This window comes from Primulina eburnea, chromosome 7, assembly GCF_022965805.1.
Source record: "Primulina eburnea isolate SZY01 chromosome 7, ASM2296580v1, whole genome shotgun sequence".
Classification (NCBI taxonomy): domain Eukaryota; kingdom Viridiplantae; phylum Streptophyta; class Magnoliopsida; order Lamiales; family Gesneriaceae; genus Primulina; species Primulina eburnea.
In genome coordinates this window covers 35,654,418-35,798,596 of record NC_133107.1, presented here as the reverse complement: position 1 = coordinate 35,798,596, position 144,179 = coordinate 35,654,418, and the positions used below count along the sequence as shown (strand labels likewise).

Sequence of the window (144,179 nt, the reverse complement as noted above, 5' to 3'; positions counted from 1 at the left end):
CATTTAGTACAGGCCTAAAATGATCTCTGATGGGTATTGCAGGGTGTGGATTTTCATTATCATCTGTTGTCAGCCATTGCTCGAATATCTTCTCTTCTTACCTTTCTTAATCTTCTTGCGGTTCTTTCGATCTCAGAATCAAAGATAAGCAAGTCAAGATTTTGCGATCTTCGCATGCACTATCAAACAAAGATAAGAAACAAATCAATGTTTAATGTAATACAATAAAAACAGCTCTAAATTAAAATCAAGACTAATTGGTAACAATACTAATAAAAATTTAAAATAGACACTCCCGGCAACGGCGCCAAAAACTTGTTGCGTGTTTTCTTAATTGCTTGCAAGTGCACAACGTCAAATTGTAATAAAATGTATTTTCGAGTACAAGTGTCGATCCCACTAGGAGTATGTATCTAAATGTATATTAATGCTTGTAATTAAAATAGTCTCAATTTTATTTAGAAAAATCAATTAAAATATTTGTTTGCAAGAATAACTAAATTGACAATGGATTTAAATAAAATATCACACCAAACTATTGCAAATAACAATGGAATAAAAGATCTAGAGGTCCGATTTCACTCAACTATCTACCATGTGTAATTTCTTGTAGCTATGTTATAAAAATCCTTTTTATTCATTAGCCAAGAATCCTATAGTTATCTACTCCCTCTCCTGAGTGTTAAATAGATATTGATTATCTAAAATTTGATTGCAATGTTCCCATCAACAATCTACAAATAAATAACACATCAAGCACTAGATTCTTTATAGGCTTCAATAGCATTATAGGCTCTCCCAAACTCTATAAATACCATTGATGTATTTTTCTCTTTTCATTGTTTATAATTTCTTTTTCCAAGTGATAAATTGTAAAAATATAAATCATTCAACTTATGGCCAATAAATTGAAAGCATTAAGATTAGAACAATACAAATGAACAATATGAAGAACTTAAATAACTTAGTTCATAGATTAAAAACACATGGTTTCTAGTTTTGTTCCATCATTCCTCTAGAAATAAAAACTTAGCTCATAATAACACAAATAAAATAACAAAACATGGTTCTAAAACAAGACATATCAAATGAAAAATAAAAGAAAGAAGACTTAGAACAAGAAGTTGAAGTGTTGTTTCCGTCCCCTGATTTGTGCAAAAGATTTTTTAAGAACTAGAAGAACTTGAGTCTTCAATCATTTCCAGCAGCCTCCCCTCCTTCTTTTGATCCCCAATACCCTAGATGGTAAGTAAATGATGTCTTTTTATAGTCCAGACCAGTCTCCCATCGCAGTACACCTTTTTCTTCAACTTTTATGCGCAGCCTACAGAGTTACAGATTTTTCGGACTCTGTTTTGCGAAGACCGCGGGTGCGCTAGAACAAGGACCGCAGATGCGCTTCTGTTTCGGGGAAGGCTTTCATTTTTTGAACTTCAGTGACCGCGGGTGCGGCAGAATTTCTGAATTTTGATTTTCATTGACCGCGGGTGCGGTCTCTTTGTTAGCGCGGGTGCGCTGGAGCTTCGATAGTTTTTATCCTTTGCACTTTCCAATTCAACACTTTACTACTCCAAACTCTCATTCTAAGCTTCCAAACTAAAACAACAACAAATCACATAAAACCTGCTCGAGAATCACAAAATTCCAAGTTAAAAACAAGTAATAAAAGTACAATAAATTGCACTTATCAACCTTGCTGAAGAAATCGAGAAGAAGGGGTGAAAATGAGAGAAAAGTGGACCAACTCATGATTTATATCACTTAAATCTCGAAAACACGCTTCAACTGTTCATGCACCGCTGGTGCGCTAGGCCTTGCACCGCGGGTGCGCTACATGTACTAAACAACAACCGAAAATATGAAAGTGAAGACCGCAGGTGCGCTGAGTTCTTACCGCGGGTGCGGTGCCGTCTCTGCCTAAATCACCGCAGGTGCGGTGTCTGTCTGACCACGGGTGCACTGCCACCTGAAGCCAACAAAACACTTTGCAACTAAAATCGAAGCGCAATGTCGCTTCTCCTAATAATTCGGCAACACTCTCAACAAGAAATTTGAACCTCTATAACTTATCTAACCACCCCAATTGGCCTCATACCAATTGGCTCAACATACAATTTACCATGAATTAAGTCGCAACAACGCTACAATACAACTACACATCATCTAATATCAACAATACTATAAACCATAAATCGCAACTCTTAACATCAAAACTATACTTAAATATAACCAAATAGTCAATAATCATACGAAATCTTAATCCGTACCGTTCACCAGGCTTGGATATTACAGGTGTGGCAAGCTGAGTCCACTTTGAGAGAATCCTATTCTCGTTAAGGTAGTCTTGAAATTCAGTACTCAAGTATTCTCCACTTCTCGTTAAGGTGCACCTCGATCTAATCGTAGTGTTTTAATACTTTTTCCTTATTGTTTCTCTACTTCTGCTTTTAATTCTTTGAACTTTTCAAAGACTTCAAACTTGTATTTCATTAAATACACATACCCAAACCTCGAACGGTCATCAGTAAAGTAATGAATTAGAAAAGTCCAAATCTCGTGCTAACAATTAGCGGGCCACACACATCTATATGGATCAAATCCAACAGATCATGTTCACGTTCCACTTTCCCTAGGAAAGAGGCCTTGGTCATTTTTCCTTCCAGACAGGACTCACACGTCTCTAGAGAGTTTATGTCTGACGAGTCAAACATGCCCTCTCTCACTAGCTTGTGCATTCTTCTTTGGGAAATATGTCCTATCTTAACGTGCCACAAATGTTTTTGGTTTAGACTATCTTGTTTTCGTTTGGTTGTCGTTGAAATCGTGTTTACTTAGGACATTCACTTATCATTTCCAAAACATTTTTGGCCCAGATAATTTCTTACGTCCAGGCTTCAGCAGTGAAACATACATGTTCTAAATTATCGGGCTTTGTCAAATTTCGGGCTCACCACCTTCTCAATAGTCCCAATCATATATAAACTATGATCATGGGCAAGAGCCCCATCTTGCATACTTGTGGTCATGAGCTCCTAAGTAGTTTGCATCATTATTCGAGTTTCATGCACCATGCAACTCTTGCATGTGTTATTCGAATGTCAGCAGCATTCAATATTTCCTCAAACTGTCTCTACAGTTCATTTGACATAGGCGCTAGCATATAACACTTTAGCTTGCATACTATGGTCCTACCATCTTGCATGCTTTGTCAGTTCAACAAGACTGACATTAGTGTGTATGCTATTCTCTCCGAATTTAGAACAATTTTCTCAGCCAATCTTGAAATTTAGTGTTCGGTTAGCTTGTTTTAATGATAGAAATGGATTACGTGACGAAATCGTAAATATACTGATATGGAAACAGAATAAACGTTACCGACTATTTTAAAATATTTTGTAAGACGTAAAATATGGTCTTTAGTTTTTATGAATTGCCTCCCACTATTTTGACATTTTCACCACCCTCTGACGACAAACGGGAAATCCAATTTTCTTAGTGAGTACGCAAGGCCCAATTGCGAAATTATGATCCCGAATAATATCAGCCGATCATAACTTCCAAAAGGTAGAGCCCAATTGTAACTCCTTGCAACCCTTACGTAATTTTGCCTCACGTTTGAGGAGGGTCCAATAATATGATCCCCTTTCTCTTCACGTGTCGAACCCGGCCCATCAATGTTGAACCTTAATGGAAGGTCTCCATGAGATCCCCCAATAATATGAGCCGAAGTCATGGGAGTTCCATGTAGTTCACATCAAATATGTCAGTGGAAGTCACAACTTTCCGGCGTTCATGCCTCCCCAATAATATGAGCAAGACACTGACTGCCGGTAGCGTTCCTCATGCAACCACCGTTGATGGAAGGCAAGGAATTATTAAACTTTCTTTTAATGGGCTTGATTTAAATTTTGTATCTCATCCAAAATGAGGGATTTTAATTTTAAAAATTTGTGTCATCATTAATTTTAAAACTCGTGCCATGTTGGTTTGTATGATTGCCGGATTCATGCAACTCTTGTCATTATATTATTAATAACGCACATACTGATTATTTATAATATATCACATATATCATAAATAATAAAGGATGATCGATAACCGAGAGCTAATTGATCCGTACGAGCCACATACAGATCCATGTCCATAACCTAGGTAAATGGATGCAAATGCAATATTATATAAGCTTCCAATATTATACATGTCTTCGATCTTCAAAACTCCTTCCGAGGATCGGGCCCACTGTGGGGACCCGGACGCTAATCATATTCTAAATCATCATTGGGACTAATTAATCAATAAGTATAAACAGGGCCTAAATTTTTTTTAAAAATGCAAGGCGGAAACGTAATGTAATTTACCTCAAATTACCTATTAAACATAAACATAAAATCCTGTATTATCTACAAGAATTCAACTAGGTTCAACTACATATCAGTGCTGAATCCTAAGTTGCTTCGAAGCCCGGATCTCCACGCTATCTAGTCCAGCCTCGTTCTCTTCTTGACCCTGAACCTGTCCCACCTGTTGTCATGTACACATACAGACAAGACAACAGCCGGATAATTCCGGTGAGAATATAATCACAGTATAAATCAACGAAACATGCAATCATATGATAAACATAAAAGCATGAACAGATAACAGCAATATATATCAAAAGCTGAAACATAATCAATATCAAACTGTCGACAAAGCCCGTGACTCCACGAATCAGACTAGACTCAATCCTAGACTAGGGATCCCAGTTTCCAGACATTGGCATTCCATATCAACCAACAGTAATAGAAAAGACTTCAGTTCTATCCACGTCGATATAGCATCGATCACCAGTAATAGAAGAAGCTCTGTTTCTATCCACATCGGTATAGTATCGATCACCAGTAATAGAAGAAACTCCGATTCTATCCACATCGATATGACATCGATCAACAGTAATAGACGAAGTTATAATTCTATCCACATCGATACAGTACCGATCACCAGAAATAGAAGGAGCTATAATTCTATCCACATCGATAGCCAATTATCCGGTGACAGACTATGGCACTACCGCCAATACACTATCTCATGACATCGTGCAATGTGCCTGTGGTGATCCCACCACTATTAGGCACTTCTGTCATAAGATTACTCGACTAATACCTGCTGTCTATATATCAAGAGAACAAGTAATCTGATACTTGCTATCTATATATCAAGAGAACAAGTATATCAATCAAATACATGCAAAATTCAATGCAATAAAATAAAGTATGTGATTTAGGGAAACTCGAGCCTAAACCGACTCAAGTCGATCTCCCAATACACATTGACTTATACCTTTATATTCTCGCTCTGACGAAGAAGAAGTCTCGATTCTATCTCGGTCCATTCCCAAATCTGGTAATATCAATACCAAACAGACAGAATATCAATATCTAACTCAATTCAATACATGTTCTGATTAATATCAATTTACGGATGTTTCGACGGCATAACAATACAGTCACAATAACCCCGTCAGCCCAAACATCACAAATATAATACCAGACTTCATAATCAGTATCAGTACAACGCATACTCTTCATAACAATACACATCTGATATGAAATCTTAATCAAATCCAAAATTCATAAAAATTCTATAAACAGTCCGTTCTTTAATCTGACTTCAATTATACGATGTCTACTATGTCAAGAACATCATATATGACTCATATTCAATTCTGACAATATCATAATTTCAAAGCATGCCAAAACGTAGCAAAACTTACGTCCAGTTGTAGCCTACGTCGATAGGAACACAATACTGAAGTCGGATTTAAATCGAACGGCCGGATTCTTCGTAAATCACAAAATCTTACTTGAAGCTTATCATTTCTCCATAACCTCGTTTCCTTCCTCTTTTTCTTGTTTTTTGAAGAAGTAGTATACGTATATATATATATATATATATATATATATATATATATATATATATAGACATACACGTTGCATGTCCATGAAACGTGGCACATTTCCACAATTCTTAAGCGGCGCTCGGGCGGTTAAACTTTACCGCTCGGGCGCGGAAGTTTCTGTCGAGATACTCGGCTGAACATCTCCTGGCACTCGGGCGGTAATATTCTACCGCTCGGTTGCCAAACATTCTGTCCAAGAATTAAAATAGGCGCTCGGGCGGTTATTTTCTACCGCTCGGGCGCGAGATGTTCGGCCTAACATCTTGAGATGTTCGGTTCAACATCTTGACTTAAAGTAAACCAACGCCCGGCTTCGTCATTTGAGTTCCTATAATCTCAATTCTGTCAATTAATCGACGTCTGATTACAGTAATTAAATCTCGGGCATTACATTTCTCCTCCCCCCCCCCCCCCTAGATAGGATTTCGTCCCCGAAATCACAGGCAATCAAATCAGGTAAAGAAAGAAATGTATAATAGAACCAGTCATAACTCCTTTTAGTGTAATAACTCTGAACATTGCTACCTCATATCAGACTCAGTCTTCCAGGTAGCCTCTTCGATGCCCTAATGACTGTACTGTACATCTAACAGCGAAATATTCTTCATGCGGAAATAACTTTCCTTCACTAATTTTAGATTTTACTCTGGAACAATCATTCAAGAAATATATACTCATAATATCACTTGAAATAGCTCTAACAGAATTAATCTTACAATACTGGTTATACAACATCCTTATATACCAATCAACAGTTCATAACAAACCAAAACTATCAGTTATTATCAAATCTGTTTATCTCGGTCAAGAATACATTCATTCTTCAACCTTAAACACCAACATGTCATCATCTGAAGTTGGCTTGTTTAAAGTCAACTTTCAAGCTATCTTCATTTGTTTCTGATTCTGCCGCATTTTCGATATCAGATCTCTGATCCTATCAGATTCAATCTCAAATATCATCGAGATATAAATTCCCATACAATAAAAATTGACCGTTCTCACTGTACAACATCTCAATATTCATTTAATAGTTCTCGTTGTACGATAATTCATAAATGACAATCAATCATGTCAACTAATGCTAAAATCCAGCATTACAGTTCCTGAATATTCTTAAATATCAGGGTAGTTCACTTCGAATATCCGTCAATCTATAAATCATAGATGAAATATCACCTTATACATTCAGCCAAAAGTACAAAATCAAACGAAAATCACGGTCTGACATAATTAACTTTGGCATTCAATACAATCTGACCCCCGTTTCTGACATACCTCTCAGTCGTCTGGTCATATTTGTACGTCATCCTGTACATTATAACATAGGCAGATTTGAACAATCGTTCAATCATAACCACATACTGGTACAATCTTGGCAAGATTTTGGTAATTCCATCACCAGATCCATAGAAATGTACTCCCATTTCTATTTAGGGATCAATAATTTTGTATAATCAATCCTCTGGTTTTTATCTTTCCGTCTTCATCTATCAGCGATTTAGACATTTCAATACAAATTCTGACATAACTGATTTCATCTGTTTACTTCAAAATTGTCTATTCGAATTATTACACAATTCCTGTTACTAGAATAGTACGGAATCTACTACGGTGTGCATTTGACAATACCTGTCATTTCAAATTCAAAATATCTGACACAAACAAATCAGCTAATAATACAAAGTAAAACATTACCTACCTGGTATTCTGATTAACACACTGTTCTGACTATCCAAATCAAGTCTTGAATATTCTGATCAAATTTCTGAACTGCTTGAATCTTCAAAATCAGTTTTGACTCAGCTGAACTGTATATAATCTCAACGGTTCATAACAATCGGTATCAAACTCGGATTCAGAATGATAATAATATCGGATCAGATTCAAACTACCAATCAGTATACTATCTTCAGATATCACAGATTCTGAATATAATCTGTTGCAATCACGATCCATATCAGAACAATTCTGTATACAACATTCTCCGTTCCCAGAATATTCAATACAAATTTCAATTATTCGATTTAATTCAATCATACGGTGCAAATATATAAAATATCATAGATAAAACGAGCATAAAGTCATCAATACACTTCTGAATACAGGATTTATCAACTCATAATCAGATGTAACTCTAACTCATAGGCAGTAATTCTTTCAACTGATATCTCAATTCTTTCAGTTCAATCGTTATCATTCTATACGGAATTATAAAATGAAACCAGTACCTGATGTCAAATCAAGGCTGAAATCCTACCTGATATAAGATAAGCTTGAAATCTCATCTGAAAGACTATAGCAAACTTCCTGCTACTAATAAATCAATCCCTGATAGGCTCAACTTCAGTAATTAACTGAATACATAAGAAATTACTCCATTCCTATCGATAAATCATCGATTCATAAATAATATAGATATCAAGGAATTCAAATCGAGAATCCTTATCGTATATTATTCGTTCTTCGATCATTTCAAATCTGAATCTTACCATATCCTGGCAAGAAATTATAACCTCTATGTACTTATTAGCATATCGGTATCAATAATGCGGTCAAAATCAGACAACACAAGTACAAGATAATTTAATTCCATCTCATTCTCATCTTACTGTAGTATACAATATATCACAGAATTCACTGATATCCATTCCTCTCCCCCAAAGGATAAAGAGACCAATACTACAGTAATACAGACTCAACAAGTACAACATATATCAATGCAACTCAGTCAAAGATAATCGTAGTGAATGCATTAGTATATATCAATACATATGCAATATAATCATAAAAGAGCAGTACCCGTCGCTATATCATCAAGTGTGTCCTGGGTCTGTTCCTCGATCACCACACCCTGATGATCCTGCTCCTTGAAATCTTCGGGAACCTCTCTGTGGACAAATTCTAGCAAAATGTCCAGACTGTCGGCAGATGTGGCAACTACCAGTCACTCTCTGGCATTGCTCTGTGGGATGTCTCCCTCCGCAAGTCCTGCAATAAACTCCAGTATAACTCGGGCTAGAACCACTGGAGCTAGATGAACCACTCGGTCCACTTCCTACTTTCTTAAACTGCTTCTTTCGAGCTTTCAGCAACTCCTGCTTCCCACTAGTAATGCCACTATCAAATCTGTGAGGGGATTGCTGTGTCTGGGGTTGCATCGCACACAACCTTCCTAGTTGTCTAATCAGACTCGCCTCCGCTCTCTTCGCTCTACTCAAAGCATCAGCAAAACGGTAAGGTCGCTGAATATTCATCAATGCAACTATCTCCGAGTTCAATCCTCTAACGAATTGAGCCGCTACAGCTTCATCATTCCCAGCTACATGAGGAGCAAAACGCAGTAGAGTAGAGAATTTAGCAACATACCCTTCATATTCAGTTGACCTTGCCTCAAATTCTCAAATTCTGCTTTCTTGTCCTCTCAATACGAAACTGAGAAAAATTTTCGATAAAATTCAGTTCTGAATATTTCCCACGAAATCACGGTACCTTTCTGTTCTAACATTCCTTTACTTGTAATCCACCAACTCCTAGCGGCTTCTCGTAACTGGTTAGGCACCATTTTAACTCTCTGTTCATCTGTACAATCAAGTAAATCTAACAGTATTTCTATGTCATCAAACCAGTTCTCACAATCTTCAGACGTCTCGAGACCACTCAGAATCGGTGGATGCAGTAACTGAAACTATTTCAACTTTATTTCCATCTGAGTTTCTGATATATCTATCTGATCAGACGAAGTACTACCCCTTTCTGAAATTCTTCTAGGAGGAATATCTGATAATCACAGACGTTAGTAGTAACAGGAGACAAATCCGTCTCAATCTCAATCCTGATCAGCTTACCTCTGATCAAGAATTGGTTCTGATCCAGTTTCAAATAATACATATTACCAAATCAACTCAGATATTCAGGTAACATGTAGCTTAATATACAGTAAAAACATACTGAAATCTTAGCATATACAATGTAATTTCAACATTCTATTCAATCATATGCCATATAAATCCAAACAGTAAAATATAATATCATGCTAGCATACACCATGTAATTCCACATTATAATCAATCTCATGCTAGCAATCAAACGCAGGTAAGAAAACTCAATCTACCCCGCTCACTCTCCTCTATCTCAGTGCTAAGGAACCTACAGTTCAAGGACCTACAGCTCTGATACCACCTACTGTGGGAACCCGGACGCTAATCATATTCTAAATCATCATTGGGACTAATTAATCAATTAGTATAAACAGGGTCTAATTTTTTTTTTTTAAATGGAAGGCGGAAACGTAATGTAATTTACCTCAAATTAGCTATTAAACATAAACATACAATCCTGTATTATCTACAAGAATTCAACTAGGTTCAACTACATATCAGTGCTGAATCCTAAGTTGCTTCGAAGCCCGGATCTCCACGCTATCTAGTCCAGCCTCGTTCTCTTCTTGACCCTGAACCTGTCCCACCTGTTGTCATGTACACATACAGACAAGACAACAGCCGGATAATTCCGGTGAGAATATAATCCCAGTATAAATCAACGAAACATGCAATCATATGATAAACATAAAAGCATGAACAGATAACAGCAATATATATCAAAAGCTGAAACATAATCAATATCAAACTGTCGACAAAGCCCGTGACTCCACGAATCAGACTAGACTCAATCCTAGCCTAGGGATCCCGGTAACCAGACATTGGCATTCCATATCAACCAACAGTAATAGAAAAGACTCTAGTTCTATCCACGTCGATATAGCATCGATCACCAGTAATAGAAGAAGCTCTGTTTCTATCCACATCGGTATAGTATCGATCACCAGTAATAGAAGAAACTCCGATTCTATCCACATCGATATGACATCGATCAACAGTAATAGACGAAGTTATAATTCTATCCACATCGATACAGTACCGATCACCAGTAATAGAAGGAGCTATAATTCTATCCACATCGATAGCCAATTATCCGGTGACAGACTATCGCACTACCGCCAATACACTATCTCATTACATCGTGCAATGTGCCTGTGGTGATCCCACCACTATTAGGCACTTCTGTCATAAGATTACTCGACTAATACCTGCTGTCTATATATCAAGAGAACAAGTAATCTGATACCTGCTATCTATATATAAGGAGAACAAGTATATCAATCAAATACATGCAAATATCAATGCAATAAAATAAAGTATGTGATTTAGGGAAACTCAAGTCTAAACCGACTCAAATCGATCTCCCAATACACATTGATTTATACCTTTATCTTCTCGCTCTGACGAAGAAGAAGTCTCGACTCTATCTCGGTCCATTTCCAAATCTGGTAATATCAATACCAAACAGACAGAATATCAATATCTAACTCAATTCAATACATGTTCTGATTAGTATCAATTTACGGATGTTTCGACGGCATAACAATACAGTCACAATAACCTCGTCAGCCCAAACATCACAAATATAATACCAGACTTCGTAATCAGTATCAGTACAACGCATACTCTTCATAACAATACACATCTGATATGAAATCTTAGTCAAATCAAATCCAAAATTCATAACAATTCTATAAACAGTCTGTTCTTTAATCTGACTTCAATTATACGATGTCTACTATGTCAAGAACATCATATATGACTCATATTCAATTCTGACAATATCATAATTTCAAAACATGCCAAAACGTAGCAAAACTTACATCCACTTGTAGCCTACGTCGATAGGAACACAGTACTGAAGTCGGATTTAAATCGAACTGCCGGATTCTTCGTAAATCACAAAATCTTACTTGAAGCTTATCATTTCTCCATAACCTCGTTTCCTTCCTCTTTTTCTTGTTTTTTGAAGAAGTAGTATACGTATATATATATATATATATATATATATATATATATATATATATATAGACATACACGTTGCATGTCCATGAAACATGGCATATTTCCACAATTCTTAAGCGGCGCTCGGGCGGTTAATCTTTACAGCTCGGGCGCGGAAGTTTCTGTCGAGATACTCGGCTGAACATCTCCTGGCGCTCGGGCAGTAATATTCTACCGCTCGGGCGCCAAACATTCTGTCCAAGAATTAAAATTGGCGCTCGGGCGGTTATTTTCTACCGCTCGGGCGCGAGATGTTCGGCCTAACATTTTGAGATGTTCGGTTCAACATCTTGACTTAAAGTAAATCAACGCCCGGCTTCGTCATTTGAGTTCCTATAATCTCAATTCTGTCAATTAATCGACGTCTGATTACAGTAATTAAATCTTGGTCATTACACCCACCGTCTTCAAATCTTGATCTCCCGCTAATTCTAATATTTACATAAAATATCCATGGCACATTGGTATAAAAATTTAGGGGGTGGGAACGGACCATAAACCAGGTACACTTTTAATTATACAATAATCAAAGCTTACAACACGTAAAATATCCTAACATACACCTAGCACATTGGTCATGGCTCTCGATCATCCTTTTAACACATAATATCATATATTATATAAATCCGATAATATCACATATTATCAATAAATCATGTATCTTGTAAATTATCACTAACCGCCATAATTATCAAATTAAATAAACACTTTTATTCAATTTCAAATAATTAAATTTCTTGTAAAACACCTTTTACCATAAATAATTAAAATCATATTTCAATTATTTATTTTGTAAGAAATTGATTTTATAAAAATTGTTGTAGGGGTAAAATCGTCCGTATTTTCACAAAATATCAATTTAACCCAAAATTTTAAAAAATCAGAAAATCTCCCTTGGCCCGAACAATTCAAGCCCACGACCCAGCGTGGGGCCCGAGACTTTCCCCAGCACCCGCCCGCGCCTCCTGTTGCCCGATCCAATCGGGCGCTGGCTGGCGCGGCTGTGGGCTGGCCGCGCGCATAGGCGCGCAGGCTCGTGCGCGCGCACGCCATGCAGCGCCGCGCGCGTCTGCCTGGAACAGTTCCGGGCAGACCCAAAAAAAATATTTTTTTTTTATTTTTTTTTTCAAAAACAGATTTTTCGAAAAATAATTTTAGGGGTGTTTTTCATAAAAATTCTTACGCGGTTAGAAATAATAAACTCAACACAATTAAGTTAAAACACACGATTGAGAATAACATGGCTCTGATACCACTGTTGGGACATCGTATTCTCGCACCCAAGACGTAGCGGAAGTTTAAATATTTTGTTCTTGGGCTCATGTATTTAAAACATTCATAGGGCGTTTAGAATTATACATTTGCGTTCTAAACATAGGACTCCAAACTATTCCGGTTTGAGGCGGATATATCCCTTCTTGTAAATCCCTACGATATAGTCCAATTAGCCAATTATAATCCCGAATAATATCAGCCAATTATAATTTCTAAAAGGTAGAGTCAAATTGCATCCTATGCAACCTTCGCGTATTTTGCCTCACGTTTAATAAGTACCCAATAATATGACGTCGTTTATTTTCACGTATCAAACCAACCCATCAATATTGAATTATAGTGGACGGTCGCCATGAGTTCCCCCAATAATATGAGCCGAAGTCATGGGAGTTCCACTCAATTCACATCATATGTCCGGTGGAAGTCACAGCTTTCCGGCGTACAGGCCTACCCAATAATATGAGCCAGACACTGTCCGCGGGTAGCGATCAACATGCAACCACGGTTGATGGAAGGCAAGGAAAAATTAAACTCTTTTATTTTTTACTTTTTCGATTTGATATAAATTTTGAATCATATTCAAAATGAGGGATTTTAATTTTAAAATTGTCTCATCATTTTAATTTAAAAATCGCGTGCCACGAGTTTGTATGTTTGTCGGATTCATGCAAATATATTATATAATAATATACATACATGCATACTACTATATATCACATATATCATAATATGACATTCAACAATAAATAAGGATGATCTATCGTCAACACTATTAGATCCAAGTGAGCCATACATGGATCCAGGTCCAAACCTAGGTGAATGCAGGGATGCAAATGCAACTATTACATGAGCTTCCAATATTTTACATGTCTTCATTTCGTTCATCGGGCCCACCATCTTCCAGTCTTGATCTCCCACTATTTCTAATATTGCATTTAAATAGCCATGGCACATAAGGGATACATCTCATGGGGTGAGAACGGGCTATAAACCAGGCCCACTTTAATAATATCAAATATTAAAAAAAAACGAATAAAACAGTAAAATATCCTAACATATACCGAACACATTGATCAAGGATCTCGATCATCCTTCATGCATTTAATATCAAATATTAACATCAATGTAATTAAACAATTTAATTAATTGATAAATCATATATCTAATAATTATATCACTAACCACCACAATTATTAAATAATTTAATAAATTAAATAAACTCCTTTATTTAATTTCCAATTAAATCAATAATAATTGATTTCTTATAAAAATTCATTTTTACCATAAATAATTAAAATCAAATTCTACTTATTTATTTTACAAGAAAATTATTAATTTTCAAAAATTAATTTTCCAAAATAAAAATTGAACAAATTTTCAAAAATATCAATTTTAACCAAAATTTTGAAAAATCAGAAAATTGCAACATGAGCCCAAAAAATTCAAGCCCACCAATCAGCACGCTTCCCGAGACGATCCCGGGCAGTCGCCCCCGCTGGCCGCCCGCTGCCCGAACGTTTCAGGCAGTGTCAGCAACCTGTGCGCGCAAGCGCGCAGCGTGCAGATGCTCCGCACGCTGCGCAGCAAAGGGCGGCGCACGTCCGCACGCTACGCGCGCGGAGCGCTCGGTCTGCCCGTAACAGTTCCGGGCAGATCGCAAAAATTTTTTTTGTTTCGAAAATTATAAAAAAAAATTTATGGTGCATCAATTTTTCTGAAAATTTTCTTGTGTGGTTAGAAATAAATTATTCAATATAATTTAAAATCAATATCTGGCTCTGATACCACTGTTGGATCTGGTTTTCTACACGCCAATACGCAGCGGAAGTTTTAAAAAAAATTTAAAATTATTTTGACAATCAAAATTTGATTTTCTCTGGACGCTCGTATGATTTTAACGAATTAACATATATAGGATGTCAGAAATTATACTTTGTGAATTAATCACGAGGCTCCAACTAATCCGGTATAAACAGATTAGTTCTTGTTGATTCCCTACGAAATTTCTTCAAGAGAGTCCTTGTTTGATCCTCCTATCAAGTCCACGACTAGATAGTATGTTCCTCTTCCAAATTGCACTAGAAAATTTGTAAGAGATTTTACGTTGGAGACTAAAACGAGAGGCGGCTCAACCTTGGAAAGTGAATCAAGGTGGCCGAAATTGTTAGGGTTTGAGGGAGATTTTTTTCGAAAATTCTGTCTTGGTAGTCTAGGGTTTTTGACTTGCATCACCTATTTATAATTAAGTCATAGCCTAATTACATAATTAACATTAATGGACTTGATTTAATTAATTGGGCTAGTCCAACTAATTTAATTAATTTAATCAAGGCCCATTGTAACTTTAATTAATTATTATGTTGGACTTGTACCCCTACAAGCCCATTAAACATATTGCCTACCATATTTAATTTATTAATTAATCAACTCAACTTTTGAGCTTAATAAATTAAATACATTATAAATTCAACATTTGAATTTATTATTTAAATTATAAATTCAACTTTTGAATTTTTATCACCTCCAAAATTTAATATATAATAAACCCAACATTTGAGTTTAATAAATTAAATTCTCAAATTTTATAAATTCAACTCCTTAAATTTATTCTCTCAAAATTTAATTATCATAAATTCAACTCCTTGAATTTACTATATAATATAAATTCAACTTCTTGAATTTATTCTCTCAACGGGAACAAACAATCCAGTATTTGTGTGACCCTCAATGGTTCAGGGATACAGCTAATCGTGGGTTCACAACTCTTTGTGATTCAGGACAGAATCCTTTATTCGGGCTTACCCTAGTTAGCCTCATTCTTTTCATCAACACCTTGATCAAGAATGTCAGAAATCATTTCTGATTGCACCCATCGGATCATGGTAAGAGCGTCTAGTAGCATCCCCCCATGATCCCCTAGGTATCACTGATAGTGCCTGCAAGAACCAGTCGATTATGATTAACGTATAGTACGGTCCCTTCATCTCATAAATCCCGATCGAATATGCAACCATTGGTTCATCGAGGGTTGCATATTAATTCGATAACTATGTGATAACTATAATAGTGGCATCGCGTGTACTATTTGGAGAACTCCTTCTCCAACGTACATCTCGTACTCTGGCTAGAGATTCCATGCACTATTATTTCATCAGATCACGTAGGATATCCACACCCGTAGGTATGGGGACCCGAACTTAATTCAATTCTTAATCACTTACTGGGAATAATAATCAATTAAAATAAACATGGTCTAAATTTTTTTTTTTAAATATGAGAGTACGCAGCATATGAAATAAGTCTTATCCCATTTACAAGATCACTATTCAGATCTAAGTACAACAATAAATCATAGTAACTACTGTTTCTTCACTACACCTCAGGTGATATAACAGATATACTCCTAAGTCCGGATCTCCACGCTAACTGTCTTCTCTCATCATCTTCTTGACCCTGATCCAGTCCCACCTGTTGTCATGCACACATACAAAACAAGACAACAGCCGGATAACTCCGGTGAGAATTACATCCCAGTATAAACAATGTAAACATGCAATCATATAAAAGCATATACAAAAGCATATAAGAAATATTCATAACATATATCAAATTAAAAACATAATTCAATATCAAGCAAAGAATCACACTCAGACTCAGACTCGACTCAAACAACGCGTCGTCTCAGACTCGACTCAACTTTAACCTAGGGATCCCGATGTCTGGATATTGATAATTATATCGAATCTCAGTCGATAGGAATGAATCAATTCCTACACGGCATCGATATAATTCATATATCCAGTGTCTGGGCGAAACAGCCGCAGAATTGACGAATCAGTCAAGAATTAAGCGAATCAGCCAATAACTAGACGAATCATCCAGTAATTAAGTGAATCAGCCAAAGTTTAGACGAATCAGTCAATAACTAGACGAATCAGCCAATAACCAGACGAATCAGCCGGTGACTAGGCAAATCAGCCAATGACTAAAGGACTCCGTAGTCAATACTTGCAGTGGCTATAAATCAATAGAATACAAACATCAATCTCATCAATTACAAATATCAGTGCAATAAACTAAGTATGTGATTTAGGGAAACTCGAGTCAAACCTCACTCGAGTTGTGCAATCCCAACTCAACATTAATCTATACCTTTCTTTCTGATATTCTGACTCTGTCGAAGTCTCGAACCCCAAGCCTGTCAATACTCAATCTGACAATAACGATATCGAGGGTACGGTATCAATACACCACTCAATCAATACTGGATATAATCAGAATTCAATCAAATTCTGTTTCAACGGCATAACATCATAATCTCAATATATCCAGCAATACCATATCAGTCAGATATCAATTCTAACATCTTATACTCGATAATCACTCAATCTTGATATCAATTCTTACTCAACTCAACTCAACTCTAAAAATCATAACAATTTCATATGGTATCTGTTTCTCAATCTAGTTTCAGTTATACAATGTCTAACATACCAAGAACATCATATATGAATCATATCAGATTCTGACAATATCATAATTTCAAAACATATCAAAACGTAACAAAACTTACGTCCAGTTATAGCCTACGTCGATAGGAACACAGTACTGAAGTCGGATTCAAAATCTAACAGACGGATCGAAATATAAAGGCGTAAGGATTTTTCACACTTTTCTCGACCCTTTCTTCGTTCCTTTTCGTTCCTTTCTTTCTGAAGGATTAAGATGCATATATATATATATATATATATATATATATATATATATATATATATATATATACATACATACATACACAAACATGCAAGAAGCCAAATGTCAAGTTCTTGTTTCGCATGCTTCGCGCATATGCGCGTCACAGCCCCGCGCATATGCGCTAGACTTACGGCCTCGACGTTCAGCACTCGCGCATATGCGCGCATCCAATCGGTGCATATGCGCTCAACTCTCTGGACCTATCGCGCATGTGCGTGCTTAACGCGCGGAAGGTTCGATCTTAGCTCCTTAGCGTCCGCACAGCTCACGCATATGCGCGTCTATGTTTTGCGCATATGCGCGAGACCTTCGGTCTTCGCACAAAACTCGGGTTTTCTTCCGTCTTTTCGATCTAATCATATCCGTCTATAATTGCATCTCGATTATCCATAATTCATGGCAGATTACAATAATCGAAATCTCGGGCCTTACATTTTTCCCCCCCTAAGATACGATTTCGTCCCCGAAATCATAGGCAATCAATTCAGATATATCAAGAAAATGTATAATAGAGTTTAATCAGAAAATTCATCTCAATGAATACATTCTGAAATCAATCTCGCCCTACTGGCTATACGACTTCGGTATATATCAACCAACAGTTGGTAACAACTAAACACCATCTGCTGTTATCAAATCTGTTTATTAAAATCAAGGATATATTCGATCTTCGGTCTCAAATACCAACAGTCATCGTCCGACGTTGGCATAATCAGTCTGTTTATTATGAGCTGTTTTCATTTTCTTCTGAATTAGCTTCACCTTTTCAGTCATATCTCTGATCATATCAGGTCCAATCTCAGGAACCTCAGAGACACCATCTCAATAAAGAGGGGATCAATATTTCTTTCCGTACAACACTTCGAAAGGAGCCATCTCAATACTCGTTTGATAGCTGCTGTTGTACGAAAACTCACAAATGACAATAAATCATGTCAACTAGTGCTAAATCCAGCACTACAGTTCTTGGATATTCTCCAGTATTCGGATAGTTCGCTCCGAGCATCCGTCAATCTATAGACGATAGGTGAAAGAGTTTATGGTATATTCTACCAAAAATACAAAATCAACCGAAAATCATAGTATGATATAGTCAATTTTGGCATTCAGTGCAGTCTAATCACTCTTCTGACATAAATCTTGATCGTCTGATCTTATCTGTACCTCATCCTGTACACATAATATATGCAGATTCAAGCATTCTATCAATTACAATCATAATCACATCGCAATATAGTCTTAAGAAGATTTCAATAGTTTCATTACCGATCCATAGGAATGTACTCCCATTTCTATTTCAAAATCAATAATCTATATAACCAATCTCCTGGTTTCTATCGTTCTGTTTTTATCTATCAGTGATTATACATTTCAGTACTAACTTTGCCACATCTACTCTCATCTGTTTCTATCAACACCTTTTTTGTTAAATTCAACAAATATATCATCTTCAGTTATACCACATCCTGAATGCAATCTGTCTCAATCAGGATTCAAAATTTCGACAATTTCTAATATTAGTTCAAGGCTAAAATCAATCTCTCTAACTAAAATCATATCTAAATTCTTATCTGGGGAAAAAATCAATAACTTTCGTATCATTGGTAAATCAGCCAATGATGGACTCGACTTCAGTAAATAAACTGAATACATAATGAGTCCCTCTACTCCTTTCTGTAATAATCGAGTCATAGATAGTACGGATTATCAAAGAAATTCTCAATCTAGAATTCTTATCGTACAATAATCATCCCTTGGCCATCTCAGGTCTGATTCTCATCATCTTTTGGAACTAATCTAGGGTAGCTCTGTACTTGATCAACATATCAATATCAGCAATGCAGTCCCAAAATCAGACACACTAGTATAATACAAGCTACCTCCATTCCACGCCTGTCATATTGTAATATACAATGTTTTACAGAATTCACTGATATCAAATCTCTCCCCCACGACATTAGATAAAGACTCAACAGGCAATGCATGACTCAATGCAAGTCGTTCAAAAATAAACATATAGGAAGCATTCGTATTTATCAGTACAAAAGCAGGATAATTACATCAAGAACAGTTACCTGCAACATCATCATCTAGTGCTTCCTGAGCCTGCTCCTCGGTCGAAGCAAATACTCTGGCCTGCTGTCTAGGAGGCTGGCCAACTGTCTGGCTTCCTCCTGGCCTCTGTTGTGACTGAGAGGGTGCTGGCTGAAACGAATGAACAGCAGCTGATCGTCTACTCCACTGTGCCGCTGATCCAGATGATTCGGCTCCCTGGGATCTTTGGGAACCCTTCTGTGGACATACTCTGGCAAAATGTCCCTGTTGTTTACAGAAGTGGCAACTACCAAGTACTCCTTGGCATTGCTCAGTGGAATGTCTCCCTCCACAATTCCCGCAGTAAGTCCCGATATAACTCTGTTTGGAACCACTGGAGCTAGAAGAATTGCCGCCAGACTTCTTAAACTGCTTTCCTCTAACTTTCAGAAAATCATTCTTTCCACCACTGCTAATGTCGCTCTAGAATCGAGGAGGTGGTTGCAGTGGTCTCGGTGCGGGAGGAACATCTGCATCTCCTCTCTGCCTTATCAGGCCCGCTTCAGCGCCGTTTGCTCTATTCATAGCATCCGCAAAGTTATTTGGTCGCCCTGTGTTCACCAATGTAAAAATATCGGGATTCAAGCCATTGATGAACTGATCGGCAACGGCTTCGTCATTTTCAGCCACATGTGGAGCAAACTTCAACAAGGTAGAGAACTTGGTCACATATTCTTCAATGTTCAGCTGACCCTGTATCAAATTGGCAAACTCCGCCCCCTTGTCTTTCCTGTACGACACTGGGAAAAATCTCTGATAAAACTCAGTTTTAAATATATCCCAAGTAATAGTCGTACCTCAATGCTCCAAGGCCCTCTTCATCGTAACCCACCAGCTCTTTGCTATGTCCTGCAATTGGTGTCCTATCAGCCGAACTCGTCGTTCATCTGTATATTCCAACGAATCAAACAACATTTCTATGTCATTCAACCAACTCTCACAGTCAACCGAAGTCTCTGTTCCTTTCAGGTTTGGCGGTTTGAATGACTGAAATCTTTTCAATAATTTTTCCATAGGAGTGGCTGTAACATCCATGGGAGGATTTGAAGTGCTACCCTGTTCAGGTACTCTTCTCGGAGGCATATCTGATAATCAAATGGATTAGTAAACAAATCCAATAAACCTGTTTCACTTCAGTTCCCTCCTCTGATCATCTTACTGCTGATCGAGAATCGGTTCAAATTCGTTCCCAATAATACATATTACACAATCAAATCAGATAAGTCAAGTAACATGTATTATATAAAGCAGTACAACATGCTAGCAATCACAAGCAAGGAAAGAAAATTCAATCTACCCCGCTCACTAGCTTCTATCTCAGTCTCAAGAACCTACTGTTCTAATACCTACTGCTCTGATACCACCTGTTGTGGGGACCCGAACTTAATTCAATTTTTAATCACTTTCTGGGAATAATTAATCAATTAAAATAAACAGGGTCTAAATTTTTTTTTTAAAATACGAGAGTACGCAGCATATGAAATAAGTCTTATCCCATTTACAAGATTACTATTCAGATCTAAGTACAACAATAAATCATAGTAACTACTGGTTCTTCACTACACCTCAGGTGATATAACAGATATACTCCTAAGTCCAGATCTCCACGCTAACTGTCTTCTCTCATCCTTTCTTGACCCCGATCCAGCCCCACCTGTTGTCATGCACACATACAAAACAAGACAACAGCCGGATAACTCCGGTGAGAGTTACATCTCAGTATAAACAATGTAAACATGCAATCATATTGTAAGGACCGTGTATCGTATTATCGTAAATCCTTTGTGATTATCGATAATTAATGGAATTGTCATGTGATTTTGTATTTGATGTATATCATGACAATGAAATTGAGAAATGAATATTGTATATGAATTGACGTGGTACGAACTTGATTTGAGAGGCCGGATGCCAATTTAGTACAAACATAAATATTTGTACAGAACGTGTGGCGCCCGGGCGGTAGAAAATGACCGCCCGAGCGCCAAGGAATGAAAACTTGATATTCGGGCAGAACACCCCGCACCCGAGCGGTAATTTTTGACCGCTCGAGCGCGGTGTAAGTTGAAGCCGGGGGCAGAATGTCTCGCGCTCGGGCGCGAGAATTCTACCGCCCGAGCGCGAGAGGCGGTGGGATAAGCTTAAATTCTTCCTTTCTTTTCCTTCGTCAGTTAATTACAGAGAATTCGAGAGACACGAGGGATTTTGATTTTCTTTCGTTTAAATTGACTTTGAAACGCCGTCTAAACGCGAAACAAATTATATATTTGTAATCTGCGCGTCGAGGGCTTCAGACTAAGGTAATTTTCTTCTAATTTTAGCAGCTTTAAATATTAAAGTGCTGGAATAGCATGTATTTGAAGTTGAATTTCTGATATGTAGTAGAATAACTGACAAGAAACTCATATTCGAAGTCGGAATTGAATTATGATATGATTATGATTTGATATGAATTTTTGAAGTTTCAAATGATATTTGAAACTCATATTAATGATTTTGGAGTATGTTATTGATTGGAATGAGTATGTTATTGATGTAGATAAAGTATTATATCAATATCTTCAGGCTACATCAACCGGAAACGAAGAATTGAGGTATGTTGCGACCGGGTAACATACGACAGGTATCTGTCTTATATGATATATGATTGGATGGATTGGATTGGATTGGAATACGTGTCTATGTGCCTATTTGATGATTTGATGTGGCATACATGACATTAAGATTTGAGTATCGATGTACAAAATAAATGTTTTGTTAACACACATCATTTTATGCATAAATCGATACATGACATGCACGTTGAGCTATGATCCTTGGATACCTTGATATGATTGGATTGGATTCCGGGGTTTGTGAACACAATTGCTATGTTGGTATTATATGACCCGTAAAACATAGACATTTGTGGCCCCATATGATTGGATATGAGATGTGGGATTGATGGCGCTTCGTCGACGCTATCATACGTGTATTCCCATATCGGCCGGTGTGCCAGCTCGAGCATTGATTTGATTTGATAGCGATTCGATTGATTCTGACATGTGCTCAGTGGATGGGCATTTGACCTGATACCTCCACGACATACATGCATTGCATACCATATATCATTGTTTAGATATCTGTGGTATATATGATTGGTTGTTCCATACGGAGCTTTGCTCACCCCCAAGGGGGGCTGTTGTTGTCTTTGTGTGTGGACAATGGCAGGTACTCCAGGATATCAAGAGAGCAGAGAGGGTACTTCTGGTGGGAGCCACAGCTTGGGCTGAGGTTTATGTTTATGTCTTGTTCCCAGTATATATGTGTATGTATCTATATACCGGGGCATGTCCCGAGGATATGAGATGTTTGTATGTGATTGGTTGTGATTACGTGTGAGCATGATAATGACGTGAGATGAGATACTATTTTTAGTATTAAAATAAAATGATTTTCTCGTTTTCCGCTGTGATTAATTAACCCTAATCAGATTGCATTGTAATAACGATTAGGAGCTAAGGGCCCCACACATAGATGGTATCAGAGCATAGCTGGGAATGCTCTATTGAGTCTTGTGTACACGTGAATAGGCACAAATGAATTGTGCGTATGTGTTTGACTTATTTGTATTACTTGCTCTTATGTGATTTGATTTGAGAAAGTATCCGATGAGATTGATGATATGAGATGATGAGATTATGAAATTGATATGAAATTGTGATATTCATCTTTTGATTTGTAGATGGATCACACAAATGAAACTGCGAGTAGCAGTACTGAGAGGATTGTTGGGAAATTTGAAGGGTTGTCCATGGATGTTGTGATTTGCTCGATTCCAGGATCTGAAACCACCGAGGTTCTTTGGCACTGAGAGTGCTGAAAGAGCTGAGGCCTGGCTGAAGGATATCGAGCACTTGTTTAATATTGTTGAGTATTCCAAAGCTCGGAGACTGAAACTTGCTTTGTATCAGCTAAAAGACCGAGCTAAATCTTGGTGGGAAGCCGCTGAGATTGGATTGAAAGAGGCCGGGCTTGAAGTCACATGGGATGTCTTCAAGGCCCAGTTTTTGGAGCAGTATTCCCCTCCTTCTTATTATACTGCTCAGGAGAATGAATTCAATAATCTGAAGCAAGGAACGATGACTGTTGCAGAGTATGCTTCGAAATTTTCTACGTTACTGAAGTATGCACCTCACGTATCTGGAAATGCGAGGGCAAAATATAACAAGTTTGTAAATGGTTTACATCCTGCTTTGTATACATATGTTGTTTCTGGATTGCCTACCAGCTACGCAGAGGCAGTTGAACGAGCTAAGGCAGCCGAGGCTGGACTTAGGCGGGGAGGTCCACAGTATACTCCTCCACCACCGGTGTCAGCTCAGCAGCCTACTTTGCGACCGAGGGGTAAGAAGTTCAAGAAGACTGGCTCTGCTTCTTCGTCTTCTTCGAGTTCGAGTGGATCACAGCGAGGGAGTCCTGTGATTGCTCCCTACTGTAGTCATTGTGGAGGCAAACATACTATCGAGCAGTGTCGAGGTATGTTTGGTACTTGTTATCAATGTGGGCAGGAAGGCCATTTCTCTCGAGTATGTCCGAACAGGGGTACGACTTCTGCTCAACCCCAGCCAGGATTTAGAGGTGGCCCTAGTATGATGAGACTTGCTGTTCCAGTTCCATCTTTTCAGTAGTCGAGTGTCCCGCGATATCGAGGACCGGGTGGTCAGAGTGCCCAAGCTCCTCCTCAAGTGAGAGTGTATGCCATGACTGAGGATCAGGCGAGAGAAGCTCCTGGAGGCGTGATTGCAGGTATTTGCATGCTTTGCGATTATCCTGCACGTGTTTTATTTGATACAGGAGCATCTCATTCATTCATATCTCATGCATTTGTTGCATCTCACGATATTGAGTGTACCCCGCTGTATGATACTTTGTCGATAGCCACGCCAGCAGGAAAATTATTTTGTCTGAGAAAGTTGTGCATAATTGTGTATTGATATATGAGGATAATGTGGTATTTCTGAATTTGATTGTCCTCCCAATGCACGACTTTCACTGTATTGTTGGCATGGATATTTTGACGAAAAATCGAGCTACTGTTGATTGTTGTCATGGAGTGGTTCGATTTCGACCGATTGATGGACCCAAGTGGAATTTTTATGGCAAGGGTTCCCAAGCCAAAATTCCATTGGTATCTTCCTTGGAAATGTCTCGATTGTTGACTAGCGGAGATGAGGGTTATCTTATCTACGCTATTGATATTTCGAAGAAGGAGTCTTCTTTATCTGAGATTCCAGTTGCGAAAGAATTCCCGGATGTATTTCCCGATGAGATTCCTGATTTTCCTCCTCATCGAGAAATTGAGTTCAGTATTGATCTTATGTCGGGGACTGCGTCTATTTCTAAAGCTCCATATCGCATGGCACCTCTGGAACTGAAAGAATTGAAAGAACAATTACAGGATCTTCTCGATAAGGGATATATTCGACCGAGTGTATCACCTTGGGGAGCTCCAGTTTTATTTGCTCGAAAGAAAGATGGTACGATGTGAATGTGTATCGATTATAGACAACTGAATCGGGCTACTGTGAAAAACAAGTACCCACTTCCACGTATTGATGATTTGTTTGATCAGCTTCAAGGTATTTCTGTTTACTCGAAGATTGAGCTTCGTTTTGGGTATCATGAAGTACGTGTTCGAGACGAATATGTGCCCAAAACTGCTTTTCGTACGAGGTATGACCACTATGAATTTCTGGTGATGCCTTTTGGTCTTACGAATGCTCCTGCTATTTTTATAGATTTAATGAATCATGTCTTCCGAGATTATCTGGACCGATTCGTTATTGTGTTTATCGACGATATTCTTGTCTATTCGAAATCGAAAAAGGAGCATGTTGGACATCTGAGACTGGTACTTCAGACTCTTCGTACTAGTCATTTGCATGCCAAATTTTCCAAATGCGAATTCTGGATGGACAAAGTGGTATTTTTGGGCCACGTAATTTCGAGACATGGCATAACTCTTGATCCTGCGAAGGTCGAAGCTGTATTGAATTGGCCGAGACCTACGAATGTTCTTGAGATCCGTAACTTCATGGGTTTAGCTGGATATTATCGTCGTTTTATTGAAGGATTTTCGAAGATAGCTAAACCTATCACTCAACTGACACAGAAGAATCAGCGATTCATTTGGTCAGATGAATGTGAAGCTAGTTTTCTTGAATTGAAGACGAGATTAACCACATCACCTGTGCTTACTATTCTTTCAGGTACCGGAGGATTTGTGGTGTGTACAGATGCGTCTGGTAAAGGTTTGGGCTGTGTTCTGATGCAACATGGCAAGGTGGTTGCTTATGCGTCTCGTCAATTGAAATCTCATGAAACACGTTATCCTGTTCATGATCTCGAACTGGCTGCCATTGTGTTTGCTTTGAAGATTTGGCGCCATTATTTGTATGGAGAGAAGTTTGTTATCTATTCAGACCACAAGAGTCTGAAATATCTTTTTTCTCAATCTGATTTGAATATGAGGCAACGCAGGTGGATGGATCTCCTGAAGGATTTTGATTGTGAGATTCAATATCACCCTGGATCGGTGAATGTTACTGCGGATGCCCTGAGCCGTAAAGTTCATGATTCTGTTTTAGCTTCTGTCAATGTCGCCAAAGTACACGAGGATATATGTACTTCTGGCTGGACTTTTCACTCGAATTGGAATTCTGTCACTGTCTCAGCATTGCAAATTGAGCCGAATTTGATATCGAAAATACGGAAGGCCCAACGAAGCGATGCTCAGATCCAAAAGTCGAAAGAACTGATATCTGCTGAACATCAGTCTGGATTCCAGATTTCTTCTGATGGTTCTTTACGACTTAATGGTCGGCTGGTAGTTCCTGACGACTCTGATTTGAAATCTGCCCTTCTTCGAGAAGCACATTGTAGCAAATACAGTATTCACCCTAGAAGTCGAAAGATGTATTTGACATTGAGACCTCAATTCTGGTGGAAACGTATGAAGAAGGACATTGCTGAGTTTATTTCAAAATGTCTTGTCTGCCAGCAAGTGAAAGCCGAGAGAATGAAACCGGGAGGATTGCTCCATAGTCTTGAAATTCCGAAATGGAATTGGGAACATATTGCTATGGATTTCGTGACTCATTTACCTCGTTCGCCAAAGGGCTGTGATGCTATTTGAGTGATTATTGATCGGCTTTCGAAATCTGCGCATTTCATTCCGTATGAGCGGACTTATCCTTATAAGAGAATGACCCGTTTATACATTGAGAATGTTGTGAGACTGCACGGTGTGCCAGTCTCCATTGTATCTGATCGTGATCCCAGATTTGCTTCTAAATTCTGGGGTAGTTTTCAGGAAGCGATGGGTACGCGTTTGGCTATGAGTACTTCTTATCATCCTCAAACTGATGGCCAGACTGAGCGTACGATTCAGACTCTAGAGGATATGTTACGTGCGATTGTGATGGACTTCAGAATGGGATGGCAAGATGCCTTACCATTGGTTGAATTTTTGTATAATAATAGCTTTCAGACGAGTATCGGTATGGCACCGTTTGAAGCTCTATATGGGAGACGATGTAGATCACCGTTATTCTGGGATGAGATTGGTGAGAGACAATTGACTGGACCTGAAATGATACAGGAAATGAATGATAAGGTTCAGTTAATTCGTCAGCGGATGAAAGCTGCTCAGGATCGTCAAACGAGTTATGCGAATAAACGAAGACGACCCTTGGAATTCCAGAAAGGTGACAGAGTGTTTTTGAAAATATCTCCCTTTAGAGGCACTGTTCGATTCGGCATGCGAGGGAAGTTATCTCCTCAATATGTTGGTCCATACGAGATTCTCGATCGAGTTGGTGATCTTGCGTATCGATTGGCATTGCCACCAGCTTTATCTGCTATTCATGATGTGTTTCATGTTTCTATGTTGAGGAAATATGAACCTGATCCATCACATGTGCTTGCACCTGATGAGGTTGAACTGGATCCTTCTCTTTCTTATGTTGAACAACCTGTTACGACATGGTGTTGAGAAACAAATCGATTCCTCTGGTACGAGTGCAATGGACACGACATGGTGTTGAAGAATCGACGTGGGAATTGGAGAGCAAGATGCGAGATTCATATCCGCATTTGTTTGATTCTACGACATCTATTCCATTGTATTCGATGTATTCTGATCCTTATTCTGATTTTAGCTTTGATATGTACTATAACTGGTAACAAATGTATGTTTGCCCATGTTTGGTATATAGTGATGTTTGAGATTTCGAGGACGAAATCTTTTAAGAGGGGGAGAAATGTAAGGACCGTGTATCGTATTATCGTAAATCCTTTGTGATTATCGATAATTAATGGAATTGTCATGTGATTATGTATTTGATGTATATCATGACAATGAAATTGAGAAATGAATATTGTATATGAATTGACGTTGTACGAACTTGATTTGAGAGGCCGGACGCCAATTTAGTACAAACATAAATATTTGTACAGAACGTGTGGCGCCCGGGCGGTAGAAAATGACCGCCCGAGCGCCAAGGAATGAAAACTTGATATTCGGGCAGAACACCCCGCGCCCGAGCGGTAATTTTTGACCGCTCGAGCGCGGTGTAAGTTGAAGCCGGGGGCAGAATGTCTCGCGCTCGGGCGCGAGAATTCTACCGCCCGAGCACGAGAGGCGGTGGGATAAGCTTAAATTCTTCCTTTCTTTTCCTCTGTCAGTTAATTACAAAGAATTCGAGAGACACGAGGGATTTTGATTTTCTTTCGTTTAAATTGACTTTGAAACGCCGTCTAAACGCGAAACAAATTATATATTTGTAATATGCGCGTCGAGGGCTTCAGACTAAGGTAATTTTCTTCTAATTTTAGCAGCTTTAAATATTAAAGTGCTGGAATAGCATGTATTTGAAGTTGAATTTCTGATATGTGGTAGAATAACCGACAAGAAACTCATATTCGAAGTCGGAATTGAATTATGATATGATTATGATTTGATATGAATTTTTGAAGTTTCAAATTATATTTGAAACTCATATTAATGATTTTGGAGTATGTTATTGATTGGAATGAGTATGTTATTGATGTAGATAAAGTATTATATCAATATCTTCAGGCTACATCAACCGGAAACGAAGAATTGAGGTATGTTGCGACCGGGTAACATACGACAGGTATCTGTTTTATATGATATATGATTGGATGGATTGGATTGGATTGGAATACGTGTCTATGTGCCTATTTGATGATTTGATGTGGCATACATGACATTGAGATTTGAGTATCGATGTACAAAATAAATGTTTTGTTAACACACATCATTTTATGCATACATCGATACATGACATGCACGTTGAGCTATGATCCTTGGATACCTTGATATGATTGGATTGGATTCCGGGGTTTGTGAACACAATTGCTATGTTGGTATTATATGACCCGTAAAACATAGACATTTGTGGCCCCATATGATTGGATATGAGATGTGGGATTGATGGCGCTTCGTCGACGCTATCATACGTGTATTCCCATATCGGCCGGTGTGCCAGCTCGAGCATTGATTTGATTTGATAGCGATTCGATTGATTCTGACATGTGCTCAGTGGATGGGCATTTGACCTGATACCTCCACGACATACATGCATTGCATACCATATATCATTGTTTAGATATCTGTGGTATATATGATTGGTTGTTCCATACGGAGCTTTGCTCACCCCCAAGGGGGGCTGTTGTTGTCTTTGTGTGTGGACAATGACAGGTACTCCAGGATATCAGGAGACCAGAGAGGGTACTTCTGGTGGGAGCCACAGCTTGGGCTGAGGTTTATGTTTATGTCTTGTTCCCAGTATATATGTGTATGTATCTATATACCGGGGCATGTCCCGAGGATATGAGATGTTTGTATGTGATTGATTGTGATTACGTGTGGGCATGATTATGACGTGAGATGAGATACTATTTTTAGTATTAAAATAAAATGATTTTCTCGTTTTCCGCTGTGATTAATTAACCCTAATCAGATTGCATTGTAATAACGATTAGGAGCTAAGGGGGCCCCACACATATAAAAGCATATACAAAAGCATATAAGAAATATTCATAACATGTATCAAATCAAAAACATAATTCAATATCAAGCAAAGAGTCACACTCAGACTCAGACTCGACTCAAACAATGCGTCGTCTCAGACTCGATTCAACTTTAACCTAGGGATCCCGATGTCTGGATATTAATAATTATATCGAATCTCAGTCGATAGGAATGAATCAATTCCTACACGGCATCGATATAATTCATATATCCAGTGTCTGGGCGAAACAGCCGCAGAATTGACGAATCAATCAAGAATTAAGCGAATCAGCCAATAACTAGACGAATCAGCCAAAGTTTAGACGAATCAGTCAATAACTAGACGAATCAGCCGGTGACTAGGCAAATCAGCCAATGACTAAACGACTCCGGAGTCAATACATGCAGTGGCTATAAATCGATAGACTACAAACATCAATCTCATTAATTACAAATATTAGTGCAATAAACTAAGTATGTGATATAGGGTAACTCGAGTCAAACCTCACTCGAGTTTTGCAATCCCAACTCAACATTAATTTATACCTTTCTTTCTGATATTCTGACTCTGTCGAAGTCTCGAACCCCAAGCCTGTCAATACTCAATCTGACAATAACGATATCGAGGGTACGGTATCAATACACCACTCAATCAATACTGGATATAATCAGAATTCAATCAAATTCTGTTTCAACGGCATAACATCATAATCTCAATATATCCAGCAATATCATATCAGTCAGATATCAATTCTAACGCCTTATACTCGATAATCACTTAATCTTGATATCAATTCTTACTCAACTCAACTCTAAAAATCATAACAATTTCATATGGTATCTGTTTCTCAATCCAGTTTTTCAGTTATACAATGTCTAATATACCAAGAACATCATATATGAATCATATCAGACTCTGACAATACCATAATTTCAAAGCATATCAAAACGTAACAAAACTTACGTCCAGTTGTAGCCTACGTCGATAGAAACACGATACCGAAGTCGGATTCAAAATCTAATGGATGGATCGAAATATAAAGGCGTAAGGAATTTTCACACTTTTCTCGACCCTTTCTTCGTTCCTTTCTTTCTGAAGGATTAAGATGCACATATATATATATATATATATATATATATATATATATATAAATATAAATATATACACATACACGAACATTCAAGAAGCCAAATGTCAAGTTCTTGTTTCGCATGCTTCGCGCATATGCGCGTCACAGCCCTGCGCATATGCGCGAAACTTACGACCTCGGCGTTCAGCACTCGCGCATATGGGCGCATCCAATCGGCGCATATGCGCCCAAATCTCTGGACCTATCGCGCATGTGCGTGCTTCAAATCGCGCATGTGCGCGTAAGGTTTGATCTTAGCTCCTTAGCATCCGCACAGCTCGCGCATATGCGCGCCTACGTTTTGCGCATATGCGCGAGACCTTCGGTCTTCGTACAAAACTCGGGTTTTCTTCCTTCTTTTCGGTCTAATCATATCCGTCTATAATTGCATCTCGATTATCCATAATTCATGGCAGATTACAATAATCGAAATCTCGGGCCTTACAGTAGGTGAGAGGTGAATCCCCGACCACAATGCCATGGCTCCTATATGTGTCGCAACTGTACCCAACCTCGCCACATGATGACTCTCCTGGAGCCAGTAAACGAGTCAAAGCACAGCCCTAGCATATAGAGCCTCAGTGTTGTCCCGGGTCGTAAGGACTAATGGTGTACAATCATAACCACGGACTTATCCTATCGATGAATGAAAAACCACTTGGAAAGTTTGAGGGAGGGTTGTTCGGTATAATCATCATATGAATACCCATCTGCATGTTTGGACATCTTTATGCCCTTACTAAGAAACGCAGTACACAACATCACAGATGCTAGTCTCGAGCTCAAGTGACCTTTATCCATGTTTTAGGCGGCTGAATCGACTAGGAACGAATTTAGATCATACAGTATTTACAAACGAATTTCAACATCGAATTACGATTCATTTGTATTAAAGTATAATCAAGGTCTTTATCTATGTTTGATAATATGGGTATACAGATAAAGAAATAACAAACCATGAAATAATGAATTATATTAAAATAAAGATTGTTTATTACACTTGAGTCAATAAAATCCCTAGCCAACAGTTGTCTTGCAGGGCATCTACTCTAACAATAATATGTTATCACATGCCATGCTCCATGTATCATCTTCCACATCCTGGTGTTTAATTCATAGAGTTGTGAGTGACTATCCATATCAGAATATGTCTCATGGATAGCTTCCCAAACGTCTTTTGAGGTGGGCAAGAAGAGAAATGGTTTGCCGATGGTTGGGTCCAAATAATTAATTAATAAGGCAGTCACCATTGAGTTCCCGGAGCGCCATTGCTTGTATTTGGGGTCATCAACAGATGGTGGCATAGTTTCCTCAGTGAGATGCCCAAGTTTTCCCTTGCCGTCAATCACTAGGTGATTTGATTGAGACCATTCAAGATAATTGGTCCCATGGAGCTTATGGATCGTGATTTGGAGGGAGTAGTCATGGACAAAAACACTAGGAGAGGAATTTTCCATGGGAAGGGCAGTTGATAAGTGCAAGAATTGCACTTAATTTATATGTTAATCTTTTTTATCTATGCTGGTTTCGAACAAAATTACGCTTGGTTTTTGTGTCGTGCAGGGGATAAACAACTAGTTGATGGTTTAGAACAATCAGAGATGTTTTATGCGAAAGACGAGCTCCTAGGCGCTGCCCAAGAAGCGCCATGTCACCTCATTGCCGAAGAGTAAGCTCCTAGGTGCTAAGACCAAGCGCCGCTACGCCTACAGAAGCAAAGCACGGGCGCCTAGGCGCCACTAACTCAGCGTCGCGGCGCCAATGGCGGCGAGACAAGAATAAATGGGCTTCGACTCACGGTCCAGACGGGGATATAAGAAGAAATCGAGGGTTCAGAAGATGGGAGAGCTGTTTTTGGAGAGAAAAACACACAGTAGACCGGCACGAACACGAGACGAAGATTCAGAGTATGAAGAACGATCACAAATACGAAGAACGACGAATCTGGGGACGGAGACGACAATTCGGATTTGTCATCTATTCTTTTGTTTTTATATTTTTGTGTATTTCGATGTCTAAATCTTTGAACATGTGTTGTTTTTATTTAGATTTCGTCATGAACTAATTTTCTAGTCTAGAGAATGATGTAGCCTTGTTGATACGATAATTTGACTTGTTTTTTCTATATGATTGAATTCTTTCTCGTTTGATTGTGTTTATTTGTATTGTTTTGAATGCAATTTACTGGCCATAAATTGTGTGTTATTTGATTAATTCTACAACTCGGGAGAGAGATTAGGATTATAGATCATTAGAGACGCATCGTTGAATGTTTATATCGTTCAGAAGGCGTATAAATTTAGCGAGGCTTAAGCAAGAACATTGTTTGCATTTATCATGTAAATCTAGATTCTTATTAGGAATGTTTGAATCGAGGTTTGAATGATACAGTTTATTTGTCACTTGGGAAAGGGGGAATAAAATAATTAAGTTTTCTTGGCAATTAAATGATTGGAATTCATGAATATAAATTTAACTGGGAATAATTATCGTGGAAACTTAGTGAAATCATTCCTCTAGATATTTTCTCTCATTGTTATTTCTCAACTCGCTGATTATATTAATTATTTGTTTTAAATTAACTCGTTTAAGCGAACCAAACATTTTATTGAATTTTCTAGATAAAGTCGAGACTATTCTAATTGCAAGCGCTGATATATATTTATATACACACTCCTCGTTGGATCGACACTTGTACTCAAAAACACATTTTTTACTATAAATTGACGTCGTGCGCTTGAGAGCAATCAAGAAAACACGCAACAGCAGTGCCACTGGCATTGAAGGAATTTGTATGTAATGACTCAAATCCTTATTTTGAATGAAGTACTAATTAAGGGATGATTAAATTATTTGGTTTTCGTTGTTTAATTATTGTTATCAAGTTTAAATTTTACATGCTTATTAGTCTGTTTAGTAGTGGTTCAGGTAAGAGCTCTATAATGTACCACTCATAGAGGAGGAGGAACCCACCATGGCACCCTTATAGTCCATTCTAGAACCCCAATAATACCATGTAAGTAAATGCAATATCGGAAAACGACACTATTTTATCACTTCTTCAAACAATGTAACACACTTTTAAGGAGGAAATAAAACAATAAAAAAAAGAGTACAATCTCATTTAGTATAGGATTTAAATCAGTCAATCTCTTGAATCATGAAACCATAATCTTCCTTGATTTATTAATAGAAGTGTATTGTCTAGAACATTCAACTAACTTTGAAGTTGGTATATAGACAATCTATGACAATATCACCTTTACATTTAGTTTCAAGAGTCATACACTTGCTAATACATTGGTGAAGAATCCACTCCTCAACTCAATTAAAGAAAATTTGGTGATTTTGTTAACAATTCTTGCTAATTGGATGTAATTGACAGTTGGGTTTGTCAAAATTTTGATTTTCTTTTTAAAAAAGAGAATGCTTTGGAGATTAGATGTGCACTTATTATGCACTTGTGCAAAATTGAAGATAAAGAAAAATTGAATGTTTACTTTTTGGCAAAAACTAAAACTGATTCTTTTACTGTTGGAAACCTCGTAACTGTGTTTCTGTACAAATGTTTATCTAATTGTACTCACTTTTTTTATGAACTATTCATTTATTTGTACATGTTTACTAGTTTATTGTCTTGAAATTTATTTTGTCGCCTTTATTGTCATTGAAAATTTTAATTAGTTTCCTTTGTTCACTCATTGTTTTTCATATTTAATGTAGCTATTTTTTGTTGTGGAAATAAAGAAAACAAGAGTATTTGGAAATGAATGACACAGGAACAATGGCAAGATAGTGAAGAATATTTTACTTGAGAACAAAACTATTTTCTCATTTTATTTCAGAACAGAGAATGCATTTATACAAGCTTACAATCCAACATTAAACAACTGGATTATCTCAACAACTAGAGATTTTATTGGGACTACTTTTATTGACTAAATCAGAATATATAATAAATCTAAAATATCAAAGACCAAGTCTCCTTAATTCTTTGAATCACTCTTCAACACTCCCCCTTGATTCAAAGCTACAAACTCCTAGTTGATTTCTGAAATACATATGTTTCTTGCATGGAAGGTATTTCATAAATATGTTAACAACTTGTTCATTTGTATTGCAAAACAATCAACTCTTTTGCAACCAACTCTCTAGTATAATGAATTCGAAGATCAATATGCTTTGTTCTTCCATGGTATGATGGATTCTGGACATACCTATTGCAGATTTGTTGTCACAATAAATCTTAGTTGCTTAAATTTGCTTATGCCTTAGATCTTCTAGAATTATTTGCAACCATACAGCTTGACATCCTGATGAAGTAGCAGCTACATACTCTGTTTCGAAATATGACAATGTTGTTGTTGCTAGTTTCTTTGAACACCATGAGATAACAGCTGAACCAAGACTAAAAACATAACTAGATGTACTCTTTCTATCTTCCAAATACCCAGTCCAGTCACTGATACCCCGGGATGTCTCGGGTCATGGATGGTGCTCGGGACGTCCCGGGCCATGGGGCTTGTCCATGGGGCCGGGCTATGGATAATGTCCGGGTCGAGAAAGGGTATTGTGCCCGGGTCGGGAAGGAAGGATTATTTATGAGATGTAGATAAGCTGTAGTGGAACAGGTCGGCAAGGAAGCCCGGGTCCTGAAGAATCCGGGACAGTATGGAGAGAAGCCTGACATAGATGCTCTGGAGAGAAGTTCATTAAAGGGATCGAGCCATCAGAGTAACCAGGACATGACTTCCCCGGGACGTGGAATGCCCGGGCTCCTATATAATTCTCCGAGAAGCATTCTACCCTCGCCACTTCGATATGAGCACTGCATTTAATTGCGCCAACATAGTAGGGTGTGTACAGCCGACCTATCTCTGACATTAATATAAATTGTTGACAAAATCAGGTGGGCTGGATGTGACTAGTATGAGATTTGACATGTCAGAACAATAGGGTATAATCAGCCGTCCTACTATAATTAATGTTCAACACAAAAAAACGAGGTCATCATTGCATCATCTACTATAAATAACAGGTTCTTTACTTGCATTTATTCTCTATTCAGATATTAATACACACATTGAATGCTCTCATTTGTTGTTTATTTACTACCCTTCTCCCACACCAATCTCACGACCATCACTTGGCTACATTGGTTTTCTTGCTTGAGCTTCTCACTAACTTAAGCATCGGAGTGGTCACGTGAGACACCCCTCCGGCGCCCATTCACGTGGTTCTTTTCTTGTTCGCAGATCTCTAAAATTGCTCAGGGAGGAAAGAAGTTCAGTCCAGACGTCCAACTCATATTTCCTTCAACATTTTGATAGCAAATCCGGCAGAGTACCCGACCCGACTCGCTCTTTTCACCTGGGTTGCATCATTGGCGCCGTCTGTGGGAAATTTGAGTTTTAAGGCATTGATATGGCTCCTACCAGAAGAACAAATCAAGAAACTTCCCAAATCCAGGAAGACAACAACACTCGTCTTTCTAGTGCAGGTGGCCCCCCACATAATGGTCCCTAGCCCACCATCCATTTAACTCCCGAGAAGTTGACCAAAATTGTGGCTGATGTTGTTCAGACAGCCATGGCAAAGAAAACCAGTACTCATCATTCCAGTCATCCCGAGCAGCAACGTGAGAAGCCGCAGAAGGAAGAGAGAAGAGAAGAGAGAGGGAGTCAAGTGCAGGTTCCAAATCTCCTACTGTTGCAGAGGAGTTGGAGGAATTGAGGAAGAAGGTGAGGGCGTTGGAAAGGAAGGTTGTTTCTAAAAGTAGTGCTCAAATTGTAAAAGGGTGGCCATTCTCCGATACCATTGTCTGGGAACCACTCCCCGGGCATTTCAAGTCAGCCAAATTCAAGGACTATGACGGGAGTTCTGACCCCGAGGAGCATCTTGCTCGCTTTGAAAATATGGTCATGTTGCATTGCTATGGGGACCAGATCAAGTGTAAAGTGCTTTTAACTACCCTGGTCGACTCTGCACAAAGGTGGTTTGAAGGGCTGGCACCGCAGAGCATTCAATGTTTTGAAGACTTTCAAAATGTATTCTTGCATCAATTCAGTAGCAGCAAGAAATACAAGAAGACTGCCTTCAGTCTATTTGAAGTAAGGAAGGGTCAAGATGAAACTCTGAGAGCTTACATCAAGCGATTTAATCGAGTATCTCTGGAGGTTCCCGCATGTGCTCCAGAGACGAAAGTCACAACCTTTATGCAAGGATTGTGGGAGGGAGATTTTTTCCGATCTCTGACCAAAAAAATGCCCGGGAACTTTGAAGATCTCTTGTCCCAGGCAGAGAAATATATTAATATGGAAGAGGCGCAGAACCAAAAAAGGGAAGCTTTAAGAAGAGCCAGAGGAGACCGGGTTGTCAAGCCCAAGGAGAGAGCTCACAAGAAAAGCTGGTCCGGGACATTACTCTCATGTACCTCTGAGAATTGCCCGGGATCGAGAGATTCAGGAATGCAGCTCAGACATAGCCCCGCTTCCCAGTCCAATGGCGAGGGCACCAATACCAGATAAGATAGGGTTCTGCACCCTTCACAAAGAGTGTTCTCACAACACGAATGAATGTCGAACTCTGAGGAAGGAATCCAGTGGGCGATCTATGCCAGCATCTCATCCTCCTCGGGATAAGTCTAGACAGCCACTTGGTTGTCTAGACGTCCCGGACCTAAATTCCCCAGAAATCAATAGATATCCCGAGTGGAAGTAGAAGGGAGGGAGCGAGTTCCCGGGAAGAAAAGAGTAGACAAACAGAGAGGAAGGACCCTTCCCCGAGCCGAGGAGTAATAAAAATGATTTTGGAGGGTACACAGATGGCGATTCCAACCGATCCCGGAAGGTAAGAAGCAGAAGGGAGTGCTTGGAGGTTGATGGAAGTGGGAGGAACGAGCCAGTTATCAGCTTTGGCCCAGAAGACCTAAGGGGAGTCAGTCTACCCCACAACGATGCTCTTGTTATCCAAGCCCGAGTGGCTAATTATGCTGTCTTGAAAGTATTTGTTGACAATGGCAGCTCTGTCAATGTCATCTTTAAAGAGGCACTGGTCCAAATGGATTTGCATGAATATCAGTTAGAGACGGTTGAGACTGCCCTGTTTAGTTTTGCTGGACATGCCGTGTACCTTGAGGGGGAAATCACCCTACCACTGACCCTGGGAACCAGGGACTTGAGGAAAACTGTGATGACAATCTTTACAGTGGTGGATGCCCCGTCCTCATACAACATCATCTTGGGGAGGCCTGCTATGAATGAGATGAGAGCTATGGCCTCCATTTATCACCAAAAAATTAAATTTCCAGTATGAGGACGGGTCGGGGAAGTCAAGGGAGATCAACCCTCTTCTCGGAGATGCTACGGGGAGAATGTCCGAGTAGATCGAAGAAGGCAATAAAGTAGGGGAAGGGGAAGGAGAGTCAAGAGGAGGTGACCAGAGAGAAGTACATTTTGTTGTAGAAGAGGAGCAAAAAGTGGTGGAAATTGAGCCGAGAAAGCACGTCCGGGTGGCCCGACACATCAACGCGTCCACCCGGGTAAATCTCTTAAATTGTTTAAAAGCTAACATTAGTGTTTTCGCCTGGTCTCAACAGGAACTAACCGGGATCTCACCCCAAGTGGCTGAGCATAAATTAAATATCCTTCCGGGATCCCGGCCTGTGAAACAAAAGAATAGGCACTTCGGCCCTGAAAAAGATAAAGTTATCGATGAGCAAGTGGGGGAGCTCTTGCGGGCCGGCCACATTCGGGAAGTCTAGTTCCCTACCTGGCTCTCAAATGTGGTCCTTGTTCCTAAATCTACTGGAAAATGGAGAATGTGTGTAGATTTCAGGGACCTGAATAAAACCTGTCCCAAAGACTGTTATCCACTCCCCCGGATTGATCAGCTAGTGGATTCCACCTCTGGATGCGAGTTATTAAGCTTTCTGGATGCCTATCAGGGGTACCACCAAATCCCCTTGGCTCTTGAAGATTAAGATAAAGCCAGTTTTATCACTTTCGAGGGCACCTTCTGCTACGTTGTTATGCCCTTTGGATTGAAGAATGCTGGGGCCACGTACCAACGCTTGATGAATCATGTCTTCCAAAAGCAGATAGGCTGGAATATTGAAGTATATGTGGACGATATCTTGATCAAGACCCGGGAAGTCTCCTAATTCATTGATGATCTGGCCGAGACCTTCACTACTTTGAAACAGTATGGGATAAAGCTCAACCCGGCCAAATGTCTATTCGAGGTCAGGAGTGGGAAATTCTTGGGTTTCTTGGTAACTGATCGGAGAATCGAGGTCAACCCCAAAAATTCAAAGTAATAATGGACATGCCTTCCCCTCAATCTGTCCGGGATGTGCAAAAATTAACCAAGAGGATCGCGGCCCTGTCACGCTTCATTTCCCGATCTGTTCATCGAAGTTATCCATTTTTCCAAGTTCTAATAAAAGCGCAAAAATTTTGCTGGGATGAAAAATGCGAGCAAGCTTTTCAAGACTTGAAGAAGCATCTAGCTGAGTTGCCTATTCTGGCAAAACCCGAGCCCGGGGATAAATTGTGGATCTATTTATCCGCCACTGAGTTCGCCGTTAGTTCCGTGCTTGTCAGGGAAGAAGGAGCCGACCAGAAGCCAATATACTATGTCAGTCATGCCCTTCGAGGAGCGGAATTGAAATACAGTGAAGTGGAAAAAATAGCACTGGCCTTGGTGATGACTTCCCGGAAGCTGAGGCCTTATTTTTTCTCACATCCCATTGTGGTCCTCACCAATTCTCCACTCGGGAGGATCATGACACACGCCGAAGTCTCGGGAAGAATGGTTAAATGGACTGTAGAGCTCGGGGAGTATGACATCGAATATAAACCTCTAGTTGCTATTAAATCCCAAGCATTAACAGAATTCTTAATAGAGATGATTCGACCGAGAGAAGAAGAGGTGTGGAGAGTTTTTGTTGATGGTGCATCGAATTTATCAGGATGTGGAGTGGGGTTGGTCCTGATTGCCCCGTCAGGAGATAAGATCAAGCTGGCTCTGAGGATCGATTCCAGGGTCACCAATAATGAAGCGGAGTATGAAGCCATTCTTGCAGGGTTGCAGGTTGCCCGGGAAGTCGGTGCTTCTCGGGTCATTATCTATTCTGACTCTCAGTTGGTCACACAACAAATCAAGGGAACATAAGAAGCCAAGAACGAAAAGATGCTCAAGTATTTGAGACTCATCACAACCCGGGCTTCCCCTTTTACCGATTGGAGCATTGAACAAATTCCTAGGGAGGAAAATGAAGAAGCTGATATCTTAGCCAAATTGGCTGCTTCCATGTCAGATATAAGCAGCCGGGAAGTCCTCTGTTTCACCCAGCTGGTGCTTTCTGTTGATGAAGAAGTACCCTCGATTCAGAGAAGCTCTTAGATGACTCCTATTATTGAATATATAGTCCATGGCAAGCTCCCAGAAGATCGGGCCCGAGCCGCAAGAATCAAAAAACAAGCACCCCCGTTCGTCCTCTGGAATGATGTTTTATACAGGCGATCGTATCAAGGACCATTGCTCAAATGCTTATAAGAGAATGAGGTGGAGTATGTCCTCTGAGAAATACACGAGGGGTGCTGTGGTGAAAACCTCGGTGGGACTGCTCTGTCTCGGAAAGCTATATTGACCGGATTTTGGTGGCCCCGAATGAATCAAGATGATGCCCGACTTGTTCAAAAATGCCAAGGTTGCCAACACCATTATAATTTTCATCATCGTCCAGCTGCTAACATGCAACCAATCTCAGCATCATTCCCTTTTGATCAATGGGGGATGGATATTGTGGGTCTCTTTCCAATAGCCCCAGCACAGAAAAAATTCCTTCTTGTGGCTGTGGATTATTTCTCCAAGTGGGTAGAAGCCGAGCCACTAGCCAAAATTACTGAGGAGGAGGTCATGAAATTTCTTTGGAAAAATATTGTGTGCAGATATGGCATCCCAAGGAAATTGATTTCAGATAATGGGAGGCAATTCCAGGGAAATAAAATCACCTCATGGTGCCAAGAAATGAATATCGTTCAATCTTTCACCTCAGTGGCCTACCCCCAAGCCAATGGGCAAACTGAAGTGACCAAATAGAATCATTGTGCAAGCATTAAAAGCCTGGCTCCATGGAAAGGGTAAAGATTGGGTGGAGGAACTACCGAGTGTATTATGGGCATATCGAACTACACCACGAACATCTACTCGGGAAACTCCCTACAGCCTAGTCTATGGTTCAGAAGCATTCCTACCTGTGGAGATTGGGCAACCTACTTCTCGGATAGAATCTTATCCGAGCAACAATGATCAGTCTCGGAGCATTGAACTTGATCTAGTTGAAGAAAGGAGAGATCGGGCAGCCATTCGAATGGAAGCTTATCGCAGCCGGGTAATGAAATCCTATAAGAAGCATTTTCGATCGCGAGATTTTCATGTTGGGGACCTAGTCATGAAAAATGTCAAACCAGTGGGTGATGTGGGGAAATTAGAAGCACGGTGGGAAGGACCCTTCAAAATAGTTCGAAGAGTCAGCTCGGGGGCAGCTTATTCTCTCGAAGATTCTCAGGACACACTCTTAAGAGACCATGGAATACATTTCATTTGAATAAATATTATGTTTAAAGCTTTTGTATCTACTGTTTCTACATCAAATAAAGAAATTATTCAAATGAAGTGTCTACAAAGTCCAAGGACCAGTACCCTAGCTCGGGGACCCGCACCTCGATTCTCTCCAAAGTCTAGGGGCCCGTACCCTGGCCCGGGGACTCGCACCCTGGTTATCTCTTAAGTCCAGGGACCCGTACCCTGGCCCGAGGACCCGCACCCCAGTTACCTCTCAAAGTCTAGGGACCCGTACCCTGGCCCGGGGACCCACACCCTGGTTACCTCTTTAAGTCTAGAGACCCGTACCCTAGCCCGGGGACCCGCACCCCGGTTATCTATCAAAGTCCAGGGAACCGTACCCTGGCCCGGGGACCCGCACCTCGGTTACCTCCTAAGTCCAGGGACCCGTACCCTGGCCCGGGGACTCACACCTCGGTTATATCCTAAGTCCAGGGACCCGTACCCTGGCCCGGGGACTCACACCTCGGTTATATCCTAAGTCCAGGGACCCGTACCCTGGCCCGAGGACCCATACCTCGGTTACCTACTGATTCCAGGGACCCATACCGTGGCCAACTTCCTGGGTATTTATCAAGAACTATTTTATGTTAACCCCAGGACTTATGCCTCATTTATGAATGTGCATCAGTGAATACTGGATAAAATCCACAAGGTTATTAGAGAATCGAGTCAATTCACAACGCTTGGAAATATTTTAAAACAATTATCAAATGCGAGAAAGGGAAGGCAAAATATTTTCATTGATACTGGAAAAATTTACAAGGAGTCCGGAAGCCCAGGAATAAAAAATAAAAAAAAATAAAAGATACATGATGGAAGGGTCCTAGTCTACTCGGGATCTTGTGTCCCCTCTTGTTTATCTTGCTTCTCCTTCTCTTCTTCTTCATCCTCCGGGAGAGAGGCTGCAGCTTTTTCCAAGTCTGGAAAATCTTCCCGGTCAGAGGGCACTAGGCCTGCCTCTTGGAATTGTTCGAGACATTTTCTGAAGCCCAGATCAAAATAGGGTAAGGCCTTATCAGCCACCATCTTTTTGAATTCCCGAGACTTTATAAATTTCACCATGTCCTCCTCCCGGGAAATCTTTGCTTGTTCCTGGGCTGCAGTCGCCTCATTAGCCCGGGCATTGGAGGACTCTGCTTCTTCCTTGGCCGCCTGCACATCTGTCTGAGCCTTAGCTAGTTCTGCTCGGGTCAAGTTCATTTGTTGCTCCCAGACAGCCCTCTCCCGGGCCAAAACATGATCATGGAGCTCCCTCATCTGACATACTTCCTCCTCAAGCTTAACATGGAGCTCCCGAGAAGTAGTCGCCTGGCTATTGGCCCTCTTTGCAGCATGGGCCACCCGCTCGAAGGCAGACATGAGCATCTGCAAGACCTGAAGGTGTAAAGGAAGTCAGAAAATTGATGCAAAAATAAAAGATAGAATAAATAACAAGACTTACAGAGAAGGACCGAGCCACTCCTTCACACAGCAGCTCGTTGGGGTGAAGTCCCTGGATGTGCGCCACCTCATTGGGGCGTAAAAGACCTCGGATCATCTTGACGAGATCCGAACTGAAGTCCTCCCCAAAGATGTTACGAAGAACCCAGGGCCTCCCGCCGGAGGGACCGGTAGATGAACCAGTGAGGGGAGGAGATCTGATAACCTCTTCGGGCTCATCCTCCACAACCACCATCTTGACAATCGGCTCGGTCACGGCCTTCCTCTTACGATGATTCAGAGGAGCCGGGTCCTCCTCATTGGTCAGGGAAGTGGTCTCCTCCCTGGGACGGACCGTCTCCTCTTGGGCTTTAGCCTCTGCCTCGACCCGGCGTTCCTCAGCTTCCCGGGTCTCAGTCTCAGTCTCTGCCCAGACACTGTTCTCCTCTAGTTTCCGGGCCTCAGCCTCCGCCCGGGCACGATGTTCTTCCTGCTCTTGGATTTCCCGGGCCCTCTTCTCCGCCCGGGCTTTCTATTGCTCGGCCTTCTTCTTGGCCGCTGCTTCAAGTACGCTCGCCTTGATCATCTCTTCTTCGGTTGCATCATATAATTTACCGGCCTGTGACCCGGCCTGGCTAAATTTGTCGATCATCTGGTCTACAGGGTCTTTGGGATGAGACCCGATCCCGTAGTGAATTAAATTGTTCCCCCCAATCAACACCGAGGATAGGAAGGACTGTTTTCCAAATCATCCCAGGCGTGGGTGAAGGTGGGAAGAAGTTTAAAGTCTCGGAGAAGCTCGGGTTGCTTGGGCATCGAGGGCAAGAAGCCGGTCGCGCAAGTAAGGGGGTCGGGAAAAGAAAAATTTTGTCTTCCACCCTTTAAGGGAAGAAGGGATGTCAGTTAAAAATCGGTAATACATTCGAGCCATGAAAGAAAAGACTCTGTCATTAAACTGACAAGAGTAAAAATAATGAAAGATGGGAGAATTGATGGGGATGTTTCTCATAAGTAACAAAATAAAGGTAGAAACTATAATCCAAAATGCATTAGGATGAAGATGGTTAAGGAAAAGTTCGAAGAATCAGGCCACACCTTCAAAGAAGTGATGAACGGGAAAGCGAAGACCACTCTTAAGTTGTTCTAAGAAAAAGGTCTGGAAACCGGGGGGAGGGGTGTCAGGGTGATCATTTGGCTCGGGAATTTTGATTTTATAGGTGGACGGATGGAACCTAAAGACCTTATCTCCTCTAAGCTACCAGGCGAAGGGTAGAAGTCACAGTAGAGAACCACAAGGGCCCTGCTACCTTGTCTTTCCCCTTGCCAAAGACCCCAATAGGACGGGAGGAAGAAGTTTTAGCCTGTTTTTCAGAAGGGGGTCGGGAAGAAAGAATAGGGATACCTATGGGAATATGGGTGGAAGTTTCAGAAGGGGTCGGGGAGTTATCCTCCGACAGACCCCTGAAATTTTTACCTGAGGTAGAAGAAGTAGAGTGCGACATGGTCGGAAAGGGAAAGTAAAACTAATAAGAGACTACGGAAAAACGTGACTTGTAAGATCGACGTCGGAGATGAAGAATGCGCGTCGGAATAGCTTGAGGAAATAATTTGGCAGAGCTTCGCTACACGTTTAAATTTGTAAGTGATTTTTGAAAAATCAGTGGGCTACTATATATAGGAGAAGGAATTAATCTGCACCGTTGATCTAAACAAATCGAACGGATAGGTTGACATGGGAAATCGCGCGGGATATTTGAAAAGACAGGCGCGAAGCTCGAGGCATCATGATGATTTATCGTCTCAGAATGCCAAAAGACTCTGACAGCTTTTCATTATGGCTTATGTCAGCAAATACAACGTGGCAATCACTTCTGTTAGCCCGAGAAAGACTAAACGACAAAATATTTTTCCCGACGGGCACACAAGACTAATCGGGACAGCGAGTATGACTCTAGCCCGACTATTTAAGGAGGGAGTGATGATATCCCGGGATGTCCCGGGTCATGGATGGTGCTCGGGACGTCCCGGGTCATGGAGCCTGTCCATGGGGCCGGGCTATGGATAATGCCTGGGTCGGGAAAGTGTACTGTGCTCGGGTCATGAAGGAAGGATTATTTATGAGATGTAGATAAGCTGTAGTGGAACAGGTCAGCAAGGAAGCCTGGGTCCTGAAGAATCCGAGACAGTATGGAGAGAAGCCTGACATAGATGCTCTGGAGAGAAGTTCATTAAAGGGATCGAGCCATCGGAGTAACCGGGACATAACTTCCCCGGGACATGGAATGCTCGGTGATGCGAACACGGATTGTCAAGCCCCAAGGAAAGCATGGGACCCTTCAGAGTTGCCGGATGGACCAATCACGAGGGGACGACTGAAGAGATTCAATAAAGCATTTCAGGGGCTTGTGAGCGAAAGAGAAGGACTTAAAAGCGAGGTGCGGAGTGCAGAAGGTTTCGTGGTGCATGGGAGAAAGTTTGGGAGCAAAAGGAACATTATTCAAGTGACAAATGAAGAGGAGTCCAGAAGCATCGGCGCTCGAGCGGCCAAGTATTACCGCCCGAGCGCCACACTTATTGTCCAAGGAGAAAATTTCCAGAAAGCCTCGCTCCCGAGCGGTCATATTCTACTGCCCGAGCGCGAATAGTACAGAACCTTCGGCGCTCGAGCGGCAATATCCTACCGACCGAGTGTGAGCCAGTTGTGAGAAAATCTTAGTTTCCTAGTTTAGAGTTTTGAATATTTTGGTAACTAGATTTCATATCTTTTATGATTATGTAAACATGTGGGGACGAAAATTGACACAAAATTCAAAATTTTATTGATAGTTTATCAAACTTTTGGGATTTTCTCTCAAACTTTTTCAAAGCTTCGCTTTGTGATCATAAAAAATCAAACTTATCAAGATTCGTTCTTGTGGCGTTTGTCGATTGATTTCATATGGATTGTCAAGGATAAGTTCTTTGAAGGTTCGTCTGTTTCTCAATTGTTTAACGTGAATATTTGTTGCTAAATTTCATAATTTAGAGGTGAATATCACAAAACATACTTGATTCAAAAGATCGGGACAACACGAATTCTTCGTTCGTTATTGAATTGAGGGCGCGATTCTTATTTAATCGTGTTTGCTATTCGTTCGTACAAAGATTCACATCACCCGGGCTCCTATATAATTCCCCGAGAAAAGTTCTACCCTGGCCACTTCGATATGAGCACTGCATTTAATTGCACCGACATAGTAGGGTGTGTACAGCCGACCTATCTCTGACATTAATATAAATGGTTGACAAAATCAGGTGAGCTTGATGTGACTAGTATGAGATTTGACATGTCAGAACAATAGGGTATAATCAGTCGCCCTACTATAATTAATGCTCAACACAAAAAACAAGGTCATCATTGCATCCTCTACTATATATACCAGGTTCTTTACTTGCATTAACTCTCTATTCAGATATTAATACACACATTGAATGCTCTCATTTATTGTTCATTTACTACCCTTCTCCCACACCAATCTCACGGCCATCACTTGGCCACATTGGTTTTCTTGCTTGAGCTCCTCACTGACTTAAGCATCGGAGTTGTAGAACCCGTAAATCAGTCTATGTATAAGCCATGCATAATTCTAGATTTTTAAATTTAATTGACTTCATTGCATGATTATTTTAAATGCATTTCTTTGAAGTTAATTATTATTTCAGTTCAGTAGTTTGATTTTTTTAGCATTTCAGTTATTTCAGTGAGGTCGGACCGGAGTTGGAGTTTTGAGATAGAATTTAAGATTCGAGAAATACTTCCAGAAGTTAATTTAGCTAGCAAGTAAGTTCATTTGAGTTAGAAAGGGAGGTTTGAGGATTTAATTTAAGTTACTTGAGGTGATTAAGAAATTAGCTCATTTAAGTTACTTAATTAAGAATTTTATTCACTAAATTATTTAAGGGATTAGTAAGGCTTTTAAGGATTATTAGTTGACTAGATAAACCACATTTCCCACTCATTTTATTAGTAGAATTCGGCCACCTTGGATAAGTGATCCATGTCTCTGCCAACTCACCCTTTTGACCATTTCTTTGTATTTAACTAGTAGGATAATTCTAGAATTTTAGGAGCACCATTTAATTAATTAATGGACTTATCCTAGCCAAAAAAAAAACAAGGGAGAAATCGGCCACCACCATTCTAGAAGCACCCAAGTACACTTGATATCAAACTACCATTCAAAATTCAAATTTGAGAAGACTTGGTCATGATTTGGGCTTTTATCTTGCACCCACTTCCCTCACTCCCCTAACCATCTTTCCCCCCTCTCCTTTTTCGAAATTCAGAGTGTATTCAGATTATAAGTCGTGAGTTCATAGCCAAAAGAAGAGAAAAAAAAAATCAAGAGCAAGGAAAGGTAGAAAAGGAAGCCACTCCGTCTCCTCCGCGCCGTCTCGTCTCTTTTTTCGTTTTTCTTTCAAACGATAACCAGGCATGTCTAGATTCTTTCAAACCTCAATCAAGTCATATTATCATTTATTTTTCAGTACATGATCATGTTTATTCAAGCAAAAATCGAGATCCATGTCAAAACATTTTGAAACAACACATGCAGAATTTTTGATATTCCTTGGCAAGCTTCACGTTTTTCTTGGTTTGTGAGTTTCAGGTGATTGGTTCGACTCCAGGCTCCCAAGGCGACATATTTACACGTAATAGGAGTATTAAGATCAGATTGGTCCGTTCGTTCAAGCCCCTGGTTGCTGGAAACTCAGAAATGGACAGCAACTTCTCATTTGGTCCATTATGAGTTTCGAAATTCAGTTTTGATGGCAAGGAGGAAGGATCTGATCTTGGCTGCCCCAAGGGCCTATAGCCATGGTTAGATCACTCCCCTAGCATGTCTAAGACGTGACTAAGTCGCCTTTTTGGTGGCTTGGCCCATGGATCATCGGTTTTTACACAAAACGTTAGAACAGTCCCCTCTCCCCCTTCGGTTTTCTCATTGTACAGCACATGTATTTCCAATTGTGTGGTTTGTTGTGGATTTTGGTTGGCCTATGGCCCTTAGCCACGGTTCATACCATGACCCTAGATGTCTAGATCGTGCCATGGTCAATCAAATGGCCACTGGAACAACACGAGACATCAATCGAAGCAACACACTACACACGCATACAAAAGCATTCTTTGTATGAGTTTTCGGTTGTTGCTGGAATGGTGCGAATTATGGCTGGCCAAAAGACCTTAGCCATGGTTCAAATCATTCCTTGGGATGTTGGTAAGGGTCTCTGGTCGGTGGTTCACGCCCCAATGGCCGATAGACTCGAAACCAACACAAGACGCACGGGTGCGCAGCCGCTGGAAAGCTACAGCAGGTTGCTGTGTCGTTTAGAAGGCTCGTTTGAGTTCTTGGTTGGCTTTTAGCCTATGGCCTTGGACTAGACAGTGCATCATTGAGTTAGGAAGGTCAAGTTTTCGACCGTTCGTCATTCGGATCATTTTTGAGGTCGTACGAGAATTTACGGTGCGATGTGCCAAATTGACTCTCGAAAGAGCGTTTAATGTTTTGGCCTCCATTTCACCTGGATTTCGACCCTCACCATTTTAGGAGCATTAGTTCATAATTTTAGGCGTATTTTTAATCATGACTATACGTCAGTCTCAGTGTTGGTTCGGGTTGGTTCGAAGTCATGATTAAATACGAAGCGGTTAGACGTATTTGTCGCATTTTCCAACTTAATTGCATAGTTTGGTCAAGAAAAATATATTGCATATTTTCATGGCATATTTAGGTTGCAGCGAGCCTGGGGACGATCCAATCCAATCCAGTTGGTAACATATACAGGAATTTTCATTATGCCAGTTAATTATTTTACGTGCATTAAATAGAAAATGATTATTTTTGAGATTTATGCGATATGGCTTGTGGTTCATTCACTATGTGGGAGTATTATTTTATACGGTCGCCAGTGACCGCTCAGTTCAGTTTGGTACCACCCGGTCGCCAGTGACCGGCCAGCTCAGTTCAGTTTCAGACTCCCCGGTAGCCAGTTACCGATCAGTTCAGCTTAGTGCAGTGGCCACAGGCGTAAAACATAATCTCAACAGAAAATTTTACCAGTTATTTCAGTGCAGGGCTCCAAGGAGCAAATATTTTTACTGTGATTTTCAGTTCAGTTATGCACGTAATATAATTGCTCAGACCAGATTATTTTCAGCATGCCTCATGACATGATATTTTATCCCATGCATATTTTACTTCAGATTTTTCTCGTTACCTGCGATATATGCATGCTGAGTCTTTAGGCTCACTAGACTTGATTGTTGTAGGTACTGATGAGGCTAGGGCCGAGGGCGGGGACCAGTGAGCCAGCTTGGGTCGGCAGTAGTGGCACCCGAGGACCTCAGTGCAGCAGTTGTTATTTTATTCCGCAAACATTTTATTAGTCGTTGGATAATTTTTAAATTGTGATTTTTGGCAACTTTATTTCTTCCGCTGCGATATTTTAAACATTGAACTGGATTTATCAGTTTATTTTATGAATGAGGCCATTTAAGTTTCTTTTAAAAAGAAAATTTTTAATTTTCCGCAAATTTTTAAGCAAGGAGTTTTAGGGCCTTTACAGTTGGTATCAGAGCGGTGGTTCTGTATAGGGTTACACTACTACTGACCACGAGAAGCTCACGAAGCCACGCCTTCGGTCTGTAAGTTTTACAGTTCAGCATTTTATTTAAAGCATGAATTATTTTGCCAGCATACTTCCATGAAAGAATTTCGACCAGATTTTCAGTATTTCAGTGTTCATTTAAATAAATTATGGAATTATGCATGCTAATTACGTATGGGTTATGTTGGAACAGTATGCCCCCTAGACGTCAAGTAGGACGTCCGAGAGGTGGTGGCGAGCACCGTCGCGAGGACGATGATGATCAGAGACAGGAGAGGCAGGCACCTCCTCCTCCTCCTCCTCCTCCACCCCCACCTGACATGAGTGCCCAGATGCTAGGTGGGATGACACAGTTCTTCGCACAGTTTGCGGGGAACAATGCTGTGGTGACTAGGCCGACAGGGCCAGAGGCTGTTTACGAGCGATTCATGAAAATGCGTCCAAAGGAGTTTTCTGGGACGTCTGACCCCATGATTGTCCGAGGGATGGATCAAATCCCTCGAGGTCATCTTCGAGTTTATGGAGCTGGGAGATGCCAACAGAGTCAGATGCGCCACCTATCTGTTCACTGGAGATGCCCGCTTATGGTGGGAAGGAGCAGCAGTAGCCCTGACCTTGGCTACACTGTCATGGACACGCTTCACGGAGGTTTTCTACTCCAAGTATTTTGCGGAGGAAGTTCGCACCAGGCTGACCACCGAGTTCATGAGTCTGAGACAGGGGGATATGACGGTTACGGAGTTCATCCGTAAGTTCGAGAGGGGCTGTCACTTTGTGCCCCTGATAGCGAATGATTATAGAGCCAAATTGATGCACTTCCTAGTGGGTTTACGGCCGATCTTGCGCCGGGATGTTAGGGTGTCTGACCCTGCTACTTATGAGATTGCCGTCTCCAAGGTCCTAGCTGCAGAGCAGGATCTGCGGGACATCGAGAGGGATCGCCAGGGCAAGCGCCCAGTCCATGCACCACACCGCCCTCCTCCTCATCAGCATCAGCAGCAAAACAAGAGGCCATTTCATGGGCCGCCTAGAATCAGAGGCCAGCAGCCGCAGCAGCAGCAGCAGAGGCGCCCAGCCCCGAGGACTTTTGAGCACCCAGTCTGTCCCATGTGCTCACGCCGCCATCCTGGAGCGTGTATGGATGGCTCAAGAAAGTGTTTTAAGTGTGGCAGTCCAGACCACGTGTTGCTGCAGTGCCCTCAGAGATATCTGCCTACTCAAGGCAGAGTTTTTGCTCTCCATGCGGCGGAAACAAACCCGGAGATTATGTTATTGACAGGTACCTTTAAGCTTTAAGTTATCATTTGAATTTCCGTGTTTTGGGAATCGGGATTTAGATTTGAACTTAGAACCGCGATAGGATTGCATGCTCTACTTAGTATTAGTTTGGGGATTAAAGTTAGAAGAACTTTGACCTTAGCATGTCTATAAGTTTAGTTCTTGTAACTATGGGGTTCAACTTAGAGTTCCGACCTTTCAGGGAGAATTTTAATATCTGGTTCCTCTACCAAGGCCTTGATAGATTCGAGGGCCACTCACTCGTTTATTTCGGAGGTCTTTGCAAATTTTCTCAAGATCAAGACCATTGGGCTTGACATAGCCTTTTCAGTATTGTTGCCGTCAGGCGAGGAGATGGCAGCTACCAATGTTATCCGTGATATAGACCTTGAGCTGCACGGTAATCTTGTTTATGCGGATCTAATTGTGCTACCGATGCCGGAATTTGACATTATCCTAGGGATGGACTGGCTATTGAAGAACAGAGTGTTGATAGACTTCCAGCGGAGATCTGTTCTTGTCCGACCGCCTGGAATGGAGCAGTTCTTATTTGAGCCGGACAGGTACTTTCCTTTACCGCGTATTATTCCATATGTTCAGGCTAGGAAGCTCATGCATAGAGGGTGTCGGGCATTTCTAGCGACCTTTTTATCTGTCCCCGAGGAACCCAGCCAGTCAGCCTCAGATGTTCCAATTGTCAGAGATTTCTTAGACATTTTTCCCGAAGACGTCTCTGGTATGCCACCCGAGAGAGAGGTAGAGTTCTCCATTGAGCTTATGCCAGGTACGGCTCCGATCTCCAAAGCGCCGTACCGATTAGCACCGACAGAGATGGCAGAGCTTAAGAAGCAGATACAGGAACTTCTCGACAAGGAGTTCATTCGCCCGAGCTTTTCTCCATGGGGCGCCCCGGTCTTATTTGTGAAGAAGAGGGATGGCTCTATGAGGCTTTGCATTGACTACCGGGAGTTGAACAGGGTTACAGTGAAGAACAAGTACCCACTGCCGAGGATTGAGGATCTGTTTGACCAGTTACAGGGAGCTTCGATTTTCTCCAAAATTGATCTGCGCTCCGGTTATCACCAGTTGAGGATGAGAGATGCTGATGTTTCCAAGATAGCTTTCAGGACTCGTTATGGCCACTACGAGTTCCTTGTGATGTCGTTCGGTCTGATGAATGCGCCAGCGATCTTCATGGATCTCATGAATCGCGTATTTCAGCCGTACCTCGACCAGTTTGTGATAGTGTTCATAGATGACATTCTCGTCTACTCCAAGAGTCGGGAGGATCACAGCAGACATCTGACCACAGTGCCGCAGACCTTGCAGAAGCACAAGTTATTCGCAAAGTTCAGTAAGTGCAAATTCTGGTTAGAGAAGGTGGCGTTCTTGGGCCACATTGTTTCTAGCAGTGGCATTGAGGTAGACCCGACGAAAGTCGCTGCAGTCAGAGATTGGGTTGTGCCACAGAATTCATCCGAGATCCGCAGTTTTCTGGGGCTAGCAGGATATTACAGAAAGTTCATCCAAGGATTCTCCTCCATTGCCGTTCCACTCACAGCACTGACAAAGAAAAATGTGAAGTTTGTGTGGAGCGATGACTGTCAGAAGAGCTTCGATACTTTGAAGCAAGCTCTTATTTCAGCACCAGTTTTGGCCACACCGTCAGGACCCGACGAGTTTGTTCTGTATACCGATGCTTCGAAGCTCGGTCTTGGCGCAGTATTGATGCAGCATGGGAGAGTGATAGCATATGCTTCTCGACATCTGAAAATCCACGAGAAGAACTACCCCACCCATGATCTAGAGTTGGCCGCAGTAGTTTTTGCCTTGAAGATTTGGAGGCACTATTTGTATGGGGAGAAGTGCCAGATCTTTACCGACCACAAGAGCCTCAAGTATTTCTTTACGCAGAAGGAGCTGAACATGCGTCAGAGGCGTTGGTTGGAGCTTGTGAAAGACTACGATTGTGACATTAGCTACCACCCGGGTAAGGCTAATGTAGTTGCGGATGCTTTGAGCAGAAAAGTCGCAGTGATGGCTCATTTGACGATTCAGAGACCTCTTCAGACTGAGATGCAAATGTTTGATCTCGAGACTTATCCTCGAGGTAGAGTTCCTCGTCTATCTACCCTGACCATTCAGTCTTCCCTTATGGACCGTATTCGCAGTGGACAGTCAGCAGATGAGCAATTGGCACAGTGGAAGAAGAGAGATGAAGCCAAGGGCAGTGTCCTGTATAAAGTCAGCGACGGTATCGTGAGATACCGAGACAGGATATGGGTTCCTAGCAGTGATTCTATCCGAGCAGACATCTTATCAGAGGCCCATATGTCCCCGCACTCCATTCACCCTGGGAGTACGAAGATGTACAAGGATCTGCAGCTATTGTATTGGTGGCCGGGTATGAAGAAGGACATCAGACGATTTGTGTCCGAGTGTCTGACCTGTCAGTTAGTGAAGGCCGAGCATCAGAGACCAGCAGGTTTGCTCAAGCCTCTTCCTATTCCCGAGTGGAAGTGGGAGAACATCACCATGGATTTTGTGACCGGTTTTCCGAGGTCAGCCAGAGGATCGAATGCCATCTAGGTGATTGTAGATCGTCTTACCAAATCAGCGCACTTCTTGCCTATTAAGACGACTTTCACCATGGTTCAGTATGCAGAGTTGTATAACGGGAGATAGTCCGACTTCATGGTATTCCAGTTTCGATCGTATCTGACAGAGATCCTAGATTCAGTTCCTCCTTTTGGAAGAGTTTGCATTCGACCATGGGTACGAAGTTGCTGTTTAGCACAGCTTTCCATCCGCAGACAGATGGGCAGTCGGAGCGAGTTATTCAGGTTTTGGAGGATCTTCTCCGTGCTTGCGTCATTGATTTCTCTGGGAGTTGGGAGTCGAACTTACCACTGGTTGAGTTCACCTATAACAACAGCTTCCAGTCTTCTATTGGTATGGCTCCGTACGAAGCTTTGTATGGCCGCAAGTGTAGATCTCCTGTTCATTGGGATGAAGTAGGAGAGAGAGCAGAGTTGGGTCCCGAGATTGTTCAGCAGGCAGCAGATGTAGTAGTCAAGATCCGTGATAGGATGAGGACCGCTCAGAGCCGACAGAAGAGTTATGTCGATCAGCGGAGGAGAGATTTAGAGTTTGCAGTGGGCGATCATGTCTTTGTGAAAGTGGCACCTATGAAGGGTGTCATGAGATTTGGGAAGAAAGAGAAGCTCAGTCCGAGATTCATTGGACCGTTTGAGATCCTTGACAGAGTTGGGACGCTAGCGTATCGTGTGGCTCTTCCTCCGAATCTGGCCGGAGTACACAATGTGTTCCACGTCTCGATGCTGAGGAAGTATATGGCAAATCCTTCGCATGTGCTAAATTTTGAGCCGTTGCAGCTTACCCCGAACTTATCTTATGAGGAGAGACCAGTGCAGATCCTAGACAAACAGGAGAAGAAGCTTCGGAACAAGCTTGTTAAGCGAGTCAAAGTCAAATGGCTCAACCATTCTGAGGAGGAAGCTACGTGGGAGTCTGAGTCAGAGATGAGAGAGCGTTACCCCGAGTTATTCGGTGAGTTCTAATTTCGAGGACGAAATTTCTTTTAAGGGGGGAAGGATTGTAGAACCCGTAAATCAGTCTACGTATAAGCCATGCATAATTCTAGATTTTTAAATTTAATTGACTTCATTGCATGATTATTTTAAATGCATTTCTTTGAAGTTAATTATTATTTCAGTTCAGTAGTTTGATTTTTTTAGCATTTCAGTTATTTCAGTGAGGCCGGACCGGAGTTGGAGTTTTGAGATAGAATTTAAGATTCGAGAAATACTTCCAGAAGTTAATTTAGCTAGCAAGTAAGCTCATTTGAGTTAGAAAGGGATGTTTGAGGATTTAATTTAAGTTGCTTGAGGTGATTAATAAATTAGCTCATTTAAGTTACTTAATTAAGAATTTTATTCACTAAATTATTTAAGGGATTAGTAAGGCTTTTAAGGATTATTAGTTGACTAGATAAACCACACTTCCCACTCATTTTATTAGTAGAATTCGGCCACCTTGGATAAGTGATCCATGTCTCTGCCAACTCACACTTTTGACCATTTCTTTGTATTTAACTAGTAGGATAATTCTAGAATTTTGGGAGCACCATTTAATTAATTAATGGACTTATCCTAGCCAAAAAAAAACAAGGGAGAAATCGGCCACCACCATTCTAGAAGCACCTAAGTAGACTTGATATCAAACTACCATTCAAAATTCAAATTTGAGAAGACTTGGTCATGATTTGGCCTTTTATCTTGCACCCACTTCCCTCACTCCCCTAACCATCTTTCCCCCCTCTCCTTTTTCGAAATTCAGAGTGTATTCAGATTATAAGTCGTGAGTTCATAGCCAAAAGAAGAGAAAAAAAAAATCAAGAGCAAGGAAAGGTAGAAAAGGAAGCCACTTCGTCTCCTCCGCGCCGTCTCGTCTCTTCTTTTCGTTTTTCTTTCAAACGATAACCAGGCATGTCTAGATTCTTTCAAACCTCAATCAAGTCATATTATCATTTATTTTTCAGTACATGATCATGTTTATTCAAGCAAAAATTGAGATCCATGTCAAAACATTTTGAAACAACACATGCAGAATTTTTGATATTCCTTGGCAAGCTTCACGTTTTTCTTGGTTTGTGAGTTTCAGGTTATTGGTTCGACTCCAGGCTCCCAAGGCGACATATGTACATGTAATAGGAGGTATTAAGATCAGATTGGTCCATTCGTTCAAGCCCCTGGTTGCTGGAAATTCAGAAATGGACATCAACTTCTCATTTGGTCCATTATGAGTTTCGAAATTCAGTTTTGATGGCAAGGAGGAAGGATCTGATCTTGGCTGCTCCAATGGCCTATAGCCATGGTTAGATCACTCCCCTAGCATGTCTAAGACGTGACTAAGTCGCCCTTTTGGTGGCTTGGCCCATGGATCATCGGTTTTTACACAAAACGTTAGAACAATCCCCTCTCCCCCTTCGGTTTTCTCATTGTACAGCACATGTATTTCGAATTGTGTGGTTTGATGTGGATCTTGGTTGGCCTATGGCCCTTAGCCATGGTTCATACCATGCCCCTAGATGTCTAGATCGTGCCATGGTCAATCAAATGGCCACTGGAACGACACGAGACATCAATCGAAGCAACACACTACACACGCATACAAAAGCATTCTCGGTATGAGTTTTCGGTTGTTGCTGGAATGGTGCGAATTATGGCTGGCCAAAAGCCCTTAGCCATGGTTCAAATCATTCCTTGGGATGTTGGTAAGGGTCTCTGGTCGGTGGTTCACGCCCCAATGGCCGATAGACTCGAAACCAACACAAGACGCACGGGTGCGCAGCCGCTGGAAAGCTACAGCAGGTTGCTGTGTCGTTTAGAAGGCTCGTTTGAGTTCTTGGTTGGCTTTTAGCCCATGGCCTTGGACTGGATAGTGCCTCATTGAGTTAGGAAGGTCATGTTTTTGACCGTTCGTCATTCGGATCATTTTTGAGGTCGTACGAGAATTTACGGTGCGATGTGCCAAATTGACTCTCGAAAGAACGTTTAATGTTTTGGCCTCCATTTCACCTGGATTTCGACCCTCACCATTTTACGAGCATTAGTTCATAATTTTAGGCGTATTTTTAATCATGACTATACGTCGGTTCAGTGTTGGTTCGGGTTGGTTCGAAGTCATGATTAAATACGAAGCAGTTAGACGTATTTGTCGCATTTTCCAACTTAATTGCATAGTTTGGTCAAGAAAAATATATTGCATATTTTCATGGCATATTTAGGTTGCAGCGAGCCTGGGGACGATCCAATCCAATCCAGTTGGTAACATATACAGGAATTTTCATTATGCCAGTTAATTATTTTACGTGCATTAAATAGAAAATGATTATTTTTGAGATTTATGCGATATGGCTTGTGGTTCATTCACTATGTGGGAGTATTATTTTATACGGTCGCCAGTGACCGCTCAGTTCAGTTTGGTACCACCCGGTCGCCAGTGACCGGCCAGCTCAGTTCAGTTTCAGACTCCCCGGTAGCCAGTTACCGATCAGTTCAGCTTAGTGCAGTGGCCACAGGCGTAAAACATAATCTCAACAGAAAATTTTACCAGTTATTTCAGTGCAGGGCTCCAAGGAGCAAATATTTTTACTGTGATTTTCAGTTCAGTTATGCACGTAATATAATTGCTCAGTACAGATTATTTTCAGCATGCCTCATGACATGATATTTTATCTCTTGCATATTTTACTTCAGATTTTGCTCGTTACCTGCGATATATGCATGCTGAGTCTTTAGGCTCACTAGACTTGATTGTTGTAGGTACTGATGAGGCTAGGGCCGAGGGCGGGGACCAGTGAGCCAGCTTGGGTCGGCAGTAGTGGCACCCGAGGACCTCAGTGCAGCAGTTGTTATTTTATTCCGCAAACATTTTATCAGTCGTTGGATAATTTTTAAATTGTGATTTTTGGCAACTTTATTTTCTTCCGCTGCGATATTTTAAACATTGAACTGGATTTATCAGTTGATTTTATGAATGAGGCCATTTAAGTTTCTTTTAAAAAGAAAATTTTTAATTTTCCGCAAATTTTTAAGCAAGGAGTTTTAGGGCCTCCACAGGAGTGGTCACGCCGGACACCCCTCCGGCGCCCATTCACGTTGTTCTTTTCTTGTTCGCAAATCTCTCAAATTGCTCAGGGAGGAAAGAAGTTCAGTCCAGACGTCCAACTCATATTTCCTTCAACATTTTGATAGCAAATCCGGCAGAGTACCCGACGCGACTCGCCCCTTTTCGCCCGGGTTGCATCATTCACTATCTATAAATCCAAGCAATTTAAAGTCTGAATCATGATCACACCATAATTCAAATCAGTTGTTCCTGCAATATAGCATTACACTCTTTTTGCAGCACCTAGATGATGTTTTGGAGGAGAGTGCATAAACCTTGATATCACCACAACTGAAAGTGCTATATCAAGCCGAGTATGAGTCAAATAAATCAGGCCTCCAACCATACATCTGAAATACTTTGAGTTTGCTTCTCCAGTGTCGTCATCAAACTGTAGTTTATCATTTAAATTCATTGGGGTGTCTGCAACTTTACAATTGGTCATACTGAATCTTTTAAGAATATCGGCAACATATTTTTTTTGTGAAACAAAAATCCCATCCTCAACTTGATTCACTTCAAGACCAAGAAAGTAATGTACCCAAATCTGACATTTAAAATTTCTTTTTCATGCAAACTTCGAATTCATTAACAAGAGAAGAAGATGATCCCATGTAAATCGTATCATCTACATAAATACATTTGATCAAAATATCATCATTACCTTGCCTCTTCAAGTATAGTGTGGGATCATTCTTACTTCTTTCAAAGCCATTGTCAAGAAAATATGAGTGATTTTTCTATATCATCCACCTAGCGCTTGTTTCAACCCGTAAAGATCGTTTTTGAGCTTATACACCTTGTCTTCTTTACCATGAATAATAAAACTTTCGGGTTGGGTGACATAAACATCTTCTTGCAATTCCGCATTCAAGAACGCCGACTTGACATCAAATTGGTAAATAGGCAAACTTAAATAGGCATCTAGTCAAGTAAAATTCTCACTGTTTCGAAGCGTGCGACATGAGAAAATGTGTCTTCATAATCAATTCATTGTTATTGGGCATACACTTTCACAATGAAACGAGCCTTATGTTTATCGATTGTACCATCCGAATGATACTTTGTTCTAAACACCCATTTGAATCCAATAGGATTTTTTTCCTTTCGGTAAGTTAATCAATTCTCACGTTTCATTTTTCTGAATTGATTTTAGCTCTTCTTCCACTGCAACACGCCATTCTTCTTTTCCTACAACTTCCTCAAACTTAACAGGATCAACAACAAATAAAGCTTGAGTTGAATAATAAATTTCCCTCAATAATCGAAATTTCAGTGGTGATGTTTCATCTGAAGATGAGCTACTACATCTTATAGGACTTGCAGTGGTTGAATTTGAAGGAATTGAACTTGAATAATTCTGCTGCAAAGGAAATTCTTCAACTTGTGGAGCTTCAATTAATGATGGAACATCAATATAAACACCTCCATATTCTTCTTGCCATTTCCAATTTGCATCTTCATTAAATATGACATTCCTGCTAATAATCACTTTGCCAGTGACAGGTTCATACAGCCTATATGTTTTAGATTGTGTACAATAACGAACAAAAATGTATTTTGTTGATTTATAATCAAGTTTGCTACGATTATGCGAATCAATCAAAGTATATTCAAAACAACAAAATGTTTTTAAATGACTTACTGAAGGTTTCTTACCACTCCAAGCTTCATATGCTGTTTGATTTAAAGCAACCATGGTCGGTGATAAATTTAGTAAATAAATTGATGTAGCAACAGCTTCGGCCCAATATTTATTTGGAAGTTCTTTTGCCTTAAGCATGATCCTTGCCATTTCAAACACCGTTCTATTTTTCCATTCAACTATGCCATTTTGCTCAGGTGTATATAGAGCAGTCAATTCTCTGTGCAGCCCCTGCTCTTCACAAAATTGAATAAAATTGTTAGATAAGAATTCACCTCCTCTATCGGTGCGAAGTGTCTTTATGTTTCCGTCACTTTGCTTCTCAACAAGTGCCTTGAATTTTTTAAATGATTCAAATGTTTCTGACTTGAATTCATAAAATAAACCTAACTCATGCGACTGTAATCATCGGTGAATAACAAAAAATATTTACTTCCTCCAATTGACTCGGTTTGAATAGGACCACCCATGAACAAGCTCCAAACGATTTGTTGCTCTTCTAAAGTTTCCAATAGGAAACGATTTCTTGTATTTCTTCCCATACACACACCCTTCACATAAACCTAAAGACTCGATGTTAGGAAGCCCGTAAACCATTTCTTTCTGACTCAACAATTTCAAACCTTTAATATTCAAATGTCCATAAAGCAAATGCCATAGTCTGGACTCAATGTTTTCTTTGACAACAAAGACATGATTTTCAACACTAGAAACTTCAAGAGGAAACAATTTATTTGGAATCATTTTAACATCAACAATGACTTGATTAGATTCTTTGTTTCTAATTACACATGACACATTGTCAAAAAGGATAGAATACCCATTACCCATCAGTGGCCCAACACTCAAGAGATTTTGAGTTAAATCGGGAATGAAATACACATTACAAAGGATCTTGATATTACCATGACCATCATTTACTGCTGTAGTACCTTTTCCTTCCACTTGCATTTGTTTGTCATCTCCAAGCCTTACTTTTATCTTGTATGACTCATCAAGCTCCTTAAATAATGCCTTTGATCATGTCATATGATTAGAGCATCCGCTATCCAAAAACCAAATATTGTTAGTAGACTTTTCATCTTCTTGATAAGCCATGAATAAATTTGCCTCTTGTTCCTGCTCCTCTGCATAATTTGCTTGCTTATTTTTATGCCAGCACTGATCCTCCACATGCCCATATTTTTTACAGTAGTCACGATATGGGACATTAGTTTCTTCTTGTTGTTTGAGGTTGTTTTGCTTATCTAGTTTCCAACAATCAGCCTTTATATGCCCAAATCTTGTGCAATAGTAACATTGGATGTTTTTGTCACCTCTTCCTCTGTCGTAATCATCTCTGCCACGTGATCCTCCCCTTCCACGTCCTCTACCACTTGCATTTATTTGCTCATATTTTTTGTTTGAGTTATCCCCCTGAACATAAAGGCTTTTTCTTCATTTTTTTCAACAGCTTTATTTATTCTTACCTCATGAGATTGCAGTGATCTCATTAGCTCATCAAATGAATATGTTGTAAGTCCTTAGATTCCTCAATTGCGGCGACAATATGATAAAATTTTGGAGTCAAATTTCTTAGCACCTTCTCCGTAATTGTTTGATCAGAAATTTCTTCTCCATAGGACCTCAATTGATTGACGATTTCAGCAACTCTGGTCAAGAAATCTTGCACGGATTCTCCTCTTTCATAAGTAAGGTTTCGAAATCCTGACTGACCATTTGAAGTTTTACAATAATTACCTTTGATGTACCTAGAAACACACTCTTTAATGTTGTCCAAGCTTCTTTTGTTGTATTTGCACCAGCAATTTTAGAAAAAAAATGATTCATGGACAACTTGTTGAATAAAGAATAATGCCTTTGCATCTTTCTTTCTGTTTTCTTTCAGTCTTGTTTCATCATCTGGATCTTGGTATCCATTTTCGACCTCATCTGGATCTTGGTATCCATTTTTGACCAAGTCCCACAACTCTTGAGACTTGAAAAGAGTTTTAATTTTGATGCTCCAGAATTCATAATTTTTTCCTTTGAATACTGGTATTGCTGGTTGAGAGATGCTTACAACATTGTCATTAGTTGCCATGAGTTTGAAACTCAGTTATGAAAGAACCTGGCTCTGATACCACAAATGTTGTGGAGATAAAGAAAACAAGAGTATTTGGAAATGAATGACAGATGAACAATGGCAAGATAGTGAAGAATATTTTTCTTGAGAACAAAACTATTTCCTCATTTTATTTCAGAACAGGGAATGCATTTATATAGGCTTACAATCCAACGTTAAACAACTGAATTATCTCAACAACTAGAGATTTTATTTGCACTACTTTTATTGACTGAATCAAAATAAATAATAAATCTAAAATATCAAAGACCAAGTCTCCTTACTTCTTTGAATCAGTCTTCAACATTTTTTAGTGTATGCTCCTTCAGTTGTAAGCATTTTTTATATCAAGAGGGTGCCGCATGTTCCTACCCATACTTTCACAAGTTAATCGTTTAATTTGAATTTAGTCTAGTAATAAATCCTTGATCTTTTGTTTGTGTTCTTTTACTTATCACTTTCTTTACTTGTTTATTTAAAATATTTTGTCTTTGTTGTGAAAACAGAAAAGGTCGAGCTGGAGAATACAGTAGTTTATGAGAGCCAAAGACAATTGAAAGAATTTGGATCATCCTCTACATCAAGGTAGGATAAGTACAATGGTATGTTTCGACAGCATGGTTTTATTTTAATTTTTTTTTAATATTTTGGCTTGCATGGTTAGATAATCCACCTTGACGTGATTGGTTCACGTTTATGCTGCACTGTTTGGATCTGGAATTGAAGTCATCTAGCTAATTGTTGCATTAAAGTTTTCCATTGGCCTGTTTGAATGTTGTTTTAGCTGTTCATATATAGTAATTCGCGGTTGGTAAATATTGTTGATGCATGTTTTATCCATTGAATCACGAACTATGCTTCCACTTATTTATATTAATATGTTAAACTTTAAACAGAAAGTGCAAGTGAATCTAAAGATGAAAATGAAATAGTAGGTGCAGCATAGGAAGATACAGATGAAGAAGACAATACATTCTTTGACACCAAAGATTTTCTTTCCTCTAGCTCTTTCAAAGAAGTGGTTCGAACTTCAGGACATCATCATTTTCATCTGATGACAACGAACTTTATGCTTTTGAAGATGAGGATAGTATTGATCCGGCAATAAAATCTGCCGGAACTAAAATTTCTTATGTCAAGCGTCGGAAGAAATCGCCAGATCCTGTTGAGAAAGAAAAAGGAGTGAGTTTATGGTCGATGATAAAAGATAACATAGGGAAGGACCTAACCAAAGCGTGTCTTCTGGTCTACTTCAATGAACTTCTATCTTTCCTGCAGAAATGTTTTGAAGATTTGGAGTATTCGTATATACCGGATCGGCCATATGAATGGGGGAGGAGGGTGGGTTTTGGGGCAAATGTGTTATTTACTTCAGTTTCTGTTAATGGATGGGCCCACTACCCTTGGCCCACCCCTAGCCCAAATGATATACAAGCCCATTAAGGGCCCATATATCTTCCTATAAATACCAGGTTTGAGTGTTCAGTTATTTCATTCACTGTATTGTTTTTAGCAGCACCCTTAGCTCCTCCCCCCTATATCCTCAGTCTCTGACTTGAGCGTCGGAGTGGCTACGCCAGGACACCCTCCTGGCTCCCTCTTAACGATCTTATCTGTGATTTCAGGCTCACGGTAATTTCAAAAACTGTGTTTGTACTAGTGACACTTGCTCGGAGCGGGCCCTAAATTTTCCGTGAGTATCACTTGGGCTTGTCTGTGGGAAGTTTGAGTTGAGACGTAGAGATGGTAGGGAAGAGAGGGAGTGGAAGAGCCGCCTTAGCATCATCGCGTCCTCGTAGGGGACCCGAACCATCTCATGCTGAGACAAGACAGGAACAGCCGCATCTTGAGATGAGACAGGAACAACCTCGTCAAGAGACAAGAACCGAGCAGCCCATTCACGAGACAAGGGTCGAGCAAACCAGTCTCAATGAGAATGTGGGGAACTTGACCCTAGAACAGCTGGACCAATTTATCACCCGAAATGTGGATGAGGCCACGAAAAGGAATCAATAATCTATCTTTGTAGATGAACAGGCCGCCCGACAGGAGCGTGAAGAAAATGTTGAAGTCCACCAGAGCAAGATTGAAGAGACGCAACCCCCTCAAAGTGGAGAGATTAGTGAGATGGGAGAGATGTGGAAGGAGATACGGAGATTGAGGGAGCAGGTAGGAAGCAGGGCGCCGGTACCCAAGAGAAGAAGCCATTTTTCATTATCCATCTTGGAAGAAGGGCTTCCCCCAAATTTCCGACAATCGAACGTTGGAGAATATGACGGACATACAGACCCCGAAGAACACTTGGGGAGATTTGAGAAATCAGCTCTGTTGCACCAATATTCAGATGGGGTCAGGTGCATGGTGTTTCTGGGCACATTGGTGAGGTCAGCCCAGCAATGGTTTAATACCCTGCAGCCCAACTCCATACAGTCTTTTGAGGATTTTGCTACAGCTTTCTTGCACAGATTTGCCAGCAGCAAGAGGCACCAGATGAATTATTTGAGCATGTTTGTGATGAAACAACAAGAGGCTGACACTTTGCGAGAATTTGTCCAACGTTTCAACAACGTAACGCTGGAGATACTAGCGGTCACTCCTGACATCATGATAAGTGCCTTTACCCAGGGACTTAGAGGAGGAGATTTCTTTAAATCATTAGTGAAGAAACCTCCATCAAGTTATGATGATCTGTTATCTCGGGCGGAAAAATATGTAAACTTGGAAGATGCCCAACGGTACAGAAGGATGGAAAACCGACCCGGAGGGAGTAGGGTGGAGGGAGCCGAGAGAGGAGGTAAGAAGAGAGGTGCAGGTGAGAAGGAGGAAGACAGAACTAGAAGTAGAGGACAATTCTCATCACATGTTCCTTTGAATAGGAGTCAGGATAAGGTGATGGAGGTGATAGAGTCAGGGGAGAGGGGGGAGAAGTCGCAAAGGGTTGAGAGCAGTGCTCAACCTCTGCCACGGGGTAGGCAAGAAGGATCCTCGTCCGGTAGTGAACTGAGATCTCGTCCATCTTCTAGGGGGTGTCGAGGCCCTCCGTGGATACATCAGAGGATCGAGGATCCGAGGAGAGAAGGTCGAGGTTACGATGTCCCTCGGGAGCACGCAGAACCGAGGAGAGGAACGAATGAGGATAACCACCCTACGAGAGGAATGATTCATATGATCTTGGGGGGTCCTACTGATGGGGATTCCGGGCGAGCGCGAAAGGCGCATGGGAAGAGGTTGGAGAATTTTGAAATATCTAGGGGTGCGGACTTACCCCAGGACCCTGTCAATAGTTTTGGACCGGTTGACCTATGAGGCACTGTGGCTCCTCATAACGATGCCTTGGTGGTAACGGCCACCGTTGCCTATTACGATGTGGCACGAATCTTTATTGATAATGGAAGCTCTGTTAATATCCTGTTCAAGAGCACTCTGGATCAGATGAAGGTGGAGGGATTTGAGTTCGAGCCAATCTCTACTCCTCTATATGGATTTGCAGGACATGTCATCCCGTCGCTCGATCAGATTGTCCTTCCTCTGTCTTTAGGACATGAGCCTCGGCGGGTAACAAAGATGACAACATTTACTGTGGTGGACACCCCATCCGCCTACAATGGAATTCTGGGGCGACCAGCCCTAAAGGATTTCCAAGCTGTAGCGTCCACGTATCATCAGAAGTTGAAGTTTCCTGTAAGGAAGGAGGTTGGAGTTTTATGCGGGGACCAAAGGGTCGCGCGTTGGTGTTATGAAGGGATAGTGAAAGAAGAGGGGAAGAGGGCGCGTGTGGAGGTCAATATGATTAGAAGGGGGCAAAGAGGGTTGCCCATGGCAGTGAGAGAGGTTCATGAGGTGATAGATGGGAAGCCGGAGATCGTGACATTGGGTCCCGACAAGAAGACGCTAAGAAAAGCCCCTGACCTTGACCCAAAGGTCAGGGATGAACTCATTACTTGTTACAGGCTAATCTCCGCGGGTTCGCTTGGTCAGCCCAAGAGCTCACAGGGATGAGCCCAGATGTAGCAGAACACTGATTAAACATATTGCCAAATTCTCGTCACATGAAGCAGAAGAAAAGACATTTCGGGCCCGAGAAAGATATAGTTATAAAGAAGGAGGTGGGATAGTTGCTCAATGTTGGGCGCATTCGAGAGGTGCAGTTTCCTACTTGGCTCTCGAATGTCGTTCTTGTTCCGAATAGTTCAGGGAAATGGAGGATGTGTGTGGATTTCAGAGACCTCAATAAGGCATGCTCTAAAGATTGTTATCCTCTGCCTCGGATAGATCAGTTGGTGGACTCCACAGCGGGACATCAATATTTGTGTATGTTGAATGCTTATCAGGGATATCATCAAATTCCCTTGGCTGTGGAGGACCAAGATAAAGTGAGTTTCATCACCTCTGAAGGAAGTTTCTGCTACGTGGTCATGCCCTTCGGACACAAAAATGTCAGAGCCACGTATCAGCGATTGATGGATAGAGTCTTTTCTGAACAGGTGGGAAGAAACGTCAAAGTATATGTGGACGACATCATGGTAAATTCTAAGGATTCACCCAGCCAGTACCTGATTTAGTGGAGACTTTTCAACCCTCAGGTCTTATGGACTGAAGTTGAATCCTCATAAGTGTATCTTTGGGGTGAAAAGTGGGAAGTTTCTCAGTTATATGGTGGCAGAGAGGGGGATTGAAGCTAACCCCGAGAAAGTTCAAGCTATCCAAGATATGGTCTCTCCCCGGGGACCCAAATATGTTCAACAGTTGACAAGAAGGATTGCTGCATTGGCACGTTTTATCTCGAGGTCTGCCCACAGAAGTTTACCGTTCTTCCGGACTTTGAGGAAGGAGAAAAAATTTGAATGGGATCCACCTTGCGAGAAAGCGTTTGAAGAGTTGAAAAATTACCTTGCTGAGCTGCCTGTCCTGGCCAAATCGGCTGCAGGTGAGCCTTTGTGAGTATATTTATCTGCCACCCATGGAGCTGTGAGTTCAGTCCTTGTCAAGTTGGATGGATCAACTCAACAGCCAGTCTACTATGTTTCGCATGCACTCAAGGGGGCAGAGATCAAATATTCAGGGTTGGAAAAATTGGCTTTGGCTTTAGTGATGACAGCGAGGTGCTTGAGACCCTACTTCTTATCTCATCCAATTGTGGTGCTAACTAACAGCCCATTGGGCAGAATCCTCACTCATTACGATATGTCTGGCCGTTTGGTAAAATGGACTACTGAGCTGGGAGAGTATGACATCCAATATGAACCAAGAACAGCTATCAAAGCACAAGCCTTAGCCGATTTTCTGGCTGAGACTGTGCATCATGAGAATGAAGACCCTTGGAAGGTGTATGTGGATGGTTACTCGTCGAAGGATGGAAGTGGGGTGGGAGTAGTACTGATTTCACAAGCTAGGGGGGAAGTGAAGTTGGCTATAAGGTTGGACTTTCGAGCATCCAATAATGAGGTAGAGTATGAGGCTGTGGACTTCGAGCAGCCAGAAATGTGGGAGCTACCCGGGTACTTATTTTTTCTGACTCACAGTTGGTAGCACAACAGATGAAGGGGATATATGATGTGAAAGATGATAAGCTTATTGAGTATGCTCAAGAAGTGGACAGAGTCAGAGAGAAATTCACAGATATTACATTTGAACAGATTCCAAGGAAATAAAATGAAAAGGCAGACACTCTAGCCAAAATGGCTGGAGCAATGGGAAGCTGGAAGACTAGAGATGTGGTCTTTCAAGTTGAACTCACACCTCACACGAGTCCACCCACAGTTGAACAGGAGGAGGATTGGAAGACTGGCATAATTGATTACCTGAAAGAGGGAAAGCTTCCTGATAACCCTCGCGAAGTTCGTAAGTTGAAGGCAAAGTGTTCGCGTTATGTGATGATCGGAGAAGTGTTGTATACAACATCTTTTGCAGGGCCGCTTCTTCGGTGCTTGAGTTACCAAGAGGCTGATTATGTTCTCCGAGAAGTTCACGAGGGATGTTGTGGAAATCATTTAAGGGCTTATGTGTTGGCGAGAAAAGTGCTGCTCGTCGGTTATTCTTGGCTCTTCGTGCTGCATGATGCTCAAGAGTTAGTGATGTCTTATGATAGTTGTCAACGCCATGCCCGGTTGCATCACCGGCCGGCCACGGCGATGAAGGTTGTCACAGCCGCCTATCCTTTTGACCAGTGAGGAATAGATATTGTGGGGCCTTTTCCTATAGCTCCTGCTCAGAAGAAGTTCCTATTGGTAGCAGTTGACTACTTTTCAAAATGGGTAGAAGCAGAGCCTCTGGCCAGAATCACTGGGAATGACGTCCTTAAGTTCTTGTGGAAGAGTATAGTATGCAAATACAGGAGTACCTAGGAAACTGATATCCGATAATGGGAGACAGCTCCAAGGGGCTAGGATCCAAGCTTGGTGTAAAGAGATGAAAATCCAACAAGTTTTACCTCTGTAGCTTACCCGCAGAGTAACGGTCAGGTGGAGGTGACTAATCGGACACTAGTGCAGGGTCTAAAGGTTCGACTTGGCAAAGCTAAGGGCAATTGGGGGGATGAGCTACCAAGCGTCTTATGGGCATACCGAACCACTCCGAGGGAAGGAACCAAATAAACTCCTTTCAGTTTGGTCTACGGTAGTGAGGCAGTGCTCCTGGATGAGATTGGGCTGGAATCGGCAAGAGTAGTGTTTTATGACGAGGATAATGATACGAGACGCGCTACTGACCTTGATCTTTTGGAAGAAAAGAGAGAGACCGCCAGCATTCACATGGAAGCTTATAAAAACCTCGTTGCACAGACGTATAATCGGAGAGTCATTCAGAGAAACTTCCAGGTAGGTGACTTGGTCCTAAGGAAGGTGCAAGAAGAGCAGAGAGGAAACTTGGATCCAAAGTGGGAGGGTCCCTTCAAAGTGATCGAGAGGCTGAGCCCTGGAGCCTATTACTTAGAGAATGCACAAGGTAAGGCATTGAAGAGGCCCTGGAACGCTTATCACCTTAGAAAATATTATCCTTGATATGATTGCTGATGTATTTCATTTCGAATTTTCCTATGTAATCATTTGGAATTCAATAAAATCTTGTTCTTCTTTTTAATTCATGAATGTTGTTGTTTGGGAAGAAAAGGAAAAATTTTATTTTCCTAATAAGGCATATCCTAGTAGAGGAGCAGAGTGGGGGTGGGGAGAAATTTTATTTTCCTACTAAGACATCGCCTAGTAGAGGATCAGAGTTTGGAAGAAGAGGAGCTAGAGGGCGGAGGTGTTGAATTTTTATTTTTCTGCTAAGGCATCACCAAGCAGAAGAGTTAGAGTATGGAGGTGTTGAATTTTTATTTTCTTGCTAAGGCATCACCGAGCAGAGGAGTTAGCGGGTGGGGATGTTGATTTTTTTTTCCTGCTAAGGCATCACCCAGCAGAGGAGTTAGATGGTGGTGATGTTGAATTTTTATTTTCCTGCTAAGGTATCACCTAGCAGAGGAGTTAGAGGGTGGAGGTGTTAAATTTTTAATTTCCTGCTAAGGTATCACCTAGCAGAGGAGTTAGAGGGTGGAGGTGTTGAATTTTTATTTTCCTGCTAAGACATCACCTAGCAGAGGAGTTAGAGGTAGGGATGTTGAATTTTTATTTTCCTGCTAAGGTATCACCCAGCAGAGGAGTTAGATGGTGGTGATGTTGAATTTTTACTTTCCTGCTAAGATATCACCTAGCAGAGGAATTAGAGGGTGGAGGTGTTGAATCTTTATTTTCCTGCTAAGGTATCACCTAGCAGAGGAGTTAGAGGGTGGAGACGTTGAATTTTTATTTTCCTGCTAAGGTATCACCTAGCAGAGGAGTTAGAGGGTGGAGACGTTGAATTTTTATTTTCCTGCTAAGGTATCACCTAGCAGAGGAGTTAGAGGGTAGAGGTGTTGAATTTTATTTTCCTGCTAAGGTATCACCTAGCAGAGGAGTTAGATGGTGGTGACATTGAATTTTTATTTTCCTGGTAGAACATCGCCTAGTAGAAGAGAATGAGAGTTGGATATTTTATTAGCCCTTGTGGTTTAATAACATCAAAGATAAACTCTTGAGAAGCAGAAAATTCAAATGCAAAATACTCAAGGTTGCATAAAACGAGTTTCATACATGCCAAAAGTGCGCAAAAGGAAATAACTAAGTGTAAATATCGCAAAAGTCGCATAATCCTACAGAAAATAACATAAATAAAGGAGCTCGATCTAAGAATCGGGGGGGAGACTCGATATAAATCCCTCAAGGTCGATGAAGTCAGTAGGGTCGCCTAGCGGAGGATAACCCTGAGCCTTGAAGAGGTCCGACTGCACCCTCGAAACCCACCCCCAGGTAGTGAAAAGCTTTCGGGCCACAGATCTCGACAAATTCTTCGGATTTGAGAAATTTCTCTTTGAAGGAGGAGGCTTCTGCAGCATGTCGTGCCTTGGCGTCTTTAAGCTCAGCCTGAGAATTCTTTAATTCTTCCTTCAGCTTCTGGATCTCTTTGGCTTGGTCCTCTATCAGCCGCTGAGACTCCTGCTTCTATTTCGAGAGCTCGCCGCATTGTATTTGGGACTCCGAAAATTGAGCTTGAGACTCCGAAAGCTCCTTAGCATGCGACACTTTCATCTCGTCAATAGTAGCATGAAGCTGTTCGCGGAGAGCCTTGCCCTCGAGTAATTCTTGATAGGCATCAGATCGAGTGGCGTTAGCGCGCTCAGCCAACTCCCCGACGTACATCATGCCCTGCATAAGTTGACAAGGGTGAAAAGACGACAAGAAGATCAAACTTATGTTGGACATCAATCTAAAGACTAGAAGGAGAAATATACCTCAGTGACACTGCTGCATGTCCGGTGAAGGAGTGCAGACCACCCCAGTGAACTCATGAACGATGCATCTGCGTTGGAAAGAAGCAGATACATCACCTTCTGAGCCAATTGAGTAGGACCCCGCCCCACGATGGTCGTATCCGAGGTGTATAGAGGATGTACCCCCGACTCAGGAGGAGGCTCCTCCTATGACTCAGACCCTTCTGGAGAAGAGACCGATACGACTTTATATCTCAGAAATCTTGCGCTTACCTGGATGCGGGACTGACGGGCTAGGATCAGTGGGCACTTTCTTCTTGCTAGATGGAGGAGGGGACTTGGCTCGAGGAGGTGGAGAAGATGCTCGCTTTGGGGCGGAGGAGGATGAGCATGCCTTTTTCTTTGCAGCAGTAGGGGAGCTAGCAGGCCTCTTCACAGTAGTGGAGCAAGAACATGTTTTCTTCTTCTCAGCTGCATTGCAATCTCCCTTTGTGCCCGTCGTGACTGCCAGAATAACTGATTTCTGGGGTACTGATGAGGAACCCTCGGCCTTCTTCTTGGAAAGTTCACGGAGAAATAGGGCGTTCATGACTCTAGTACCTGCAAGCAGAAATAGTGAACCAGATAAGAATGTTATCGAGTAACATAATAAACAAAAAAAAAACGATAAACATGAAAAGTGAGAGTATTTACCAGCATTCTTCTTCAGCTTAATGTTCACGGGACTTAACCCGACGTGACACAGAAGATCTTCAGATAGAAGTTTGGGAATATTAAAGCATCGGTCTCCTAGTACACTCATTATCCACAGGTACTCCTTATCTTTCTTGTAACCCTTGGAAAGGTCGGGCTTGGTGAAGGTAGGATACCAATCCGTGAAGCAAGTTAATTCTTTAGGAGGCTGGATAAAGAGGTAATATTTTTTCCAGTCCTTCACGTGACTGGGGGCCCCGTGAAAAAGTTTGTGGCTAGACCGGGAGGTTACATAAAAAGGCCCATCTTTGATCTGGAAAGAACTAAGAAGTAGGAGTAAGTGGAGCAATTCAAAGGGAGGTCTAGGGCCCCGAGTAACATGGCGAAACAACTTATTAAACGGAAAACGTTGGGCGTGAGTAAACGTAAATGCACCTGGTAGTACTTGCTTAATTCTTGGAAGAAATCGCACAAAGGGAAACGGAGACCTGCATCAAAATGATGCTGAAAGAAGGTATAATAACCCTTAGGGTCTAGATAGGGCCGGTCCTATGGGCTAGGAATGATGCTCTGGTGAGATGCAGGAATGTTCCACAAAGTCCTAAGTTTTGACTCGTTAGTAGGAGGGATGTGGGATGACAAGCGACCGTACCATAAGTTGTCCGCATTAGATATGTTCATCTGTTGGGTCACATGACGAACTTCCTTACTAGGACGACTATGAGTGGTGACTTCCTCCTCAGGAGGATCAAGGGTAAAATCAGGATCATCTAGGGAAGTCCTACCCTGGCTAGACTCGCTGGACCTGCTAGACTGGCTAGATTCGCTAAACCTCTCGGAGTCACTCGAGTAACTAAACTCGGAATCGGAAGAAAACATAAGTGTTATGGGTAATCAAGTAGCAAAAGGAGAGAACTGGCCCAGATTAGCAGAGGAAAAATACTCAAGAATTATGATCACGAAAGCGAGCGCTCGAGGTCGGGCGAGCGTGGAGGGGCGCTTGGGCGAGGAGCTGGTGGCGCTGGACGAGCTTGGGGCGCTGGGCGAGCGTGATGTTCGGCGAGGGCGAGGCACGCTTGTGCGGGGCGAGGGTACGTCGGGCGAGCGCTTGGGCGAGGAGCTGGAGGCGCTGGGCGAGCTGGGAGCGCTGGGCGAACGTGGAGCTCGACGAGGGCGAGGCGCACTCGTGCGGGGCGAGGGCGGCCCGGGCGAGCACTTGGCGAGGCGGTGGGCTTGGCTGTGGCGAGGCGAGCGGGAGAGGGCGAGCGTGGCACTCGCTTGGGCGAGGAGCTGGAGGCGTTGGGCGAGCGTGGCGCTCGCTCGGGCTAGCTGAGGGCGTTGGGCGAGCTGGGGGCCCTGGGCGAGCGTGGCGCTCGGATAGGGCGAGGTGCGCTCGTGCGGGGCGAGGGCGCACCGGGCGAGCACATGGCGAGGCTGTGGGGAAGCTGGTAGCAGGGCGACGCGCGCTAGGGCCGGCGTGCGTAGGGCGAGCTCACGGTGGCAAGGCTGGGCGCGCAAGGGCGAGCTTGCGGTTGGGCGAGGGCGTGGCACGAGGCAGGTATGCGCTCCAGACGAGCGTGCAGCAGGCGACATGGTTGGCAATTGGGCGAGCAGAGGCGAGAGGCAGGCGGCGCGGCGCTGGGGAGAACGCGCGTTGCTGGGGCTAGCGTGTAGGCGACGTCAGCGCTGGCGTGCGGCGCTGGATGCGTGGAGGCGATTGAATATGTGTGGGTAAGGTGAGGCGCTACTTGGGAGAAGCGATGTTTGTGTGAAGTGCAGAGGAAATTATGCAGGGGAGAAGTGAAATTGAAGTAGGGGAGGAGGACCTCTATTTATAGGGGAGCTCAGACCAAATCTTACCATTCAGGAGGAGATTGCGATTTGATTTGATATCTTTTCCTTCGGAGCCAGATTGTGATGTGATTCGTTTCCATATTTTTGCACGTCGTCACCCTTGCGAATGATTATTTCTAAAGAGCTTTTGGGGGCGTTGCCCCCAAACCCCCACGCCCTGATCGGGCAGGTCGATCCACGTAATTTTCGCAGCGGTGGACATCGTTCGTTAACGGCAAACGAAATAAATTCTTCTAATACGGTACGTCCTCGTCGCCGATAAACCAAGGACAATACAACTAATCGAAATTTGAACCTACGATTCAGTTCGACTCGGGAGGGGGAGACTGGTGATACTCCATTGATGGGCCCACTACCTTTGGCTCACCCCTGGCATAGCCCCTCCTGACCCCTCTTAACGATCTTATCTGTGATTTCAGACTCAGGATAATTTCAAAACCTGCGTCTGTACTAGTGATACTTGATGGGAGCGGACTCTAAATTTCCCGTGGGTATCATATAACACAGGGAAGGACCTAACCAAAGCGTGTCTTCCGGTCTACTTCAACGAACCTCTATCTTCCCTGCAGAAATGTTTTGAAGATTTGGAGTATTGGTATATACCGGATCGGCCATATGAATGGGGGAGGAAGGTGGGTTGTGGGGCAAATGTGTTATTTACTTCAGTTTCTGTTAATGATATTAACAGAAATTATATAATTAGTAAACTGTAATTTCACAGAAAAATTAAAGAACTACGGTGTTTCCTCTGTGGATTATTAGTGAAATTCGTTTACTATTCTTGTGTGGCAAAGTTGGAGTCAAATCTTAACGATAAGGAAGTCCAATGAGAATGCTCTTTCACACAGTTGCTTTTAATTTTACAGTTATTATCTTATAATCAGTGATTTAAATATTTTTTATAGGGCAATAGTCTTATGAGGATTCTAAATGTAGCAGCATTTCCGGTATCTGGATATGCTTCAACTGATGGAAGAAATTGTAAACCATTCAATTTATTGTTAGGGGAGACATATGAAGCTGATTACGTACCCAGATAAAGGCCTATTTTTTTTCTCGGAGAAGGTCTTATTATCATTACCTCGAACAAACTCTTGTCCACTTCGTTCCAATTTCAAATATATGTTGGCATTTAAGTGAAGTGCTATCATGTAAACTGTGTGTCTAGAATAGTTTTGAAAATAATATTTGTTTGGGAGAAGGTAGGAAGGAAGATGATTTTCTTGATATTATGACCCAAATGCACTTGTTTCATTTTCCACATTATATTGTATAATAGTAATTATATTATGTTTTGATTCGTAAAAAAATGCTTGGTTTTTATCTTAGCTCTTATGGCAAAAGCACTAACTATTTTTCAGCAAGTGCATCAGATGCTGAATGCTTATTCAAAACTTTGGGCAGTGTTAGTTATCCTAATGATCTGGTGATGCATGCTGAATGGTTGTTTAAACCTGTGGGCAGTGTAATCCTAATAATCTGGTCTCAAACTCGTTGAGGAATAATGGGAAGCAAAAACTAGGAAATGACGAGAAGTGGGATGGGGGAAGGTTTCCTTTTATCATGTAATGTGGTGAATAATCCTTTTAATTTAAATATGAAAATGATGGTACAAGTTGCCTGGTCGAGTTCAGAAGTCTTGACTGGTGGCAGAGTAATTAGTATGTAGAAATGAGTAATAACTCCTAGTCTATTGATCGCCTGAAATTTTTAAGTTTGCTCTTTTTGGAGTGTTTTTTTTTTCCATTTCTCATTCATTTCCATGACCAAAACAGAGTGCTGATGCTGTTTTATTTGGATCAGGTGAGTCACCATCCTATGATTGTAGCGTATGGAACAGGCTGGAGGTTTTAAGGCGATAATAATCTGAAAAGCAAATTTTGGGGTCGCTCCATTCAGCTTTATCCGGTTGGAATTTGAACTTTGGGCAAACTATATTGTGATCATTATAGTACAATGCGGATACAAGGGAATCACGGTTACTCCTGTAAAGTGAAATTCAAGGAGCAGTCAATTATATATAGACAGGAATCCTCATCAGGTAGCCTAGTCTTCCTTAGCTGTAATATCATGCCAAACATATGAGAAGAATAGAAAATCCGATTATTACTCCTTTGTTTTGCACATCTTGGAGAAATGAATATGATAAATCAGCCAGAGAACAGTTTTTATTTTTGTTTCCATTATATAACAGGGAAGGTGGATGTAATTTTCCATGTGATGAGTAATGCGTGCAATCTTTTCTGTTTCTCATCTTGTGCCGTCTCTCATTGTGAGCAATGGCTGATGGATTTTGTGGGTCGTATTTTTTTGCAGGTGCAGGGAAAATAGTCCAGGAAAAGAGCGGAAAGACAGTGGCAACCCTATTTGGAAAATGGGATGAAAGTTTGCTTTATGTCGTCCAAGAGGCAAGACTCCTAAGTTTCCTACACGCTATAACTTGACCCGATTTGCCATCACACCGAATGAGCCAACACAAGGGCTAAAAGGTTAATTCTTGACAAATCGCATGGTGTTTTGCTTGTGTTTCTTGCATCTGCTTTGGAGTCCAAGTTATTCATTGTTAGATATCATGTTATATATTTTTTAATATCTCTGTTTTTGTTGTATAATATTTGAGTTTGCTTTAGAAACCACCTGGATTTTCTTATCGTATCGACTTTTTCACCTATGATAAATCTTGTTGTATGCATGCATGGATTGGTATAACTGGTGTGGATTTTGCTTATACTTATTCTTTTATAAGGAATCTGAATCCACAAAATGATCCTTCTCATTTGTGTGTGTTAAAGGCCTGAAAGTTGTTACATAGTTGGACATGAAAAGAACATGCATCCCGTAAAAAAATTGTTACACAGTTAAAAAAAAAAAAAAAAAATTGGAATGAGAATGAGAATGAGATGACAATATTAATATTTTGATTTTATATTCGGAATACAAAATTAAAACCAAACATTTTCGTAGGGTTTATTTTACTAAAATTTCTCTATAAATTATTATAAATTTATTTATTATATAAAACAAGAATAAATCACGCCAAACCGTAGTCTTTCACACCTACTCGATCACCTCGACTTTATTCTGGGATATGTTACACAAGGACAAAGTCGACCACTCGTCCAATAGAAATTTTTCAAAACGATATAGTTTTTCTTTACTTATAGAAATTTTTTATTTTGTAATAAAATTTCAAAATTATTAAAACAATCTTTTTGGTCCAGTATTAAGTATTTTAAGATAAAAGATAGACATCGTTATTTGAAAAATTCTAAATAAATTTGATTAGAAACAACCCGTGGATAAGAGAAAAAAAAATCAGTATAATATTTTTTGGCTTATCATATCTTTTATTGTTGGGTACAATAATTACTTTTGTTACTAAAGTTATCAACATGAGACGGTTGAGTTCCTATACAAATTAAAAGATTATGGTCACATTCTTACCATCAGCTAAATAGCTTTTGGTAAAACAAAAAACGATCGAGGTCCTATACAATTTAAAAGATTATGGTTATATACATATATATGTATGTATGTACGGTTATTGCACAGCTAATCACAGAATTTTACTTAGACAAAAATTTGTGTTAGATGGTCTCACGGATCGTATTTTGTGAGACATGTATCTTATTTGGGTAATCAATAAAAAATTATTACTTTTTATGCTAAAAATATTACTTTTTATTGTGAATATCGATAGGATTGATCCTGTCTCAAAAATAAAAATTCGTAAGAACGTCTCACAAGATACCCATTCTATATCTCAGAGTTAACGGAATCAGATGATGTTGTAAGTGATTGAAATGTCATTGTCTCATTCATGCATTTATGCCAACTCAAAATCACATGCAATTGTGGGTCACAAACAAATCCTTCCCACACACAATATAGCCTCTCTTTCCTTCTTTGCTTTGTGAAATAGACAAATCCTAGTGCTTGGGCGGTCTAGTTTAATAAGTAGAATATTAATAATGGTGGGAGACTAATTATACTATTTTGCAATTAAATATATTTGAATTTTTGTAGGTTTAACTTAAATCGATATTATAATAAGTCGATGGTATATTCATTTTACTCATACTAAGCATATTAAGTGTGTTTCGTTAGTTTTAACAAAAAAAAAATATTTGTTATTTTGAAATGACCGATATTTATTAGTGTTTAATGCATATAGTAACGATAATAAATAAGAGTAGGTCTCTTACAAGACGGTCTCATGATTTTTATTCGTGAGATTAATCAATTATACTCATGTTTACGATAAAAAAAAATAGTTTTGACATGAGTGATCTGAATAGAATATATATGTCTCAATATTGACATGTGAGATCATTTGTGAATAGATATATAAATGATTCTAACAAAAATTTAATCTGGTCGAACAGAACCTCATTTGAACCTCTTTTGAACCACTCGTCTTTTGATCAATTTCAAATATAATTTTGATTAAAATAAAAAAATTGACCAAGACTATACTTTATTTTATAATTTAATAAATAATCCAGAAATATAGATGAAGTAAGTACCCGATTGAATAAATCACACCAAATAAATATATACTATTTTCTATTTTCCCCCAAAAAAAAAAATTATTTGGGTGTCTATGAAAAGGTTGTTAGTGGGCGAGGTTGCTTCCCGAGGAAAAAGGTTAGTTTCATTTTGACACGTGGGAGATTATTGTTTGGCGGATCTTATTGAACAACCGAAAGTAATCGACAGGTGGCGCCGCCGTCTCCCTTGGTGGCCCACCCACCCGACAACCCCACCCCTCACCTCTAAAAGCTACTGTTTGTCTATATATACACACTCTATCTAATTCTCAAATTTTCTTTTCTGAAGAAAATATATTTAATTTTCAAATCAGGTTTATTTATTTACATGTAAATCGGTTTCGGAAATATTGGGTGAAATATATCCACCGTATAGAAAAATTATTTAGATTATCAATTAATGAATGAATTATATAAATGGGGATAAAATTTGTGTTGAATGCATGCATAGGACGTGATTCAATTATCTATATTATATAGGATATGTTCTATCGACTTAGCAAAGGCTTAATGTTTTTTAACGGTCAGCACGTATTTTAAAAATAAAATTAATATTAAAACTTCAACACTTGAATACTACAATCATGAAAATCTCAAGTTAATAACGGCTAATTTAATTTGAAAAAGTTTAACATAATATAAAAAGATTCAATGAGCTTGCTACAAACACTAATGCATAGAGTAAATAGTTTTAAAATGTGCATAAATAAAATATCATGATCTACAATATCCGCGGGTTGTATTGTCATGACTTGTCGAGCCTGCTAGCTAGTCACCAGCTCTTGTCTCCTCATCTATATCATCTGTATCGATCAAATCTAGGGTTCTAAAGACTCAATATGTATAAATAGTGAATAACAAGTATTAAGTAATAAAAATTCATACAATTTAAATATAGCTCGTACATATCATAATATGAGCATAAATATATATAACGCGATTTTTCTCATTCTTCTAGTCCCTCCTTGTATCTACCAGTTTAATGTGTCTGTTGATCTAAACTCCAACAATTCTTTCAAGAGAATCACTGATGGTTTGAATTGATGATTCTCGATAACACTAGCTTTGTGTTGATGCTATGCATGTATCCATTTTAATGCATTATCTTGCTTACAAATTAAATGTGATTGTTTTATTTTGATTTGTGACATTTTGGGGATTAGTTAGTTGTTTTGTGTTGATGATGTATTCCTAGCATGCTTAGGATTAAGTTAAGTTAAAGTTGGAGGAAGAGTTAATAATCTAGTGATTTAATTCGGTTTAAAATCATTTTTATGGTGATTTTTTTTCCCTGCGGAGTTTAGATTTTTTTCTTTTCAGTGCTCTAAATCTGGATATGTTTACTTTCCTATAGGTTGTTTTAATTTGATTTTACTGAGATTTATTTATATTAGAGATTACAATTTACAGTTTTTAATTTTACAGTTGCTTGATTTGGTTTTTATTATTTGCATGTGACTTTGTTCCTTAGTGTTTGATATGTAAAGTTTTATCTCCACAAATTTAATCTATTTCTTAATACAAATATATATGCTCCATACATCAACATGTACTTTTCTGGTATTTATCTCGAATTCGAAATTCTCTATATTTAAAGTATACTCTTTTTCCCCAAGAGTTCCATGTATCAATATGTTTTTAGTTTGGATTATGGTGATTTTTCTTTTGTGGGTTTTAGGTTATTTCTTTTCTTCTGGACGGATGTGTCAAACTGGATGCAGCAATTTTTGTCAATAACATGTTGGAAAAGAAAAAGTACGATATTTCAAAACAGTGAAGCAAGATAATATGTTCTAGGATTAATTTTTTTGTTCTATTTATTTTTGTATTGTATTTTGTTCGTCATGTATACATAGCATTTGTAAGATGTTTAAATGTTGATTGATATTTAAAATAGTTTTTATACAGATTTTTTGTTATAACAATTGTTATTTTTAGAATATGTTTTACATGTTTCTACGTTTATATTCAAAATATATTTCTAACTAATAATTTAATTAATAGGTATTAAATACAAAAATTGAAATTTTAAAAAACAGCGTTTTTAATCCGTTGCAAAAAAAGTGTCTTTAACTAAAGAGGTGTATTTATCCGTTGTTTATGTATTTATCCATTGCAAAAGAGGTGTATTTATCCGTTGTCTATGTGTAAAAAACGTTGTCTTTGACAAAAAAGACAACGGTTTTTATCTGTTGTCTTTGAGCGGACTTTTAACAACACTGATTATGACAACATTTTTTCCTACACATAGACAATGGATTTGCGAACGAGGATGAACGGGCGACGAACGACCTTGAATTTTGCTCTCGAAATTCTCGAAAATTTTGTGTGTGAGTTGTGTGAAGGTGTGCAGCTGCTAGGAGGCCTTAGAACCCTAGGTTCGTTCCTTATTTATTTTTTTCGAAAATCTTGTGTTAATGGGTTATGGTTTTGGCTTTTTTGTTTAGGAGTAATTAGGCCCAATAGTCTTAGGTAAATTAGGTCCATTAAGACCTATTTAATTGAAAAATAATAGTTTACAAAATTTTGTTTTCAAAAATAATAATTTTTGGGTCTTTAAAAGTCAATCGTTTGACTAAAACCGACTTCTTGGGTAAAATCAAACATGTCTCAAAAAAAAATTTGGACTACAACATTTTTCAAAACAATTCATAATATTTAATCATATTATCAAGCCTCAAAACATCTATCGGAAAATATTTTTATCTTGGTTGTCCCCGGTTTTCTTTCCTCAGCCTATTATCGAATGTCTGGACAAAATATTTAATTTTCATGAAATCATGCAAATTAAACCTTCAATAATATAATATGTATCATTTAAGCATTTAAAATCAATTAATTAAAGCAATTAAACAATTTAAATAATTTGCATACATGTGGTTTACGTGGACTGATTTTTGGACGTTACAATAACCGAGTTAATCAGGTTGACCAAAATATCACAAATGTTTTATCTAACTGATTGTTGTTTTTGTGCAATCACTTTGCTCTTGCAATAATCAGTTTGCCTAGATAAAACATCCGACTTAGCCCAACTAACGTGAAATACATCTTGTACCAAATTGAGTTTTCTGTTCGGTGGTTTCGACGGTTTGTCATTTGCATTACCGAGCTTTAAAATATCATCAAGCTAAATTCAAGTTCCATCTTCTAACTTGATCTGACAATTACACACTTGAGTAAATAAAAACATAAAAACAAATTTTGTTATCATAAAAATAAATATTACCGGTGTATCTCAACCCAACAAACAATTTTTTTATATCATATGTTATCGTGTCAATTTGAAGTTCTAAAAATAGATTCCTAAATATATATTTGTGGTAATGGACACGTATGGACTCTGCTCGTAATGCATGATTATGTTATTGTATTATTTTATTTCAAAGAATTTAATTTTATTTTAAACATTATTTATATTCTTATAAATAATGGGAATATATATTTAATTATATTTTTGTGGTGCAATACAGCACTCTATGATTAGTTTCCAAATAAGATTAAAAAATAAGTTAATCACACCGCAAAATCGATCTCTACCACAAGTTCTTTTATTATCATTTAATAAAAAATATATTTTATTATACGTGGAGCATGTCAAAGTCGTCCTTACCACAAGTTAAATTTTTTTTATTCTTTTTAATTTTATAACTTTTTAAAAAATAAATAAATTTGGTGTTTGAAAAAGTCATAAAGCCACCCATTAGACCTTAAATGCATAATTAAGAATAAAATATGTTCTTAAATTTACTTAATTGGTTGCATTCGTGTATTAATACATAATATCTTTATATAAAAAATTAATATATTTTTATTATGATATTTTATAGATTTTTATATTAAAATTAATTTTAGAGAGTTAAAATAATTAAGTCCTATAATAATTAATGAATCCTCTCATGATTTTAAATGAGAGATTTCCTTAAAAAACTAAACTAAATACAATATATAATATTTTAATAAAAAAATATAGCAATATGCATTATACAAAACAGTTTGCATGCAATTATTCTTCAAATACATTTATTTCTAAGGATTAAGGAAACCTAATTTTTAAATAAAGAAAAATATATTATGATACAATCGAATACTTATTAAAATATGCTCAAATTTAGGAAATTATCAGAAGATTATATATACATAAAAACTAAATAAATTGAGAAAGATGGGAAAAATAATGGATAATTTTTATATCACATTTTATTTTAATTTTCGAACAAATAAATAATTATTTTATTATACTTCATAAATTATATATATACAGATAACTATCATGACTAACTTCGTCATATTTAATATTATTATGGGCATTTAAATAAGTGGCCCTAATATTAATTATTAAGGGGGTCAATTGTAATTAATGAACAGAGAAGGGGGTCGTGTTCGAATTATAATAATCTGTCGATGAATGGACTACTCTGGGAGATGATTAATGGCTCCGATATCTTCGAAACTGGATGGACACAATTAATGAGATGAAATTGAAGAGGATCCTAAATTCGAGTTATTTATTTAAATTTAAATTTTTAATCGTTTTTTTCGAAAAAATTATGACCGGACGAAAACATAAAACTCTTCCAGATAAATGGATACATATTTTACCTCAAATTTATCTTATAATTTTTTTCATCGTTGTAACGATCGTAGAGATGGATGATATTACATTTGTATCAGTTATTATATGGAGATTCAATTTGAAAGGAATATAATTTGTTCCTTCATTATATTTTCTTTTTTGATAAATATTGTGGACATATTCAATTGTAGAGTTTTGTATTTCTAGATTATTGAGATATTTGATAAACCTTATATAAGATAGATTTATTTAAAATAGTGTTTTTTTAATGAAATTCTTGTTTTCATATATTGTATGATTCTTAAAGCTCCGAGGAAAATGTAACATATAGATAATCAAAGATAGCTGATGTGGAAACAAGAGGGAGAGATACCGCATGAGAGCAATCACGAGAAATTAAGATTTACATCGAAGAGATCAAGTGCTCAAATCAAGGCATATTCAAGTATTGTCGTTGAGTTTTGAACACATTCATGCACAACATTTAATCGTTGTGTCGACAAAAGTGTTGTTTATCAAAGAAGATTTTCGGCTTCACAAACGCTTCATCCGTAGTTATTGTTATTTAGTTTGATAAGTGTTTTAGACACACTTTGCTCACTCACTTTGTTAAGGCAGTTGTATTTTCTTTATTCCTTAGCATTTTTTTTCTAGTGAATCTTTTTCCTTGAGGAACTGTACAAGTGTGTTTACTTGCACATAATTCTTTGTCTTATTTTTTGTATGTAAAATTTTGTGCGTTAAAATATTTCGCTGCATGTTGTGTTAGATTGAAAGATCGTGTGCTGGTTGGTGCCTTTGAAGGCATTTCAAACACAATATTCTCCAATGAGTTGCCATAGCTCGTGTTCTAAGAATGTTAACACCGATGAATTAAATCGAGTTTGGTTATAAACCAAGTGGAAGAAAGTCGAAGAATCCTTTGTGAAGAATACTGTTAAACTAGAAAATATTTTAATTTATGTAAACTGAATAACTGAAAAGCATGAGATCAGTTGTCGCATATATCAGTTCAGTTATGGCAAGAACTGAACTGACATATACTCTAACTAATCAAATCAGTTTGAAAACAACAGTTAATCAGTTAAATACACAAGATATGTTTTATGGATGTTCGAAAACTTCAACTGCTCCTACGTCACCCCTTCTACCTACCACCTCGGGTAGGATCCACTAGAAGACGTTGATTTATACAACTACTTGTACAAACCCACTCAGCTTAGGTGATGTGAATCTCGATACGATTAAATAGCAAACACGATTAAAACGCAATCGCACCCTCTATTTAATCACGACAATAAGACTCGCGTGTTTTCCCGATCTTTTGAATCAAGTAATTGATGTATTAATCACCTCTAAACTATAAAAGTTTAGCAACAAATAAACACGAGAATAACAATCGAAATTTGATACGAACCTTCGAAGAACGACACCTACGAAAATCCGCACAAGCACGATCGACAAACGCCACAAAGTTATAAACTTTGATAAGTTTGATTTAATTTGACAAAGCTAAAGCCTTGAAAAGTTGAGAGAAAATTCTCACAAGTTTGATAAACTCAAAATAATATGTGTATTGTGTGTAAAATTTCGTCCAATATGTTTTACATATCAAAAGATTACTAGAATCTAGTTTCCTAACAAAGTAAAACTCTAAAAAAGGAAATAACTCGCGCAGAAAAACACTAGACACGGACCCCGTGCAGACCTCCGTGTCCGGGTCCGTGTACATACTATAAATAATCTTCAACCGGAAACATGGGACACGGACCCCGTGCTCACCTCCGTGTACGGATCCGTGTAGGCATTGTCTTCGCCAAATACATAGGGCACGGACCCCGTGCCTGGGTCCGTCTTCAGGTTCGTGGAGCTACTGGAATAACTCATCTCATGAAGTACAGGACACGGACGCTGTGTGCAGGTCCGTGTGCAGGTCCGTCCAGACTCGGTCTGCTCCATCAATGCTTGAATGATATTCCGTTGGCCTCCAAACGTACTCACATGCATCACGACCCCTTCAGGCTTGTTCATGACTCCTTGTAGTGCCTCCTTGAATCTCTTTAGTCGACCCCTCGTGATTGGTCCCTCCGGCAACTGCAAAGGATCCCATGCTTTCCTTGGGACGTCCATGTTCGCATCATCCTCCCCTTCTTGAAAAGGATTTGTCCTCAAATCTTGCTCATCACCTACATCAAACAACGACAAATCACTAACATTAAATGTAGAACTTACGTTGTACTCACCTGGCAGATCGAGTTTGTAGGCGTTGTCATTGATCCTCTCAAGAACTTGGAATGGTCCATCTCCCCTAGGTAATAGCTTTGAATGTCGCTTCTCCGGAAACCTCTCCTTCCTCAAGTGTAGCCACACCCAATCAACCTTCTCGAACACCACCTTCTTTTTCCTTTGTTGGCTTGCCTAGCATATTGTTCATTCTTCTTCTCAATGTTGGCTTTGGCTTTTTCATGCAACCCCTTAACAAATTCAGCCTTTTTTTTGCCATCCATGTTTAACCTTTCACTCACAGGTAAAGACATCAAATCCAACGGAGTCAAAGGATTAAAACCGTATACAATTTCAAATGGTGAATAGCTAGTAGTAGAATGCACACAACGATTATAAGCAAACTCAATAAATGGCAAGCAATTCTCCCAATTCTTTAAGTTCTTCTTGAGAATAGCACGTAATAAAGTTCCTAGCGTCCTATTAACTACCTCAGTTTGACCATCAGTTTGAGGATGACAGGTCGTAGAAAACAGTAATTTAGTGCCAAGTTTAGCCCACAGTGTTTTCCAAAAGTAACTTAGGAATTTAACATCACGGTCCGACACAATAGTCCTAGGCATGCCATGCAGCCTAATGACTTCTCTAAAGAACAAGTCCGCAATGTTAGATGCATCATCAGTCTTGTGACAAGCAATAAAGTGTGTCATTTTAGAAAACCTATCCACAACAACAAATATAGAGTCCCTCCTCTTCTTTGTCCTAGGTAACCCCAAAACAAAATCCATAGAGATATCAACCCAAGGTTCACTAGGGACGGGAAGTGGTCTATATAATCCATGTGGTAGTGTCCTAGACTTAGCTTGTCTACAAGTTACGAACCTCTCACAAATACGCTCAACATCACGTTTCATGTGTGGCCAATAGAAATGTTCATGCAAAGCATTCAAAGTTTTTGCCACACCAAAATGTCCCATTAAACCACCCCCATGTGCTTCCCTAACAAGTAGTTCACGAATTGATGATTTAGGGATGCACAATCTATCTTCTCTAAACAAGAAACCCTTATGCAAGTAGAATTTATCATGTGGACCATGCATACAAGTTTCAAACACATCCTTAAAATCCTCATCTAGCACATACAATTCTTTAACAAGCTCAAACCCCAAAATTTTTGATTCCAAAGTAGAGAAAAGCACATACCTCCGTGATAGCGCGTCGGCCACTATGTTTTCCTCACCTTGCTTATACTTGATCATGTAGGGGAATGTCTCTATGAAGGCCACCCACTTAGCATGCCGCTTGTTCAGCTTTTGTTGCCCCTTGAGGTGCTTTAAAGGCTCATGATCCGTATGAATCACAAACTCTTTAGGCCTCAAGTAGTGCTGCCACGTCTCAAGAGTCCTCACAAGTGCATAGAATTCCTTGTCATACGTGGGATAGTTCAGCGCTGCCCCATTGAGCTTCTCACTAAAGTATGCCACCGGCCTTCCTCCTTGCATCAACACGCCACCAATACCTACACCTGAAGCATCACATTCAATTTCAAACGTATTAGCAAAATCAGGTAACACAAGTAAAGGAGCATTAATCAATTTTTGCTTAATGAGATTGAAGGACTTCTCTTGCTCCTCGCCCCAATGGAATGGAACGTTCTTCTTGATCACCGCCGTCATTGGTGCCGCCAATGTGCTAAAATCTTTGACAAACCTCCTATAGAAGCTTGCAAGACCATGAAAACTTCGAACTTGACCAACATTAGTAGGCGTTGGCCAATCTCGAATAGCACTTACCTTGTCTTCATCAACTCGTATACCTTGTGAACTTACCACAAAACCAAGGAAGACAAGTTTTCTCGTACAAAAATCACATTTCTTCAAGTTAGCATACAAATTTTCAGCCCTTAATGTGATTAGCACAAGTTTTAAGTGGTTAACACGCTCTTCTAAGTTTTTGCTATACACTAGGATATCAATAGACCACGACAAACTTTTCTATGTGTGCACGTAAAACATGATTCATCAACCTCATAAAAGTGCTAGGCGCATTAGTTAAGCCAAAAGGCATAACCATCCACTCATACAACCCATATTTAGTTTTGAAAGCAGTTTTCCACTCATCACCTTCTCTCATCCTAATTTGGTGATACCCACTTTTCAAATCAATTTTGCTAAAAATGCAAGACCCATGCAATTCATCTAACATATCATCTAGTCTAGGTATGGGATGCCAATACTTAATGGTTATGTTATTGATTGCCCTACAATCCACACACATACGCCATGAGCCATCTTTCTTAGGGACTAGTAAAACGGGCACCGCACAAGGTGACATGGACTCACGCACAAACCCTTTATCTAATAGCTCACTTACCTGTCGTTGCAGTTCCTTAGTCTCCTCTGGATTGCTCCTATAAGCTGGACGGTTTGGCAAGGCACTCCCGGGCACCAAATCAATTTGGTGCTCAATCCCCCTCAATGGTGGTAAGCCTTGAGGTAGCTCCGCCGGAAATACATCGTCAAATTCCTGCAATAGTGAAACAATAATGCTCGGAAGGGACCCGGCTATATCACTTGTGTTAAGGAGAATCTCCTTGTAAAGAATTAACACAAGTGGTTCATGTGTGTGCAATAATTGTTTCAACTCACCTTTTTGGGCCATGTATGATTTCTTTTTGGCCTCTTTCCTCTCTTTTTCTTTTCCCTCATTTTCTTTCCTCTCTTTTTTTGTTTTTATGGCTCTCTCACTCTTTTGATCACTATTTTTTTCAGCCACTTCATTTTTGTTTTCAAAGGCCATCTCACTTTTTAATTCACTCTTTTTTTCTGCCTCATCTCTCTTTTTCTTTTTCAATTGGTCCTCCAATACTTGCTTTGGGGACAAAGGAAGCAATACAATAGATTCTTTCTTTAAAACAAATGAGTATCGATTTTTGAACCCATCATGAGTAACATGCCTATCAAATTGCCAAGGCCTACCCAACAAAATATGGCAAGCATGCATTGGCACCATGTCACACAAAACCTCATCCACATACTTCCCAATAGAAAAGGACACTAGAACTTGCCTATTTACTTTCACCTCCGCACAATCATTCAACCATTGAAGCCTATATGGTTGAGGATGTTTTATTGTAGGCAATCCCAATTTTTCCACCATCTCAACACTAGCCACATTAGTGCAACTTCCCCCATCTATGATTACATTGCAAACCTTACCATTCACAAAACATCTAGTGTGGAACAAATTCTCCCTTTGGCTAGCTTCCTCACTCTTGACTTCGGCACTCATGATTCGCCTAGTCACTAGCGCTTCTCCTACAACCGCTCCATATCCCTCATCGGGATCCTCCAACGCAGGCATATTATCATCACTACCCTCGCCATCTCCCTCACTTTGAGATTCATAATCACCATAATCATTCAAAAACATTACCCTCTTATTAGGACACTCACTAGCAATATGACCCAACCCTTGACATCTAAAACACTTAGTATCTCTAGAACGAGTAGAAGGAATTTCAGTTTTACCTTGTACTCCGTGTCTAGGTGCCTCTTGCTTTGTCTCAATCTTAGGCTTGGTCACCACTTTGCTATCATCACGCTTTGCTACATTTGGTCGCCAAGAAGAAGACGTACCTCCAGTTTGGTTGGTGCGGCCAACTCCACGCCTTTTGAGTTGTTGTTCCACCTTTATGGCCATTTGCACCATCTCGTCAAGGTCCAAGTAGTGCCTAAGCTCCACTTGATCTTGAATCTCCCTGTTCAAGCCACAAAGAAAACGAGCCATGGTTGCCTCACTATCCTCCTCAATATTGGCCCTAATCATGACTACCTCCATCTCCTTATAGTAGTCCTCAACACTCTTTGACCCTTGCCTCAAAGTTTGTAGCCTCTTAAACATCTCCCTATAGTAATGTTTAGGCACAAACCGCTTCCTCATGACCCTCTTCATCTCATCCCAAGACTCAATGGGTCTCTCATTATACCTTCTTCTATTGGTCACTAATTGATCCCACCAAATGAGAGCATAGTCTAAGAATTCAACCACCGCCAACCTCACCTTCTTTTGTTCGGAGTAGTGGTGACATTCAAATACGAACTCTACCCTCTTTTCCCACTCTAGGTATGCCTCCGGGTTAGATTTCCCATGGAACGATGGAATTTTCATCTTAATGCTACCCATGTGACCATCTTCCCTAGTCACCTCATATCTACCCCGCATGGCTTCCCTTTTTCCTCTACCAAATCCTCTACCTCCTCCATTCCTACCCCAATTCTCATTTTGACTCTCATCGCCTCCTCCCAGATCATACTCCTCATCATCTCTACCCAAATCCCTAGGCTTAGGTTTACCCCCACTAACACTAACCTCAAGTTTATCCAACCGCTCATGCAACGACTCCATTTGAGTCGTCATCACCCTACTAAAATCCCCAAACAACGCATCTATTTGGGCCTTAGACAACCCCGAATTCGAACTACCTCCTACCTCCCTCTCCATTTAATGTCAGTTTGTACCTGCAAGAAAAGGTTAGTATAAATAAAATAATCCTCACCCAAATGCTCACGGTCACTCCAAAGAAATTCACTCGTCTTTTCTCACAATTTTGTGTGCTCACAACAAATACTCACCGTTCACTCCAAAGAAAAGTCACTTGCACTCAAGTGTATCACTTGAATTTTGAAAGCTCTCTTGGAAGTGCTCAAGCTTTGTATTTTGGGTATATCAAACAATCAAGGTTCAAACTTGTGAACAAATGCGACCGACTCACTTGGACTGTGTAGACAAGAAATTCGAATATAGGGACTATTTTTTTTTTTTTGACTGTGAGAGGCAATTAAATATGACTCTCTAAAGGAAATAGAACAAGATATCAAAAGGAAATAATGGTGAATTTTCGGAATTTTTGTACTTTTTTTTTTTTTGGCCTGAGTACTACTCGAAAATCCCAAAAAAAAAAAGACACCAACAAATTTCGAGAATCCCAGATTCACGAAAAAAATTTTACGAAGACGATAGAACAAACAGATCTGAAAGAGGAATTAAGGAATATCACAGATCTGAAATTTAATAACAAGATACTTACTTGGATTCAATAAACCTGGCTCTGATACCAAATGATGTGAATCTCGATACGAATAAATAGCAAACACGATAAAAACGTAATCGCACTCTCTATTTAATTACGACAATAAGACTCGCGTGTTTTCCCGATCTTTTGAATCAAGTAATTGATGTGTTATTCATCTCTAAACTATAAAAGTTTAGCAACAAATAAACACGAGAATAACAATCGAAATTTGATACGAACCTTCGAAGAACGACGCCTACGACAATCCGCACAAGCACGATCGACAAACGCCACAAAGTTATAAACTTTGATAAGTTTGATTTAATTTGACAAAGCTAAAGCCTTGAAAAGTTGAGAGAAAATTCTCACAAGTTTGATAAACTCAAAATAATATGTGTATTGTGTGTAAAATTTCGTCCAATATGGTTTACATATCAAAAGATTACTAGAATCTAGTTTCCTAACAAAGTAAAACTCTAAAGAAGGAAATAACTCGCGCAGAAAAACACTAGACACGGACCCCGTGCAGACCTCCGTGTCCGGGTCCATGTACATACTATAAATAATCTTCAACCGGAAACAAGGGACACGGACCCCGTGCTCACCTCCGTGTACGGGTCCGTGTAGGCACTGTCTTCGCCAAATACATAGGGCACGGACCCCGTGCCTGGGTCCGTCTTCAGGTCCGTGGAGCTACTGGAATAACTCATCTCATGAAGTACAGGACACGGACCCCGTGTGCAGGTCCGTGTGCAGGTCCGTCCAGACTCGGTCTGCTCCATCAATGCTTGAATGATATTCCGTTGGCCTCCAAACGTACTCCCATGCATCACGACTCCTTCAGGCTTGTTCATGACTCCTTGTAGTGCTTCCTTGAATCTCTTTAGTCGACCCCTCGTGATTGGTCCCTCCGGCAACTGCAAAGGATCCCATGCTTTCCTTGGGACGTCCATGTTCGCATCATTAGGACTTACCCACTGCCTAACTGAACTCTTAGTCTAGACTGAAGGCAGCACCTTCCAGCCAACACTTCTTTAACATCTATGTGAGAAAGACTAAATACACAATTTTAACGTCTTTGTGCAAGACTGTATTTGGGTGGTGGTGATTGTGTTCGTGTGTGAAAATTGAACAAGGATGTTCTCATACACTGAGGAAAATAAGCTTCTAAACTAAGCTGATATTACTCAGAATAGTGCCCTCTGGGCCGATTGCTTCTGAAAGCTAATATGCAATAAGCGTGTCCATTCTTTTTACTACACTCTCACTGGTATTTGCATTGTCTCTCTTGTGTCTCTTTCTGTTCTATATATTTCGTCTTCACCGATCTTCTCTTTATATAGGTGAGAAACTGATCGTATAATTAGACTCAATTATTGTATCCGTTGCATCTTGAATTCGTTCCTTGGACTCTGTCTCGACTGTCCTTCTGAAACGTTTGTCTTTAATGCTCTGATGCAACGTTCATTCTTGTCCTTTGACTGGACAATTACTTTGTACCTTTGTGTATAGTTGGAATCCACTGAATGAGTTTGTCTTCATCTACAACTGAAATATTCTTAACCGACGCTCCGAACAAGTCAGCTGAACTGATCTTTAGTTGGGCTGGTGAAATCAATTGACTCGTCAGTTGAACTGATTTCACTCTCGTTCATTTGAACTGATCAGCTAGGTTTCTTCATCAGTTGAACACTCCTTCGGCTGGCCAGACTTCTGAAGTTCTCTTGCTGAACCACCTATCAACTGGACAATTAGTTGAACTACTCATTTGACGTATCAGTTTGTCTGATTCAGTTTGTGCATGCGATCAGTTGGGTCTTCAGTTTGCGATGTAAATAGCTTGTAACTTATTTTTACTTCTGCACACTGAGGTAAAATATTAGTAACATAAAATAACAAGTTTTGTTAACATCAAAATTAAGATTGCGAACTTGAAAAGTTCCAACATAGCTGTTACAACATTGAATACAATATTTAACTCTGAAACACATATTCATTTTGTTGCACACATATTCATTTTATTGCACAATACTTTTATTTCGTACAATCATCCCTCCACAATCGACAGTCATACGGTTTGAAATATTTTAATGTCGTATGTACTTGTTGTCTGGACAGATCTTAGCCTAGTCCCTTTTGGTTATTCTACAATATCCAATTCACCTTTTAATATAAACACCTTAGGGTGATCATGCGCAATAAATAATTAACATTATTTGGTTTAGATTGTCGTATGATGCCATTTCATCCACCACTGTAATTAATAAACTATGCATGCTGTGGCCTAACAAATAATGCATACGTACAGGTTTAGAGCATGGGTCAACCTATACATACATATCCATGTATAATAATATCATGGTTTAATTGTCTTAATGCAACACTAGTAATTTCTTTTCCTTTCGAATTTTCAATATATGACATATCCACCTTTTTTTCTTGACTTTTAGAGCTTTAATTTCACCCGTAGCATAAAAATCTCGATATTTATGAATCCGTATATTAGGCTACGCATGAGAGCCACTGACTGAATTGAGTAGATAACTTATTATACATGCTTATCCAGTGTGCGTCGAAAATTAATTGATGCAAGTTTAATCATCATAAAAAAAAGTTATTATACGCCACAAAGATGTTTATGCATCGTCTCATTAGCATGACATTGTATTTACTATGTTATCATTATTATATGATTGTATTATTATATTTGGATTCATGCATGTATTTTATTCTTGGTATCTAGGTCAATTTGGTGTGTGTATAGATAACATGAGCCAGAAATGGAAGAGGGTCGTTAAGTTAGCCGCCTTACTGCCTTACATGCTAAGTTTACCATTTTATTTGTCAATGTCATGTAGTTATTAAATAATTCACCTTTTGTTCTGCATATTGAATGGGTCTCTTGTGAAAAAATCTCACAGATCTTTGAGTAGGTCTATTGTGAGATGGTCTCACGAATCTTTATCTGTGAGACCGGTCAACCCTACTGATATTCACAATAAAAATAATATTCTTAACATAAAAAGTAATACTTTTTCATGGCTGACTCAAATAAGAGACCTGTCTCACAAAATATGACCCGTGAGACCGTCTTACACAAGTTTTTGCCCGAATATTTATTCGTGAAACGAATCAACTATGACCATATTTATAACAAAAAGTAATACTTTTGACATAAAAACTAATATTATTTCATGGGTTATCTAAATAGAAGATCCGTCTTATAAAAGTGACACGTTAGAGCATCTCACAAAAGTGTTTTTGTAGCATACTTATGATAATTTACCATTATTATATTCCTTTTCTCAGTTAGGCCCGAAATGATACCAATATGTCTAGTGCCACATAATTACTAATATAGATAAATGATTAAAACTTGAAGGGAAAAAAACTCAAATTATCCAAATAACTGAAATATAAATTACTATAACTCAATTTTTCTTTATAATATATCTAAATAGTTGAGAGGTAAATAAAAAAATAAAGTATGGAAAAAGCAATTTCGATAATTATTTACTGTTCAATTTCCTGTAAAAACCTATTTGATTTAATCTTATGTTTTGAATCATGATTAAAGCCAATATTACAATATTTTTATTAGAAAGTGTGATTCTTATACATATGAAAGATATTCTTGATATCTTATTTAGACCTTATGTGAAAATGGGATTTTTCCTTAAATGATTGTTAAATGATGTTTTAATATCAAGTTTTCCGCAACCCTAGTCAGTTTTTGGTATTATTTTAAAATGGCATATTTTCTAAAATAAATTTATTCAATCCCAATTTCAATATATATATATATATATATATAGTGATTTCAACAATTTTTTTAAAGGGAATTCAACAATCTTTTAACTGTAATGGGTCGATGCCCACGGTCCAATGTATTTTTATAATGGGTCGGTGCAAAGTTGGTTAATTTCATCAAAAAAAATTGAAAACTTGCAATTTCAAATTCAATGGTGAACTACTAGGAGAAGATGATAAAAATAAGAGGTTTGAACCCTACGTGACATCTTAGGAGACATAATCTATTTGTGGAGGGCAATAAGTTATGGTCGATTTGTTTTCAAATGTTTATATATTGATTTTCTCCGAAAGATTAGCTGTACGAAATTTGAACTCTCGAGAGATGATAATAAAGAAACCAAATCAAGATAAAGCAAATTCGACCGGCTGACATTTGTTCACAGCTGGTCATTTCTTCCATTAAAATTTTCTTTAAAAAAAATTTGAAATCCAAATTACAAAGTTCATTCCATGATGTTTACATATTTTTTATGTTATAAGCCTTAAAAGTGTTGGTATGAGACAAAATCTATAAGAATACAATAACTTCAACGTTATCAAAATATTAGTGCCTTAATTAGCAATTAAGTCCCCAAAATGTGAATGATTTAGAGATAATATTTTTATTTACATGCTTTACCAACTTTAGGAACTCTTAGGTTATATTATATACAATACAATATCATATATATATATATATAATTTTCATTAAATGTTGACTTTTGATGAAAATGACACATTGTAAAATTTAAGCCTCTAGCTCAAATTCCAACTATAGGGTTGTGTAATTATGGATCTCTAATAGGGAAATCCACTAGGTTAAGGGGCCCACATTTGATCACTAGCTTTATATATATATATGTATATATATATATATATGTATATATATATATATATTCATGACGCACCACCATTTCCAAAGTTTAATAATTTTATTTACCCTTGCAATTTATAAATAACAAAAACTAATAATTAATTTTCTATACAATATGTTTTTCCCGGTACAATAGTTGTTTTCTTTATTAGGAAAACCATGAGCACATAATGCTTGAGTTACTCATTAATTTAAAATTGAAGTTATATTGTTATTAATAACTACAACTTTTGATAAACGAAATGATATCACGTGTGTATTCACTCAGAGATTGCACCTCAAACGCATAATAGTAACACAATAGCTTGTTTTAAATATTTTAAAATTAATTTATACAGAAGTTTTATTTGAAACTATATATTATTTAATTAGTTTTTTTAACATAATTATTTGTTATATAACATCGATAAATTTATAGATTAGTAATTTTAAAAATATGATATATTATTTTTGTTGATGACTTTTTTTTTACATAAGATATTGAATGAGATAAATTTTGTATTTCGTGCCGTTAACACAATATTATTTTTGTATATTATCTACAATAAGATAGAGTTTTAGGTTGAATATAATAATATTTATGAATACGATGATAATAAGTTCAAAAAATATAGACAAGATTTTTTTTCCTTCAACTATTGTAGAAGTTTGAGTGAAATAAATATGTATGATAAAAATTTATGGTCATGTTATATTTTCTAAAAAAATAAAACTTTTGGGGTGAGAATTTCAAAGTTTGTAAAATTATAAAAAAAAAATTTGTGGTAGTTGTAGGAATTAATTATTTTTATTATTGTTATTATGAATTTCTGCTCACAGGCTAAATTCCTTTATAAAATCTCAAACGCTGTCATTACATGCAGCGGTTGCCTCTTCTCCTCGCTCGAATTCACTCCAAATTTCTCTGCCCAAAGAACTCTATTTCACGCGATTATTCGCGCGCTCCCCCTCAATTTTGCTCATTTTGGGTTCAATTTCTTGTGTTCTATTCGAAATTACAGAGAAAATTTGATCGAAGTTGACCGGGGAAAGCTACCGGAGTAGTATTTTTCCCCGTCGAGTTGAGAATTCCCATCTGATTACTCTTTACCAGCAGATAAAAAAGTAAAACCCATTTTTGTGTTTAGCGAAAAATGCCTGAGCCATTGTTATTCGCGAACCCAGCAGCATCACTAGGAGAAAGCGAGAAGAAGAAGCCATTTCAAGAAGGTGGCGAGGTGAAATTAATCGATGGTGTAACAACTTCTACTCCAAGATCCGTTCTTATCATTCCCAGAAGCAAATCCCCGGCAGCTTGCCGCAGAGTGACACCCGCTTCGATTTCAGTGGAAGATGGGACTTTGGAAAATCATCTACGCAGCGGAGACCTTTATATTGGATCCTTTTCTAACGGTACTCCTCACGGGTTGGGTAAATATTTGTGGAAAAATGGGTGTATGTATGAAGGGGGGTGGAAAAAGGGGAAAGCGAGTGGTAAGGGGAAATTTTCTTGGCCTTCGGGAGCTACGTTTGAAGGAGAATTCAAGTCAGGTCGGATGAAGGGCACGGGCACTTTTATCGGGTCGGATGGGGATACGTATAAAGGTTCGTGGGCTGCTGATAGGAAACACGGGTACGGAGTGAAGCATTATGTTAATGGGGATCATTATGAGGGTCAGTGGAGAAGAAATTTGCAAGATGGACAAGGGAGGTATGTGTGGAGGAATGGGAATGAGTATATTGGCGAGTGGAAAAATGGAAATATTCATGGAAAGGGTGTTTGGGTTTGGAATAATGGGAATAGATATGGTAAAAAAGGGTCTAGTGATCAATTCTTGAACGGTATTTTTCCACCTTCTCTTGATGGGAAGAAGGGATGTGAAGATGGTTTGAAGGGATATTTTGATCATAACTTGGCGGTGCCATTGATGGCGGTTGGAGATGAGACTGTGAATGCTGGGGTAATTGGCGGGGGAGGGAAGATGCTCGAAAGTGGGGTGGTGAAATTTCCTGTTCCCCGGATTTGCATTTGGAGATCGAATGCGGAAGCGGGGGATATAACTTCTGAGATTCTGGACAATACGCAGGCGTCAAAGTTGAATTGTGGAGGATTCGTGATGGATCAAAATGGGATTAATCAGTTTCGGAAGAATTCTCGTGTTTCAAACGGAGAAGTGAAGAAGCCCGGGCAGAAGATGGCTAAAGGTCATAAGAATTATGATCTGATGCTTAATCTTCAATTGGGTATTAGGTAAGAAAGAAATCAAATGCTGGTCGCAATGAATTTGTTGATTGGATATTTACATATCATGATTTCAATGAAAGTTTGTGTTGTCATACTCTTTAGTTTATTTATTTATAGATTGTTGTTTTCTTAGGCACTCTGTGGGAAGACAAACCTCTGTACTGAGTTATCTTAAAGCCAGTGATTTTGATCCGAAGGAGAAGTTTTGGACTCGGTTTCCTACTGAAGGTTCGAAAACTACACCACCCCATCAATCTGTGGAGTTCCGATGGAAGGATTATTGTCCTGCAGTGTTCAGGTAATTGATTCTTCGACTCTATCTTTTACAATGTATTGAATATAGTTTTAGCATAGTATTTAAATCTTGACTGGTAATTGATATACATGCATAAATATGTAGTTTGTAAAACTGTGGAAGCTTTCTGAGAATTTAGATGTGATTTTCTCGAGATTTGGAGTCTTAGATGGTGATTGCTTTCTTGGGTTATCAGGGATTTAAGGAAGCATTTCCAAGTCAATCTGGCCGATTATATGTTATCTGTTTGTGGAAACGATGCTCTTAGGGAGCTTTCATCCCCTGGAAAGAGTGGAAGTTTCTTTTATTTAACAGAGGATGATAGGTTTATTATCAAAACAGTGAAAAAGGCAGAAGCCAAGGTCAGTAGCCTACCTATATTTTGTCTCAATTTTTATAGCAAAAGGTGCGATCTTTGCTCTATGCAATTTTAGCATAAGCTGGACAATGAAAATGTAAATTGATGCCTCTGTTTAAATTTCTTGTTCAACAGTCATGGATATATCTGTGATTTTCTGGACTAAAAGTTGGTTATTTTTTTCCTTAGGTGCTTATCAAGATGCTTCCAAGTTATTACAAACATGTATGTCAATTTGGAAATTCTCTCATCACTAAGTTTTTTGGCATTCATTGCGTGAAACCAGTTGGTGGTGTCAAGGTATGTTCTGAGTTACGATGTTCTGTTCTCCTGTTTGCATTTTGTCACAGTCAAATAGCTAATTGAATTCGTATTTATTCAAACCAGACGAGATTCATTGTGATGGGAAATTTATTCCACTCCGAGTATCGAATCCATAAAAGATTTGATTTGAAAGGCTCATCGCATGGCCGCACCACGAATAAGCACGAGGGGGAGATTGATGAAACCTCGACACTTAAGGATCTTGATTTAAATTTTGTTTTTAGGCTGCAAACCAATTGGTACCAAGAAGTAATGAAGTAAGTTTCAGAATAGTTCTTGTTTCAGAGTAGTTCTTGTTACCTCCCTGTTATTGTGTTGTATTGTGCTGGCATTTTAGTAATTGTCTAATCGATATCGACAGACAAATAAATCGTGATTGTGAATTCTTGGAGGCCGAGAGGATTATGGATTACAGCCTGTTAGTAGGTATTCATTTTCGCGATGATAATACAGGAGATGAAATCGGTCTGTCGCCGTTTCTGTTGCGTACAGGTAATTTTATCAGATTGTTACTTTCATTACAAAACTAAAACTCGAAAAACCAACTCGAAGTGATAAAAAGATTAAAAAATTGTGATGGGACTTGAAGATACTTATAAAACATCGATGAATCTACAGGAGAGAATGTTTCGTATCAAAACGAAAAGTCAATGCGCAGCTATCATTTCCTTGAAGCTGAACTACAAGGCAGGGACCAGATTTTAGCTGGCAGGTATTTGTGCTATCCATGCTTTTCCCTCTTTGTTCCCTCTTTATTTTGTGTAAATGAAAGAATGTCTTAAATTGAATTTGGTATCCTAAGATTTTGATACATGGTAGAAATGATTTACTGTTGAGCAGATTTGGTTGCATATTTATGCCAATATAATTTCACTGGTATATAAGAAGGTGATCATTATGTTCTAAGTCAAAAAAGATTAAGAGTTTCAGTCGTATGGCACTCTGCAGTTAATGTAGGCCTTTATGACCAATTTACATGAATCTTGTGTTCTGTTGCATTCTCTTTTCACCATACCAAATTTCAGCATCTTGGTGGATTTTGAAGTTCATACGGAGTTCTTCACGGCTTTGTCTATGCTCCAACTGTAATAATTCTCCCCAAAACTCTTGGATGATATGGGACCCCAACATTTTATGGGACTTCACACCATGTGTTGGGGAGCCCGAGGCTAAGTTTTGATAACTTTATATAGGGAGGATTGCTCGAGGTAGAGAATAGACAAAGTTGTTCTTCACACGGTGTTATGCTTGTTTTATCCGGGTATAAAAATTTCTGAATTTGGAGTTGCGTTTGTTCTTGAGCAGGAAACCACTGACCAGACTGGGCGCCAACATGCCTGCACGAGCAGAGCGAGTGGCTCGAAGGAGTAATGTTGATCACTACACTCCCGGTGGATTTCGCCACTCGACACCTCGGTGCAGCAGTGAAACCTACACAGTAGCCCTGTACTTTGGTATCATCGACATTCTACAAGACTACGATATCAGTAAGAAACTCGAACATGCATACAAATCATTACAGGTTGACCCTGCTTCAATCTCAGCTGTTGATCCAAAACTGTATTCGAAAAGATTCAAAGATTTCATAGGAAGAATATTTGTGGAGGATGGATGACAAGAGTTACACACCATCAAGATACTTTAAAAGGAAGATCAACAGATTCTTCGTTGAATCTTAACTCGGCATCCAGGGATCATACAAGCACAACGCCAATTCGATGCCATTCCTCTACGGAGGGGATCAGGGTCGATCTCAAGTGAGTTTTTTACGCGTTCTATAAATCTGAACCAAGTGGTTTGTGCCTTTTGGTTCTGGGGGTTGTAAGTATTAGTTTAAAAACAAGGAATTCTAGGACTAAATTGTCACAAGTAGGAAATACAGTATGTATAGCAATTGTTTCCTCTAGAAATATTTACACACTCAAAATATGGGAGAGGAGAACTTGAATCAAGTTGTACAGCTTACATTACATTTTCTAGAGAAAAAGAAATTTATGAAATATTTATTGATTAATTTTTTTTGTGGATAGTGTTCCAAATGTACCAAAGAAAATTAATTTATTGTACCAAAAGAAAAGGCACACATTATTGCAAAAAAAAAAATTAAATAAAAGAAAATAAAATCACGCATTACGATCTTGACGATTTGGCAAAAATAATATTGTTTTCAATATTATGTCTTTCAATATAATTATAATTTTTAAATCAGCATTTTATCACGCTAAAATTATTTTTATCATTGTGCCGCATCATAAGTCATAACCTTTTGCAATGCCATTGAAAATGAAAATTTAACATCATTAAAACAATTAATCACATATAATATGATATTATTAATGTCACACCCTTACTCTATACTTAGCATAATTACCATAATCAAAATAAGGTTTGAATGATATAACTATATTATGAATCAAATCAAACAAGGGGCATCACTTTGACGGTTTGTAAAAATTTTGGCATGATGTCCCTATATTTTGTATAAGCCCAAACCAAGCAACAACATTCATATATACATAGACACAAACTCAACTCAAGCAACAACATCAACCCATATATATATAATCGTATTCTTACACACAAACATATTCTGTACCATCATACCCCTAGACATAAACATTGTAAAACTTGTTTCAAACCCTGACATTCAATTCATTATAATACATATGCGGAAGCTATACAATAAGAAGCCCGGTTCTTGTCGAGGTGAGGCACGTCACTAGCATCCATTGGCGAACCGGCATCCTGCGCATCTTCACTACCTGATCCTGTAATACATGAGCTACGTGAGTTTATAAACTCAATAAGTTGGCACTTGTACGTATCAATATGCATAGAAGGAACGTACATATCAAGTCGTGATCAACAATGAATCTTAAAAACATGTCATACCGTAGCATATATTCAATGTTCATTTTTGTACTTGAGCCTCATTAGTTGACCTGTACTACCGTGCTTGCTTTATTATATAGCTACTACTGTGTTGGACGTCAGGGAGCAACCTTTGGCATCCCCACGCCCCATGAACATATATTGGCCAATAGCTTTGGTGGACTTAAAACCACCCATGATGTCAACAAGCTCTATATCATGTAAAAATCAGTCATTTTCCTTTCATGTTGATGTTCTTGTTCTTGACATAACACCCATATTCAATATTCATGAGTTCCTTACATATTTAATACATAACAATGGAATATGGTGCTATGTTTCAACAATAAATATACTAACAATATACATATATCAATAATCAATGAGAATCATTTGAAATCATAATATTGCTCATGTATTACTTCAAGAACATGCCAACTTACAGTCCAAGCTTAACAACACTGGTTTGAGATGGTGAATCTTGCTCCTATACTGTCAAATACATCAATAAACCCATCAATATGTATATACTAGGTGAAAATCACTCCTCTACATGTAGAACAACTAAAAGAGAAGAAAACTTACACCTATATGATGCTCTTGTGATGGAGAACTAAGTTCTCACTTCAAAACAATGAAGGAAATGAAGAAAGAGAGCTTTGGAGGAAGATTCTAAGTTTTTCTTTCGTGCCTTGCTGTGAAGGAAAGGGGAAAGAACTGATACAATGGCTCAGAAATTCGAAACTTATCCTATTTTATACTGGGCGGCGCTCGGGCGGTAGTTTTCTACCGCTCGAGCGCGAAATGTTCTGTCCAAAACGTAAAATTTTGGTGCACTGGCGCTCGGGCGGTCATATTCTACCGCTCGGGCGCCATATGTTCTGGAAAATACTGAACTTCAAATACACCGGCGCTCGGGCGGTAAAATCTTACTGCTCGGGCGCCACCTGTTCTGCTTCTGCGCGCTATTTCATCGAAGATCGCTCCGGAAACGTCTCTTCCGTTCATAATCTGAAAAAATGGTAAACTACAAAGTTGTAGCCCTATGTCTTGGCTTGAATCTCCCACTGGTTTCAGGTTATTTGGAGGTCTGAGTAAAAAGTTATGCCCATTCTCCTAACATGTGTCATTGTAGGAGTGACGATACACACAACTCACTTCGGGGCGCTTTTGGCTTGTCTTCCACAATGATTTGGACAAAACCGAAAACGTGAAAGTTGTAGCATTATATCTTAGCTTTCTAAGGGTTAAGGCCTCACACAATTTGGATCAATATTCAAATCATTATGCTAAAACCCGTACGAACTACCATATTTACGTCTCATTTCCCACAACTTCCATTACACTATCATTACCTACACATCTTACTCTAACTATTTAGGCATATATTCATTCTCAATATACCATGGACAATATAAAAGTCATGTTCAATCTCAATATTGATACCTCAATCATCACTTTAAATCTAACAAGTTAAACAACTACATAATAAACGACATAAACGCATTATTATCATTTGTACGAGTATCCGGGCATTACAATTCTCCTCTCCTTCAAAGAATTTCGTCCTCGAAATTTGACGTACCATATAGTTCGGGATATCTCTGTTGAATCTCGTCTTCGCGTTCCCATGTTGCTTCTTCGATTGCATGATTTCGCCATAACAGTTTCACCAAGGGTATTTCCTTGCCTCGTAACACTTTTGATTTCCTATCGAGGATTTGGACCGGTCGTTCTTCATATGAGAGATTCGAAGCTAGCTCCAATGGTTCGTAATGAAGAACGTGAGAAGGATTGGCCAAATACTTTCGTAGCAAGGAAACGTGAAAAACATTGTGAACATTTGACAAGTTCGGAGGTAAAGCAACTCGGTAGGCTCTGTCTCCTATTCTTTCCAAGATTTCAAATGGACCGATATATCTTGGACTCAATTTTCCCTTCTTACCAAAACGCAAAATGCCCTTCAATGGTGATATCTTTACAAATACATGGTCACCACCCTGAAATTCCAATCGACGACGTCGCACATCAGCATAGCTTTTCTGTCGACTCTGGGCAGTGTGCATTCTTTCTCTGATCTTGGTTACCAATTCAGCTGTCTGTTGTACCAATTCAGGGCCTAACAATTTCCTTTCTCCTATTTCATCACAATGTACTGGAGATCGACATTTTCTACCATATAATGCAGTATATGGTGCCATTCCAATGCTTGACTGATAGCTATTGTTATATGTAAACTCAGCCAATGGTAGTTTACTGTCCCAACTACCTGGGAAGTCAATAGTACATGCCCTCAACATATCTTCTAAGATCTGATTCACTCGTTCTGATTGTCCATCAGTTTGAGGGTGGAATGCTGTGCTGAATGACAATCGAGTTCCCATAGCATGATGCAAGCTTTTCCAAAATGCAGATGTAAATTTTAGATCTCTATCTGATACAATGGACACTGGGATACCGTGAAGCCTCACTATCTCCTCGATGTATTCTTCAGCATATTGATTCATCGTGTATGTGGTCTTCACCGGAAGAAAATGAGCTGATTTTGTAAGTCGATCCACAATAACCCATATAACATTGAATCCTCTTTGTGTTCTTGGCAAACCAAGGATGAAATCCATTGTAATATGCTCCCATTTCCATTCAGGAATGGGTAGTGGTTTCAGAAGTCCTGCTGGTCTTTGATGTTCAGTTTTGACCTGTTGACAAGTTAGACATTGTGCAACAAATTGAGCAATGTCCTTTTTCATACCTGGCCACCAAAATAATGGTTTCAAATCCTTGTACATTTTCGTGCCTCCTGGATGGATCGAATAGGGGGTAGCATGAGCATCAATAAGAATGTCGGTTCTGGTCGTTCTTTGTTTTGGTACACACAGTCTCCCTCGATATGTCCATATTCCTTCCCCATCCAATTCAAAGTTCAAATTTCCTTTTTCTTCATCTCGCTGCCTCAATTGTTGTAATTCATTATCTGTGTTTTGTTCGACCTTAATCCTGTCTGCAAGCGTTGGTCGAACCATAAGGGATGATAGATGAATTGCAGCTCCCTTTGGAATAACATCAAGTTTCAAGTTCTGCAAATCCCATAGGATTTGTTCTTGTACTTGCATTGCAGCAATAGAACTAGACTTTCGACTTAACGCATCTGCAACAACATTGACTTTGCCTGGATGATAATTAATAACACAATCGTAATCCTTCACCAATTCCAACCAACGTCGTTGTCTCATATTCAGTTCTTTTTGCGTGAATAAGTATTTCAGACTCTTGTGGTCCGTGTAAATTTCACACCGTTCACCATACAGATAATGGCGCCATATTTTCAATGCAAATACCACTGCTGCCAGTTCTAAATCATGTGTGGGATAGTTCTTTTCATATTCTTTCAATTGCCTAGAGGCATAAGCAATCACCTTCCCGTGTTGCATCAAGACTGCTCCTAAACCTTGTTTCAAAGCATCACTGTACACTACAAAATCTCCTGATCCTTGTGGAATAGCAAGGACCGGTGCCGATGTCAATTTTGCCTTTCACTCTTGAAAAATGCGATCACATGCTTCGTCCCATACAAATCTCACATTCTTTCGAGTTAAAGCAGTCAAAGGCAATGCTATCTTAGAAAATCCCACTATAAACCGACGGTAATAACCAGCTAGCCCAAGAAAACTGCGTACCTCGGTAACAGTGGTAGGTCGTAGCCAGTTATTAACAGCTTCAATCTTACTTGGATCCACTGATATGCCTTCTTTTGAAATGATATGACCCAAGAATGCTACTTGTTCAAGCCAAAATGCACATTTCTTCCATTTGGCATATAAATGTTTATCCTTCAAAGTCTGCAAAACTAATTGCAAATGTTCTCGATGCTCCTCTACAGTTCGTGAGTAGATTAAAATATCATCTATAAACACAATCACGAACTTGTCTAGGAATGGCTTGAAAATTCTGTTCATTAGATCCATAAATGCAGCTGGTGCATTCGTTAGTCCAAATGGCATTACAAGAAATTCATAATGCCCGTTCCTGGTTCGGAAGGCAGTCTTAGAAATATCATCTGACTTCACTTTTAATTGATGATAGCCTGATCGTAAATCAATCTTCGAAAAGATAGCAGCTCCTTGTAGTTGATCAAACAAATCATCAATTCTAGGGAGTGGATACTTATTTTTGATTGTCACTTTGTTCAACTCCCGATAATCAATGCATAGACGAAGGGTACCGTCTTTCTTTTTCACAAACAAAACAGGTGCACCCCACGGTGAAAAGCTCGGTCTAATAAACCCTTTATCAAGCAACTCCTGTAACTGTTCTTTCAGTTCTTTCATTTCTGTAGGAGCTAATCGATAAGGAGCTTTGAAGATCGGATGAGTTCCTGTCACAACATCAATTACAAATTCGATCTCTCTATCTGGGGGTAAGCCTGTTACATCATCAGGAAATACTTCTGGAAATTCACAAACAACATCTGTATCTTTTAGTTCATGAACCGGTGGATCAATAACTAAAACAGATGCTAAATATCCTTGACACCCCTTCTGTAATAATTTACAAGCCTTCATACAAGAGATTATCCGAAGAGGTAAGGATATACCTGTACTTGCTACTGTGAATGGTTCAGCTCCTACTGGTGCAAACTTGATCATCTTCAGGCCACAGTCAATATTAACTCTGTACTTCGAGAGCCAATCCATTCCCAATATCACATCAAAATCGTTCATTTTCAAAACAATCAATTCAGCATACATCTGATGGCCTTGGACATATATTGGACATCCTCGCACAATCTGATCTGTCTGTAATTCTTGCCCGGAAGGTAAGGCTATGGCGAGTTGTGTCTCTAGTGTACTTGCTGTAATGCCCAGTCTTTTTACAAATGATTCCGAAATAAAGGAATGTGTGGCTCCTGAATCTAGTAAAACAATAGCAGTAATACCAGAAATCAAGAACATACCGGTGATCATCGATGTATCCGCATCCACTTCTTCTTTGGTCATGGAGAAAAGGCGTCCCTGTACTTTCTCAAAACTTCCTGGACAATTCTTGGCGAGATGTCCTGGCTTCTTGCAACGATAACAGACATTAGAACCCTGCATACACTCCCCGCCATGGAGTTTGCCACATTTAGGACAAGGTGGCCTGTCCTGCTCTTTACGTGGAGGGGGACCCTTGCCACGGGGTTCCTCTGGTCTAGTACCCCTGCTATCAGTCTTTTTGCCTTGTTCTGTTCCTTGGCTCTTCTGAAAGTACTGCTGCCTTCGTTTTTGCCTGTCCCTGTCAATGTCATGTTCATCTTGTTCTGCCATAAGTGCTCTTTCTACTATCTCCCCATACGTAGCAACTTTCGACATTCGTACATCTCTTTTAATTTTCGAGCGAAGTCCTCGCATGAAATGTTCGCCCTTACTGGTGTCATCTTGTGCAATATATGGTACATATTGGACTCCGGCCTCAAATTGTTGTATGTATTTTGTCATTGCCATAGTTCCTTGCTTCAGGTTAAGGAAGTCGCTGGCTTTCTTAGCTCGTACGTCTTTACTGAAATACTTGTTGTAAAACACGGTTTTGAAAGTTCCCCATGTCAGTGGTCCAACCGGTAATGCCACTTTTGCACTTTCCCACCATATTCTTGCATGTTTTGTTAAGAGAAAGATGACACAAGTCACTTGGTCAGCATCATCCATATGAAGGTAGGAGAAGATGGACTCCAATGACTTAATCCACTCTTCTGCTACTGCTGGATCGGTGCTTCCCATGAATTCCGGAGGATTCAAACGTCTAAAACGATCATATACGTCTGTTTGAACAGGCACATGTCTGTGTACTATGGCTTGAGCTTGTGCCTGTTCATGAGTAGTCCGTTGCATCTCCAGTAGCTGCTGGATTTGTTCACCATGGACATTTGCTTGTTGTTGGAGTAATTGGGCGAAGTCATCTACAGGTCGTGGCGCACTACCTTCACCTTCGACTGCTGGGGCCTTGCCCTTAGATGACTCTCCCTCATGTACTTTACGTTTCGGTGGCATCGTTGCTTATCTTAACCTACATGTAGGTCACGTAGAAACACATAACTTAGCATAAACTATGGAATACAAAGATACTTACTTGCCGAGTTCTCCATGTGGATGAAGTGAAGTGTCTTTCCTGTCGAAGAACCGTGGGCTCTGATACCATAAAAATGTCAGACCCTTACTCTATACTTAGCATAATTACCATAATCAAAATAAGGTTTGAATGATATAACTATATTATGAATCAAATCAAACAAGGGGCATCACTTTGACAGTTTGTAAAAATTTTGGCATGATGTCCCTATATTTTGTATAAGCCCAAACCAAGCAACAACATTCATATATACATAGACACAAACTCAACTCAAGCAACAACATCAACCCATATATATATAATCGTATTCTTACACACAAACATATTCTGTACCATCATACCCCTAGACATAAACATTGTAAAACTTGTTTCAAACCCTGACATTCAATTCATTATAATACATATGCGGAAGCTATACAATAAGAAGCCCGGTTCTTGTCGAGGTGAGGCACGTCACTAGCATCCATTGGCGAACCGGCATCCTGCGCATCTTCACTACCTGATCCTGTAATACATGAGCTACGTGAGTTTATAAACTCAATAAGTTGGCACTTGTACGTATCAATATGCATAGAAGGAACATACATATCAAGTCGTGATCAACAATGAATCTTAAAAACATGTCATACCGTAGCATATATTCAATGTTCATTTTTGTACTTGAGCCTCATTAGTTGACCTGTACTACCGTGCTTGCTTTATTATATAGCTACTACTGTGTTGGACGTCAGGGAGCAACCTTTGGCATCCCCACGCCCCATGAACATATATTGGCCAATAGCTTTGGTGGACTTAAAACCACCCATGATGTCAACAAGCTCTATATCATGTAAAAATCAGTCATTTTCCTTTCATGTTCATGTTCTTGTTCTTGACATAGCACCTATCTTCAATATTCATGAGTTCCTTACATATTTAATACATAACAATGGAATATGGTGCTATGTTTCAACAATAAATATACTAACAATGTACATATATCAATAATCAATGAGAATCATTTGAAATCATAATATTGCTCATATATTACTTCAAGAACATGCCAACTTACAGTCCAAGCTTAACAACACTGGTTTGAGATGGTGAATCTTGCTCCTATACTGTCAAATACATCAATAAACCCATCACTATGTATATACTAGGTGAAAATCACTCCTCTACATGTAGAACAACTAAAAGAGAAGAAAACTTACACATATATGATGCTCTTGTGATGGAGAACTAAGTTCTCACTTCAAAACAATGAAGGAAATGAAGAAAGAGAGCTTTGGAGGAAGATTCTAAGTTTTTATTTCGTGCCTTGCTGTGAAGGAAAGGGGAAAGAACTGATACAATGGCTCAGAAATTCGAAACTTATCCTATTTTATACTGGGCGGCGCTCGGGCGGTAGTTTTCTACCGCTCGAGCGCGGAATGTTCTGTCCAAAACGTAAAATTTTGGTGCACTGGCGCTCGGGCGGTCATATTCTACCGCTCGGGCGCCATATGTTCTGGAAAAATACTGAACTTCAAATACACCAGCGCTCGGGCGGTAAAATCTTACCGCTCGGGCGCCACCTGTTCTGCTTCTGCGCGCTATTTCATCGAAGATTGCTCCGGAAACGTCTCTTCCGTTCATAATCTGAAAAAATGGTAAACTACAAATTGTAGCCCTATGTCTTGGCTTGAATCTCCCACTGGTTTCAGGTCATTTGGAGGTCTGAGTAAAAAGTTATGCCCATTCTCCTAACATGTGTCATTGTAGGAGTGACGATACACACAACTCACTTCGGGGCGCTTTTGGCTTGTCTTCCACAATGATTTGGAGAAAACCCAAAACGTGAAAGTTGTAGCATTATATCTTAGCTTTCTAAGGGTTAAGGCCTCACACAATTTGGATCAATATTCAAATCATTATGCTAAAACCCGTACGAACTACCATATTTACGTCTCATTTCCCACAACTTCCATTACACTATCATTACCTACACATCTTACTCTAACTATTTAGGCATATATTCATTCTCAATATACCATGGACAATATAAAAGTCATGTTCAATCTCAATATTGATACCTCAATCATCACTTTAAATCTAACAAGTTAAACAACTACATAATAAACGACATAAACGCATTATTATCATTTGTACGAGTATCCGGGCATTACAATTAATCCCGTAAATTTTATTGGACCTGACATATGTATTAAAAATCTCATTCAAAAAATAAAAAAAAATTATTATTCCTTATTTTTCAACCATAAATTTCTTACACTCGCACATTAGTAAAATATGGTTTTTTATAGTTACTTTTTTTATTTTTGATGATTGCATAGAACAGGAAGGGTTGCTGGAGACTGGAACATAGTTGATGTTAAACACGTAAAAAGAAGATAAATCAATTGTTTGCACAATTTTGGATTTTCTGATCTGGATCCTCTGCATCACTTTTTCTTCTCGGGCTTGATTAAATCTTGGGCTCGTCCAAATTTAGCTCCAACAAATATCCCCGCAAACATTGGCCCATTAGGCCCAATGCTTGTATATAAACTCGTTTCTTTTTTGTCTATTTGAATTAGTGAGGCCCAAAGTTATCTTCATTGACTTTGGGCATTTTCTTTGGCCGGTGTACGTAAATAATCCATTCACATTTCGAATTATGAAGATGTTACTTCACCTACTCATTCTCACTACTTTTGAAATTTCTTCTTTCATACTTTTAGATCCAAAATCCTCCCATTCTTTCTTTTCACTGCTTTCGTCCGATTACTCGTCGCCGCCGCTGTGGAAGGTCTCGCCTGTGGGCTAACCTGACACCCCAACCACTGCGGCTCTCTGGTTCATCACTGCCTCTATCGGAGCCCGCTCGAGCTTCCTATGTTGTCATTTCTCTACGTTGTTGTCACTCGAAGAAATAATATGGCTCAAGAATCTTCTCTAGTGCACCTATCTGAATTGAACAACACGATCGCCTCTTCCACCCAAGTCGCTGTCTCTATCTCGATGCCAGTCGTGTTCGATGGTTCTGCTATTTGTCTTACCCCTTTGCTGTTGCTTTTGGATTGTCCATCGAAGTCCAATCGAGTTTTAGTTCGCCCTGCCCAACATGAATGACCTCTCTTCTCTGCTTGAGCCATGGTTTCATGATCGCCATGGCTAGCCTAGACTCTCTTCCGGCTGCCTCTGCTTCTTCTATAGCCCAAACTTTTCTATGTCGAGCCAACCATTGATTGCACTAATACATGTGGAATCCTTGGCTTGACCGATGGCTCACATGAGTTCTTTGTCCTTTACAACTATGGATAATATTTTTTCATTTTCTTGAATTTTATACGATGTTTCTCGGTTCTCCGCTTTTGTAGAATTAGTCGCAATGTTATTCATACTTGTGCGAAATATGATTAACTGAAAATTGCTTGTTGTCTTAGTTGGAGTGGACTCTTTATTCTTCTTGCTTTGTATGATTATTATTGAGGTGTATGAAAAGTGAGTGTGAGTTCTTGTAGGAGGGTCTTGTTATGCCTCGACTCTTTTCCGAGAAACTGAAGGATGGATAATTACGCTTATCTGTGTGGCCAGTTTTAGCTCTTCCTCTTTATTCATTATGCAGAACTATTGCGGGGTGTTGTGAAATTGTGGTGTCTGGCCATTCATTAGCCTTTGCCTCGTGGGTGTGATGGGGTGACCATTTTTTTTGCCTTATTACATATATCCGCAGAGACTTACGTCTTGAATATTTCTTGTATGCGTACAGTTGTTTTTAACCCCAAACAATCTCCTGGTTCCAAGTTTGCCTCTAGTGTCATCTCCACATGCAGTGAAAAGAATACATATGCGCTTTTGTTTGCTATGTAGAAACCTGCCAGTGTACTTATCATTTGAATTTTCCTCTTATCTTGCATCCTTGTTTACTGTTCCCTTTTTATATGTTGCTGGTATGTTTGCTCATAACAGGTAATACTGGATTGTGAATTGGCCATGGGTTGACCTCAATTTCCTTGGCGAACTCAACACTTGAGTGTTGGTGCCATCTTGGGGCATTATGTAATATAACTAATTTTCAACTCATATGTGACCTTATGTGCTGCATTCATTCAAAACACCTTGCACTTCAGTCAAACCCCTTTCCTGCATACACGTCTATGCATTGTACTTCGGTCGGACACCTTTCTCGCATACAAATTTATGCATTAGACTTCAGTCAGACTCCTTTTCCGAATAGACGTTTACTTACTATTCTTTCATGTTGTGACTCTGGTTTATATTTGGTGATTGTCGGTTTGATATTCTGGTTGTTGGATGTTGATTGGAAAATGAAGAGGAGTTGAATGAGATGTTGGACGTTGGTGCTGAAAAGGAGTTTTCCATTGGTTCGTATACCCTGATCCAATTTGAAAGGTCTGCCCTTTTTATTGCTTTAAAAGTTGTAACGACCCATTACAGGCCCAGTGGACCGCCCATACAGCCCACTGCCCCGATCGACCCAAGGCTATCCCGATCTTGGGGTCCCTCTATGGGGCCTTGTCCCTCACGGGCTTTCCATAGGCGTCGTACGGGTTACTCATAGGATCTCCCCCTCCCTACCAAGGGGTTTCTTTCGCCTCCCCAGGAATCGATCCCATGACCTATAGGATAAGTACATAGAGTCTTGAAACCTGGTACCAATTGAGCCCCTCACGGGCTTTCCATAGGCGTCGTACGGGTTACTCATAGGATCTCCCCCTCCCTACCAAGGGGTTTCTTTTGCCTCCCGAGGAATCGATCCCATGACCTATAGGATAAGTACATAGAGTCTTGAAACCTGGTACCAATTGAGCTTACATAGAGTCTTGAAACCTGGTACCAATTGAGCTAGCTCAATTGGTACCAGGTTTCAAGACTCTATGTACTTATCCTATAGGTCATGGGATCGATTCCTGGGGAGGCGAAAGAAACCCCTTGGTAGGGAGGGGGAGATCCTATGAGTAACCCGTACGACGCCTATGGAAAGCCCGTGAGGTACAAGGCCCCATAGAGGGAGCCCAAGATCGGGATAGCCTTGGGTCGATCGGGGCAGTGGGCCGTATGGGCGGTCCACTGGGCCTGTAATGGGTCGTTACAATAAAAAGCGCCTTTTATTGTAACGACCCAAGGCTATCCCGATCTTGGGCTCTGCTCTATGGGCCTTAGCCCCTCTGGAACTCTTCTCTCACGGGCTTTCCATAGGCATCGTTACTCATAGGACTCTCCACACCAGGTTGGTGGAGTGATACCTCCCCAAGTCTCGAACCCATGACCTCCTGGCTTAAATACATTGTTCAAAGAGACTTGGTACCAATTGAGCTACGCCTTTTATTGTAACGACCCATTACAGGCCCAGTGGACCGCCCATACGGCCCACTGCCCCGATCGACCCAAGGCTATCCCGATCTTGGGCTCCCTCTATGGGGCCTTTTCTCTCACGGGCTTTCCATAGGCGTCGTACGGGTTACTCATAGGATCTCCCCCTCCCTACCAAGGGGTTTCTTTCGCCTCCCCAGGACTCGATCCCATGACCTATAGGATAAGTACATAGATATCAAGAGTCTTGGTACCAATTGGATCGGGATAGCCTTGGGTCGATCGGGGCAGTGGGCCGTATGGGCGGTCCACTGGGCCTGTAATGGGTCGTTACAAAAGTACTAGGATTATTTTTTTTTAAAACCTCCCTAGCATCAGCCGAATCATAAAATATTTTGGAACCATTTTAAAAGTAAAACAAACAACTATTTTATCAACCCAAAAACATTATTTGAAAAATATAGCCCATACTATAACCTCTCAAAAATCACTCATAAATAAATTATCGTAAAAATATCTTTAACATCACGTAAAATCATAAATCATAACTAATGCGAAAAACTAGCGTAGGTCCTCGGGTTATGTGCACCTTCAGTGCAGCAAAGTCAACCATCAAGATTTCCATTATCATATTCATAATCACAAACACCTGCATCAATCACACCAGTGAGTCTAAAGACTCAACACATCATATCCTTGATAACAAGTAATACGTAATACAGTTAACATATAACAGTGAAAAATACCTATACTTAAAATATCGTTTTCATGAAGATGCGTACACTTTAAACAAAAACATTTTTCATAAACTTTTCATGATGCATAAACTTTAAACATAAACATTTTCACAAAAACATATTCATATTCGTATCCATATTCATATCCACATATTCATATCATCATATTCATATTCATATCATCCTCAACATATTCGTATCATCATCAAAATATACGCATAATCCTCAACATATTCATATCATCATTAACATATACGTATTCATTTTTTTTCCTTTCGTTGAATTCAGATCGTTAATTGTGACTTTCGTGTTCCTCTACGTCTACGTCTACGTGTTGGGCGACGGAACCATCTACATGTAACCACAGTACTGGGTGGCGGGGACACCAGCAACACTCTCACCGGTTAACTGGGCCTTGGCCTTACGTATTAACATATCATCGTATACATCTATATATCCGTATTCAAGGAAACACGATCGTCGGGCTCCCACTGGGACCATAACCCTCACGATATCTCCAACATATCATCGTATTAGTCACAATTACTTCACTTCCTTCAACGTTTCATATTCTCATCACTTTATAAAATTTAAACATGCATATAACGTTTTTCTTTTAAACCAAAAATGCAACATGTCTTTTAAATGTCCACGTTAAATCAAAAAAATCCATATACATTTTAGAATTAACATTTTAACATATAAATATCCATGAACATTTAAAATAATCATATTAACATCAAAACATTTAAAATAACATACTGATATATTAAATAATAAACATTTAAAATAAACATTTTGACATAAAAAGTTTAAACATATAAAATTCCATAAACATCCATAACCATTGAAAATAATCATATTAGCACATAAAACATCAATCAGGACACTGCCATGACATTTACTAATTTGTAGGTGTAAAATGACAGTTTTACCCCTGGACGTAAGATTTCACGTTTCGACATTTTCTTAATTTCATTGACTCTAACATGTCCAAAATAATTATTTAAGCCTACATGAATTTTCTCAATAATTTTATTTAGCCTAAATCGAAGACTTTTAATTTAATCTTTAAATATAACATATTGATGCGTTTTAACCCCGAATTAAAATAAAACTTAATATAAAATTCACAAATTAAAAACTTAGACCTATAATAAATATTTAAGCTTAAACCCAAATTTTCAGAATTTTATAAAGCATAAAACTAGGCGTTTTAATTAACTCGTTAATTAGCATTTCGTGCGGCGATTAAATCCCGAATAAATCCAAAACTCGTTATTTTGATCCCAAATTTTTAACATAACATTTTTAAGATTTATTCTACCCTTCCAAGTCATGAGCCACACCCGTGGACCCATGGATTTAATTTTTAGTTCTTAAATCTCGTTTTTGACCCTTAACCGAACACACCGAGCCATCTCCTAATTTACTCGAGCCACGCTCGAGCCACCTTGAGTCAAAACCTAGCCAACCCATCTAGGGACCCTCCTAACCAAGCCTAGCCCGCAAAACCAGCCTTGGCCCGACCAAAAACCTCCTGGAACTCGACCTATGTTCTGTATGTGTGTGTGAGTGTGCTTCTTTGCAAGTTTAGGACTCCTTACCCAACTAGGACTCTCCCAGCCGAGACACTACCGAGCCACACGACCCTAACCTTACTTGGATCATGCCCAGACCCTGCCCAAACTAGCCTGGCCCCTGAACCCAAGCAGCGAACCCCCTGAACCTTGACAGCAACTCACGCCTAACTTGCTGCCAAAAGCTTCTCCCTCACGTTTACTGTGCTTGGCTCGAGCCCCATCGAGCCACCCTGCACCAACTCATGACCAGACCATATAGGCACCCTACGGGACACTTAGAACCCATAGGACTCGAGACCCAGTTGAAAAACGAAGCCACAACACAAGCCACCAGAAGCAGCTGAGAACCCACATAGGCATGGACCCTACGTTTCTGTTTCTAGGACCTAGACAACCACACCAGACCTTGAACCAGCCCCTTGTGCCCCTTCTTAGGACCCTAAGGACCTAACCTAGCCCAGCCCCAAAGCCCCTTGCCGAGCCCAAGCCCCTGCACAAATTGCTGCAACTTGCGCTACCCTTTGCTCTATCTCTCTCGGGTGGCTAGGACTCCTCCCCAGCCCATGGTCTCGAGTCCTAGCCTAGCTAGGACTCTTCCCTTGACCCTAGCCAAGCTCTGGTCCAGCCCCATCCAAGCCAAGCCACAAACCACCCATCAACTGAGCCCTACAATCCACGTGATACCTGATGGTTTCTAGCTTATTTTATTCAGTTTGCACAACGTTTTTTGTGTGTTATTAGGACCCTAATTCTTGTGTAAAACCACGCCTTAACATCCTACTACATTGCAGCCCCTTTAATGACACAATAATCATGTTTTTAAATCAAAACACAAGTGCTAAAAATCATCTAATATGCATGTACGAAAATCTTCAAGTTGTGTGCCTTGTTTTATTTCAAAACATGTTCAAATAAGTATTATGGTGTGATAGATGTTTGAAGGAAATAATTATGGCGTTCCTTTGGGTATTAAATGCACGAAATAATGTTGACAAATCAAAGAACGACGGCGAGGAGACGACGGCTAGAAAACCTTAGCAAAAATTGAAGCTTTTCCCCCATGGATATTTGGTGTGTGCCGTGTATTTGAATTTTAGGGGAGAGTTTTGATTGAATTGGGGAGGTGGGGCGTGTGATGTAAAGGGTTTGGGGTAGGTTAATTGCATAATATATAGTTAATTGATCTTTAATTAAGCATAGGCCCCTTAAATATACAAATTAGGCCCATTAGTGCTTAATTAGAATTAATTAAAATAATAAAAATAATTTTGCTTAAATAAGTTTGTGAATTTATTAGCCGGTTTGTCAAAACGTTTGTATTTTTGTGTGAAAAACCAACACCGATAAAATTTATATCCCGGCGTATAAAATCACCTCAAAACCCCATATTTTCAAAAATAAGAAAAATCACCACCCTTATTTTAAATAATCAAAAACAATTATTAAATAAAAATTTTTTCTATTTTTTCAGCCTTCGGTCTCCGTTCCTCGATCGCAACTCGAATAACCTTTAAAATACATTTTAATGCAGCCATGTAGAAAAATATATTTTAAACATGTCAATATGCACAACATAATTAATTAATGCAATCAAAACAATTAATTAAAATACAAAAGAATTTAATAATTGCATGCATGTGGTTTGCGTGGACCTTTAAATTTTCGGGGCGTTACAATCTTCCCCCCTTAAATTGAATTTTGTCCTCGAAATTCACTTATCCTTAATAACCCAAAAACAATATAGTCTAATTCTACCACAAAGCCAACATGCGTTGAAATCAAATAATTTTTTATCTCATACCGTATCACGTATAAAATTCTAAAGCATATAAATCATATATCCTCATAATGCTATTAAACATGTGACGTAAACATAAATATGCAGGTAACATCATAAAATTATATAAAGCATGAAAACTTACAAGTTTGAGGCTTGACGACTGAGCTTCCCGATACTGATGGTGGCACAACCCTTTACAGAACTATTGCTCTGATACCAACTGAAACAACTGAAATATTTTGGAACCATTTTAAAAGTAAAACAACCAACTATTTTATCAACCCAAAAACATTATTTGAAAGTTTTAACCCAAATCCCTCGTCTCTCAGTGGGGGTTTGGTGTTAATAGATCTCCTGTGTTCGACAGGTTTTTCTCCTGATCTTTTCTAGGAGAAGCCTTTTCTCCCATGGATTCAGAAGAAATTGCAAAGTTGGTTAGGAATCTCAAACTCTCTCAGTCCAAAGATAAAGAACACGTGGTATTATCTTCTGATTTGGCAACACTTGGGCAAAAAAAGTCGGAAGCTTGTTTAATAGGGAAAGGGTTCTCCTCGAAAGCGGTTAATCGAGAAGCTTTCCGCAACAACATGCCACGTATCCTACAGGCAAAGAAATCTATTGCAATTGAAATGGTTGGTGATAATCTCTTCTCTCTGGATTTCAACTCCCTGATTGACAAAAATAGGGCTCTTTTTGATGGGTCTTGGAATTACTTTAAAGATCTGGTGATATTTGAGGAACCAAGAGGATTGCAAAATCCAAATGATATTTCTTTCACGGAAGTGCCTCTATGGGTCCAGCTCCACAACCTCCCAATTGCTTTTATGCATCCGACTATATTGCGAAAGCTGGGAGAACAGCTAGGAAGAGTGCTCGAAGTGGAGTCAGGGGAAAAAGGGAAGTGTACGGGTAAATTTGTGCGGCTTAGAATTATGAAAAATATCGCTGATCCACTAGAAAAAGGTTTATGTGTGAGTCTTGTAGACACAATGGAGGAATCATGTATTCTTATTCTATACGAAAAACTTCCTAATTTCTGCTACGCTTGTTGAAGACTTGGACATCTTCTGAGGGATTGTGAGGATGTTACGGTGGAAAAAAATTCACCGGAGTTTGGTTGTTGGTTGAGAGCACCAGCGGCTCCTACTGCCAGACGTGGTGGTAATCTGGGTAATCAAAATTCGGATTCCAACGGGCCTTCAAGATTAAGAGGTGTGTTGGAGTCTCCTTCCGAATCTAACCCAGGTAATGAATTTACTTTGATGGAGGATATTATATTGAATACAGATGAGTTGGATCAAAACCTTGGAGGTGTAGATGTTGTTGCGCCTATTTCTGAAGTAATGTTGGCCTGTTCTGAGCATCTTAGTATCAAGAAACACAATGTCAGTCTGGAATCAGAGAACTAGCCTATACCTCCTCAACAGATATTAATGGGTGATCTTGTGGGATATTCAGAGGTTAACTCGATCAAATTGGAGAAGAAAAAAGAGCAACTTACTGAAAAAGTGTTATCGGTTGTACAAAATAAGGGAAAGAAACAATGGAAACGTCTAGCCCGGGGTGAGAAACCTAACCTCAAGAGTCGACAAACAATAGTTTCGGAGGAAGGGGTTGGTAAAAGATTAAGGGAGCAGGTTGATCAGATTAGTGAAGGTTTCAAAAAATTCAAACAAGACCAGGGACCTTGTGTTACTTGTGATGCCGAATCGGCGGACGCTGCAATGCAGCTCCGCCGAATATTATGAATTGCTTCGTTTGGAATGCTCGGGGGCTTGGGAACCCACGAGCATTCCGAGAGCTCAGGTGCCTGGTAGCCAAAAGTAACCCCTCGATGATGTTTATTTGTGAAACTAAATTATATAAATCACAATATGCTTCTTGGAGATCTTACTTCCAATTTAAAGGGATATTCTTTGTGAAGTGCGAAGGGCGCAAAGGTGGTTTGGTTTTGCTTTGGAAAGACATGTATGATATTAAGATTTGCTCGTTTTCTTCTGGCCACATTGACTGCATTGTATCGGCTGAGCAGAAAGTTTGGAGATTCACTGGTTTCTATGGCAACCCGGTAACTTCGTTAAGATGTACCTCTTGGCAACTCCTTTCCAAATTGTATCAGATTCCTGAACTCCAGCAGTTACCATGGCTTGTGGGTGGAGATTTCAATGAAATTATTTTCGACAGTGAGAAATATGGTGGTTCTTTGCGTCCTCAATCTCAAATGACAGCTTTTAATGACACCATTAATGGTTGTTTGTTGTCTGATTTGAAATTCAAAGGTGATAAATTTACTTGGTGCAGTAAACGACATAATGGAGAACATATTTTTGAAAGGCTGGACAGGTTTCTTGGCAATGCTGAGTGGCAGATGTTATTCCCTCTAGCAGAAGTAACTCATCTTGATTTCTATAGTTCAGATCATAGACTCATTTCAGTTTCCATGAAGATGGGGTGTGAGGCAGAATTCAGGAAAAGACCTTCGAGATTTACGTTTGAACATAAATGGATGTTGGAGGAAGATTTCCAATCGGTTATGGATCAATGGAAGAATAATGTCAATTTTATGGAGCTGCCTAGTAAATTAAATCAGTTCAGCGGTATCCTTAAGTCTTGGGCTGGTTCTAGGTTCTCCGACTTGCCTAGGAAAATTGAGCTTCTTCGCAAAGACATAAACGAATTATTGACTCCATCTCAAGCAAAAAACAATTCTTCCAGATTAGTTTTTTTGGAGCATGAACTTGAAAAACTTTTGATCCAGGAATAGATGCACTGGAACCAAAGGGCTCGAACTAACTGGATGGCTCATGGTGATGGTAATACTAAATTCTTTCACTCATTCGCTTCTGAGAGGAAATGCTCCAACCTTATCAAACGACTTGTGGATGATAGTGGTAGGTCTAAAGAAAGTGACATTGCAGATATCTTTGTAAAGTACTATGCCAATCTTTTCAAATCTACTACTCCATCAGATATTGAGATCGAGGCAACAATTTCAAACATTCTTCCGACAGTAGACGCAGCTATGAATGATATTCTTATTGCTCCATATACAGAAAAAGAAATTAGAAAGGCATTGTTTGATATGCATCCATCTAAAGCACCTGGTCCTGATGGATTTACAGCACTCTCCTTCCAGAAAAATTGGGATACAGTGGGTTTGAAGTCACTTCGGCGATCCTCAAAATTCTAAATGATAATGGTGATTTATTGGGTTGGAACTCGACCATCATAGTTCAAATTTCTAAAGTTGCCGATCCAGGTACGCCAAAAGACTTTCGCCCCATTAGTTTATGTAACACGTGTTACAAAATTATTTCTCGAGTGATCACAAACAGGTTGAGACCAATTCTGGCAGTCGCAATCGATCAACACCAAAGTGCTTTTGTGCCTGGTCGCCTAATTACCGACAACGTTATCGTTGGATTTGAATGTATGCACTGGATTCGTAACAACAAGAAATCTAAGACGGGGTTCGGGGCTCTCAAATTAGACATGAGCAAAGCATACGATAGAGTGGAGTGGAAATATCTTGAAGCAATTATGCTAAAGATGGGATTTGCTGGGGATTTTGTAAATCTGATTACTCGCTGTATATCCTCGGTATCTTATTCATTTAGAATTAACCGCTCTACATATGGGAGTTTGAAACCTCAACGGGGACTTCGTCAAGGAGACTCCATACTTGTTTGCTATTTGTGCTCAAGGGCTATCGAGTATTCTCTCTAAAGCAGTGAATGACAAAAGTTTTCAGGGGATTAAAATTGCATCTGGTTGTCCAGTTATTTCCCATCTTTTATATGCTGATGATAGTCTCATTTTTTCCGTGCTTTACAGTCAGATTGTCTGCAGCTGCGTCAATGCCTTCAAATATATGAATCTGCGTCAGGTCAGATTGTGAACTATGAAAAATCTGCCTTGACTTTCAGCCCTTGTGTCTCATCGAGTAATATCAATACTATCCAGAATATTTTTTCCATGTCGGTGGTTCAAGGTCATGAGCTTTATCTGGGGTTACCCACATTCTCTCTAAGGAGTAAGAGGATTCAGTTTTCGGGTTTGCGAGAAAGATTATTGAAAAAAATAAACGGATGGACACATCGGTTTTTCTCTGTTGGAGGCAAAGAGACGCTTATCAAATCGGTATTGCAAGCTATTCCCTCTTATGCTATGTCTTGTTTCAAATTGCCAATCTCGTTGTGTCATGAGTTGGAGCAAATATGTGCAAAATTCTGGTGGAGTTCGAAAGGGGGGGGGGGGGGGGGGAAGTGGTATGCATTGGGCCAGCTGGAGGAATTTGTGTAGACCAAAACAATGTGGCGGCATGGGGTTTCGAAGTCTCAATGAATTTAATCGGGCTCTTCTTGCGAAACAAGTGTGGCAGATAATCAAACATCCCAACTCCATGATGGCACAGATACTTAAAGCTCGGTATTTTAGAAATGTGGATATAATGGATGCAAAAATAGGAACTAATCCATCATATATTTGGCGATCTATTCTTTGGAGTCTGGATCTTATTCGTAATGGATTAATATGGCGAGTGGGAAATGGTCACCAGATAAATGCGTTTTCGGATTGTTGGATACCAAGGTTAGCATCCAGGAAGAGTTCTTTGTCTGGATCTGTAGTAGCCCGAATGCCGAATTGGGTAATTAACGGATTAATGGTGATTAATCATGATCGGAAGGTCCGAAGATGGTTCGGAAGCACCGAAGAGTTCGGAAGGTCCGAAGTGAGTTCGGTGGATCCGATCATTAGGTGTCAAGAGTTGATCGACACGTGGGAGTTCGGACGTTCCGAAGTGTAGGTTCGGTGGATCCGATCATGAGGTGTCAAGAGCAGCTGGACACGTGCATGATCGGACGGTCCGAAGTGTATGATCGGAGGATCCGATCATGAGCTGTCAAGAGCCGATGGACACGTAGGAGTTCGGACGTTCCGAAGAGGGTTCGGACGATCCGAACATGGCCTATAAATAGTGCTCGGATTTCCTCATTTTTACTTGCCAATTTCTTGAGTTTTCTCTCATTTTGGAGAGTTTGGAAGGTTTCTAGGAATTAATTGTTGGTCGAGCGATAGCCGGGAGCTGCCAGGAGTGGTACCATAGCGACGCCTGAGTTTCGAGGCAATCGACATCAAAGGGCTGTCGACGGACGAAGGTAAACCCTAAACCTTTGGTAGTACTAGGGAGTACTGGTTTTGCTAGCCGAGCATGGTAGTATTGTTCATTGGGTATGCTTTTGATGAATAGGCTTGGATTAGACCTGTTGTCTGGTTGTTCCAGTGGATTAGGATTGCAGTGATAGAGGTACGAAAGTACTATCCGAGATATCCTGGTTGAGTATACATTCATATATGTGTTGCATGATTATGTGGTGCATTGATATATGTCATTTGATGCATGCTATTATGTCACGAGTTATGATGCATATTGCATTTCATGTTGAGCCGTATCTCCTTCGAGATAGCCTTTGCTGTTGAGCTGTATCTCTTTCGAGATAAGCTATATCTTGGGGCCGCTCAGCCCTGTCTTGTGGACGCATGGACACCGAGAGTACACAGTGGCCGACGGGTCGGGAGGGCTTCGGTGGTCCGGGACATTTTAGGTCCACGTCTGTCTTGTAGTGGATGCAGTGACCCAGAGGTTGGACCGCGCGGCACTATCCACTTGGCGCCTCTAGACTGAGCATTGTTGAGATCCTTTTGTGACTCCTGTTTCTTGACTACCCTGGTATCATGATCATAGCATGTGCATTTCATATAGGTCTGTATACTCATACTTTTGTACTGGGCGTTCTTATCGCTCACGTCCTCGGTTTTGTTTATCTTGGACACCCCATTCCCACGGGGCAGGTCTCAGGTTGGATGGTTCCGGAGGAGCAGGAGGAGGACGTTGAGTAGCCGGTTGGTTTAGTTTCGGTATCATTTGATTCGATATGGTTGTACCAGATATTCTTTACCTTATTTTGAGTTGTTCTAGAGTTCGTTTGGGTTGTATAACTATCATTTGTTAGTTGTTTCCGCTATTATCTCTGATTAGTAATTATTAAGTTAATTGCATGCTTAGTTTTCAATTAGTAGGTGATTCTGGAACGGGTCACTACATTTATGGTATCAGAGCATGCGTATGATTTTGGGATATAGATTCTGTTTTGGGATTTCCGTTGACCATTTTCCCTATTCTATCTTGTAGCGATGGCTGACCATTTTGATGACGGGAGTAGTCAGGGGAGTGTAGGTCGATGGGGTGACCAGGATGATCATAGGCGTCACCATGAGCATCGTCATCGTCGGGATGGTCCTAGGCGTTTCGATATGCATCGTTTCATGCAGATGGGGCCTAAGCCTTTAGTTGGCGGTGAGACTCCCGATGATGCGGAGGATTGGTTAGAGCGCATGGAGAGTTGTTTCCGTGCATTCCAGTGCACCGATGAGCAGAAGATGGAGACCCTTAGTTTTCTTCTTGAGGGCCGTGCTCGCAGGTGGTGGCGATCGACTTCTGCGCCGATAGTTCAGTCTCAGGGTAGAGCGACTTGGGCCGATTTCCGTGCAGCGTTCATGCAGCTGTACTTTCCTCCAGCCCTTCGCCAGGCCAAGACGATTGAGCTCTTGAACCTGAAGCAGGGGAGTATGTCTGTTGATGAGTATCAGCAGAAATTCTTTGAGTTATTACCCTTCGCTCCTCATATCAGTGGCAGTTCTGAGGCCAAGTATGATCATTTCCTCCAGGGCCTTAATCAGGAGATCTTTGATCGAGTCACTGTCTGTGATAATCCTACTTCTTATGATGGGTTAGTGAACCGGTGTCGCCAGGCAGAGATCAGTCTCCAGCGTGGTAGGGCTATTCTTTCTTCTAGACCTCCGAGTACTTTGAGGCCTCGATCTCAGTCGTTCAAGAAATCTGGTTCGTCTTCTTCTGGATCTAGATCTCGATCTAGCGGTGTTTTCCGCTTTGGTAAGAAGAAGGAGTCTTGTGCGCATTGTGGGAAGAACCATCCATCGGAGCAATGCCGAGTAGCCGCAGGAGCTTGTTATCAGTGCGGAGAGATGGGGCATATTAAGAAGAATTGTCCTCAGTTGCGAGGTGGAGCAGGATCTGGTTCTGGATCTCAGACGACTGTTCAGCAGAGGAGGCAGGGTCAGGTAGTGGGTAGTTCGAATCTTCGACCTCGTGCCCAAGGTCAAGTTTTTGCGTTGAACCAGGATCAGGCTGCAGACGAGACCGAGAGAGTCATAGCAGGTACTTTTTGTTTATGCGGTATTCCTGCTTTTGTTCTTATAGATACCGGAGCATCTCATTCATTCATTTCTGCACGATTCGTTAAACGTCATAAGTTACCGTATGTTTCTCTAGACGTCATTCTTTCTGTTTCTACCCCGATGGGTCATTCGGTTTTAGCCAAGCGTCTAGTGATGGGTTGTCCTTTAGATTTTGAGGGTAACGAGTTGACTGCGAATCTTATGATTTTGGAGATGGAAGATTTTGATTGTATTTTGGGTATAGACATTTTGACTACCTACCGAGCTACTGTGGATTGTTACCAGAAGCTTGTTCAGTTTCGTACGACTGAGAGCTCTAGTTGGTTTTTCTATGGTGAGGGAGCGCGACCTCCGATGCCAGTAGTATCTGCTCTGAAAGCCTGTCGTGCTTTAGAGGCGGGCGGGGAAGGCTACCTCATCTATGCAATTGATACGTCCACAGGTAGTGTTGGTATAGAGGATATTCCAGTGGTTTGTGAATTTCCTGATGTATTTCCAGAAGAGATTCCTGGTTTTCCTCCGGTTAGAGAGGTGGAGTTTGGCATTGAGTTAATGCCAGGGACTGCACCGATTTCTCGTGCCCCCTATCGTCTGGCTCCGTCAGAGATGAGAGAGCTGAAGCAGCAATTGCAGGATCTTCTTGATAAGGGTTATATTCGCCCGAGTGTTTCGCCTTGGGGAGCTCCAGTCTTGTTTGTCAAGAAGAAGGATGGATCGATGCGGTTGTGCATTGATTATCGCCAGCTGAATCGAGTGACGATCAAAAACAAGTACCCATTACCCCGTATTGATGACTTGTTCGATCAGCTTCAGGGTACTTCTGTTTACTCCAAGATCGACTTGCGATCAGGTTATCATCAGATGAGAGTCAGAGATGATGATATTTCCAAGACTGCATTTCGTACTCGTTATGGGCATTACGAGTTTCTAGTTATGCCATTCGGATTGACGAATGCGCCAGCGGTGTTCATGAATCTGATGAACCGAGTCTTCCGAGATTTTCTGGATCAGTTTGTGGTGGTTTTCATTGACGATATCTTGATCTATTCTCATAGTGTGGAAGAGCATGTCCAGCACTTGAGGATTGTGTTGCAGATTCTTCGCGAGAAGCAATTGTATGCTAAGCTGAGTAAGTGCGAGTTCTGGATTGATCGTGTAGTATTCCTTGGTCATGTGATTTCCAAGGAAGGAATTTCTGTGGATCCCAGCAAGATTGAGGCAGTGCTAAATTGGTCACGACCTACGACGGTGGCTGAGATCCGTAGTTTTCTAGGTCTAGCAGGGTATTATCGTCGCTTCATTGTGAATTTCTCCCAGGTAGCTAGACCTTTGACGCAACTTACTCGGAAGGATGTTCCATTTGAGTGGTCATCTGAGTGCGAAGATAGTTTCAGAGAGCTTCGTCGACTTCTGACTTCTGCACCTGTTTTGGCGTTACCGTCAGGATCTGATGGTTTCAGTGTTTACACCGATGCCTCTTCTCAAGGCTTAGGGTGTGTGTTGACGCAAAACGGTCATGTGATTGCTTATGCTTCCAGACAGCTGAAATCTCACGAGGAGAAGTATCCTACTCATGATTTAGAGTTGGCAGCTATTGTGTTCGCGCTGAAGATTTGGCGTCATTACTTGTACGGGGTTAAGTTTGAAATCTTTACTGATCATAAGAGTCTGAAATATCTGTTCACTCAGGCTGAGTTGAACATGAGGCAACGTCGTTGGATGGATTTGCTGAAAGATTATGACTGCGAGATCAAGTACCATCCAGGATCTGCAAATCTCACAGCTGATGCTCTTAGTCGCAAAGTGAGAGTTTCTGCACTTCAGACCAGTGCTATGATTAGTACTATTCAGGATTGTTGTTCGTTGGGATTTAATTTCAAACATCGGAAAGGTATGGAGAGCATTCGTGTTGCTACCATTTTATCTGAGCCAGCCTTGTTTGCTCGGATTCGAGATGCTCAGATGTCTGATCTCAAGACTCAGAGATTAGCTCGGTTAGCGGGTGGAGATAGCGGTTTCCATTATCAGTCTAATGGTCTTCTGTGTTTGTCTAATCGAGTTGTAGTACCAGAAGATGATAATTTGAGGGAGGAGATCTTATCTCATGCTCATCGAAGTAAGTTGAGTATTCATCCAGGAAGTAATAAGATGTATAAAGACTTGAGGACACGATTTTGGTGGAAAGGGATGAAGCGCAGTGTTTATCAGTTTGTTTCCAAGTGTCTTGTTTGTCAACAGGTTAAGGCAGAGCACCGTCGACCTGGAGGATTATTGTTGAATCTACCTATTCCTGAATGGAAGTGGGAGCATATCGCGATGGATTTCATTACTCACTTGCCATTATCGTCGAGGAATAGTGACGCTATTTGGGTAGTGGTGGATCGACTCACCAAGTCTGCTCATTTTCTGTCTTATAACCGGGATTTCACTTTCGATCGTATGGCTCGATTGTACATTCAGGAGATTGTACGTTTGCATGGAGTGCCTGTCAGTATTGTCAGTGACAGAGATCCTCGTTTTACCTCACGGTTTTGGGGTAGTTTCCAGTCAGTTTTGGGTACTACACTGAGTCTGAGTACTGCTTATCATCCGGAGACTGACGGTCAGTCAGAGAGGACTATCCGTACGCTTGAGGATATGTTGCGAGCCTGTGTTATGGATTTCGGACCCGCTTGGCAGGATCATTTGCCTTTGATTGAGTTCGCGTACAACAACAGCTACCATCGTAGTATTGGTATGGCACCATTTGAGGCGTTGTATGGGCGACGTTGTCGTACTCCTTTATTCTGGGACGAAGTTGGTGAACGACATGTTGAGGGACCGGAGTTAGTCCAGCAGGCTATTGATAAAGTTGCAGTAATCAAGAAGAGGATTAAGATTGCCCAGGATCGACAGGCTAGTTATGCGAACACCAAGCGGCGACCTCTTTATTTTCAGCCAGGTGAGAAAGTGTTTCTCCGAGTTTCGCCTTTTCGCAGGATTTTGAGATTTGGTCTCAAGGGTAAGCTATCTCCGAGATTCATTGGTCCTTTTGAGATTCTAGAATGTGTGGGAGATTTAGCTTACAGGTTAGCATTACCTCCGTATTTGTCCGGTATTCATGATGTGTTCCACGTATCTTTGTTGAGACGATACGTAGCAGATGAGTCTCACATCTTGCATCCCTCTGAAGTTCAACTTGAATCAGATTTGTCTTACGTGGAGCGACCAGTTCAGATTCTCGATCGCAAAGACAAGGTGTTGCGGAATAAGATCATTCCTCTTGTCTTAGTACAGTGGCAGCGCAGAGGCACTGAAGAAGCCACTTGGGAGTTAGAGAGTCGTATGCGTTCAGAACATCCAGAGCTCTTTTGAGTTGTGCTTTGTATATGTTGTGTTTTTCAATTGTAATCGAGATATCAGTTGTATTCAACAACAATTGAGATATAATAACGATGTTGTTATTTCGTTTTGTTCATTCTCTAAGCCTGATTTCGAGGACGAAATCTTTTAAGGGGGGGAGAATGTAGTAGCCCGAATGCCGAATTGGGTAATTAACGGATTAATGGTGATTAATCATGATCGGAAGGTCCGAAGATGGTTCGGAAGCACCGAAGAGTTCGGAAGGTCCGAAGTGAGTTCGGTGGATCCGATCATTAGGTGTCAAGAGTTGATCGACACGTGGGAGTTCGGACGTTCCGAAGTGTAGGTTCGGTGGATCCGATCATGAGGTGTCAAGAGCAGCTGGACACGTGCATGATCGGACGGTCCGAAGTGTATGATCGGAGGATCCGATCATGAGCTGTCAAGAGCCGATGGACACGTAGGAGTTCGGACGTTCCGAAGAGGGTTCGGACGATCCGAACATGGCCTATAAATAGTGCTCGGATTTCCTCATTTTTACTTGCCAATTTCTTGAGTTTTCTCTCATTTTGGAGAGTTTGGAAGGTTTCTAGGAATTAATTGTTGGTCGAGCGATAGCCGGGAGCTGCCAGGAGTGGTACCATAGCGACGCCTGAGTTTCGAGGCAATCGACATCAAAGGGCTGTCGACGGACGAAGGTAAACCCTAAACCTTTGGTAGTACTAGGGAGTACTGGTTTTGCTAGCCGAGCATGGTAGTATTGTTCATTGGGTATGCTTTTGATGAATAGGCTTGGATTAGACCTGTTGTCTGGTTGTTCCAGTGGATTAGGATTGCAGTGATAGAGGTACGAAAGTACTATCCGAGATATCCTGGTTGAGTATACATTCATATATGTGTTGCATGATTATGTGGTGCATTGATATATGTCATTTGATGCATGCTATTATGTCACGAGTTATGATGCATATTGCATTTCATGTTGAGCCGTATCTCCTTCGAGATAGCCTTTGCTGTTGAGCTGTATCTCTTTCGAGATAAGCTATATCTTGGGGCCGCTCAGCCCTGTCTTGTGGACGCATGGACACCGAGAGTACACAGTGGCCGACGGGTCGGGAGGGCTTCGGTGGTCCGGGACATTTTAGGTCCACGTCTGTCTTGTAGTGGATGCAGTGACCCAGAGGTTGGACCGCGCGGCACTATCCACTTGGCGCCTCTAGACTGAGCATTGTTGAGATCCTTTTGTGACTCCTGTTTCTTGACTACCCTGGTATCATGATCATAGCATGTGCATTTCATATAGGTCTGTATACTCATACTTTTGTACTGGGCGTTCTTATCGCTCACGTCCTCGGTTTTGTTTATCTTGGACACCCCATTCCCACGGGGCAGGTCTCAGGTTGGATGGTTCCGGAGGAGCAGGAGGAGGACGTTGAGTAGCCGGTTGGTTTAGTTTCGGTATCATTTGATTCGATATGGTTGTACCAGATATTCTTTACCTTATTTTGAGTTGTTCTAGAGTTCGTTTGGGTTGTATAACTATCATTTGTTAGTTGTTTCCGCTATTATCTCTGATTAGTAATTATTAAGTTAATTGCATGCTTAGTTTTCAATTAGTAGGTGATTCTGGAACGGGTCACTACAGGATCGATTGGAACATTGATGGTAAATGATTTAATCTCTTCTGACAGGAATTGGATGGAGGATGACGTGAGAGCTCTCTTTCCTTCTTTTGAAGCAGAATATATTCTCGACATTACATTACGGAGGCAAGATGTGAAAGATAGTCGGTATTGGAAATGGGGAAGTAATGGGCATTATTCTGTTAAATCTGGTTATCTTCTTGAAATGGGTTGTTTTGATGCTCCCTCCTCGCAATCGACCAACACAATGGAAACTTGGTGGAAACTGTTATGGTCTCTACGCATTCCCCAAAAGGTTCGTATCTTTTTTTGGAAAACATGCAATGATTTTATACCAACTGAATTGAATCTTTTTAAGCGTCGTATCCATAGTAGTGGGAGTTGTTCCTTTTGTGGAGCGAGGATTGGTTCGACTAGCCATTGTCTAATCTTTTGTCCGAAAGTTAGAGAAGTATGGAAACGTTCTGTATTTTGGCCATGTTTAAAGAAGTGCAAACATCTGTCATTTATGTTATGCAGTGTGACTTTGAATGATCATTATTCAAAATATGATTTTGAGCTTTTTGTCATGCAATCCTGGGCCATTTGGAAGGATATTTGCTTCTGGAAACATAATCTTGTAAGATCTAACTACTCGCTTAAGGTAAACTGGATTCCTTCTTATCTTGAGGAATTTCAGAAAGCAAAGAGATTGTGGATCCCAGATCCAGTGGCCAAACACAGTGATAGAGTGTTGAAATGGACTAAACCTCCTTTGGGACATTTCCGGCTCGATGTTGATGCAGGTTTCCATGAGCAGAAAGGTGTTTTCAGTGTGGGAGCAGTTATTACAGACCACCGTGGTTTTATTTGTGCGGCTTCGGGACGTGGTATTCGCCACCCGGGTTCAGTGGTTGCGGCAGAACTAAATGCTATTCTTTTTGGTTTGAAGCTCGCGGTGCAAGGTAATTATCGAAATGTTTGGGTGTTTTCAGATTCGGTTCAAGCAGTTAATGCTCTGACAGAGACTACGGAAATTATAAATCATGACGGTGTGCTTATCTCGAACATTCAAGAGCTTCTCCAGTCTGGGTGTTTTTTGAGAATTCGAAATGTTAGTAGATGTTCAAACAAAGTCGCTCATTGCTTAGCACATTTTGCTTTGTCTTATCCTTCACCATTTACTTGGGGTGATGATGTTTACCCATCTTGGTTGATGGATGTAGTTTCTATTGATTTATCTAATGCATAGACCGTTTTATGATTCAAAAAAAAAAAAAAACATTATTTGAAAAGTATAGCCCATACTATAACCTCTCAAAAATCACTCATAAATAAATTTTCGTAAAAATATCTTTAACATCACGTAAAATCATAAATCATAACTAATGCGGAAAACTAGCGTAGGTCCTCGGGTTATGTGTACCTTCAGTCCAGCAAAGTCAACCATCAAGACCTCCATTATCATATTCATAATCACAAACACCTGCATCAATCACACCCAGTGAGTCTAAAGACTCAACACATCATATCCTTGATAACAAGTAATACGAAATACAGTTAACATATAACAGTGAAAAATACTTGTACTTAAAATATCGTTTTTATGAAGATGCGTAAACTTTAAACAAAAACATTTCTCATAAACTTTTCATGATGCATAAACTTTAAACATAAACATTTTCACATAAACATATTCATATTCGTATCCATATTCATATCCACATATTCATATTCATATCATCCTCAACATATTCGTATCATCATTAAAATATACGTATAATCCTCAACATATTCATATCATCATTAACATAAACGTATTCATTTTTTTTCCTTTCGTTGAATTCAGATCGTTAATTGTGACTTTCGTGTTCATCTACGTCTACGTCTACGTGTTGGGCGACGGAACCATCTACATGTAACCACAATACTGGGCGGCGGGGACACCAGCAACACTCTCACCGGTCAACTGGGCCTTGGCCTTACGTATTAACATATCATCGTATACATCTACATATCCGTATCCAAGGAAACACGATCGTCGGGCTCCCACTGGGACCATAACCCTCACGATATCTCCAACATATCATCGTATTAGTCACAATTACTTCACTTCCTTCAACGTTTCATATTCTCACCACTTTATAAAATTTAAACATGCATATAACGTTTTTCTTTTAAACCAAACATGCAACATGTATTTTAAATGTCCACGTTAAATCAAAAAAATCCATATACATTTTAAAAATAACATTTTAACATATAATATCCATGAACATTTAAAATAATCATATTAACATCAAAACATTTAAAATAACATATTGATATATTAAATCATAAACATTTAAAATAAACATTTTGACATAAAAATTTTAAACATATAAAATTTCATAAACATCCATAACCATTGAGAATAATCATATTAGCACATAAAACATCAATCAGGACACTGCCATGACGTTTACTAATTTGTAGGTGTAAAATGACCGTTTTACCCCTGGACGTAACATTTCACGTTTTCGACATTTTATTAATTTCATTGACTCTAACATGTCCAAAATAATTATTTAAGCCTACATGAATTTTCTCATAATTTTATTTAGCCTAAATCGAGGACTTTTAATTTAATCTTTAAATATAACTTATTGATGCGTTTTAACCCCGAATTAAAACAAAACTTAATATAAAATTCACAAATTAAAAACTTAGACCTATAATAAATATTTAAGCTTAAACCCAAATTTTCATAATTTTATAAAGCATAAAACTAGGCGTTTTAATTAACTCGTTAATTAGCATTTCGTGCGGCGATTAAATCCCGAATAAATCCAAAACTCGTTATTTTGATCCCAAATTTTTAACATAATATTTTTAAGATTTATTCTACCCTTCCAAGTCATGAGCCACACCCGTGGACCCATGGATTTAATTTTTAGTTCTTAAATCTCGTTTTGACCCTTAACCGAACACACCGAGCCATCTCCTAATTTACTCGAGCCACGCCCGAGCCACCTTGAGCCAAAACCTAGACAACCCATCTAGTGTCCCTCATGACCAAGACTAGCCCGCAAAACCAGCCCTGGCCCGACCAAAAACCTCCTGGAACTCGACCTATGTTCTGTACGTGTGTGTGAGTGTGCTTCCTAGCATGTTTAGGACTCCTTACCCAACTAGGACTCTCCCAGCCGAGACACCACCGAGCCCACACGACCCTAACCTTCCCTGGATCATGCCCAGCCCCTGTCCAAACTAGCCCAGCCCCTGAACCCAAGCAGCGAAGCCCCTGAACTTTGACATCAACTCACGCCTAACTTGCTGCCAAAAAGCATAGGACTTGAGCCCCAGTTGAAAACTCGAGCCCTATTGAGCCACCCTGCACCAACTTATGACCAGACCATCTAGGCACCCTACTGGACCCTTAGAACCCATAGGACTTGAGCCCCAGTTGAAAACCAAAGCCACAACACAAGCCACCAGAAGCAGCCGAGAACCCACATAGGCATGGACCCTACGTTTATGTTGCTAGGACCTATCCAACCACACCAGACCTTGAACCAGCCCCTTGTGCCCCTTCTTAGGACCCTAAGGGCCTAACCTAGCCCAGCCCCAAAGCCCCTGGCCGAGCCCAAGCCCCTGCACAAATTGCTGCAACTTGCGCTACCCTTTGCTCTATCTCTCTCGGGTGGAGTCCTATCTTGCTAGGACTCCTCCCCAGCCCATGGTCTCGAGTCCTAGCGTAGCTAGGACTCTTCCCTTGACCCTTCACGGACCCTAGCCAAGCTCTGGTCCAGCCCCAGCCAAGCCAACCCACAAACCACCCATCAACTGAGCCCTAAAATCCACGTGATACCTGATGGTTTCCAGCTTATTTTATTCAGTTTGCACAACGTTTTTTGTGTGTTATTAGGACCCTAATTCTCGTGTAAAACCACCCCTTAACATCCTACTACATGGCAGCCCCTTTAATGACACAATAATCATGTTTTCAAATCAAAACACAAGTGCTAAAAATCATCTAATATGCATGTACGAAAATCTTCAAGTTGTGTGCCTTGTTTTCTTTCAAAAAATGTTCAAATAAATATATGGTGTGATAGATGTTTGAAGGAAAGAATTATGGCGTGCCTTTGCATATTAAACGCACGAAATAATGTCGAAAAATCGAAGAACGACGGTGAGGAGACGACGGCTAGAAAACCTTAGCAAAAATTGAAGCTTTTTCCCCATGGATATTTGGTGTGTGCGTGTATTTTAATTTGAGGGGAGAGTTTTGATTGAATTGGGGAGGTGGGGCGTGTGATGTAAAGGGTTTGGGGTAGGTTAATTGCATAATATATAGTTAATTAATCCTTAATTAAGCATAGGCCCCTTAAACATACAAATTAGGTCCATTAGTGATTAATTAGAATTAACTAAAATAATAAAAATAATTTTGCTTAAATAAGTTTGTGAATTTATTAACCGGGTTGTCAAAACGTTTGTATTTTTGTGTGAAAAACCAACACCGATAAAATGTACATCCCGACGTATAAAATCATCTCAAAATCCCATATTTTCAAAAATAAGAAAAATCATCACCCTTATTTTAAATAATCAAAAACAATTATTTAATAAAAAAAATATTTTCTATTTTTTCAGCCTTCGGTGTCCGTTTCTCGATCGCAACTCAAATAACCTTTAAAATACATTTTAATGCAGCCATGTAGAAAAATATATTTTAAACATGTCAATATGCACAACATAATTAATTAATGCAATCAAAACAATTAATTCAAATACAAAAAAATTTAATAATTGTAGCATGTGGTTTGCGTGGACTTTTAAATTTTCGGGGCGTTACAACATATATCTGGAATATCAAGATACATTCTAAAGAATTCAGAATTATGAGTTCAGATATGTTTCCGCTTAAGTTTTCTGTCAAATTCTTTATGATTTATTATGATATTATGTGGTTTATCTGGATTTTTGCCAACATTCAAAACATAATGGAAACAAGCCATGTTGATTAATTTTTTATGTTGATTATCTTCAGTAATATTAACACCGTCTTCTTCGTTCAACTTTTTCAAAGTGAAAGTTCGAATCATTTTTTATTATCCTTATCATACATGCATGATTCTTTTTTTTTTTTTTTTCTTTTTCTTTTTCAATGCCATACAAATGTTTGTAGCATACTGGCTATATATTTATTATAGCTAATATTATTAAAAAATACAGTAATCTGAAAATTTAGAAATCATTAGTAGATTAATGTGAAGAAGTGTATTTTTCAATTATATGATATTATCATGCATTTAAAAAAAAAGTGAAGTTGTTTTACTTTTTGTGGGTCACCTTGAGGTATAGGTCTTGAGGTAACCGCCTCACGTGCTTCACCTCAAGTACAAGCCTTAGTATAGCTGAACAGATTCAAATTCATACCGATTCCAGTTCTAGTTCCAATTTGTCCGGTTGGTTGATAAATTCAGCTTTCCAATTCAATCAAACACGTTGCCAAATACATTTATGTTACAGAATGCATATACCAATATAAAGTCCGTATTTCTCATATTCGAATCATTTTTATACAGTGTTAAGATTGGAACTTGGACCTAACTCAACCCCAAAAGCTAGCTCAAGGGTGGAGGATTGTCCAATTCCATATATACCACTCAAAGGTTAATTATCTAACCGATGTGGGACATTTAACACACCCCTCTCACGCCCAGGAATGAACATCTGGAGCGTGGAGTTTACAAATGACCCAATTATGGGCAGAACGGGTGGCCTAATTATAGGCAGTCCAACACATAACGGTGAAACCCGGGCTCTGATACCATGTTAAGATTGGAACTTGGACCTAACTCAACCCCAAAAGCTAGCTCAAGGGGAGGAGGATTGTCCAAGCCAATATATGCAACTCCCAGGTTATTTATCCAACCGATGTAAGACTGTTAAGATTGAAACTTGGACCTAACTCAACCCCAAAAGCTAGCTCAAGGGGGGAGGATTGTCCAATCCCATATATACCACTCAAAGATTATTTATCCAACCGATGTGGGACAATTAACATACCCCTCTCATGCTCAGGAATGAACATCTTGAGCGTGGAGTTTACAAATGACCAAATTATGAGCAGAACGGGTGGCCTAATTATAGGCAGTCCAACACATAACGGTGAAATCCGAGCTCTGATACCATGTTAAGATTGGAACTTGGACCTAACTCAACCCCAAAAGCTAGCTCAAGGGGGGAGGATTGCCCAAGACCATATATACCACTCAAAGGTTAATTATCTAACCGATGTGGGACATTTAACATATAGTATATATATAATTAAAGTAACAGCAGATTTGCATCAAACAAGGGCATATACATCAAGTTCCAGATATGCACGGCGTAGCCCTGATATGGTCTACTTTAGTCACAGGTCATCCTCTGATTTGATCGATCAATTCTGGTCTGAATCTGCAGCGCGTAAGGCTTTGATGACAGTGAAGGCATGCTTAAATGTGCTGATTTGTTTGTGGTAGGATTGAACCATGGGGAAATGTAGTTGAGTTCGAGATGGAAGAGCTCTCTTGCATATATATATATATTTATATATATACATATATAGGGATAGAGAAGAATCACTCGATGGAAATTTGGATCAACAAGCATGTTCAATCAAAGATTATATTCCCACTAAATTTCATAAAAAAAGTTATATTCCTTATGACTAAAGATGAGAGTAGAGGACAATCAACATACTTTATTTCTTTAATAGAGAAAAGGAGTAAAGTAATAGAATGAATGCTGAGAGGAAAAGTAAAGAATAAAACGGACAAAGAAAGAATACAAAAACTCTCATGTTTGTGAGACAGATTTTCGACCCAACTCATGAAAAATATTATTTTTATGTCAAACCGTCTCCTATAAGATACGTACAATTGAAATCACAACACACAAGATAAAAATCTCATAACCATGCAAAAACAGATTGGTAAATCATTTGATCCGGGATAAAAACCCAAACACTAAAACCAACGTCTTCTACTTCTACTATAAGCATGATAACAGGAAAACTAGTGGTTACTATTTTGTTTAAAGAGAGAAGAACATGGGTTCTGTAATTGCAAGAAATGAAGCAAAAAATGCAAAAGGAGTGTCTCAATTAAACTACTATCTACACTAATCCCAAAGGTAAAATGAAATGGCCATTAAGGATATTAATATATTTAACTAAAAGATGAATCTTAAGTTATTACAAAGATACAATGTGTTTAATTGAATTAAAAAATTTAATTTTTGGAGTTTTAAAGATTTAAATTTGCAACATTTTATATGACTAACTCAGAAACCACCGGTATAAGATGAGATTAAAACATGATATTGATATTTGATTAAGTGGCATATGTTAGAGTAGGTGTCCAGTGTGCCAATTTGTGGATTGAACTTTTTTGACCTTATGTAAAAAAATCTTTATTTTAATAATATTTTACGATTTATCTAATTATAACACTTACATTATCTGTATACTCATATAAGCCGTATAAATAAAGTTTTTGAATATATGAAAGGTACCATTTGGTCTGCCTCTCAATGCAATATCATGAAACTCATTAGGAAGTATAATGGATGTTCTAAACAGGTTCCTAGTCGAATCAGCCACCTAAAATAAAAATAAAGGTTGCTTGAATTTGAGATTAGCATATGTGATATGAATGTCATGTTAAATCGGTAATGACATGGTGACATTCATTCATACATAATGGTTGTAACGTCCTGAAAATTTGAAGGTCCACGTGAACCACATGCATGCAAGTTATCAAATATCTTATGTATTTTAATAAATTTATTTTAATTGTATTAATTAAATGTGGTATGCATGTTTACATATTTAAAATATAATTTTCTACTAGAATGTATAAAACTGTGTTTTAAAGATGATTCGAGACGCAATCGAGAAACGAAGACTTGAGACCATATAAGAGAAAATATTTTTATTATATGATTATTTTTAATTTTTTAATTTATGGTATATTTTAATAAATATTTTCGAAAATGAGGTATTTTGAGTTGTTTTACGCGTTGAGTCGTATTTTAAACTGACAATCAATTTTTGATGAAAAATAGAGACTTTTTGGAGGCTCGATTATATTTTCAAAAAGCAACCTAAACAAATTTTTTAAATATTCTCTAATGGGCCTATTGTACTATGTTAATGGGCCTAAGCTTACATCATGTATTTTTATATCAAATAATCAAGCTTCCAAGTTCTTTTATTCCATTCAAAATACACGCCCCACCCTCGGAATACTAGGTGAAACGTCTGCTAATCATTTTACTTAAAAAGCACTAGAAATTTTTTTTTTCTAAGGAATCGGCCCAACCTAAAAAACAATAAACTTGAAAAGTATCATCCTCTCAAAAGCATAAATAAATAGTCTTAAAAATCTTTAACGTAAATCATAAACTTAAATCATAAGTGCGGAAAAGTAGAAGCGCTGATCCTCGGGTTATGTGCACCTTCAGTCCAGTCAGGTCAACCATCAAGACCTCTAGTAATATTATCATCATAATCACTTGCATCCATCACACCTAGTGAGTCTAAAGACTCAACACACAATAATCTTGATAACAAATAATACGTTTAAAACCACAAACAACAGTGAAAATACTTTTACGTAAAAATAACATTTTCATGACATGCATAACATAAACCTCAACCTTTCCTTTTTCCTCATTTCAGAACATCAACAATTCAGATCATATACATTTTTCCTTTTTATTGAATTCAGATCGTTCATTGTGACTTTCCTCATCCTCAAAAAGTCGATGGATCCATCTACATGTAACCACAATATTGGGTGGCGGGGACACCAGCAACACTCTCACCGGTCATTAGGGTATTGGCATATCCTCATCGAATGGAAATACGATCGTTGGGCTCCCTCTGAAGCCTTATCCCATAAATGGGATCCCTCTGGGGTCTTTTCCCTCACGACATATCCATTCATAACCTTATATCCTCAATAGTCACAATTACTTCAACTCCTCCAACATCATCACATTTTCATCACTTTAAAAAAAATCTTGCATTAAATACCTTTTCCTTTTTAAAAACAGGCATGAAACATATCTTTTAACTTTATCGTAACAATTTCATAAATAATCATAATATTCCATAAACTTTTAAAATAAACATTTAAACATATAAAAATCCTTAACCATTTAATATAATCATAATATCATATAAAACAGCATTCACAGTACTGCCACGATGTTTACTAATTTTTTATGTGTAAAATTACTGTTTTACCCCTGGACGTAAAATTTCACGTTTTGGACTTTTTCATAATTTCCTTGACTCTAACATGTCCCAAATAATTATTTAAGCCTAAATTAAAATTCTCATAATTTTATTTAGCTTAAATGCTAGACTTTTTAATTAATTCGTAATAATTCGTTTTGAAGGTGTTTTAATCCCGAAAAATCCCAAACTTTAATATAAAATTCCTATATTTAAAACTTAGACTTTATTTTAACCCTCATGAACCATGACTCGACCTCCGTGAGCCATGTTTCGATTAATTTAACAAAGAACCAAACCCTAGACCTACGATTGATTCGCCTTTGAGCCAATATGATTTTCCTTCGCGCCATGCTCGGACCACACCAAGCTAGCCTCTTCCTAGACCTTCTATGGAACCTACTGGACCGACATGCCCCATGCACCTGACCCTAGCTCAAAACCAAAGCCCCAACTCCAGCACAAGCAAGGCCGAAACTCCTCTAGTGCATGGACTACACATTTTTGGTGCCTAGGACTCTAGCAGTCGACCCAGCCCTCAAACCAGACCCATTTGCACCCACCTAGGACCCTAAGGACTCACTCTAGCCCAGCTTGAGACCCCAGGCTGAGCCCCTCAAACCCTAAGTGTTGCTGCACTAAGAATGCGCAACAATACCCTTCTCGGGTAGGAGTCCTAGCCTCCCAGCCCTCACCACTCGAACTTGGCTAGGGCTCTTCCCTCGACTCACTTAGAACCTGGCCAAGCCCTGGCCCCCAGCCATGACCAAGCCAAGCGCCTAAGTCCAAAACCGAGCCCTACGATCGAACCTTGCCCGATTTTTGGTTCCAGATTGTTGCTCCTTGATGTGCAGTGTTTGGGTGTGTGTCTAGAACTCTAAATCGCCTTACTTGATCATGTCCTAGTCATGGAAGTCTCTAGAACAATATAAAACATGAATTTAGAACATACTGTAGAACCCGTTAAATCAGACAACGTATAATCCATGCATAATTTCTAGTATTTAAATTAAAAAGGATTTCTTTATTTTTAGGCATTTTAAAGTTATTTAGTCTTGGTTATTTATTTTAAATCACATGAGTTTAGTTTTGTCTTTTCAGTTAAATAAGCGAGGCCGGACTGGAGTTGGAGTAATGTGATAAATTTTAATAATGAGAAAATATTCCTAGAATTTATTTAAGTAATTTGAGATAAGTAGTAAATAAATTCTTTTAGGTTCAATAATTAATTTATTAATTCACTAAAATATTTAATGGATAGATAAAACTATAAAGATTTAAAATACAATATTTAAGCAATATTTTCCCTCATTTATCAAACAATTTTTGGCCACTACACATTTAAATTTAAAAACTTTTGGCAACTCTCCATTCTTATATCTTTCCTTAATCCTTTCATGGTATAGATAATTCCTTCAACTTTAAATCCTCAATAATTATTAATTAAGCAATTTTCCTACCCATTTTATCTAGTAATTTTCACCCCTAAAAGATTGAAAATAGTAGACAACCCACCACTTGATTCATTTTCTTAATCCATTCTTGGTAGATAATTCCCTCACCATTTAATCTTCAATAATTAAACAAATAAGAAATTTTCTACTTTGAACCTAGACTAGAATTCGGCCAACACCTCTCCCATATCCCCCTCAAATCCCTTGATATCATAGCAACTTCCTTATCTCTCAAACTCTAGATAGAAAGATTTTCATCTTGCCATTCCATCCCATTTAATTGGTAAACTTTCCCTTCCTCTCCTAGACATTTTCTCCCTCCCCATTCTCGCAAATTCAGAGCAAAAGAAAAATCGTATGAGGTTGAGAGAAAATAAGAGAGAAAGTAGAAACAAGAGAAGAACACACCGTCTCCTCCGTGCCGCGTCGTCGTATCTTTTGTTTTCTTCAAAACAAAAATTCCACGCATGCATATACCATTACTTTTCTCTTCGATCAAGTTATATATCTATTTTTAAACCATTACATGTGCTTGATCCATGACAAAACAGAAATCATGTCAAGAACTTTCGAAAAAGAAAAAAAAACATTGTGCAGAATTTTCGGTTTTCACCTATGCCCTCAAGGTTTTGATGTTTTTGTGATTTCAGGTTTGGCTCGATTTCCAGGTGCTCGAGGCTGATTTTAGACATTATATAGGGTGTGTTAGGAAGGGAGTTGTCTATTGGTTTCAGCCCCTTTCCCCCCTTGCATCACGTTTTGAAAGCAACTCCCCAGCATGTCATTTTTGTGTCTCGATTTGCATATTTATTGCCTACGGTGAAGATTCTGATCTTCGCTGCCCTAGGGGCTGTAGCCATGGTTAGAACCTCTCCTTGGGGTGTCTAAGACATGACCAAGTCGGCCTTTCAAGGCTTGGTCCATGGCTCCATCGGTTTGCAAAACAAAACAAAACAAGCACCCTTCGACCCCTTTCGTTTCTGCGTGCGTGTGTTCGGTCATGGTGTTGGTGTGGCTCTTGGTTTGTCTTTTAGCCCTTAGCCATGGTTCAAACAACTCATGATGTCTAGATCATGTCATGGTCGACTCTATGGCCACTAGAATGAGATAAGATAGCAAGTTCAACAAGAAACCCCACGCGGGTGAGGTGGGTTCTCGGGTGGAGTGTGTGAATTGTTTTTGGTGTTGCTCGGATTGTGGCTGGCCTAGAACCCTTAGCCATGGTTCAAGCCACACCTTAGGATGTTGGTAAGAGGCTCTGGTCAGTGGTTCAAGCCCCAATTGCCAATAGTCTCGAAAAAAAACATGGAAGCGCGGCCGCTGCTGCTGTATTTTATTGGACATCAGCTTTACGTTTACGCATTTCTTTTAAAGCATGAAATATTTTAACAGCATGTGTTTCATGAAATATTTTACGTTCAGATTTTGATTACGCAGTATTTATTTAAATTTAAAGAAATAATAGAGATTATGCATGTTAGTTATGTATGAGTTATGTATGGAACAATATGCCTCCTAGACGCGTTCTTGAGCGCACGAGAGATGATGTGTGACGAACCGTACTTGTACTACTTAAAATTTGCGAAAAAATTAAAAATTTTCTTGAATTAGAAAATGAAATCAATACGGTCGTCACTACATCATCCAATCCCCAGTAAAAATCTTGTTAAAAGAAAAGGTTGCTCAAAACATCTCGTGTCAAACATAAAATCAGAGTATTTTAAACTTGCATAAAAAAATGAAAACAGCGTGGGCGGTTCTCGGGTCTAGCCTCCCGCTCAGTCCAAGCCTGATCCTTGGTCCCCACCTCCTGTCTCCTCATAGACATCCTCACCTGCATCGATCAAGTCTAGTGAGTCCAAAGACTCAACACGTATAAACTGAGAATAGCAAGTAATACATAATAAAATCGCATGCAACTTTAAAATAGAACATACATACTTGAAGCTTGGATTTGAAATGAACTTGAACTTACATACATCATAGACGTGCCATAACTTAAAAGCTTTCATAAACATGCTTGCATACTTGATCATACTTAAACATACATGACTTCGTTTTTGCGTAGAGGCATGTTTCAAAGCAAGTGACCCATACATAATAAACGCCTGATCAGACAAACCACAATACTGGGCTGATAGGAACGTATCCACTGCCACATACATGAGATCCCCGTTCATGATTTAACGGGCTGGTTGGTCCCCATTCATAATTTAACGCTTTCCAACCACGATCTAACCTGTTCATAATTTATCGGGGTGGAGAGGTCCTCGGTCACGTTCACCGACTTCCAAACCCATTCATAAATTGGTCACAAGACATTTAGCATACCTCAAAAATAAAATATTTTCTTGCACGTCAACATACTTACTTGGCGTTGAGGGATTCGTTGGATTTCATTTGGGGCCGGTGCTGCACACTAACATGAATTTCAACACTTAACTTACATAACTTAGACGTAGGTACTCGAGCTCACCACCGAAGTGCATAAATAGCTTATGACATTCTAGATCACTCGGGACGTGACCTCGTTTAATCATACTAACCAGGACATCAAACCCCGAAACAAATTCTAAGATGCCGTGTGAACATTTCCCAACCATAAAAGACATGAACTCACTATTAGAACTTGAAAAGAAGAAAGAACAAAATATTTGGACAGAAGGGGTGGCGCTCGGGCGATGAAACTTGACCGCTCGGGTGCCAGGTCTACTGGACGCCTACACTGAACCGAAGGAATGGCGCTCGGGTGGTAAGAAATTACCGCTCGGGCGCCGAGTGCACTGTGCTCCACGACTTAGAAACTTAATCTCCCCAAATTCAATCACACCGACTGTGAACAACGCTTCGAGGCCCGTCCTAGGATACTATGGAACTGACTCGACTCCACCTAACCTTCGAAACGTCTCCAAAACAACCACGCAATTACAAGTACACAGTAAACCCATAAACACGATCTTTGACAACAAAACAGTTATAAATGACTATTCAATCTCTCAAATGCCTAACGACATGAAACGAAATGTCAATAACCATCCCCACATCAATAACAATATAACTATACGCAGCAACGATCGCCCGTCGATCCCCAACGAAGCCTGCAACAAATAAACTTCAAGAACACAATTTTACGTAAAAGTCGCAGTTTGAGCAGTCCCACGAAAAACGTCATAACTCACTCATTTGTATCCAAATAATTCGAATTTTTTATCAAATCGAAGGTATCAAAAAGTTCTACATTTTTCGCGTTGAAAGTTTATCAGATTCTTGACTGAAAAATCGCAGTAACCCAAAATACAGTGAAAAACGGGATTTTATATCTAAAAACTATTGCCAAACGCATCGATAAATTTCCTGCCCAAACTACTACACATCACACATGGATTTTACGCATAAAAATAACGCAACACATACTATGACATGATCGACGCAGAAAAAGAGATTATACGTGCCTTTGATGATAAACGTTACCGTAACGGCGATACCGAAGCAGAGATAGAAGGGAGGTTGATCCGGGACGAACGTGACGCAATTTTCTTGCAATAAAATCGATCAAAACTTGCTGAAATTTCAAGAAGGAGAGGCGGTTGCACTAGAGCATGAGGAACCCTAGGTTTTCTTCTTTTAAAATTATGAAAACTGAATGTGTGTGTGATGTGTGTTAGCGTTAATGTTTGTAAACATGTGTGTGTGCGTGCGTTTAGAAGGTAATTAAGGGGAAATAATCCTGGGTTTAATAAAATAATTAACTACTAAGTGAAATACTAAATCTTCTCTAACTTTAATAAGGTCTCAACATTTAAAATAAATTGCACACTAACTACTCTATGAAAGTTTTAAAACTCTAAGATTCCTAAATAAATAAATTAGGCTTAGAAAATGCTAAAACTCAATACATGAGATCTCCGTTCATGATTTAACGGGCTGGTTGGTCCCCGATCATAATTTAACACTTTCCAACCACGATCTAACTCGTTCATAATTTAATGAGGTGGAGAGGTCCTCGGCCACTTTCACCGACTTCCAAACCCATTCATAAATTGGTCACAAGACATTTAGCATACCTCAAAAATAAAATATTTTGTTGCACATCAACATACTTACTTGGCGTTGAGGGATTCGTTGGATTTCATTTGGGGCCGCTGCTGCACATTAACATGAATTTCAACACTTAACTTGCATAACTTAGACGTAGGTACTCGAGCTCATCACCGAAGTGCATAAATAGCTTATGACATTCTAGATCACTCGGGACGTGACCTCGTTTAATCATACTAACCAGGACATCAAATCCCGAAACAAACTCTAAGATTCCGTGTGAACATTTCCCAACCATAAAAGACATGAACTCACTATTAGAACTTGAAAAGAAGAAAGAACAAAATATTTGGACAGAAGGGGTGGCGCTCGGGCGGTGAAACTTGACCGCCCGAGCGGCTGGGTCCGCGCTCGGGCGGTAATATATTACCGCTCGGGCGGCAGGTCTACTGGACGCGTACACTGAACCGAAGGAGTGGCGCTCGGGCGGTAAGAAATTACCGCTCGAGCGCCAAGGGCACTGTGCTCCACGACTTAGAAACTTAATCTCCCCAAATTCAATCACACCGACAGTGAACAACGCTTCGAGGCTCGTCCTAGGATACTATGGCACTGACTCGACTCCACCTAACCTTCGAAATGTCTCCAAAATAACCACGCAATTACAAGTACATAGTAAACCCTTAAACCCGATCTTTGACAACAAAATGGTTATAAACGACTATTCAATCTCCAAAATGCCTAACGACATGAAACGAAATGTCAATAACCATCCCCACATCAATAACAATATACCTATACGCAACAACAATCGCATGTCGATCCCCAACGAAGCCTGCAACAAATAAACTTCAAGAACACAATTTTACGTAAAAGTCGCAGTTTGAGCAGTCCCACGAAAACGCCATAACTCACTCAATTTTTATCCAAATAATTCGAATTTTATATCAAATCGAAGAAATCAAAAAGTTCTACATTTTTTGAGTTGAACGTTTTCTCATATTCTCGACTGAAAAATCACAGTAACCCAAAATACAGTGAAAAACGGGATTTTAGATCTAAAAAATTTGCAAAACGCATCGATAAATTTCCTGCCCAAACTACTACACATCACACATGGATTTTACGCATAAAAATAACGCAACACATACTATGACATGATCGACGCAGAAAAAAGAGATTATACGTGCATTTGATGATAAACGTTACCGAAACGGCGATACCGAAGCGGAGATAGAAGCGATGTTGATCCGGGACGAACGTGACTCTATTTTTTGCAATAAAGTCGATCAAAACTTGCTGAAATTTCCAGAAGGAGAGGCGGTTGCACTAGAGTAGGAGGAACCCTAGGTTTTCTTCTTTTAAAATTATGAAAACTGAATGTGTGTGTGATGTGTGTTACCGTGAGTTTTAGTGTGTGTAAACATGTGTGTGTGTGTGCGTTTAGAAGGTAATTAAGGGGAAATAAACCTTGGTTTAATAAAATAATTAACTACTAAGTGAAATACTAACTCTTCTCTAACTTTAATAAGGTTTCGACATTTAAAATAAATTGCACACTAACTACTCTATGAAAGTTTTAAAACTCTAAGATTCCTAAATAAATAAATTAG

General features: G+C 39.7%; 3 protein-coding genes and 2 long non-coding RNA genes across 5 annotated transcripts; all 5 read left to right on the top strand.

Annotated features, from left to right (window-relative positions):
- Window positions 1–34,114: 34,114 nt before the first annotated feature.
- Window positions 34,115–62,913, top strand: LOC140837486 (uncharacterized). The gene is made up of 3 exons (XR_012119334.1): window positions 34,115–34,171; window positions 62,084–62,179; window positions 62,474–62,913. It is a non-coding gene; the product is annotated as an uncharacterized lncRNA (long non-coding RNA).
- Window positions 62,914–73,413: 10,500 nt separating this feature from the next.
- On the top strand, window positions 73,414–74,942 carry LOC140837487 (uncharacterized). Its single transcript, XR_012119335.1, has 3 exons — window positions 73,414–73,541; window positions 73,815–73,974; window positions 74,713–74,942. It is a non-coding gene; the product is annotated as an uncharacterized lncRNA (long non-coding RNA).
- Window positions 74,943–94,855: 19,913 nt separating this feature from the next.
- On the top strand, window positions 94,856–99,197 carry LOC140837485 (phosphatidylinositol 4-phosphate 5-kinase 1-like). The gene is made up of 8 exons (XM_073203657.1): window positions 94,856–96,228; window positions 96,356–96,520; window positions 96,714–96,879; window positions 97,065–97,175; window positions 97,263–97,456; window positions 97,561–97,691; window positions 97,818–97,911; window positions 98,505–99,197. Exons 1-8 carry the CDS (start codon window positions 95,132–95,134, stop codon window positions 98,812–98,814), a joined length of 2,268 nt encoding a protein of 755 aa, XP_073059758.1. The 5' UTR covers window positions 94,856–95,131; the 3' UTR covers window positions 98,815–99,197.
- Window positions 99,198–115,881: 16,684 nt separating this feature from the next.
- Window positions 115,882–118,424, top strand: LOC140836221 (uncharacterized). The gene is made up of 2 exons (XM_073201602.1): window positions 115,882–116,205; window positions 116,294–118,424. The coding sequence occupies exon 2, from the start codon at window positions 117,318–117,320 to the stop codon at window positions 118,335–118,337; it is 1,020 nt and encodes a 339-aa protein (XP_073057703.1). The 5' UTR covers window positions 115,882–116,205; window positions 116,294–117,317; the 3' UTR covers window positions 118,338–118,424.
- On the top strand, window positions 118,371–129,049 carry LOC140835897 (uncharacterized). Its single transcript, XM_073201308.1, has 6 exons — window positions 118,371–118,728; window positions 118,833–119,257; window positions 119,408–119,713; window positions 119,955–120,163; window positions 127,867–128,113; window positions 128,411–129,049. Exons 1-6 carry the CDS (start codon window positions 118,371–118,373, stop codon window positions 129,047–129,049), a joined length of 2,184 nt encoding a protein of 727 aa, XP_073057409.1.
- Window positions 129,050–144,179: the final 15,130 nt, after the last annotated feature.

Excerpts from the sequence above, each read along its gene's own strand:
- LOC140837485 (XM_073203657.1), top strand. The coding sequence starts at position 95,132 with ATGCCTGAGCCATTGTTATTCGCGAACCCAGCAGCATCACTAGGAGAA. Across the intron at positions 96,229-96,355 it reads AATCTTCAATTGGGTATTAG|GCACTCTGTGGGAAGACAAA; the intron begins GTAAGAAAGAAA and ends TTGTTTTCTTAG. Across the intron at positions 96,880-97,064 it reads TGAAAAAGGCAGAAGCCAAG|GTGCTTATCAAGATGCTTCC; the intron begins GTCAGTAGCCTA and ends TTTTTTCCTTAG.
- LOC140836221 (XM_073201602.1), top strand. The coding sequence starts at position 117,318 with ATGAATTGCTTCGTTTGGAATGCTCGGGGGCTTGGGAACCCACGAGCA.
- LOC140835897 (XM_073201308.1), top strand. The coding sequence starts at position 118,371 with ATGGCTCATGGTGATGGTAATACTAAATTCTTTCACTCATTCGCTTCT. Across the intron at positions 118,729-118,832 it reads GAAAAATTGGGATACAGTGG|GTACGCCAAAAGACTTTCGC; the intron begins GTTTGAAGTCAC and ends TTGCCGATCCAG. Across the intron at positions 119,258-119,407 it reads GTCAAGGAGACTCCATACTT|TCAGATTGTCTGCAGCTGCG; the intron begins GTTTGCTATTTG and ends CGTGCTTTACAG.